Source organism: Cannabis sativa, chromosome 2 (genome assembly GCF_029168945.1).
Source record: "Cannabis sativa cultivar Pink pepper isolate KNU-18-1 chromosome 2, ASM2916894v1, whole genome shotgun sequence".
In the NCBI taxonomy this organism is placed as follows: domain Eukaryota; kingdom Viridiplantae; phylum Streptophyta; class Magnoliopsida; order Rosales; family Cannabaceae; genus Cannabis; species Cannabis sativa.
Window position 1 is genome coordinate 17,956,801 of NC_083602.1, and position 144,179 is coordinate 18,100,979.

At 36.5% G+C, this 144,179-nt stretch overlaps 7 protein-coding genes across 7 annotated transcripts; 4 read left to right on the forward strand and 3 right to left on the reverse strand.

Annotated features, from left to right (window-relative positions):
• The first annotated feature begins 33,782 nt into the window (after positions 1 to 33,782).
• On the forward strand, positions 33,783 to 35,337 carry LOC133034165 (uncharacterized). The gene is made up of 3 exons (XM_061109201.1): positions 33,783 to 33,878; positions 34,566 to 35,171; positions 35,260 to 35,337. The coding sequence occupies exons 1-3, from the start codon at positions 33,783 to 33,785 to the stop codon at positions 35,335 to 35,337; spliced, it is 780 nt and encodes a 259-aa protein (XP_060965184.1).
• Positions 35,338 to 51,924: 16,587 nt separating this feature from the next.
• LOC115719315 (lysophospholipid acyltransferase 1) lies at positions 51,925 to 55,856 on the reverse strand. Its single transcript, XM_030648300.2, has 8 exons — positions 55,229 to 55,856; positions 54,943 to 54,998; positions 54,477 to 54,697; positions 53,970 to 54,378; positions 53,633 to 53,718; positions 53,290 to 53,353; positions 53,087 to 53,205; positions 51,925 to 52,540 (listed from the first exon to the last, which is right to left on the reverse strand). Exons 1-8 carry the CDS (start codon positions 55,528 to 55,530, stop codon positions 52,400 to 52,402), a joined length of 1,398 nt encoding a protein of 465 aa, XP_030504160.2. The 5' UTR covers positions 55,531 to 55,856; the 3' UTR covers positions 51,925 to 52,399.
• A 3,954-nt stretch (positions 55,857 to 59,810) lies between these two features.
• LOC115721093 (ruBisCO large subunit-binding protein subunit alpha) lies at positions 59,811 to 63,097 on the reverse strand. Its single transcript, XM_030650337.2, has 8 exons — positions 62,805 to 63,097; positions 62,240 to 62,420; positions 62,012 to 62,133; positions 61,705 to 61,912; positions 61,452 to 61,597; positions 61,036 to 61,342; positions 60,423 to 60,874; positions 59,811 to 60,330 (listed from the first exon to the last, which is right to left on the reverse strand). Exons 1-8 carry the CDS (start codon positions 62,856 to 62,858, stop codon positions 60,043 to 60,045), a joined length of 1,758 nt encoding a protein of 585 aa, XP_030506197.1. The 5' UTR covers positions 62,859 to 63,097; the 3' UTR covers positions 59,811 to 60,042.
• A 5,935-nt stretch (positions 63,098 to 69,032) lies between these two features.
• LOC133034167 (secreted RxLR effector protein 161-like) lies at positions 69,033 to 69,809 on the forward strand. The gene has a single exon (XM_061109202.1). It carries the CDS (start codon positions 69,033 to 69,035, stop codon positions 69,807 to 69,809), a length of 777 nt encoding a protein of 258 aa, XP_060965185.1.
• A 7,098-nt stretch (positions 69,810 to 76,907) lies between these two features.
• LOC115719974 (uncharacterized) lies at positions 76,908 to 77,798 on the reverse strand. The gene is made up of 3 exons (XM_030649143.2): positions 77,447 to 77,798; positions 77,173 to 77,344; positions 76,908 to 77,049 (listed from the first exon to the last, which is right to left on the reverse strand). The coding sequence occupies exons 1-3, from the start codon at positions 77,796 to 77,798 to the stop codon at positions 76,908 to 76,910; spliced, it is 666 nt and encodes a 221-aa protein (XP_030505003.2).
• A 4,271-nt stretch (positions 77,799 to 82,069) lies between these two features.
• LOC115720623 (3beta-hydroxysteroid-dehydrogenase/decarboxylase) lies at positions 82,070 to 87,560 on the forward strand. Its single transcript, XM_030649786.2, has 12 exons — positions 82,070 to 82,664; positions 82,746 to 82,835; positions 82,954 to 83,087; positions 83,285 to 83,455; positions 83,624 to 83,749; positions 84,218 to 84,297; positions 84,599 to 84,797; positions 85,333 to 85,438; positions 85,832 to 86,006; positions 86,229 to 86,385; positions 86,723 to 86,789; positions 87,122 to 87,560. Exons 1-12 carry the CDS (start codon positions 82,430 to 82,432, stop codon positions 87,265 to 87,267), a joined length of 1,686 nt encoding a protein of 561 aa, XP_030505646.2. The 5' UTR covers positions 82,070 to 82,429; the 3' UTR covers positions 87,268 to 87,560.
• A 3,969-nt stretch (positions 87,561 to 91,529) lies between these two features.
• Positions 91,530 to 92,012, forward strand: LOC115720011 (transcription factor TCP6-like). Its single transcript, XM_030649179.2, has one exon. The coding sequence runs from the start codon at positions 91,530 to 91,532 to the stop codon at positions 92,010 to 92,012; it is 483 nt and encodes a 160-aa protein (XP_030505039.2).
• The last annotated feature ends 52,167 nt before the right edge of the window (positions 92,013 to 144,179 follow it).

Genomic DNA, 144,179 nt, shown 5'->3' on the forward strand with positions numbered 1-144,179 from the left:
TTGGGTGCAGCGGAATATAATGACTCCTTCCGTTCAGATATCTAGCCCTTGATTCCTTTCTGTAGCAGAGCATTATCAATATTTGAACCTGGATCTCTTTCTCTGATTCTTTAGTGCTGAAACTCCTTCTTGCTGAAAGTCTTTCTTCACGATCTTCCTCACTATGGTTGAGGTATCACTTGCTGTGTGTGGGCACTACTCTAACACTAAGAATTTCGAAATCTTTTGGAAGAAGAGAGAGAGGGAGTGGTCGGCCAAAGATAGGGAGAGAGAGAGGCTCAGTTTTTTCTGAATGAAAAGTCAGAAGAAAAGTGTAATTTTCCTGAAGCCTTCACTATCTATTTATAGCATTCCACTAGGGTTAGGTTTGAATTATTTGGCATTAAAATAATGAAAATATCAGAGGGAAAACCCTACAAAAGTGGCCGGCCATACAAAGTGGATTTGGGCCTCACTTTTGTAATTTTGCAGTTTTATCTTTTCTGCATCTGATTTTCTCAAAAACGCCAATTTTTAAATTCAACCATTTAAATGCCAATTCTAACTATTTAATAACTATAAATAATTATTAAATAATATTGTTATTTATCATATTTATTAATTGAACCATAAAAGGTATCATAATTAACAAATATGCCCCTAAAACTCTTTCTTTACAATTTCGCCCTTACTTAGTGAAAAATTCACAAATAGACATAGTCTAATTTGAGAATTATAATTGATTAATCAAAACCAATTATATGAGTCTTACAAGCAATATTATCTCAACTAGTGCGGGGACCATGGGTCTATATAACCGAGCTTCCAATAAGCAGATCAAGAATTTATTACTAAAATTCACTAACTTATTAATTCTTCGTTGAATCCATGCATAGAACTTAGAATTGGACTCTCAGTATATAGAATGCTGTATATGTTCCACCATATAGACACATCATTAGTTATCCATTGTTATAATCCTAATTTGATCAATGATCCTCTATATGAATGATCTACACTGTAAAGGGATTAGATTACTGTTACACCCTACAATGTATTTAATCCTTAAAACACTTAACCCCGTATAAATGATATTTCAGCTTATGTGAAATGAGATCTCCACCATTTATTTTTGTTTGGTCAAGCTCGAAGGAGATCATCCTTTACTTACTATTCTCCAGATAGAAGCTATAGATTCCATGTTTATGTTAGCGCTCCCACTCAATTGCACTACTGTGTTCCCAAAATGTACGTATCACCCTGACCCAAAAGTAGGCTTAACTAACAAATCAAAGAACACGAATAGCCTTTCGAGATTGAGCCTAATCATAACAGGATTAAGATCATTTGATCTAGGATCAACTAGGCGATATTGACTTGAATAGATATTACGGTAAGTTTAATAAATCTAAGTCAAAGTTCAATATCGGTCCCTTCCGATGCATACTCCATGCATCCAACCTGAGCTTTTTTTTTTAACCAATGTTCTGGAAAGAACATAGCATTTCTCCAAATCCAAGTAAACTCTTGTTGTAGATTATCATATCAGCAAAACCCTGTGTCTGATAAATCTAGGAAACTTTATTCACATAGTCATGTTTACTTTCCAATGTGTTGACAACACAGTAAACAGGATCAAGTATGTGAAAAGGGTTTCAGATGAATTCATACATTATGTACATATAATCATGAAATAAATCATGTGAACCATGCAACATTAAATGTTATTTCTGATCTATATTAGTAAGTAAATCTGATTATATTGAAATGAGTTTTATTTAGGGCATGAAACCCAACATGTACATAGTACATTCGCTACAACACTCAGTGGTACTCGAGGAGCAGTTTAGCCCTACCAACACTAGTATGGGACGAGTACTTAGTGTATGTGGTATAGGGGCCGTACTTCTATTAAGGACGTTCTTGATGTATATGAAGCCTTGTAAATAGGTGTATGGGCACCTAGAAACAAGTCAGTATTATATTTTATGTTTTATGATTTTCTTACTAAGTTTGTCGAGTTACAGTTACTGTTTACATGTGTAGGCAAAGAAAAGGAAAAAGTTGAGAACCAGTGAGTCCAGAGCTGACGGTGGTCGTACATATCAGGATAGTTAGACCTAGAGAGTTCGATCTCGAGACAACTTGGGCCTTTATTTTGTAGTCGCGGAGCGACATGTTTATAAAATATATTTCGATTGTGATTGTAAAGTTTAAAGACGGGATCTTGTCATTTATGTACATTATATATTTATAAAAGTTTAAAGTTTAATTAGAAGTCTAAATTTGACACAATTTTTGAGAAACTCTTTCATATAGCAAAGGTATGCATAGTAATTAAAAAATCATTTTAGTGTGCCTAAACAAGTAGGGTGTTACAATTTAAATTAGAGTCGCCAGATTGTTTACCAAAGACCGTCAAGATATGTACAATCATCATCAGAGACAAGCTCGACTCACTTTTTAGTAAGCTTGTACTTGTTTAGTAATTTATATGATTAGAAAAGCATGATAAGAAGCATGTTAGTAATATGTTAAATGAATAATGTGTTGCCTAAAATTCTACATATGTGACAATTTAATTGTACGTGATCGTTGTTTGACCTAACTGACTTATGGGTTTGCAGGCTAAGTCATATAATATGGACGTCCGACAAAACGTAAGGAGTCAGGGCAATATGGTTGAGACCGGAGGCGGTCGGGGAGGTCAAAATCCTCCAAATCCCCATGGACGAGGCAAAGGCCGTGGTAGGTTCCAAAAATGTGGTTATAAAAATCCAGCACATGCTCCTTAGGATTGGGAGCAAAGGTTTGCAAAAATACAAGCCCAAATTAACCAGCAAGATGAAGAGATCCAGAGGCTGAGACAGCAGGGTCCTCTTGCTATTCCTCCTCAACAAATGCCATCCGCTTTGGTTCCAGTGGTGCCAGCAGGACAACATGTGTTGGTAACTGTATGAAGCCCTTATATGAACGATTTCGTAAACAAATGCCTCCAGTCTTTTTGGGAGATCCCGATGTCATGATGGTGGAATAATGGCTGAGATTAGTTGAAAGGATTCTGAATTATATTGGTGTCACCGACAATGACCGGGTGACCTGTGCCACGTTTCAATTCTAAAAGGATGCCCTCATGTGGCAGAAAATGGTGTCTCTCACTCGGGACGTCACTACAATGACTTAGGAAGAGTTTTGGGAGCTGTTTAATGCTAAATACTATAATGAGGCACTCCGTAGCACTAAAACAAAGGAGTTCACTGAGCTGGTCCCCAATTTGAAGTATCGTATCTTTTCATTCTCTTGAAACCCCATCATCAAGAGACAAAGGTTATAAAGAAAGATTTCACTGCAAAATTAAAAGATCATACCATTCAAAGATCGATTCTATGGATTCCGGTACGCTTCCGCTACCCTCTAAATTATTGTTTGATTCTCATGAATTAATTAGGGCTAAATTCAGATTTATAGTGTCCTTAACATTTTACTGTCACAATTTTTTTTTCAGAGTTTCTTATAATCTGCTTCTTCATTCTTCTTTTCTAGATTCACCACCTAAACCAACATTGCCCACCACCACCTCAACCTATGCTTTGATCCATTCTACTGCCACCTCCACCACGACTCAAACAATAATTAAAATCTCAGATCCAAACACAACTAAACAAACCTGCACCTTCCATGATTAAAAACAAACCTACATCTCAGATCTAAAATCCACAAAAATAAACAAATCCATATCAAATTTAAAAGAATTTTTTTATAACCACATGGAAAGAGAGAAACCGAGAGATCCTAAAGGTGAGAGATTTCTAGGTGTTCTCTGCCAACACCGGAGCCATCGTCGATAGTGCTTTGAGGGTTTTGGAATTGTGATGAGGGGAGGCAAGAGTGGAGTACCAGAGATGAGAGTGAGATCTCAAATCTGGGCTTCAAACCAGAGGAGAAAGGATGAGCATGAATAGCGATCTTTTCATTATCTTTGCCAAAATTAGAGCCATTACTGTCCGTTTCCAGTCCAAGCAACAAACATTACAAAATCCCTTCTTAATCTACCAAACCTGGAACCTGAAACTCAAATTCTGAAGATCTCTTTGTGAAAAAGAACATGGAAGAAGAAAAGAAAAAGAAAGAGTCAAGGAAAAGAGTAGGGCGTGGTGGTGTTGAGTTAGATGAAGAGGAAAGAGATGATGAAAGAAAGAGATGAAGCTTCTAGAGAAAAAAAAAGAATGAAAGATAAATAAAAGTGAGGTAAAGTAAAGAAAGAAATAAAAAGATTTTTTAATTTGAAATTTTTGAATTTATTTTTTTCTTTCACTTTTTTGATTAAAATGATTTGTAAAGATTTTATTTTTATTTTTATATTTTTAAATAATTATTTATGTGGACTAATAAAATTGTGCCACGTATATTCTATGTACACTTGGACAATTCAACGTGACAGTTAATAGGTCAAAATAAATGAAAATGACAAATTGTTAACAGAACATGAGTTTTGAAGATTTTTCCCCAAAAAGTAAATTTTGAGGGTTGATTGCTAGCCAAGTGAAAGTATTGGGGTTATGTAGAAAATAACTCTATTTAAAATAAATAATATATTATACAATTAAAATATATAAAAATAATAATTTTTTTTGTTAAAATATATAAAAATTATATGCCAATAAAATATATAATAATTAAATATATGTAGCATGCCAATAAATTATATACATACATTAAAATATTTGTATTATGCTAATAAAATTATAGACCACCATACATATCAAAATAAAAAATAATTATCATCTAAAACTAAAAATATACAATACAACAAAATAGAAATATATTGTATAATAAAATCTATATACCAACAACCCACAACAACCTATAAAAAAATCGACATAACTGTAAAATAAAAAAATATCCTTTTATACTATTTATTATTAGGAGGAAGTTTTAATAGTTACATCAAATGTGTCACCATCATAGTTACATTTATTTTTAGTCATTGGATCACTATTGAATGATTTTGATTAATTTAGAACTTAAAATAAATAAATTAATTAATAACGTGTAACCTGATAGTAACTTGATACTTTATTTCCTTATAAAATCGTAATTAAAATTAATTATATGTAAAATTAAATTACTAATAATCATTAATTAATTTTTTGTAATTTGTTACTAAATAAGAATCATTTAGAAATTAATTTTTTTTCACTTAAATTATTGTAATATTTGTAATAAAACTTCTTATAATTTAAAATTATTACACCCATAATCTTAATTAATAAAAAATAATAAGAATGACCTCTAATTAAATGTAATTCTACACTCAATCTTATTATCAATATTTTATGTACCAAATAAGGGTGTCAGTCCGTGATTGGTTCAAGTGATTTATTTTTTTTTTCAAAATAAAAAAAAATATAATAACAATTATAAAATTAAGGAAAGATAATTTTTTCGCCACACTCGATACATGTGTACTTGATTCCACCATCTATCATGTAATTCTATTTTCTCAGAGAGACGAAGTTGTTTTATTCTTTATTCTTTGCAGTTCTAAATATACTGTATATGTATCAATTGATTGGAGTAAAATCATAAAAAAAATTGCAAAAGTTTTAAAATTATTAACCATTATTAGTTATTGATCTTAAATATAGATTATTGAAAGATTTGAAACTTATTAATGTTATCGGTTATTGATCTTGAATACGTGTTATTAAAAAAGTTTGAAAGTTAATATGTATTATTGAAAATTTCAAAATTATTAATTGTTATTGGTTATAGATCTTGAACATGTCTTTTTGATAAACTTAGCAAGAAGGGGTGGAAGTTTAATTTTTATAAAATAATAGAGTTTTATTGTAAATATTATAATTAAATGGCTTAACTGTTAAAAAAAATATAATGAATACTTAAATATGAAAATAAAATTATTAAAATTAATTTCTAAAAAGGGTTTTATTAAATATTTAAATTAAAGATTAATTATTTTAAGATAATAGTTAATTATAGTTAATTTAATTCTTAAAAAAAAAATTACATGTTGGTAATCTGCTAATACAGATCAACAAAAATGTAACCATCATAATTACAATAAAATGTAATCATTGAGTAGTAACCCAACTAATATAGATATACCATAATCTTTAATTAATATGAAAAAGAATTTTATTTTTTATGTGATAAAAGATAATATAAATAATTAATAGTATAAAATGATCATTTCTGTACAAGTTTTGAAATAAGGACATTTAATTACATAGTACTATGATTTGAGATCATTTGCTATAATTTTTTTTAAAAAAATAAAAAAATAAATAAAGACCAATTAAATTTAAATATATTTTAATAATAAATAATTATAACATAAATTTAACATAATAAATATTTGAATAAAAAAATTAAATATAAATTTTCGTAGAAAATATCAATATATCATATATAATATATAAGACAATTAAATAAATAATGTATCATACTTTAATATAATTTATACCAAAAATAATAAAATAAAAATATTTTAAAAATAAAGAAATATGTATGTAAATTAATATTTTAACCTAATTATTTTATTAATTTAATAAAAATATTATTTTATTAAAATTTGATATAAATATTTGTAGTATTTTAATGAAATATACTATATAGTACTATATTATATTTATTAGAATGAACATATTTATTTTTTAATTAAGATCATTTTAAAATTGGAAAATTATCTTATGTACTATTTTTTTAATTTTTTTTTTCAAATTTACGATTTGGGTTTCTAAAGTGGTTGCAGCGCTAGTTGCAATAGGGATTTCTATACGATTCTTTGTTGCAATTTAGGTTGCAGCGCTAGTTGCATTAGGGGTTTCTATGTAGAATTTCGTAAAAATGCAAAAAAAAAAAAAAAACTATTTTAAAGTGTAAAAATGAAAAAGCCCCTTTAAAATTTCAATAGCCGATAACTCAATTATATATTTTTATTAATTTCGATAAATAAAATTTTGATAAAAAATTTCATTTTTCTATTTAAATTCTTTTTAAATATAAAATATATTTATAAAATTAAAAATTAAAAAAAAAAAAAAAATCCTACCAGTCAAACGCCAAACTAGTGAAATTATCTACTTTGGTGCCAAATGGGTCCTTTGGTAATGTTATGGGAATTCAACTCTATTTTTCTTAGCATCAATTCATTATTTGTACTATTTTAATTGAGTATGACACATCATTTTCCAGTATTTCTTAAAAACAATATTAAAAATATACATTTGCACTTACTATCCAAAAAGGAGTTTTTGGCATAAAAAAATTTGAATATATTCCTCATAGGCTTTTCTTCTCCTTTCTGAAAAGGGTTTTATAAATAAATAATAATAATAATAATAATAATAATAATAATAATAATAATAATAATAATAATAATAATTAAAACTAAAATCGTTGATACTTCATATTCATTAAAAACTTTAAATGACCATTCACGGTCATTATTGGCTGCACAAAAGAATTATTATTTTTTAATTATTAAGAATATGGGCTGCCATAATACTTAAATTTTTTAAATTATTATGCTTTAATACTTAATTTTATTTTTTCTGAAAATTAGTGGGAGAACCAACCCCTAAATTCAAGAGGGACAAGTGTGAAGATTTTTAATATTTTCAGTACAAATGTGATGAATTTAGTGTCTTAATATATCAATATTCAATAGTAGTAAAGTTTTAAATTTATATTGTTATTGGGATAAATTTCAACTCTCCCGTGAGAAGGACTATACTAAAGAGAACTCGCAGTATCGAAAAGACCTCGCAATATTAGGTAAAAAAGATCTCGCAGTATCCAAAAAGGTGTCTCGCATATTGAATAAAACTGTAGTGTCAACCAGAAAGAGTAAACACACACCAATTAACGAAAATAAACGGTGAAGCATTCAAGCTCCATTATATCAAACGATACATTTGTTTTATAATCGATGTTGAAATTTTGTATTTAATAATCATCAATTTATTATTTAATTAAATACAAAATAATAATATTGGCACTAAAATAGTTATTATGTAATTATTAAATACAACTTTATAACTGCAGAATAAATCAAAAACTAAAATATTGTAGAAAAATAAAAACACACAATATTTTTTTACGCGGTATTAATAATCCTTGCAGATTATTACTAGTCCACGGAATCACACCTAGATATAAAATTCATTAGATAGATCTCAAAAACACAAAGTAATTGACTTATGCATATATATACTCTCTCTTATTATATGACACAAGCTTGATGTATTTCACATTCAAGTGCTCAAACTCCCTTCGATCTGCTTGTAGAGTGCTTGCTTCCTCTCGATGCAAGACTTGAGAAACTTTCTCCTGAAAGCTTAAAAAACCTTCTCCCGAAGATTGACACTATTGTTCTTTTTCTTTGTAGACTTGATTACAGGCTCTAGACATACCAAATACATAAACACAGAGGAAGAAACGATAACCTCTCATCTTCACAACAAAGATACTATTTTTCTAATAATATGAATAATTTTCAAAGTCAATAAAGGAGATGCTAAATCTAGTTCCCAAAATATGTATTTATAATTAATATACACATATTAGACAACTCATACGCAGTCTGAATAAGGTCACAACTCACAAGAAATTTTCCTAAAAAGATCTTCAATTATCCCAAGAATTTCTACCTTTTACCTACAAAATCGTGAGTAGTAGGTGTGACCTTTTTTTTTTAATAAAAGGAAATTCTTATTTCGATTTTTTTACACAAGATCTGATCAAATTAATTAAAAAAATAAATATTAAATCAGAATATAATAAAGAACATGGCTGTAAAATACAACACAATACATAATTGAATTCTTAATTAAAACTTACCAATTGTGTCAAACTTTCTTAATTTAGAAAAACTCAACACTTAATTCACCTTTAATGAAATGAATAAATAAAAGATATAAATGGAATAACCAATACACCTTAGTTGAAAATTTTATACACAAATTATAAAATATTTTTGTCAATCTAAATATGCCAAAAATAGAACTAACAATCCTCGCTTTTGACACTTTAATTGACACAACAATTCATAAGAAAAATGCTTGCATAAAGTGTTAGAAACAAAATAAATAGTAGAAAATATCCCATGCATGAATGCATACTAACACAAAAAGGAAACAACTTTTAAATGAAAAAGTTCACAAACCACAAATAAATAACTCTCCATGAGTTCAGCACAACTACTTCGCGCGAGTAGTCAACAACAAAGGACATATTCCCCTCTTTGTCTATCAAAGATTCTAAAAATAAAGCAACTGTAGCAACAGTAGGCTTGATAACAAGAGTAGAAAGTAGAGACGTTGGAGTAGCAATGGGGAAACCATGAGTAAGCAGTGGGGGAACCATGAGTAGGACACCTCAAACCACCTTAGATACTCTTGTTTTTCGCCATTGATGACTTTGAAACTTGAAAAGCCCTAGAAATAACTCACACAAAGAGAGCAAAGAAAGAAAGTTGGAGAGAAATAAAGTGAGTGAGTGAGAGGGGCTAATTGTGGGTAAAGTAAGGAGAGAGTGGGTAGTGACTAAAAATAGATACAATTAATTAAATTAACCCACAGTATTAGAATAAAAAATGAAAAAAAAGAAAATAATCAACCTTCTTACCCTTCATCTTCCAAAAAAAAATAAAAAACTAAAAAAAGGAAATAAAAATATAATTTTTCAGTTAAGATGATTGTTTCTAAAATAAAATAACAATTAAATACACAAAACTCACAAAAAAACATAATAAACCAGAATAGAAAACTAACATCTCTTCCTTTAATTAATTAGAAAAAGATAAAGGAAAACAAAATTAAAATTTTCAATTAACACATGTTTTCAAAATATCTCATAAACATATGACACCCCAAGAATTAAATAAAAAAAAGAATTAAAAAATAAAGCCCCTAATAAAAAAACCTATTTTTAATGATTTTCTTATAAAGAAAAAAAAAAATCAAAACACTAATAGATATATGACAACCAATCAAAGTCACACTTTTTTTTTAAAAAAAAAACAATTAAACAAAATAAACTTTGATATTGTTGCCAACAAAATAAAATACCATACCCGCTTTGTCTTTGTTCGTGATGAAAAAATCACTCATAAGAATGTACAGAAATTATTTTATCAAGCTCATAGTCTACTGCAATAAGACCATACAAGTTACGGAGAAAAAGAATTTACTCAGTCACCAAAAATATTGTAAGAAATTCAATCAGTATGTAATAACTTTATAATACTATTTTCTATTTTGCTAATTAGGATTTTTGCCTCCTGAACTTTGACATGTACCAAATCATGCCCCCTGAACTTTTAAGGTTGTTAAAAATGCCCCCTGAACTATTCAGATTGTTAGATTTAAGGACTTTTATCTAATTTCATTCAATTTTACTATTTCAGTGATTGTTTATGTACTAAACCGTGCTCCCTAGACTTTGATATCTACCAAATTATGCCCCTCGAACTTTGACATGTACTAAATTATGGTCCCTGAACTTTCATCCATGTTAGACTTTTTTACTAAAATTAGAAAAAAGTCCTTAAATCCGACAATCTTAATAGTTCAGGGGGCATTTTTAACGACCTTAAAAGTTCAGGGGGCATGATTTGGTACATGTCAAAGTTCAAGGGGCAAAAATCTGTCAAGCATTTGTGTGTGAAAGTGTAAGCACTCAACATTGCCTAAGTATTTGTAACCAAAGGAGACGTTGTCAAACTACCTCAACAGTAGCCATTTTTAATGGTAGCATATCATCTACATAACACCTAATTACATATTACTATCTTACTCAGTGACGACTTTCACACATTAAAATAGGTTGCTCTATTCTTTCAATGGAACTTAAACACACATTTTTCTTTTTATTTTATTTTTCGAAAATGGTAGCTTACATAATACTAATTGAAGTACTCAAATATTCCTAGGAGTGAAATATTTTTCCTGAACTAAACCTGTATGAAAATATTGTACCAAAAATTAGCAATAAAAATAATAATATGCAATTCAGTTTGAAACTTTCTTTTGGAACAAAAAAAAAAAAGACAACAACATTATATACATCAAGTCAAAGCAAAATATCAAGAACCATCAAGAATAGATTATTAAACGGTACAAACCCCTAAGGACTTCCTTAGAGAAATAAAGCGAACTGAATTAAGAACATTAGTAAAAAATCTTTAATGTGCTTGCTTGTTTCAACATATTTCAAGACAAGAATTTTATTTTTCACAAGCTCTCTAGTGTAAGTGTGACAAGTGTGTGAATGAGACAATATGTAGTAATTACAACTGATCTATAACTTTTCATCACACAATTCCCATCGTTTTGAAGCACGAAATAATCATCACGATTTTTTTTTACAAATAAGTCTTACTCATAAAATTGACTTACACTGATTAAATTAACCTTAAGTCCATCAACCAAAAGAATATTTTCAACATTGATAGTCCCTCGCATTTTAGAGTACCACTACCAAGCACCTTACCAGAAACACTATCTTCAAATGCGACTTCACCATTTTTCAAATGTTTAAAGTCAGTGAGCATGTGCTCATTGCTTGTTATGTGTCTAGAACACCCACTAGAACACCCACTATCAAAATACATACTGTTAGAATTATGAGTATTATGACAAGTAAAGTTAGCAAGACATTTAGATTCTTTTTTATTAACTCACATATTTCTGGAAAAACTTCTTTTTCTCATACTATTTTGTTTATAAAAATTAGATTTTAAAAAAATTATTCATGGTAAAGCACTTAGGTCGAATGTGACCTTTTACACCACAAAAGTGACAAATTGGTATGGATTTTTATACCTCACCAAAAGATTGAGAAATCTTACTTAAAGCTGGAGAATTTATTCTGCCAAGAACCTCTTTTGTACCTATAGAAACTTGCAACGTAGGATTAGAACATATAAAGGATGAACTTTTTGTAATACCCTAGAATTGAGAAGTGGATTAGCGAAACCCTAATTAGATCATTATGAATAATTGAGGAATTATATTACTATATAGTTCAATATATGTGAATTAATATGAATTATAACATGGTAAGACCCCGTTGGTGAGCCAGGTGCATTTTATAATTTTGACCCGAGAAGGGTAAAATAACAAAATTAATTTAATTACGTGCTTAATAGAACTATTTTATTATATAGTATGCTTGTGTTGTCTTTTCAGGTGTGTTCTGGCAGGTTGGCGCGGTATAGTCACAACCGGGTATTTCGGCCCGAACCCGGAAATGCAATTGGAGTTGAAATAATTGGTACTTTTATTTATTGGTGATAATCTGAAATTTAATTGGAATTTATTATGCATGAATTCCATTTTTTCCCTTGTATGCTTATGTGAAGGTTATTTGGCCCTAAGGGCATTTTAGTAATTTGGCCTTTATGTGTTATGAGTTGTAAAATGAGATTTTAACAAAATGAAAAAGGAAATTCTGGTCTTTATCTCTCTCAAACCCTCTCCCTCTCCCTCTCTTCCTAACCTAATCCTTTTCACTTGAAATCATAAGAATTTGCTTGGAAACTAGCTTGATTGTTGGGAAAATTTGTGGTAAAGCTTGGAGCTTGCTTTTGGTTCAAGTTGAGGTAGTTTTTCTACTGAATTTAATTAAATCCTTGCTGAAAATAATTGTAGAAAAAGCATGAATTAATTGGAATGTTCTTGTTTATGCATGTTTGGAAGAATTGTAGTGTTTTTGATAGATTAAAGTGTAAATTCCATGATCTTGTTGTGTTATATGTTGTGGAGCTTTGGATGGATTTTTAGGGTATTTTCTAGGTTTGATTTCATGTTATAATTAGTATGTTGCTGCTGGAAATTTAATGGGATGCTTGGTTTTGAAGCTCTAGTTCAAGAGCTTGAACTTTGCTAAGTTAAAGCATGATTTTGGGTTATTTGTGCAATCTGAATTTTGAGAGTTGTTATTGATGTTGTATGCTCTCTGTTGTGATGATTTTTTATTTGTAAGAGGTTAATTTTGGGTATGGTTTGATTAAGGTTCGAATATATGGAAAAATGGGCATTTTTAGACCTTAAAATCTGGTTTTCTGGGTTTTTCGAACCCAATGGCCGCGGCCAGATTTATGGTCACCGCGGCCATAAAACCTAGCAGAGAGCCATCTTTTTCCCGATTTTATTTTGGCCATAACTTTTGACTCGGGACTCTGTTTTGGATGTTCTTTATATTGTTGGAAAGCTCGTTCCAAGCTATTTATGATTATCTGTATTTTGAATGCCAACTTTATATTTTGTGAAAGTGGAATTAGGGATTAACCCTATTTGTGAAATCCGAGATTGTGTGACTAGGGTTACCGGCACCTGATCAGGAGCACCCAAGGGTTTGGAATCTTTATTATTGCGGGACAACAGGTAAGACAGTAGTTTTCACGTAGAGTATGCGCGGTGGCGCTTATGTTGAATATGATATTTGTGAGTAATTATAACCGGGATTAAGGTTATTACCCTAATATGAGCGGTTAATAGCCTAGGGTTATTACCCTAGTGATATAAGTTGGGTAAATGCCATGCTATGTATATGAGTATATTGAGATTTAAGGGTTATGCGTTCAAGGCATAATCGAGTTCGACTCGGTAACCATAACCGAGATGAACCATTCTAAGGCCTTATTATATTTAGACGTGTGAGAGCAACACGTAGGTCTACACCACGTAGACATAAATAGACGTGTGAGAATAACACGTAGGTTTACGTCACGTAAACATAAACAGGCATGTGAGCCCAACATGAAGGTCTGTGTCACACAGACAGATTTGAATGGCATTACTATTTATATTATATGATGAGCATATTATTGATATATTTTATACTTTCTTGCTAGGCTTGGCTCATGGGTGTTCTACTGTGCAGGAAAGGGTAAGACTGTTGTTGATCAGCCATGAGTGCAGGAGCTGGACGAAGAATGTACATGTTCGGGCCATATCAGACCAAGCGGGTTGGGGTCTACCAGTGTTGTGTTTTTGAGACTCTGTTTTGCCGCTTAGGCCGACTGAAAGAAAAGGACTTGTAATAATATTTTGTGTATGTTTTTTTTGGGATCCCAACTACTGTAACTTTTAGTTTATAAAGTTTAAAGTATTACAAGTTTATTTTCATTCCTATTGTTATTAAAGTTTAAATTATGTGCTAATTTTATTAGTAATCCCGGTTAGGGGATTAGGGCTTCATAAGTGTTTTGGGTAGCGTGCCTAATTATTAAGGGCGTTACAATTTTTTAACGTCCCCGCTTCAAGCCTCCATTGGATCCTTATACCCACGGAATGAATGGCTCTTATACACGAGTACTCCACTATGGCTGCTTCCTGGATTGATGACTAACCCTACAGACCAACACGAGTGTTTCCAACATGCTTTGTCCTCACTCGCACGCTTCCTGGGAAAACTTCCCAGGAGGTCACCCATCCTAAAATTTCGTCAGGTCAAGCACGCTTAACTGTGGAGTTCTTTCGTGATGGGCTACCGAAAAACAAGATGCAACTTGTTGATATAGGTAGTACCAATCAATCCATTTAAGCCCTCTTCAACTGTGTAGTCCCATACCTACACAGTATCAGAATCATCACACTTGACCTTCCCCAGGCGATGTGGGATTGCACAACTTACCCAATGTTTCCCCTTACGGATCACTGGAATACTGACTGTCACACTTTCAGTTTTGACAAACTAATTTTTCATAAACGATTGGGATTTAACAAACCCCAACTCAGCAAGACTAATCTGTCTAAAATTTTGGTCCTCCTCAAAAATTAAAGAACTTGGATTGAGCATTTTCACATTCCTCTTTAGACTCTCAAGATCTTTTAAATTCCTAGAATTTTCCTATTTTTTAAAATTAAGATCAGTTTCGAAATTTTTGCATTTGGATTCAAGATTCTTATTTTCTCAGTCCAACTTTTGATAGTCTAGGACATCAACTTGTTCTCTAAATAAACCTTCAACCACTTGCCATGCATTATCTTGTATGATTATGCCAATGATTCTTCATTCAGTTCGGATTCATCAAATTCAGATTCTATAGCATCATCAGAATATCCAAAATAGTGTTGTTTAGGTGTTATACCCGAAATTCGACTGATACTTCAGAAGGTGACACGTGTCAATCTCATAGAACATGAACGAGCAAATATAATGGAGATTATATTATTTAATACAAAATTGAATAACTCATTTAAATGTAGAATTAATAAAGTATATTTATAACTCGCAGACTGCACACCTCCATGCCTTTCTTTCTTCGCTTAGAGTGTTGCCTGCCAAATGTCGTGTTGAGGACCGCGCATGAGAAAGAAACTTCAGAGCCTCCAAAAAAAAAGTTGTGATCGAATTTCCCGCACCATAGAAATGTGATCAAAGCCTGGGCCTGGCAAACAGGCTTAAACTATTGGTTCACGTATTGATGAGAAACCATTTTGCGTCAGAAGGCATACTCTCAAAGACGACAGAGATAACGCATAACGAGACATCTATCTCGCTATGTATAGGAAGACATACTCCTGGTAAGCTCCAACTCACTGCTAGGGTTATTGTTGCTATTGAGAACCTCCAGGACATGATTGTCCAGTCTGCAAGGCCTTATGATCAAAGAGCAGTTCTTAAGTTTGCTCGGTACATTGATGCTCATGCCATTTGTAACGCCCTAAACACACGCTACCTAAATATTTTTATGAAACCTTAATCCCCTATATCGGGATTACTAATCAAAATAGCGCAGAATTTAAACTTTTATATTAAACAGGATGAAAATAAGACTTGCAATACATTTAAACTTTTAAACAGTTGGGATCCCAAAAATATTTACAAACTTTATTACAAGTCTTTCCTTTCCAGCCGACCTAAGCGGCAAAATAAAATTTCAAAAGTTCAGCACAGGTAGACCCTTAACCCACTTGGTCTGATATGGCTCGAACATGTACATTCTTCGCCTAGCTCCTGAAACTCATGGCTGATCAGCTAATGCCTTACCCTTTCCTGCACAGTAGAGCACCCGTGAGCCAAGCCCAGCAAGACAGTATAAATCATAATAAATATCATATGCTCATCATATTATTTAAACAAATATGCCATTCACATATGTTTGTATGACACAGATCTGCATATCACACTGACATGCCCATTTATGTCTACGTGGCGTAGACCTATGTGTTGCGCTCACACATCTATTTAAATCTACATGGCGTAGACCCACGTGTTGCTCTCACACGTCTAAATACATTAAGGCCTTAGAATTGGTTCATCTCGGTTATGGTTACCGAGTCCAACCTGATTATGCCTTGAGCGCATAATCCCTAAATCTCATTACAATTAACATGGCATGGCATTTATACACATATATTACTAGGGTAATAACCCTAGGCTATTAGATCGTTCCTATTAGGGTAATAACCCTAATCCCGGTTGCTAAACATTCATGCATATCATTTTTAATATAAGCGCCACTGTGCATACTCTATGTGCTAATCACTGTCTTACCTGTTATCCAACAAGAGATAGAGATTTCAAATCCCCGGGTGCTCCTGATCAGGTGTCGGTAATCCTAGTCACACAAATCTGGGATATTCACATTTAGGGTTAACCCGTGATTCCATACTCGTAAAATTCAGTCATGGCATTTAAAATTCAAATAATCATACAAAGCTCGGAACGAGCTTTAAAATGATATAAAGAACTCCCAACTCGGAGTTCGGAATAAAAAGTTATAAATTTTTGAAAAATCAACTCAAAACTGCCCAAAAACACGAAGGCGGGCCGCAGCATGCCCAAGCCATGCCGCGGCACCTGGGACGAAACCCAGGTTCCGCCAACAGGGGCGGGCCGTGGCATGCTCTGAAGCATGCCGCGGTATCTGGGTGCGGAACCCAGAAACCAGCAAGCTTTTCCACGAACTTTCAACAAGAACTTCAATCTTCTTACCCCAAATTCACAACTAAACTCACAATATAACAAATAGGATCACTAGCAAATAATAGATGCTCAACTAACATATTTCATGCATCAAAATCCCATAATAAATCCAAGAATTCAGATTGTATAATCACTCAAAAATCATGCTTCAACTAAGCAAACATCAAGCTCAAGAACTTCAACTTCAACTCACCTAATTCTATAAATTTCCAGCAGCAACCATCAAATTTAAACCTGAATTTAAGTAATGTAGAGCTCAACAACAAATTCACAACAAGCTCAAGGAATCAACCCTTAAATCCCAGAAAAACATCACTACTCATCCATGCATGCATTAACAACAAGATCAACACATAATCATGCTCTTTCCATAGTTAAATTTAGCAATGAATCCAAAAATAAAAACTGTAAAAACTACCTCAATCTCCAACTCAAAGCTTAGCACAATCAATTCCCAAAAATCAAGCTCCAACCAAGCTTAATCCTCACACAAATCAAGTTGAAATCAAGAGAGGGTTAGGGAGAGAAAGAGGGTTCGGGTGAGAGGGAGAAGCAACCAGAAAAAGAATTATCAATTCCTTCAAAAATCAATTTTCCAAACATAGTAATTAAAGGTCAAATGACCAAAATGCACTTAGGGCCCAAAGCACACATAGTAATTTTATCATTTCATACTCAATTTAATCCTAAATAAATTTCAGATTATCACTTATCAAATAAAATGCCAATTAAATCAATCCAATTGTATTTCGTGCCCGAACCCGGTTCGACCTGAAATTCCCGGTTGTGACTATACTGCGCCAACCTGTCAGAACACACCTGAAAAGACAACACATGCGTACTATATAATAATATAGCTCCATTAAGCACGTCATTAAATTAATTTCATCGATTTACCCTTCTCGGGTCATAATTACTAAAATGTCCCTGGCTCACCAACGGGGTCTTATCATGTAATAAATCATATTAATTCACATATATCGAACTATATAATAATATAATTCCTCATTTATTCATAATTATCTAATTAGGGTTTTGCTAATCCATTTCTTAATTCCAGGGTATTACAATTACCCCCTCCTTATAGAAATTTCGTCCCGAAATTTACCTGAATAAGTCCGGATATTTCTGCTGCATATCCGTCTCGAGTTCCCAGGTTGCCTCTTCCACTTTACTTTTCCTCCACAGTACTTTCACCAGTGCCACTGTCTTGCTTCTCAAGACTTTGTCCCTTCTATCGAGTATCTGCACTGGTTGTTCCTCATATGACAAGTCTGACTGGAGTTCCAACGCTTCATAACTCAGAACATGGGACGAGTCTGAGACATACTTCCGAAGCATTGAAACATGGAACACATCATGTACAACTGCCAGCGCTGGGGGCATAGCCAACCTGTACGCTACTTGCCCTATCCTCTCAAGGATTTCAAAAGGTCCAATGAACCTCGGGCTAAGTTTTCCTTTCTTCCCAAAGCGTTTAATGCCTTTCATTGGAGATATTCGGAGAAATACCATGCCCCCGACCTGAAAATCAATATATCGGTGCTTTGGATCAGCATAACTCTTCTGCCTACTCTGAGCCGCGAGCATTCGCGCTGTAATCTTTTTAACTGCCTCACTTGTTCTCTGAACAGCTTCGGGACCCAAGAACTTTCTTTCACCCACTTCATCCCAGTGAATGGGCGATCTACACTTTCTTCCATATAAAAGTTCATAAGGAGCCATCCCGATTGTTGCTTGATAGCTGTTATTATAAGAGAACTCGATCAGGGGAAGGTACTTTACCCATGATCCCTCAAAGTCAAGCACACATGCCCGCAACATGTCTTCTAGAATCTGTATCGTCCTCTCGAATTGTCCATGTGTCTGAGGATGAAAAGCTGTGCTGAACTTTAACTGAGTACCCATAGCTCGATGCAGACTCTCCCAGAATCTTGATGTAAACTTCGGATCTCTATCCGACACAATGGATTTTGGGACACCATGAAGACGTATAATTTCTCTAACATACAACTCAGCATACCGAACATGGAGAAATTCGTCCGAACAGGTAAAAAGTGAGCTGACTTTGTAAACATGTCCACTATGACCCACATAGAGTCAAATTGTCCCGTGGTTCTAGGCATACCTACCACGAAGTCCATAGCAATGTCCTCGCATTTCCACGCTGGTATATTCAGTGGTTGTAGTAACCCTGCAGGTCGCTGGTGCTCAGCTTTCACTTGCTGACACGTAAGGCACTTTGCAACATATTCAGCAATGTCATTCTTCATGCCTGGCCACCAGAACATGGCTTTCAGGTCTTGATACATCTTTGTTGACCCTGGATGAATTGAATAAGGAGTCGTGTGAGACTCATCCATGATCTGTTTCTTGATGTTCTCATCCATGGGCACACAAACTCGATTCCCGAATCTCAACATTCCTGTTTCATCTATTGAGAAATCACTAGCCTTCCCTGCCGAAACCCTAGCTCGGGTTTTTATCAATTCTGAATCTTGCTTTTCTGCTTCTTTAATTCTCTCTAAAAGAGTGGATTGCAGAGTAATATTAGCCAATTGCCCCACAACCAACTCAATCTGAGCTCGAGTCATTTCAGTTGCTAGCTGTTGGGAGATTTGCTTCATAATACTCAACTGACTCTGACCTTTTCTACTCAAGGCATCAGCAACCACATTGGCCTTACCAGGGTGATAAAGGATCTCACAATCATAATCCTTCACCAACTCTAGCCAATGCCTCTGCCTCATATTCAAGTCCTTCTGGGTAAAGAAGTATTTCAGACTCTTATGATCAGTGTATATCTCACATTTCTCGCCATAAAGGTAATGCCGCCAAATCTTTAGTGCAAATACCATTGCTGCGAGTTCTAAATCGTGAGTAGGGTACCTATGCTCGTACTCCTTTAACTACCAAGAAGCATAAGCTATTACCTTTCCAGCTTGCATAAGCACACAGCCGAGACCCTATCTCGAGGCATCACAATAAACCACAAACTTTTCCTTATCTGAAGGAAGAGTTAGTACTGAAGCGGTAATTAAGCGTTGCTTTAACTCCAGGAAACTTTTATCACACCGATCAGTCCAAACAAACTTCTTTCTTTCGAGTCAGCTTCGTTAAGGGTACGGCAATCTTTGAAAAACCCTAAACGAACCGACAATAATATCCAGCTAAACCCAGAAAACTTCTGACCTCAGTAGCTGATTTTGGTGCTGGCCAATCCCGAACAACTTCAATTTTGACCGGATCCACCATGATCCCAACTTTATCCACTATGTGCCCCAGAAATGAGACACGAGATAACCAGAATTCACACTTTTTGAATTTAGCATAGAGCTTGTGATCCCGTAACCTTTGTAAAACCGCTATGAGATGCAACTCATGCTCTTCTTCTGACTCGGAGTACACCAAAATATCATCAATGAACACAATCACGCACCTATCCAGGTAGTCTTTAAACACATGATTCATCAAATCCATGAATGTTGTCGGGGCATTAGTGAGTCCAAAAGACATCACAAGAAATTCATAGTGTCCATACCGAGTACGGAACGCAGTTTTCGGGATATCTTCCTCTCAAATTCTCAGCTGATGATAGCCTGAGCAAAGATTGATCTTGGAAAAGATCGTCTTCCCCTTCAGTTGATCAAACAGATCATCAATTCGAGGTAAAGGATACTTGTTCTTAATGGTAAGCTTGTTCAACTCCCGGTAGTCAATACACATTCGCAGGGTTCCATCTTTCTTCTTCACAAACAAAATCGGAGCACCCCAAGGTGAGTAGCTCGGTCTGATGAATCCCAGATTCAGTAACTCTTGCAATTGTATCTTCAATTCCTTCAACTCAGCTGGAGCCATTCGGTACGGTGCCTTAGATACTGGATCCACTCCCGGAACCAATTCAATAACAAATTCAATTTCCCGGGTAGGTGGCAATCCCGGCAAGTCTTCTGGAAAGACATCAAGGAACTCGCATACCAATCTCGTATTTTCAGGCCCTGATGTCACAGGTTGGCTGGTATCCACTGCAGTGACTATGAACCCCAAACAACCTCTACCCATCAGGTCCTTAGCTTTCAACAGTGATATTCTCGGTATGCGTGCCCCCTGAACCTTACCCACGAACACCGCTGGGTTAGTACTATTGGGCTCAAACACTACCATCTTCCGTTTACAGTCAATCATCACTCCATACTTAGGCAGAAAATCCATTCCCAGGATTATGTCAAAATCAGATAATTGTAACTCAATTAGATTGGCGGTCAACTCACAACCGTCAATCCAAAAAGACAAAGACCGAATCCACCTTGTGGATACTACCAGGTCTCCCGAGGGTAACAGGGTTCCAAACCCCGAAGCATAATTATCACATGGCTTATGAAAACTTTCTATCACTCTACTCGTTACATAAGAATGAGTAGCTCCCGAATCAATCAACACAGTATAAGAACAACCATTAATAGACAACTGACCTGTGACAACTGACGAACTAGCATCAGCGTCAGCCTGAGTTATAGTGAAAAGTTGCCCGGGTTCTAAGCAGTATTCTTCTTAGGCTCCTCTTTCTTGGCTTGGGGAAAATCTCTCATAAAGTGGCCCACCATGCCACACTGGAAACATGCCTTGGCTCGACACTCACCAGGGTGATGCTTCTTGCATTTAGGACACTCGGGATATGATTGGAATGAGGACCCGCGACCCTGACGGCCACCTCTATTTCCCCGAAACTTTCTATTTCCCCTTGATGCTCCGGAAGCCTCAGCCTTCCGCTTGTGCTCAGGGTTTCCACTGTCGTCCCCTTACTGATATTACCACTAGCAGAGGGATTTTATGCCATGATGGCATCCTTTGCAGCCTGCTCTTTCATTACTTGCTGCTCGGCCTCCTCGGAAATTAAGGCCAAGTCTACCACTCTCTTATACAGAGTGTCATGTGATGTGGTAATTTTTAAGTCTCGACTGATTATGGCATTCAGTCGTTGAACATACTTCTGTTTTCTGGTGAAATCTGTAGGCACCAGATCACCAGCAAATTTTGACAACCAATTAAACTCCAAAGTATACTCGGCCATAGACATTTTTCCCTGAGTCAACTTCACAAAATCTTCCTGGTGTGAAGTCCCCATAGCAACATTATAAAACTTTTCTTCAAAAAGTTTCATGAATTCCTCCCATGTCATTACACTGACATCTCGGGTCTGACTCACTATATCCCACCAGACGCGGGCATGGTCTTGAAACATGAAGGCCGCATAATTCACCCTCTCAGTTCCCATTACCCCCATATTATCGAGAATACGGGTAACAATGCTCATCCAGTGATCGGCCTTAATAATATGAATACCTCCCAGAAAAGTCGAAGGTTGCAGCTTCACAAACCGCTCGAACACAGAGTCCCGGTACGGCATAATATACCCTTGGTTACCCACCACTGGCACAAGAGCTAGTGGTAACCCTTGATCAACTGGGGCAGAATGTTGCCTTAAACATTGCAACTCTTCCTCTTGACGAAGTATGACACTTCGCATTTCATGGAACATCTGCTGCCAGTCAGCATGACACTTCGCATTTCATGGAACATCTGCTGCCAGTCACCAGGAGGATTAGCATTAACAGCCCCCGCGTTATCCCCCAAATTCTGCGGAGGTGGAGGCGGTGCTGGTGGATCGGTTCGGGTAGCCCCGGGCTCTACTTGCTTGCCATGTGGTCTAGATGATTGCGGAGGGTCCATTACTAGTACCCCTGTAATCAACAAGGCCAGCGAGTTAAGCACAAATACCAAACTTACGCACTTATTGCCTTAAACCCTAACTCATCTATTTACCTCATAAAATATTCACATAAACAAATAGCATTTAAAGCATGGCATCACATAACACATACATACTTTGCATACGGCCTAAAATAGAAAGCGGTAAACAGATGATCACACAAACAGTAAAGTATTTACTCTCAATACTTACTGCACCATGAGTGGAGTTTATCTCTGACGACAAATGTACATGTTTGGCCGGTCTACAGGAAGTTTAAAAACCTTGGCGCTCTGATACCAAATTGTAACGCCGTAAACACTTAGGCACGCTACCTAAATATTTTTATGAAACCCTAATCCCCTATATCAGGATTACTAATCAAAATAGTGCAGAATTTAAACTTTTATATTAAACATAATGAAAATAAGACTTGCAATAAACTTTTAAACAGTTGGGATCCAAAAAATATTTACAAACTTTATTACAAGTCTTTTCTTTCCAGCCGACCTAAGCGGCAAAATAGAATTTCAAAAGTTCATCACAGGTAGACCCTTAACCGGCTTGGTCTGATATGGCTCGAACATGTACATTCTTTGCCCAGCTCCTGAAACTCATGGCTGATCAGCTAATGCCTTACCCTTTCCTGCACAGTAGAGCACCCGTGAGCCAAGCCCAACAAGATAGTATAAATCATAATAAATATCATATGCTCATCATACTATCTAAACAAATATGCCATTAACATATGTCTGTATGACACAGACTTGCATATCACACTAACATGCCCATTTATGTCTACGTGGCATAGACCTATGTGTTGCGCTCACACATCTATTTAAATCTACATGGCGTAGACCCACGTGTTGCTCTCACACGTCTAAATACATTAAGGCCTTAGAATTGGTTCATCTCGGTTATGGTTACCGAGTCCAACCTGATTATGTCTTGAGCGCATAATCCCTAAATCTCATTACAATTAACATGGCATGGCATTTATACACATATATTACTAGGGTAATAACCCTAGGCTATTAGACCATTCCTATTAGGGTAATAACCCTAATCCTGGTTACTAAACATTCATGCATATCATTCTTAATATAAGCGCCACTGTGCATACTCTACGTGCTAATCACTGTCTTACCTATTGTCCAGCAAGAGATAGAGATTCTGAATCCCCGGGTGCTCCTGATCAGGTGTCGGTAATCCTAGTCACACAAATTCAGGATATTCACATTTAAGGTTAACCCCTAATTCCATACTCGTAAAATTCAATCATGGCATTTAAAATTCAGATAATCATACAGAGCTCGGAATGAGCTTTCCAACGATATAAAGAACTCCCAAATCGGAGTTTGAAATCAAAAGTTATGAATTTTCGAATAAACAACTCGAAACTGCCCAAAAAAATGAAGGCGGGCCGCGGCATGCCCAAGCCATGCCGCGGAACCTAGGAAAAAACCCAGGTTCCACCAACAGGGGCGGGCCGCGGCATGCTTCAGAGCATGCCGTAGCATCTGGGTGCAGAACCCAGAAACCAGCAAGTTTTTCCACGAATTTTTAGCAAGAACTTCAATCTTTTTACCCCAAATTCACAACTAAACTCACAATATAACAAATAGGATCACTACCAAAAAATAGATGCTCAACTAACATATTTCATGCATCAAAATCCCATAATAAATCCAAGAATTCAGATTGTATAATCACTCAAAAATCATGCTTCAACTAAGCCAACATCAAGCTCAAAAACTTCAACTTCAACTCACCTAATTCTATCAATTTCCAGCAGCAACCATCAAATTTAAACCTGAATTTAAGTAAGAAAAATACCCTAATCATTTCATCTAGGGCTCAACAACAAAATCACAATAAGCTCAAGGAACCAACCCTTAAATCCCACAAAAACATCACTACTCATCGATACATGCATTATGTAATGACCGCCTTAGTAATTGGATTAGAAAAGGCAATTAGCACCAATTTCTGTCATTTTATAATTATTTGTGAATTTATTTTATTGTGGACCCCAATATTTAGAAATAAATATTAGAGTTATAACTTCTCAATTCCAGAGATTTTATTAAACTCTAGGGGTATTATTTAGCTTATATGTAAAATATATTATTTTTGTAATTTTTGCTCGACGACAACGGAAAATGCGATGGATGGCTAGATTGATCACATGGGTAAGTTTAGAACCTTGTTTCTTAGCGGGAAATATTTTTGAGGAAATAAATTATCGAGTTTGAGCGGGGTTATGGACTTTGACCATTTTACCCCTAGCTTAAGAAATACCCTAGTTTTAAGTCTAAGGGGCATTTTAGTCATTTACTATTAAGTGGATTAGGTGGCTGCCTAATTAGATGGCACATGGCAATTAGTTTTCAGCAAGGGATTAAATTAATCAACCATTTTCTTATTGAAATAAAGTTTAGAAAAAAAAAAGATTAAATTAAGATAGAACTCTCTCTCTCTCTCTCTCTCTCTCTCTCTTTTCTCTTTCGGCTGGGGCAAAAACCAGGGGGAAATCTCACCTTCAAGCTGGTTTTTCTTGGGAATTAATCAAGGTTGTTGTGTTCTTGAAGTAGAGGTAAAACCTAAAACTCTTGGTTATGTGTTTTGAAGTTTTTCTTTAGTTGAGCATGTGATTTTTGAGAATAGGGGCTGTTAAGGTTTAAAGCTTGTGTAATCTGATATCTAAGTTAGTTTTTGAGTTGTTGTAAGCTCTGGTTATTAGTTTTGAAAGGTGGAAATGGAATTGGGTAAGCTTGAGCTTTGAAACTCAAGTTTAGGTCATTAATGGCAAGTTGGAATTTATTGGTTTGTTCTGCGAATTTCTGGTTGATTTAGGTTGTAAATGCACTGTACAGGTATACTGGAGAGTTTGGTAGAGTTTGGTTGGATTTTGAGTTAAGGGGGTTGGTTTTTGGGTTCCCAGCACAGAACCGGTCGACCGGTTCTGGGGAACTTGTACCAACCGGTCGAACGGTTGGTGTCCCAGTTTTGAACTTCCGGATGGGACCCGTCTGCCGGTTGGGGGAATTTTTGGAACCCTAGTTTTTCCCAATTTTGAGATATTTAGGGTATTGCCATGTTTTTTATCGATAGGAAAACTTTTAGTTTTAAGTTTAAATCCCCAGAAAGTGATTTAGCGAGTCACTCATCTGTGTTACAATTAATGTGATTAGGGCATCCATCTAGCACGAGAATTTCCGTTCAGGTCGGCCAGCACACTTGAATTCAGAAAATAGGTAAGAACTGTATATAGCGTGTTATATGTATGATTGTATATGTTTTGGGTGATATCATAGCGGCACAACAATTGTGTCGGTTCGGCAGTACAGGCATCGTACTGGTTAAGAGTGATATTCACCCCAGAGAGTATTAATTGGCGCTATCATAGCGGCACAACAATTGTGTCGGTTCAGCAGTACGGGCACAGTACTGGTTAAGAGTGATATCATGGCCAATTGTACTCTTGGGTGCTATTGATGCTATCATAGCGGTACGAACATAGTGTCGGTCCCGCAGTGCGATCATAGTATTGGTAGTGGGTGATATCATGGTCAATAGCACCAACCATTAAGAATGTTCTTAATCATTTGTTAAGCCTTGTAAATAGGTGTATGGGCACCCAGTTACAAGTCGAAAGTTATATGATATGTTATATGTTTTTCTTACTGAGTCTATTGACTCACAGTTCTACTTTCATGTGTAGGTAAAGGAAAGGCAGAAGCTAAACAGGAGTGAACCCGAGCTAGGGTGAGATTGTACATGTCCAAGCAGCGCGACCTGGAGTGTTCGGTCTCGGGACATCTGGGAGTTATATTTTGGTAGTCGCTAAGCGACTTGTAAATTGTGTATTTTGGGATATAAAGTTTAAAAAGTTTAAAAACGGGATCCCGACATTTGTAAATATTATAATATATTATAAAGTTTATTAATTAATATAAAAGTTTTAATTTGACACGTTTTTCAAGAAAACTCTTCGATTAGCAAAGATTGCACTGTGATTGAAACAACATTGTAGCGTGCCTTAGCATTAGGGCGTTACACATTAACAACAAGATCAACACATAATCATGCTCTTTTCATAGTTAAATTCAGCAATGAATCCAAAAATAAAAACTATAAAAACTACCTCAATCTTCAACTCAAAGCTTAGCACAATCAATTCCCAAAAATCAAGCTCCAACCAAGCTTAAACCTCACACAAATCAAGTTGAAATGAAGAGAGGGTTAGGGAGAGAAAGAGGGTTCGGGTGAGAGGGAGAAGCAACCAGAAAAAGAATTATCAATTCCCTCAAAATCAATTTTCCAAACATAGAATTAAAGGTCAAATGACCAAAATGCCCTTAGGGCCCAAAGCACACATATCACCCACACAAGGGTAATTTTATCATTTCATACTCAATTTATTCCCAAATAAATTTTAGATTATCACTTATCAAATAAAATGCCAATTAAATCAATGCAATTGTATTTCGGGCCCGACCCCGGTTCAGCCCGAAATTCCCGGTTGTGACTATACCGCGCCAACCTGTCAGAACACACCTGAAAAGACAACACATGAATACTATATAATAATATAGCTCCATTAAGCACGTAATTAAATTAAATTCATCGATTTACCCTTCTTGGGTCATAATTACTAAAATGCCCCTAGCTCACCAACGGGGTCTTATCATGTAATAAATCATATTCATTCACATATATCGAACTATATACTATTATAATTCCTCATTTATTCATAATTATCTAATTAGAGTTTTGCTAATACATTACTTAATTCCAGGGTATTACACCATTGCTAGAAGACTTATGAATAAATTGAGCTGTTTATGTACTGGGCGAGACACCTCTGCGAGGTACCCTTGGCAGCGTGTCTTAATCCACGTCAGCGTTGACTTCTTTCAAAACGGATTATGGGAGTGAATTTAAACGGGTATTGGGGTGGGTATGGGGGTGAATTTAAGAAGCGGGTATGGGGGTGGGGGAGCAATCCCCGCACCCGCCCACCCCGTTTACATCCCTATTTATAATATGGATTAGTAAAGGCAATTAGCACTAATTATTTATATTTAATAATTATTTGTTAATTTATTTAATTGTGAGTCTCATTATTAAAGGTGGGCATTAGAGTTATAATTTCTTAATTCTGGAGATTTTATTAAACTCTAGGAGTATTATTTGTATTATATTTGGATTATGCTATTTTTACGATTTTTGCTCGGCGACAACGGAAAATGTGATGGATTGCTAGTTTAATCACATGGTTAAGTCTAGACCCTTTTTCTTAGCAGGATATATGTTGGAGAAAAATAGAATACCGAGTTTGATCGGGATTACGGTTTTTTACCATTTTATCCCTAGGCTTGAATTTGCCTAAGTTAAGCAAAAAGGGGTATTTTAGTAATTTGGCAAGTGGGAATTTGGTGGCAGCCTAGGGAGTTGACACCTAGATTTTGTTATATCGGCAAAGATTAATTTAGTTAATATTTATTCATTTAGGAAAATAAGAGAAAAATAAGGAAAAAGCCAAAAAAAAAAATCAAAGAACACTCTCTCTTTCCCTTCTCTCTCTTCGAACCCAACAAGAACAGCCAGCTTGGGATTGTTTTTTGGTGTAATTGAAGGAGACTTAGCTGAATTCAAGTAGGTTCTAAGCAAAGGTAACCCTAGAATTCTTAATCTCTTGTTTTTGAAGCTTTGATTTTGGTTGAGTATGCAATTTTGAGATATAGGGGCTGTTAGGGTTAGGTTATGTTTGTTGGAAATTATTTTACCAGGATCTTAGATCTACTCACAAGTATGTTTATTAACATCCTAAATAAGAACTTTCTAAAACGATGAAATAAACACATATAAAGTTTAGGAAACCTTACATTGGGTGCAGCAGAATAATATGACTCCTTCCGTTCAAATATCTAGCCCTTGATTCCTTTCTGTAGCAGAGCATTATCAATATCTGAACCTGGATCTCTTTCTCTGAATCTTTGATGCTGAAACTCCTTTGCTGATGATCTTTCTTCACGATCTTCCTCACTATGATTGAGGTATCACTTGATGTGTGTGGGCACTACTCATACACTAAGGATTTCGAAATTCAAGAGGGAAGAGAAAGAAGAAGTGGCAGCTAAAGATAGGGAGAGAGAAGGCTCAGTTTTTTTCTGATGTAGAAAGTCTCAGAAGAAAAGTCTCTTTTTCCTGAAGCCTTCACTATCTATTTATAGCATTCCACTAGGGTTAGATTTGAATTATATGGCATTAAAATAATGAAAAAATCAACTTAAAAAACTACAATAGGTGGCCGGCCATGGCTTTAATGGATTGGGCCTTGCTTTTTGCAATTTTGTAATTTTAACACCTTTTGTATCTGATTTTCTCAAAAATGCCAATTTCTTAATTCAACCATTTAAATGCCAATTCTAACTATTTAATAACTATAAATAATTATTAAATAATATTTTCATTTATCATATTTATTAATTGAACCATACAAAGTATCATAATTAACAAATATGCCCCTATAAACTCTTTCTTTACAATTTCGCCCTTACTTAGTGAAAATTTCACAAATAGACATAGTCTAATTTGTGAATTATAATTGATTAATCAAAACCAATTACATGAGTCTTACAAGCAATATTATCTCAACTAGTGGGGGGACCATGGGTCTATATAACCGAGCTTCCAATAAGTAGATCAAGAATTTAGCACTAAAATTCACTAACTTATTAATTCTTCGTTGAATCCACGCATAGAACTTAGAATTGCACTCTCAGTATATAGAATGCTCTATATGTTCCACCATATAGACACATCATTAGTTATCCATTGTTATAATCCTAATGTGATCAATTATCCTCTATATGAATGATCTACACAGTAAAGGGATTAAATTACCGTAACACCCTACTATGTATTTTATCCTTAAAACACTTGACCCCGTATAAATGATATTTCAGCTTATGTGAAATGAGATCTCCACCATTTATTTTCGTTTGGTCAAGCTCGAAGGAGATCATCCTTTGCTTACTATTCGCCAGATAGAAGCTATAGATTCCATGTTTATGCTAGCGCTCCCACTCAATTGCACTACCGTGTTTCCAAAATGTACGTATCACCCTGACCTAAAAGTAGGCTTAACTAACAAATCAAAGAACACGAATAGCCTTTCAAGATTGAGCCTAATCATAACAGGATTAAGATCATTTGATCTAGGATCAACTTGGCGATATTGACTTGAATAGATTCTACGGTAAGTTTAATTAAATCTAAGTCAAAGTTCAATATCGGTCCCTTCCGATGCATACTCCATGCATCCAACCTGAGCTTTACTTTAACCAATGTTCTGGAAAGAACATAGTATTTCTCCAAATACAAGTAAACTCTTGTTGTAGATTATCATATCAGTAAAACCCTGTGTCTGATAAATCTAGAAAACTTTATTCACATAGTCATGTTTACTTTCCAATGTGTTGACAGCACAATAAACAGGATCAAGTATGTGAAAAGGGTTTCAGATGAATCTATACATTATGTACATATAATCATGAAATAAATCATGTGAACCATGCAACATTAAATGTTATTTCTGATCTATATTAATAAGTAAATCTGATTATATTGAAATGAGTTTTATTTAGGGCATAAAACCCAACAATGTTATGTTATAATTCGATTTCTAAGCTTAAATTGAGTTGATTTTATGTTCTTGTTACTGTATTTGATGATTGTTGTGGTGGATAACCATGTTTGAGTTTGAAAACTCAAACTTGGGTCATCAATGGCATGTTTTGTTTCAGAGTGTTTTTTTGGGTTTTATTGCTTGGATTATATTGTGTAAGCTTATTATAGGTGTTTTGGAAGTTTTGGTAGCATTTGGACATGTTTTGAGCAGGTTATGAATTGTTGGGGGAACCTTGGTGCAAACCGGTTAACCGATTTGCCAGGACCTGTAAAAACGGTTAACCGGTTTTGGCAGATTCCCCGAACAACTCATTTCCTCGATTCGCATCCAATTCAATGCCTCGTTTGGGTGATTTCCAGTTTTTTAGGGTATTGTGGTTCCTTTTAGTAATAGTAGAACCTTAAGATGTAGGTTCGAGTTTTTTGGATTAGAGTTTTAGCGTGTGATTTACCCGGTTATGTTATGTGATGAGGGCATCCATCTAGCACGAGACTTTCCGTTCAGTCAGCCAACTCACTTGAATTCGGAAAAGAGATAAGGACAACGTATAATATGTGATATGACTATGCGAATGTATGTATGTGTTAATGTATATGCATGCTTATATGGTTAGTACACTACCAACACTTATACTGAAAAATAATATAGAGTGCATTGGTATAGTGTATGTGGTTTAAAGAGTACATTACGATGTTACCAGCACAAGTGCGGAAAAGTACAGGGTGTGCGTGGTATATCACTTAGTGGTACTCAGGGTACAAAACAAAACCTAAGAACACTCGTACAATGTTGGTATAAAGTGTATGTGGTACAGTGGCTGTACCCTAGTATGGACTGTTCTTACTCATTTCTTAAGCCTTATAAATAGGTGTATGGGCGCCTAGATACAAGTCAGTATTATGTGATATGTTATATGCTTTTCTTACTGAGTCTGTAGATTCACAGTTCTACTTTTATGTGTAGGTAAAGGAAAGGCGAAGGCTGAACAGGAGTGAGCTTGAGCTAGGATGAGGTTGTACATGTCATGGCGGCGCGACCTAGAGTGTTTGGCCTCGGGATATCTGGGGTTTCCATTTTGTAGTCGCTGTGCGACTTGACATCTGTATTTTGTATATTTTGTAAAATTTAACAACAGGATCCCGACACTTGTAAATATTTTATTAAAGTTTATAAAGATTCATAGTTAGTACTAAAGTTTTAATTTGACACAATTTTCAAGAAAATTCTTTGATTAGCAAAGATAGCACTGCAATTGAAAAATAATTGTAGCGTGCCTTAGCATTAGGGCGTTACATTATTTTATGTTGCATGGTTCACATGATTTATTTTATGATTATATCTTAATGTATAAATTCTATTAAGTCCAAAATATATATATGTTCATGATTATAGTGTCGTCAGTGTTATAGTGAGATTTCTCTTACCTAAAAACTCGAGACCAGACCCCTACTTAGAGGACACGTATACTCAGATTTTCCAAAGAAAGCTGAGACGTCCCTGAGGGACTCCTCGAAGTTTTAAACCTCGCTTAAGATAGAATCAGCGAGAGGTGGCGATCATGACCGAAGTCTAATCGCATCCGAGACAAGAGAGTAGCTCGCATATATCAAATATATGCGAGCATCCTCCCTGTGTCCTTATATCAACCAGGAGAACGATTCTCTACAAATATGAGTTAGTCTTAAGAACTCTGCAGCCTTTATAATGTAATATAGGCTTGCATAACTAGGCCCTATCAGCCCGTCATGCGATGTCCACAAGAGGCGACTACCTAAGGACGCAGACATCCCGAGCATAATTGATGAACCCGCAAGTTTATCACCAGAATATGGACAGCCAACTCGCAGATATAGAATACGCATACGTTGATAAACTTAGTAACTACCGTTCATTTATTAATGTTAACGTTGTTTAGTTAATTATTGTAATTCAATGTGTAAAAACGGATTGACAATGAATGCAATCCCTGTATAACTAATTGGACGCCTGCTTTGTATATAAAGGGGTGATCCACCGTGAAATGGCACCTACGGAAACTCTTGCTACAGTGGACTAAGCAGATCGTGATCTCACTGAACCACTATAATTCTTTGTCTCATTATTATTTTCCAGTTTTTTGTTAATTATTTCTCATTCCCAGTTGAGTACTCGCCATTCTAGGTTGAATACTCGCACTTGTTCTTTCACGTAAATTGCTTCTTGTTACTAATAATATCATATAATTTGGTGTTGCGAAATTCACTCGACAACATTTGGCACCGTCTGTAGGAACGAGAACTAAGATCTTATTCATTTCAAGAAAAATACCATCATGGCTGGAAATCAAACAAACGGAGGAGCTAACAACGGGTCCATCAACATTGGGATGATGAACGTACCATTATCCGGAGCTGGAATGCCGCTTGTGGACGTCGTTAATGGCAGAGTAGGGAGGAGCAACATCAGACCTCTCAACCTGTTCCCAGAAACAACTGACCCTCAAGTCGGGGATACATCCACACCACCAGCCACCATGCATTTTCCCCCCGTCACTCCGGCAGTGGTATCCGAGGGAATCATCCAGCTTACCACTGATCAATATACTGCGATTCAGGACCAACTGCGTGCACTACAGGCCGAAGTGGATGGACAGAACCAGGCCCGACGCCCCCCTCGAGTCCCTACTACTCGCACGGACAACCCTCAGGTAACAAATTCTAGACGTCATACTAACCGTGTATGCAGGGAACGAAGAACAAACCCTGAAGGTTTGGACCTGAACCATCCAACATCGAGGGACCAATCCGTGAGGTATCCAAACCAGGGCACGCAGGTTGATGAAGACCCTGAACGACGCAATCCTCGCAGTCGACCATCAAGAGACAACGACGCAGAATCAGCCTCTTCGTCATCGCATGGTCGTACGCCAAGTAGATATACAAGGTCCGGCTCTGTAGAAACGCAGCAGGGGGGACATATCAGGTACATCGAGGTGATCTGCATGATCACCTCAACGTAGTTTTTAGAGCGCGTTCTCGCGTCCCTCATAACGCGGAGACATTCCGTGATCCCCATGCAGACGATCAGGGTGTCGACACTCACAATAACCCGCCTACCGCGCGGATCGCGACAACTGGGATCACCGTCCCAGCAAACCTCGCCGCAGTAGTTGCGACTCCCGCAGTCGCAGCAGCCCCGACTCCTGCGACTGGAGGGATTGACCAAAGCATGCTTCTGCAAGCTTTAAAAATGCTCGAGCAGCAACGAAAGCCCATATACAAGTTGCATGGGACCTCACCCTTCACTACGAAAGTGCGACAAGCCCAACTTCCCAAGGGATTTCGTCTATCTGAATCCCTAAAGTATAAAGGTACTTCTAACCCTATAGATTATCTTGAAAAATTCAATACTATAATGGAGGTGGATCAGGTACCACAGCTTGCAAAATGCCGCATTCTTGCGGCAACACTCGAGGAGAACGCCCACGATTGGTTTACCCAATTGCCTGAGGCATCAATATCGACATGGGAAACCTTCGTTGACTTATTCCTCACACATTTCCAGGCTACGATGACCTATAGGCCACCTTATACGACTTTGGCCAACATCAAGCAAGAACCCAGTGAGTCTTTACAAGACTATTTTAAATTGTTTAATGCAGAGGTAACAAAAGTCGAGAAGGCTCCCGAGTCTTCGCTTGTTTGTATGCTGATAACAGGTATTTTGCCGAGGACCGACTTCTGGAAGGAGTTACAAGCTCGAAGACCAGAATCCTTAGTCGAATTCTTCGCCATGGCCGAACCCCATAAGAGAATCGAGAATTCTCTGGCAGAGTTGGAGAAGGGCAAGGACAAACACAAATCACCAATACCGCGTTCATGATCTCGCAGTCCCCGAGGGAAGAACTCCAGGGGCCGAAGCCCAAGGAGACGCAGCCCGCGGAGACAGCGAAGTCCGAAGTTGGCCAAGTCTCCTCCCAAGAAGGAATCCTCGCCGAAGAGGAAGGGCGGACCTCGTTTTGTCAATTATACTGAACTCGCAGTACCCCGAGACCATATCTATGCAATCGAAGAGAGAAACGGAGTCTTCAAGAAGCTGCCCCCCATCAGGGGAAATCGCGACAGAAGAGACCCCAAAAAATTCTGTAAGTACCACAAAGACATTGGTCATACTACCTTAGAATGTTGGGTCTTGCAGGATGAAATCGAGGAGCTGATTCGGAGAGGAAAGTTTGACAAGTATAAGAAGGGCGAGGAAAGTCATCCCCGAGCGGATGACAAAGGAGAAAACCAAAATGCGAGCGGTTCTAGAACACCTCGCAACATCTTAACTATCATTGGAGGACCCCATATCGCAGGAGACTCCTACAAGTCGCAAGAGCAATATGCCAGAGAAGCCAAGGAAAAGTCGTTCACCAATGTGAACAATCTTAGTGAGCGGCCCGAGAAGCTATTTAAGAAGGAATGCGATGACATCACCTTTATGGAGAGTGATGCGAGATGGGTCCATCATCCGCATTCTGATGCACTAGTTATCGTCGCCAATATTGGCGGGGATAATGTCCACCGCATACTCGTCGACAGCGGAAGTTCAGTGAATCTGTTGAACTTCCAAGCTTTCAAACAAATGGGATTGCAGGAGAAGGACCTGCGGCCTGTGACGTCGAGCATCTATGGCTTTACTGGCGACATCATAGCATTAAAAGGAATGATCAAACTCCCAATCACCTTGGGAACTGCCCGGGTAAGAGCCAAGTCAATGGCTGACTTCGCAGTAATCGACCAGTATTCTGCATATAATGCCGTGATTGGTCGACCGATCCTGAAGGAGATGAAGATCATAACCTCGATCTATCATCTCACAATGAAGTTCCCTACTCCCGCTGGAGTAGGTTCTGTACGAGGAGTCCAAGCAAATTCGCGAGAATGCTACAACACAGCAGTCAAGCTCGCGGAAAAAAGGACAGTAAATGTTATCTACCTGTTGGAGGCGCCACCTCCTCGCCAGGAGATCCTCAAATCGAGGAGGTGCCGCACATAGATGAACCAGATTTGGATCCAAGAATCCTCGATCATGATGCCGCAGCCCAAGCCGCGGAAGACACCATTGAGGTACCTATAGATCCTGTAGATAATAGCAAAGTATTAAAAATTGGTTCTAAGTTAAATTTTCAGCAACGAGAACAATTAACGACCTTCTTAAAGCAAAATCTTGATGTTTTGGCTTGGAAACATTCAGATATGGTCGGAATATCTCCGCAAGTCATGTGTCATCGCTTGAACATTGACCCCGAGGTACGAGGTGTCCGACAAAAGTGCCGCAAAATGGACCCTGCGAGGTACCAAGCTCTAAAAGAAGAAGTCGACTGCCTCCTTGCCTGCGGCTTTATACGGGAGTCGTTTTACCCCAACTGGTTAGCGAACCCCGTACTCGTGCCTAAGCCTAATGGCTCATGGCGCACATGTGTTGACTTTACAGACCTAAACAAAGCCTGTCTCAAAGACAGCTTTCCCCTTCCTAGCATTGACGAGCTTGTTGATGCCACTGCAGGTCACGAACTCCTGAGCTTTATGGACACATACTCGGGATATAATCAAATCCCGATGTATGAGCCCGACCAGGAACACACCTCGTTCATTACTGATCGAGGACTATACTGTTACAAAGTAATGCCCTTTGGTTTAATAAACGCATGTGCGACTTATCAGAGGCTGGTGAATATGATATTCGCAGATCTCATTGGAAACACCATGGAAGTATATGTTGACGATATGCTCGTGAAATCTCAGCATGCGAAGGATCATATTGCCCATTTACAGGCCATGTTCGATATATTGCGATGGTATAAGATGCGGCTAAACCCTCTGAAATGTGTCTTTGGAGTTGGCTCCGGGAAATTCCTTGGGTTCATGGTTAACCAGCGAGGAATAGAGGCCAATCCTGCGAAGATCAGGGCATTGGTGGAAATGCCATCACCAACCAAGCCAAAAGAGGTCCAAAGCCTCACAGGTAAAGTCGCTGCTTTAAACCGCTTTATATCGCGATCTATTGATAAGTGCAAGGAGTTTTTTCAGATTCTAAAAGGCAACAAAAAGTTCCACTGGACCGAAAAATGAGAGTAGGCTTTTCAAACCTTAAAAGCGCATTTGGGGCAACCTCTGATCTTATCAAAGCCAATGACCGGTGAAGTCTTGTCCATCTATTTAGCAGTATCAGAATATGCGATTAGTTCAGTACTAATACGCGAGGATCAAGGACGGCAATACCCGGTGTATTATGTCAGTAAGCGATTACTGGATGCCGAGACACGCTACCCCCAAATAGAAAAGTTGGTGTTTGCCTTGATAACATCGTCAAGGAAATTGCGACCTTATTTCCAGGCTCACAGTATCTAGGTTTTGACAAACTACCCCTTAAGTCAAATTTTGGCAAAACTAGAAGCATCGGGGAGGTTATTGAAATGGGCGATGGATTTGAGTCAATTCGACATCAAGTATAAACCAAGAACTGCGATCAAGGGGCAAGCCCTAGCAGATTTTATCCTTGAATTCCCCAGCACCGAGGTAGCACTCATAGAAGACAAAAGCGACATTGCTATAGCGAAAAGAGAGCTGTGGACATTGTACGTCGACGGAGCCTCAAATAACGAGGGCTCTAGTAGCGGAATCTTATTAATCAGTCCCAACAATTTTAAGGTACATGTTGCTTTACGTTTTGAATTTGCTGCATCTAACAATGAAGTCGAGTATGAGGCATTAATCGTAGGATTGAAACTCGCTCTCGAGATGAAAGTCGAGTATCTTCAGGCTTTTAGCGACTCCCAAATCGTGGTGTGCCAGGTGAATGGAGAATATCTGGCAAGAGGCGGGAGATTGGTTAAATATTTAGCCATTGTATGCGAACTAATGCAGAAATTCAAAAAAGTAATTGTGTCTCGAATACCGCGTGCTCAAAATTCACACGCAGACGCATTGGCCCGTTTGGCCTCAACTAGAGAAGCCGAATTGCTCGATGTAATTCCGGTAGATGTATTGACTCACCCAACTATAAATCAAGAAGTGATCATGGAGATAGATATCGTTCAGGAGGTCACCTGGATAACTCCAATAGTCGCATACCTAGAAAAGGGTGTTATACCCGATGACAAGGTAGAAGCAAGAAAGCTACGACAACGAGCCGCCCGATATGTAATGTATGATCAAAGGTTGTATCGCAGAAGTTTTAGTCAACCGCTACTCAAATGCATCAGCGGGGAAGATTGCGGTTATATACTTCGTGAGGTACACGGGGGAATTTGCGGCAATCATACAGGGGGTAACTCCCTTGCATTAAAAATCATGCGACAAGGGTATTACTGGCCAACCTTGCGACAAGATGCTCTCGCTTTTGCGAAGAAATGCGACAGGTGCCAGCGAATAGCCACATATACCCACCAACCTCCGAGTAACCTACACTCTATCACAAGTCCATGGCCCTTCGCGGTATGGGGGATCGACTTAATAGGCGAGCTACCTAAAGGGAAAGGTGGAGTCAAATATGCGGTAGTCGCAGTAGATTATTTCACGAAATGGGCCGAAGCCAAAGCACTCGCAACCATCACAGCAACTAAATTGCGCGAGTTTGTCTATAACTCCATAATTTTTCGATTTGGTATTCCATACAAGCTCATTTCAGACAATGGAAAGCAGTTCGATTGTAAAGAGATGCGACAATTATGTGACGATCTGGGAATCAAGAAGGCGTTCTCCGCAGTTGCTTACCCGCAAAGCAACGGGCGGACTGAAGCTGTTAACAAAATAATAAAACATACCATTAAAGGGAGACTAGAAGAACGCAAGGGGACTTGGCCAGATGAGCTATCGCAAGTCCTTTGGTCTTACAATACGACTCCTCGATCCACAACTGGCGAAACACCCTTCTCGCTTTCCTACGGGTGCGAGGCCATGGTGCCAGTTGAAATTGGGGCAGGTTCCCTACGCAGAGATGTTTTCAACATCTTGCAGAATGAAGAAAAACAGTCACTCTACCTCAATCTTCTGAAAGAAAAACGCGATCAAGCACACTTAAAAAATGCGGCTTACCAACGACAAACTGCAAGATACTTTAATTCTAAGGTAAAAGCAAAAGTCCTGCGAACAGTAGACTTGGTCCTTAGAAGAGTAATGCCAAATACCAAGAACCCAGCGCATGGGGTCTTTGGGGATAATTGGGAAGGACCGTATCTCATCGCGGAAAAAATAGGTGACGCTACATACCGACTCGCAGCACTCGATGGTACTGTGATTCCACGAGCTTGGAATGGCGAAAGCCTAAAATTATATTATCAATAGTACTCGCATCATTAAATTATGTTCACTTTGTACTTATACTTAGTCATTTTTTATAAAAAAAAATCCTAAGTATAGGGGAGTATATATACCATAATGTACTATTGATCATATAAAGGAAATGCCTCATATTTGTTAATTCTTCAAGTTTAAACAAATTTTGTCAAATCTTGTGAGATTTTCTACTTATTACACCAGGCTGTAATTAAAGTCGAATATATTAAAACGCGAGTACCCGTGTACTGCAAAAATGTTAAACATTAAATATCCCCGCGAGGATATGAATTAGTCCAAAATAAATTGTAAATTTGTCTAAGTACAGAGTGCGAGTACCCCTGTACCGCATAAAAAAAAACTAGCGAATTCAAAAGAAATATAGTTCAAACATAGAAGGGAAAAATCAAGCGTTGGGAGCAGCAGGAACAAATTCATCCGCGACTTTACTGGCCACCTCGTTCTCGACCTCCTCCACCTCCGCGACTTCGGTCTCCTCGAAAAGGTTCCCTCCACCACCTTGAGTTGGTGTGGGTGACATAGCGCGAAAAGCTTCGGCCATTTCCGTGGCTTTCGCTCCAAGGATCGATAAATCGAAGTCTGGAACTTTGGAAAGAATAGTATAGATGTAGTCCAAGACCGCCTAGTCGTACTGTTTCTTGCCGTTCTCCTTCTCAGTTTCCAGGTCGCGAGACATCTCTTCAATCTTTGCCTTGGCTTCAAGCTCGACCTGCTCCTTGGCCTTACGAAGTTCCTCTAATTCTTTGGCCTTAGAAGACGCATCTTGTTTCAGCTTCTTAATGTCTTCTTGAAACTAAGCAATATGTTTCTTCGCGAGTTCAACCTCTTTGGGCCCTACGGCAAAAGCCTTCGCAAACGTAGCCATGAACTGCGAAGCTAACTCCGCAGCGCGAGGAAGCAGCTCCTCTGAAGATGACTTGTCAATCTTCAACAAGAACTCATCGCTGACAAACCTCTCCTGAAGACACAGCACTTGACGAGCTCGAGCCGCTGGATCGATCACAACCTTCTTCCCTTTCTCTTGAACACCCTTAGCAGGCCTCTTGGAGGAATCTGCGATACGAGTAACAACCACATCACTTTTCCTCTTCTGGGATGTAATAGGAGAGGTCGCTGCTGTCCCGGGTTTTAGTTTGCGGTTGAGCATAGGAGCAGACTTTAGGAAAGTCATTTCTGCGATTAAACAAAGAAAAAAAAATAAGGGGCAATATAAATAGGGATGAAAATTCTAACACCCTAAGTTTGCATATGCGATAAAATGCCTGATGATGGTCGAGGAGTTTGCTTGGAAAGGCGTTTATCAATTCGCTCTTGCTGCTTTTCAGAAGGTTCCTTATACACCGGCTCTCTCCAAAGACTCGCGTTCTTAGGGATCAGTTTATGTTCGCGAAGTTTAGCAGTCGTACATAACAATCGCCAGTCACGATCCTGTACAGGAAGGCTTCCAAGAATTTCAGCTGTTTCTCTGCGAGTCGCGTCGAGTGTGGGACGAGATGGTCTATCTGCAAAAACCAAAAGAAAAGAGCAAGTCAGATTAAAACCTCAAAACAACTCAGAAAAATGTCTAAGTCAGAAAACATGCGACGTACTAGGTCGACAGTTAAAATCAGTTCTAATCCCTGTGACTTTGAATATGTAGAACCACTTTGATTTCCAATCTCCCATATTAGATACCATCCCTTCTACCCCGTTAATTTCAGAAGTCGCCCATTTGTTAAAGCAGTAGAAACCATTGTGAAGGCCTACGCTTTTTATATCGCAGAAGTAGCTAAACTCTTCTACCGAGGGAGCCCTATGAACATACTCCATATACATCGCATAAAAAGCCAGGGTGGTGCGATAACTGTTGGGAGTTAGCTGGAAAGGTGATACGTCATAACGTTTGAGGATAGCTGCGATAAAGGGATGGAAAGGGAATGATACCCCACATCAGAGAATGGGTATTGAGATTACCACATCCTCTGTGGGAATGATCGCTGGATTTGTAAAAGGAAGGTGCGCCCTCTGAGTTGGCTTAGGTCGCAAAGACGCAAGTCGCAGCAGGTTCAGCTTCGTAAAGGTGGTGAGGTCCAATTTGGTAACCCTCGAAACCAAATCCTCGCACGAGAAAGGCTCGTTCAGCTGGGTGTCATCGACCGAGTCAGTACCGCTCCCTTCTGCCTCTTCCTCCTCATCGCCTGATTCGTGAGCTGGGGCCGTCCAGTCGTCGTCTGTCTCCTCGACCTCGACATCAGGGGCATGCCTCGAATGAATAAGATAGTCGCGGGCTGACACCGTGGACTCGCTATCTCGAATATCAATGGCCCCAGGCTCAGCGAGCTCTTGCACCATTTTCTCGATGTCCGAAGAAGACATCAGACCTAGCTCTATGCCCATAGTAGGTGCGATCTCCTCTTCTGAGATTGAAGTTGGGAGAAAGCTATCTTCCTCCTGGTCCTCGTCACCATCGAATGCGTGGCCTCCCGAGCCGAGCAGCTGACTATCCGACAGGTCGCTCATCTGAAAGATAGAAGATCTTTTCAGCGTGGTGAATGTGTGAAAACAAAATAAGTGATCTCACCCGCATTAAACTACAATGTCGCGCTTGATAGAATGGTCAGCATCCTTGTGAATGCTGACCACCCCATCAATATGCGAGTAGAGATAATACTAAAAGTGCGAATAAGTCACGTGTCCAGGGCCAAGCGATATACCTCTAGAAACGGTGGGAGAAACTCAGTGACTCAAGGGGCATGCGTTCTCAAGCATGACCCTGAAGTTACTGAGGTACTCCCACCGTTCCGAGAATATCTACCAGCCAAAGAGTACGCTCATTAGAACATTAACGCATGTCGCAAATGGCTGGGTGTATCACAGTATCTCAAGGGACATATAACCGCGTATATGACCATTAGAATACTATGACACATCCACCATTTTGAAACTCGGTTAATGTTCTCGCGACTAAATTCACAGTATATAAAATCCTAAAAGATCTAGCCAACAATCAGAAGTAAGTAAATCTCGCAAATATGCGAGTATTCAAATTGTTCGTCCGAATACCCGCGAGTATTCAAAGCATGAAACAGTGCCTATTCAAGTATTTCTTACCCCGTATGCGGTCATGCCAACTTACAGGTCATTCTCTATGAAGTTACCCAGGTTTTTACCTAAAAAACATAGCCTCATATATACCATCTATAAACATTCATTCTTAAACAACCCTCATGCATACTAAAAACCCAGAAAATACAGTCCCCACTCAAACAGAAAACGAAACACGGTGAAGATTCGAAAACTAACCTTTTACTTTGCAAAATCTGTTCCCACGAATCGCCCTTGACTGCAATGTAGAATCAAGAAAAACCCACGAAGAAAGGCAAAAATCTGAGCAATTTATGAAAGTGTTTCTTAGTGGTTTCTCTGAGAGTGAAGAAACAAAGGAGTTAAGGGGGTTGAAGAAAAATGAGGGAAAATGGGGATTTTTGGTTCGAATCAGGAGGTTTAAATACCCAAATCCCTCATTAATTGGGATCGCGACACGTGGCAGTCGAAATGCCTAGAGTCACCCAATCCAACGGCCAGAGATGGCCACGCCTACACAGAAACCGAAGAGTTTTGTGACGTGGCACCATAAATGCAATAAAAGTAATAATTATAGCCGTCATTTTTCGAAACCCTCGAAGGGACAACCAAAGGTCACCTCCTCGTGACAACCTTTCACCTGTCTCTCGAGTATAGTTTCCCTTGTGACCGCACCTGTAACATCGTGAAACTAGGGGCATGTGTTATAGTGAGATTTCTCTTACCTAGAAACTCGAGACCAGACCCCTACTTAGAGGACACGTATACTCAGATTTTCCAAAGAAAGCTGAGACGTCCCTGAGGGACTCCTCGAAGTTTTAAACCTCGCTTAAGATAGAATCAGCGAGAGGTGGCGAGCATGACCGAAGTCTAATCGCATCCGAGACAAGAGAGTAGCTCGCATATATCAAATATATGCGAGCATCCTCCCCGTGTCCTTATATCAACCAGGAGAACGATTCTCTATAAATATGAGTTGGTCTTAAGAACCCTGCAGCCTTTATAATGTAATATAGGCTTGCATAACTAGGCCCTATCAGCCCGTCATGCGATGTCCACAAGAGGCGACTACCTAAGGACGCAGACATCCCGAGCATAATTGATGAACCCGCAAGTTTATCACCAGAATATGGACAGCCAACTCGCAGATATAGAAGACGCATACGTTGATAAACTTAGTAAGTGTCGTTCATTTATTAATGTTAACGTTGTTTAGTTAATTATTGTAATTCAATGTGTAAAAACGGATTGAAAATGAATGCAATCCCTGTATAACTAATTGCACACCTGCTTTGTATATAAAGGGGTGATCCACCGTGAAATGGCACCTACAGAAACTCTTGCAACAGTGGACTAAGCAGACCGTGATCTGACTGAACCACTATAATTCTTTGTCTCATTATTATTTTCCAGTTTTTTGTTAATTATTTCTCATTCCCAGTTGAGTACTCGCCATTCTAGGTTGAATACTCGCAGTTGTTCTTTCACGTAAATTGCTTCTTGTTACTAATAATATCATATAATTTGGTGTTGCGAAATTCACTCGACAACAGTCAGCACAGTAGAATATAATCATGATTATATGTTCAAAAGTTTAATTCTCATGATTTGTCATTTCATTGGATTTAGACTAACATGATAATCGGTGATAAGGTATACTTACATCGTGGATAAATGTTATGTCCTTTCCAGGGCATTGGCAAAGTTTACCAGTATCGGATGTATAGAGTACACATTGGATTGGACCGATATTGATCTTGGATAAGATATCTTAAACTTACCATTATATCTTTTTAAGTCAATATCACTGGTTGATCTTAGGTCTATGGATCTTAATCCTGATATGGTTAGGTTCAGCTAGTTGTATTATTTATGTTCTTCAAGTTGTTTGTGGAAGCTAACCAATGGTTATGGCAGATATTTACATCTTGGGAACATGGTAGTTCAATTGAGTGGGAGCGCTAATCATAGATATGGAATCTATAGTTCCTATAAGTATTTAGAAGTGAAATGATGATTTTTTCAAGCTTGGCTTAATAGAAATAAATGATTGAGACCTCATTTTAGTGATTATATTAGATTACTGAAATATCATTTATTGGTAGCTAAATGTTTTAAGGATAAAATACATTGAAGGATAGAAGGGTAAATTTGTCCCTATTCATTATAGATCATCTATAGAGGATCTTGGACTATAAGGACTGTAACAATGGATAATCATAACGTATCTATCTCTTGGTACATATAGAGCATTCTATATAATTGAGAGTGTTATTCAATTCCAAATCTATAGTGGCACAAGCAAGAATTAATAAGTTAGAGAATTTACTTTGTAAATTCTAGATCTACTTGTTGGAAGCTCGGTTATATAGGCTCATGGTCCCCTCACTAGTTGAGATAATACTGCTTGCAGACTCAGTTAATTGGTTTTAATTAATCCATTATAATTCTAAAATTAGACTATGTCTTATTTATGAATTTTCACTAAGCAAGGGCTTAATTGTGAAGAAAAGAGATTTTGGGGTTAATTTATTAATTAAGAGACTTTGTATGGTCTAATTAATAAATAATATAAATGGTAATTTTATTTGATAATTAATTATAATTATTAAATAAATAATTTTAGTATTTATAGGATTGAAATTGGAAAATATAGTATTATTGAAAGAAGAATAAGTGGTTAAAATAAAGTGGCAAAATTGTAACTAAAGAATGGTCTTTTTAGTGGCCAGCCACTCTAGTGATTTTTTCTCAATATTTTATTCTTTTTAATCCATATAATTCAAACCTAAGCCCTAGTTGAAACACTATAAAAGGAACATAATGCTCTCTTCTCATCTAATTATTGCCTTCAACCAAATCAAATCTAGTTTCCTTTGTCAGACAACTAGTAGATGAGAGACACCTTCTATACAGTTTTCAAGCCTCCTTCATTGTTCTTCATACTCGAGCTAGGCATGCCAAAAAGATCTATTTAGTTAGAGCGGTTTGGAACTCTGATCCGATGGATCACCTCTGATTTGAAACATTCAGATAATTATTGGATCTTGGATCAAACCGCTCCGCCCCGCCTAATTTTTTTTGGATCGGATCTGATCTGATTCGATTTCAATTTATTTAAAAAAAAAAACTTAATTCAAGACTCGGACCCCATACTCGGATCCCTTGGGACCTAGACACAGACCCGGAACCCAGACCCGGACCCGAACCCGAACCCGACCCGGCCCCGAACCCGGGACCCAAGACCAGGATCAAACCCGGGACCCAAGACCAGGATCGAAGGCGGGACTTGAGACCAGGACTGGGACTGGGACCCAGGACCGGGACTAGGACCCGAACACTGACTTGGGACCTAGACCCGCACTCTGATCAGGTACCCAGACCCGAGACCCGACCCGAACCCGGGACCCAGACCCGAACCCAGACTCAGGACCGGGACCCTAACCTGGTTCGGACCCCGATCCCAGACCCGGGACTAGGACCGGGACCCAGACTCAGACCCGAACCTAACCCAGCCCGGCCCCGAACTCGGACCGAACCAGGGACTCAAGACCAGGATCAGGATCGGGATCCGGGACCCAGGACCCAGGACCCAGGACTAGAACCGTTACCTAAGACCAAGACCAGGACCTGAGACCTCGGACTGGGAGCTGGACCGTAACTCGGGACTCAGACCCGGACCTGAAACCGGATTGGGACCGGGACCCGGAACCCAGACCAAGACTCGGACCCAAACTCGGATCTGGACCCAAACTTGGACCCAAACCCAAACCCAGACCGAGACCCGAACCCGGACCCAAGACATTGACTCAGACCCAAACTCGGACCCGGACCCAAACTTGGACCCGGACACGACCCTTTGTTGGTGTTGGGGTAGAGTTTATTAGAAATATATTATCTTTATACAATCTATTAATACATGTAAATACCAAACATAGTATTGTATATAATAATACTAATACAAAATTAAAATGGATATAAAATTATAAGTTAATATTAAAATTCTTAAAAGAAAAAAGAGTCGGGTCGGATCAGATCAGATCAGATCCAATCAGAATAAGTCGGGTCGGATCTGATCCGATCAGAGTATCTGATCTAGCAGGGCAGGGCGGGGCAGATCCTTACATGATCTGGATCAGGTCAGATCATAGATGGATCAGATCCGACCCGACCCATTTACACTCCTAACTCGAGCCTATAGTGATAGAGTGTCATGCCCACACATAGCAAGTCAAGTACTCAATCATAGTGGGTAAGACATTGGTAACCAACCCGAAGGAGAAAATGAGATTCAAGCTCATATCTTGATAAAACTCTGTGACAAAAAGGAACAAGGGTTAGAGATCTATGCGGAAGGAGTGATATTTTTTCGCTGCAACTAATGTACGGTTTTCTAAACTCTTATGTATTTAATTTCATTGTTTTAAAGATATTCATATTTAGGATGTTAATTCAACATACTAGTTAGTAAATCTATATCTTGGTAAAATATTCCCAACACCATCCTCCTCAAAGCTTGCTTCAACAGCCAACTTCATTAAATGCTCTGCGGCTAGGGCAGAAGCTTGACCGTTAATTTCATGAGCCACTAGAAACGTAGACATTGGAGCCACCCTATCTACCGTTAACTACGACTTTTCTTCCTGAGCTATCCCGACCTTCCTTCCATCACTGTCACCTTCCTTTTTGACCTCTTCTATCTCCTGAAATCCCATCTCTTCTTCTAGTTTAGTGGCATCTCTTTCATCACCCTTCTTCCCAAAAGAATCGTCTATCTTCTCCTTCCCTATTAAATCTACCTCTAAAACTTCCTTCTTTTTTGCTTCTTCATTCTTATAAAACTTAGAGTCTTCATGTCATATGGTATTAAAAAAGTTATTGATGTTGGGTTTTATGCCCTAAATAAAACTCATTTCAATATAATCAGATTTACTTATTAATATAGATCAGAAATAACATTCAATGTTGCATGGTTCACATGATATATTTCATGATTATATGTACATAATGTATAAATTCATCTGAAACCCTTTTCACATACTTGATCCTGTTTATTGTGTCGTCAACACATTGGAAAGTAAACATGACTATGTGGATAAAGTTTCCTAGATTTATCAGACACAGGATTTTACTGATATGATAATCTACACCAGAGTTTACTTGCATTTGGAGAAGTGTTATGTTCTTTCCAGAGCATTGGTTAAAGTAAAGCTCAGGTTGGATGCATGGAGTATGCATCGGAAGGGACCGATATTGAACTTTGACTTAGATTTATTAAACTTACCGTAATATCTATTCAAGTCAATATCGCCTAGTTGATCCTAGATCAAATGATGTTAATCCTGTTATGATTAGGCTCGATCTCAAGAGGCTATTCGTGTTCTTTGATTTGTTAGTTAAGCCTACTTTTGGGTCAGGGTGATACGTACATTTTGGGAACACGATAGTGCAATTGAGTGGGAGCGCTAACATAAACATGGAATCTATAGCTTCTATCTGGCAAATAGTAAGTAATGGATGATCTCCTTCGAGCTTGACCAAACGAAAATAAATGGTGGAGATCTCATTTCACATAAGTTGAAATATCATTTATACGGGGTTAAGTGTTTTAAGGATTAAATACATTGTAGGGTGTAACGGTAATCTAATCCCTTTACTGTGTAGATCATTCATATAGAGGATCATTGATCAAATTAGGATTACAACAATGGATAACTAATGATGTGTCTATATGGTGGAACATATAGAGCATTCTATATACTGAGAGTGCAATTCTAAGTTCTATGCGTGGATTCAACGAAGAATTAATAAGTTAGTGAATTTTAGTAATAAATTCTTGATCTACTTATTGGAAGCTCGGTTATATAGACCCATGGTCCCCGCACTAGTTGAGATAATATTGCTTGTAAGACTCATATAATTGGTTTTGATTAATCAATTATAATTCTCAAATTAGACTATGTCTATTTGTGAATTTTTCACTAAGTAAGGGTGAAATTGTAAAGAAAGAGTTTTAGGGGCATATTTGTTAATTATGATACTATGCATGGTTCAATTAATAAATATGATAAATGACAATATTATTTAATAATTATTTATAGTTATTAAATAGTTAGAATTGGCATTTAAATGGTTGAATTAAAAAATTGGCGTTTTTGAGAAAATCAGATGCAGAAAAGATAAAACTGCAATGCAAAAAGTGAGGCCCAAATCCACTTGTATAGGGCCGGCCACTTTTGTAGGGAATTTAAACTGATATTTTCATTATTTTAATGCCAAATAATTCAAACCTAACCCTAGTGGAATGCTATAAATAGATAGTGAAGGCTTCAGGAAAATTACACTTAAATTTTCTATTTTTCCTTCAGAGAAAAACCTAAGCCTTCTCTCTCCCTATCTGGCCGACCACTCCCTCTCTCTTTCTTCCCTCTTGAATTTCGAAATCCTTAGTGTGAGAGTAGTGCCCACACACAGCAAGTGATACCTCAATCATAGTGAGGAAGATCGTGAAGAAAGACATTCAGCAAGAAGGAGTTTCAGCATCAAAGATTCAGAGAAAGAGATCCAGGTTCAGATATTGATAATGCTCTGCTACAGAAAGGAATCAAGGGCTAGATATCTGAACGGAAGGAGTCATTATATTCCGCTGCACCCAATGTAAGGTTTACTAAACTTTATATGTGTTTATTTCATCGTTTTAGAAAGTTCATATTGTTAGGTTTTATGCCCTAAATAAAACTCCATTTCAATGTAATCTATTTTATTCAACATCAATAAAGAAACATAAGTATTTTTCATTCATTTGTGTATGTTTTGGTTCACTTTATCAATTGCTTGTCTATTTGATTTATAAATTCATCTTAAACCATTTTCACATACTTGATCATGTTTATTGTGTTGTCATCACATTGGAAAGTAAACATGACTATGTGAATAAAGTTTCCTAGATTTATCAGACATAGGGTTTTACTGATATGATAATCTACAACAAGAGTTTACTTGTATTTGGAGAAATACTATGTTCTTTCCAGAACATTGGTTAAAGTAAAGCTCAGGTTGGATGCATGGAGTATGCATTGGAAGGGACCGATATTGAACTTTGACTTAGATTTAATTAAACTTACCGTAAAATCTATTCAAGTCAATATCGCCAAGTTGATCCTAGATCAAATGATCTTAATCCTGTTATGATTAGGCTCAATCTTGAAAGGCTATTCGTGTGTCTTTGATTTGTTAGTTAAGCCTACTTTTAGGTCAGGGTGATACGTACATTTTGGGAACACGATAGTGCAATTGAGTGGGAGCGCTAGCATAAACATGGAATCTATAGCTTCTATCTGGCGAATAGTAAGCAAAGGATGATCTCCTTCGAGCTTGACCAAACGAAAATAAATGGTGGAGATCTCATTTCACATAAGCTGAAATATCATTTATACGGGGTCAAGTGTTTTAAGGATAAAATACATAGTAGGGTGTTACGGTAATCTAATCCCTTTACTGTGTAGATCATTCATATAGAGGATCATTGATCAAATTAGGATTATAACAATGGATAACTAATGATGTGTCTATATGGTGGAACATATAGAGCATTCTATATACTGAGAGTGCAATTCTAAGTTCTATGCGTGGATTCAACGAAGAATTAATAAGTTAGTGAATTTTAGTGCTAAATTCTTGATCTACTTATTGGAAGCTCGGTTATATAGACCCATGGTCCCCCCACTAGTTGAGATAATATTGTTTGTAAGACTCATGTAATTGGTTTTGATTAATCAATTATAATTCACAAATTAGACTATGTATATTTGTGAAATTTTCACTAAGTAAGGGCGAAATTGTAAAGAAAGAGTTAATAGGGGCATATTTGTTAATTATGATACTTTGTATGGTTCAATTAATAAATATGATAAATGACAATATTATTTAATAATTATTTATAGTTATTAAATAGTTAGAATTGGCATTTAAATGGTTGAATTAGGAAATTGGCATTTTTGAGAAAATCAGATACAAAAGGTGTTAAAATTGCAAAATTGCAAAAAGCAAGGCCCAATCCACTAAGCCATGGCCTGCCACCTTTGTAGGCTTTTTAAGTTGATATTTTCATTATTTTAATGCCAAATAATTCAAACCTAATCCTAGTGGAATGCTATAAATAGATAGTGAAGGCTTCAGGAAAATAACACACTTTCTGAATCAGAAAAACCTGAGCCTCCACTCTCTCTTCCCTAGCCGCCACTCACTCTCTCTCTTCTTCCTTTGATTTTCGAACTTACCCTAGTGATTAGAGTAGTGCCCACACACAGCAAGCAATACCTCAATCATAGTGAGGAAGATCGTGAAGAAAGATCATCAGCAAAGGAGATTCAGCATCAAGGATTCAGAGAAAGAGATCTAGGTTCAGATCTTGATAATACTCTGCTACAGAAAGGATACAATGGTTAGAGATTTGAATGGAAGGAGTCATTTAATTCCGCTGCACCCAATGTAAGGTTTCTTAAACTTTATATGTGTTTAATTTATCGTTTTAGAAAGTTCTTATTTAGGATGTTAATAAACATACTTGTGAGTAGATCTAAGATCCTGGTAAAATAATTTCCAACACATATTTAGGGTGTTAATCAACATACTTGTGAGTAGATCTAAGATCCTGGTAAAATAATTTCCAACAATTGAATCTATAGCCACAATCATTGAGCTTGAATAATTTCAAATTTATCTCAAAGCCATCATTTTAGAAAGTGAGGAATTCAGGAACAAAATATTTATCGTCCTCCTCCATCTTGGGTGTAAGATGGTGCAAGAAATTCTTTTCTACAGTATCCTTCTCAACGTCTAACAGGCCACCACACATGGCACCAATCTTCCTGATGGTCTTCATGTTCCATAAGTGTAAAGGCAACCCTTCAATACCAATCTAGGAACCTCTACAATCAATTTTCAAATCCTTGCTTTGTTCTTTTGAAGACCACCGAATGAAGGAAACTACAATATCCATGTGCCTGAAATCACCATCCTTTTTAGCATTAACAATCTTTCCATCTCTTCCTCAATCCTGCACCAAATTATTGTACAATCATTGTACATTTGGCTAACCACCAATTTTCTTCCAATATCCCTTGAGAGATTGTAAAAAATAGCGCTCCAAGAAATCTCTTGCTATTGTCTCTAAACATAATCACAACCATGTTCCAAACCCTCTCACAATGTTTCATTATAGATATTCGTGAACATTCTTCTGTTCCATTCTCTTTCGCATAAACAAGTTTCTTGGCCTGACATTCGAATTTGCCTTTGGTAAAAAAAATCCCAATAACCTAGTTTATTTGACTCTCTTCTAGCAACACACTGGATGAACTCTCTTTTCCCCTCTACCATTTTTTGGGATATTGACTCTCCCAACCTGTTGTTATATATCTAATTGCATTGAGCTCTTGGCAACATTGACCCATGATTGTGGTTTTTGACCAACTCCTTTCTACACTTCTTTTTGTTGTCACCCCATTAAGACAGTTCTGAAGGTCCAACTACCCCTTAGCTCTTTCTTCTTTTAGTATAATCACCATCTTTATCTTATTATTCTTCAAGACAGATATCTTCAGGAAAGCTCCCTTCGTGTTGGTGAAGCACTCTATAAAACAACTCCCCAAGCTATTCTTGAAGGATCTTGTGAAAGCAATCCCCCACTGCCCTTCTTTCTTTTGCAATTCCTCCAAGTTTTCAATCATCTACGCCATTGCCTCAATGGATACCGCTATTTCATATCTATATATTCTTGTTCTTTTAGAGATTCTTGTTGATATCTTGTTATTTGACAAAGTCATCATGAACACCTTATGTTCAGTACGAAAGCTAGGGTTTCGGTATCTTCCATGGCCAAAAAGGCCATAAAATCCACTCTCAAAAGGAGAGAAAAGAGAGCATAATTAGGAGGAGAGAAAATATGTAGTGTGTTAGCAAAATCATACTATGCAATCTGCAAACAAGTTTTAAAATGAAGTGTTTCCAAGAAGATTAAATTTTAGTATTTTTACAATACTATTTTTAGGAGTATCACACTTAAATAATAAAAAATAAAAAAAAAAAAAAAAAAGAGCATCAAAAGTACAATATCTTCGAAGTTTAAATTTTGAGTAAGGCTATATCAGTAGAAAAAAGTAAGCAAATTTTGATTACTTAGTCAAAGAGAGAATAAAGTGATTAACTTTTGTTTTGTTCTTAAATAATCATAATACTTGAACTTACAAAAGTTCATATAGTCAAGTCCTTTAATTAACTTTAGCTATATCAAAATTCACTCAATGGACTAATAATCGAACCTCCATCTTTTTTGGCTTCACGCTTTGGTGGGATATGATGAATCTACAACCAAACTTCCAAAAACAAGAAATAACTACAGAAGCAGTAAGTAGGTGGGCATTGATTGGATGTAAATTAATGCCATTTCAAATCAGATATGCAGGTAACTTTTAACAGTTTTGAGATCCAAAAACGAAAAAAGGTAGTGCATAAGTTAAAAAAGAAAGAAAAAAGAAAAAACTTGTAGAGGAGTGGTTGTTTGTTTCTCCTATTCTCGTTTCCAAACACTGCCAAGGGAAGAAACAAGGATTTTCTACCTCTCATTCATTCATCTTTCCGAGACTTTGGTCTGGCAGCCTTAGCTGGTTTGATTACATAACTAAGTAAGATCAGTGCAATGGGAATAATGGTTCCCACATAGTACACACTTCCGTACGAAGCAAGAGTTTCATGGAGGCTTAATACCTGTTTAAGAAAACAGAATAGCATATCTATTAGAAACTTTAAAAGTACATAAGCTGTTCATGTAAATAATCATTAGTCTAAAATTATATTGTTAACTACCAAATTTAAGTTTTATGTAAATATATGGAATATATAACGAGGGCTTATACGATAGGGCTTATTTACTGGTCTTTCTGGTTTTGGCACAAAAATAAATTGTATTCCCAACTTTTTTATACAACAATGTACATCATAGTTATAGATACCACTCGTAAGTTTTTGATTTTTGATATTTTTTTTTTCAAAAATAATTTACAGTACTAAAATCAAAATTCACTCTAATTTCGACACCATAAATTATCCGAAATTTTCCAGCTTGTGAGAGATCCCTATAATGTACATTGCCCATAAAAAATTGAAAATTAAAATTTATCCATGTACAGAAAATAGAAAAAGTTCCTACTAGTAGATCAAATTTCATATTCCCAACATAGAAGCCTCCTATAAATATTATGTATAGACATATATATATGTATAGTTATGAAATGACAAAGTGAGAAGACACACCATGAAACCAACACAAGAGTAGTTGAGGACCAAAAGGGTGTAAGCAAAGTTAAAGAGCACAAGTATGTTCTTAAACAGGGACATCTTCGGCGGTATAGCTTGCTGCCATCTGTAAATGACTGGTTGCAAAAGAAGCAACAGAAAAAAAGAGTTAAGTCATTTGAGGAAAGCACTATGCAGAAAAAGGCAGGCTTTGAAAATACCTCTTGAACCAGCAATCATCAATGCGGACTGAACAAAGAATATAATATAGCCAGGATACAATCCCTGAGAAAAAATATATAAATAACAAAGGTGTGATTAAAATAGTTGAACTTTAACACCATTAAAGGTGACAGGCTTGGCAGTTATGGAAACATTAACTATTTTTCATTAATAAATAGTAACTAGAGATGAATTGAACAGCCAGCAACGGCTATTTTAATAATCCAGACAAAAGATGGTGATGCTCATAAAACACATTCATAAATATATCATGATAATTGTGGGGAAAGAGTAAAAACTAGAACAGTATTTTACAAATTCTTAAGTAGCATAAATACTCACGTGCCATACAGCGCTGACAGTCTGTGTTGCGAGCAACTGAAAGAAACCCGGTTTCTTTCCCTTCTGAACGAGTCTCTCATAAACATCTAACACAAGAAAAATGCACAAGTTAATGCTACACAACAGAAAGAGTCATCTGCAGCTTCACTCATAAATCGCAAGTTAAAAAAAACGCTACACATATTAGCAGTAACTAATGCAAGGAAGTTGGATCAAGTGGTAGATATAATTTCACAAGATTTTGTTGACTAATTAAACATCAATAGCATCAAAATCTTAGATATACAAATCAATCCACAACCAATAAGATTCAACAATAAAAAGAAGGGAAACTTACAATGACGAAGCCAGGTGCTGACTTGTATATTCCACACAAGAGGCAACTGAACTGAACTCTTTGCTAACTCAACACCTAGAATATCAACATTCTTAGCACGATCCCATTTCGGCTTTGGTGGTGAAGATTCGGTCCAGCCACTAAATCCTAGGCCAGAAATAATGATGGACGCTTCTGAAAGCGACCAGATAAAATAATATTTCCATCGTGCTGTAAACCCAGACATGTACTGGTAGCCCAAACGTTTCCAGAATCCCCATTCTTGGTATAATGGATCTGTAAAACGGGACAGAGGAAACTGGGGAACCAGGTACAAATACAGTCCCATACAAAATGCAGCTTGGAGTAGAGCTCGAAGAGTTGCCCCATAAGGAGATGGTGACAATCCTTTTTCTGATGGGCTCCAAATCTACAAAATTATTTCCTCAGAGATAAGCTAACTAGGATGGCTTAATGATTTCAACAAAGAACACAAAATGTGAGAATAAGAACATCACAAAATCATACCCCTTTTCTCTCTGTCCAATCAAGGTAATCCTTCATTTCATAAACTGGACCAGCAAAGTGGCTGCCACAACAAAGGCAGTAACCAAAATATTCAATGATTGAAGGTAACTTAATCAATCGGTTTTTCTTCTGAGTCTCACTCAACTCTTCCTCTTTTTTCATCCCATCATTGTAGTTTATTGCACATGATATAACTTTCAGAGTTAACACCATTAAGGCTCCTATATATGAGAAGGAAATCCATGAACAGAAGTTAGAACTTAGCCCAAAAAGAAGAACGCAACAAATTTAACATAAAAATAAATAAATATTCATCAATAGTAAGAAGGGATAACTTTGGTCGCACTTTTCTCTGCAGAAGAATGCCTCACACAACAAATAAGCTTTAGTTTTAACTGACTAAGGTACTTAACAAATCAATCAACACCTCTAAACAGTACAAGTCAGTCACAAAAGGATTGCTTACCAGTTGCATCGATTCCTCCTTCCTTCCATGCATCCCCGCTCATATAGTAGACATGGCTACATACAAATAAGAATTGTCATGAGTTTAGTAAGTGGCACAACCAAGAGCTGTTTTTTTTCTCAATTTGTATTATGCAATGCCATAATGAGAAACAAAAAAACCTCCAAACCAAGAAAAAACAGATTTTTAACATATTACCACTCGCCCATTTACTCACTACGCAAATTAATAGATCAAAACAAAACAATGTGAAATTCAAATAAAAAAGCCCGGAAGAAAGAAATACCAGCCAATGAGATAGCCGAATCCCAAGAAGAAGGTGATAATCCCACAATGACGGCGAAACAAGACCATGGAAGCGTAACCCAGTAACATGGGGACCCAAAAATGCAAATTTGAAGAGAACCCAAATGAGAGATAAGATAGGAGAACCCCCGATAGTGCCGCGTAGAGGTTCTTAGCGAATCGACCCGGAACAAATCGCCATAAGAAGCTAACAGGTATTGTGGCGGCGAAACAGAGTAAAAAACGGAGCACAGCGACCGATACACCGATCGAGGCCGCCATGGATTCCATGGCAAGGTCCATGTCTGAGCTCTGTATTCTCTTGTCTTTCGACCCTGAGTTCTTACTCGATGAGAACTATATCTGACTCTTTTGTGAGGTCAACAAAAAATTTCCCAGTTTCCAAACAAAATTTTCATTCCTTTATATAACCATAAACCACCTTGATCCGAATGACAATAATGCCCCCGCTTATGTCCCTTTACCAATTTCCACTGCTATTCTATTTCAAGCGCGTGGGTATATTACACCTCGAAGTTATCGAAAAGAGAAAAGGAGAAAGAACACGATCAAGTTCGGACGGCGAAATAAGGCAATTAACTTCTCTTTATCGGAAGAAAAGAGAAGAAATAATTCTGTTGAAAATTATTTTATTTTGTTTATATAATTAATTAAAAAAAGTAATTAGAATGTTTTTAATTTAATTATATTTTTTTTATATACAAAATGTCAATTATTGTAAATTAAACTGAGTTATTTACAATAGAAAAAAGGGTTAAATTTCTTCTAACCACATACAATTATTATCCAACACTAAAATTTGTTTAGTCATGTCTGGATTAGCATCCTGTTTAATATAAAATACACAAACTGAAAAAAGATAGGATAATTGATGTGAAACATCCAGCACCAAATCTTGAAAACAAGAAAGTTTGATGCAGAACCATTTAGAAAATTAGCGAGAATCATCAAATCAATTTCTACAAAGTCAATACATAAATCAAGTTATCTAACCCAACAAAAACCATAAAACATAACATTTGCTTCCATTTCTTGAGATTTAAAATTGCCAATAATTGGTTTGGCAAGAGCAGCATCGACATTTAATTTGAATTTATTCTCTGGAGAGGTAACCAAGGTTGATGTGTAGCAAGTCCATACTAGTTTATTGCAACAGGGATAGCAACATTAGTATGATACTGAAAGTTTCGAATGTAGGGCCCATAACTTTTGAATAAACTTCAAGAGTCTGTATCAACTTCTCATGGACAGAATTATTTCTATCTGACCATATATACCACATAATACAAAGAATCTTCTCCATATCATCAGTGGAATAGATTGAAAAAAGATAAATAAGAGGAATAGATTGAAAAAAGATAAATAAGAAATTCTCCATCACGTATTTGGTTTGCCAATCTGTACTCGAAAGAAAAACTAGCTGCTCTCCAAACAGCTTTGGCATGATCACATGAAAATAAAGCATGTCGTATAGATTCCCAAGCATTAGAACACAAGCTACATGTTGTAGAGTTTAATATCTTTTGATGAAACAGTGACTTCGCAACTGGAAGGGAAGATTGAGCCACCCTCCAACCGAAGATATATTTTGGCTTTCGAAGGAAGTTTAAAAGCCCAAAACTTTTTTCACCAAGTTGCTTGAGATGTAGAACTTGAAGCCAGCTCTTGTTCTTCAAAAGAGCACGCAAAATGGTAGCTTGAATTGACTGAATATTCACTTGTTCCATTATAATGCCAAATCCATTTATCATCAATAGCAAGAAAAGAAAGAGGAATGGTAAGAATATGATCCACATTAGCTGGAGAGAAGTCTAATTGTAAAAGTTACAAGTTCCATTCTTGATTTTCAATTATATAATCTAAAACTCTACTCAAAGCATCACCCTGATAATGCAAGGGAGTGAAAATAGAGATTCTTGGGATGCAAGGGTCCACACCACATCTAATATTAGTACATCACCCACCTTCATTCTTAAACCTTTTTACCAACAGATCTCGTCCCCAACTAATACCATGCCATGTTAAAGATGACATACCCCCAGTAGCAGCCATTAAAAATTCATTATTAAGAAAGTAACAAACCTTCAAAACTTTTAACCTCAATAACTGTCTTTAGTCTCGGCTAGTTCTTAACTGATTCCACTTTTCCCTAATCAACCATGATTCCATCCAATCCAACAATATGGCCTAAGAAGGATACTGGTGATAACCAAAACTCGCATTTCTTGAATTTAGCATACAACTTAATGATCTCTAAGTCGTTTCAAAACCATCCAGAGATGTTGCTCATGCTCTGCTTCTATCTGAGAGTATACAAGGATGTCATCGATAAACACTATGACATAATTATCAAGAAAATCCTTGAACACCTTGTCCACAAGATCCACAAAATTTGTCGGAGCATTTATAAACCCAAATGACATCACCAAAAACTCATAGTAGCCATATCTAGTCCGAAAGGCAGTCTTTGAAATGTCGTCCTCCCTAATTCTTAACTGAAAGTTCTCCAAATCTGACTCTAATACCTCAAATATGTTTGTGGTATGTCTAATTCATGTCCCAATGCAAAGTTTGACCTATTTGCACTAAGACGGTCTAAAAAACTGAAACCCTAGTTGAGGATGTCAACCTGGGCGGTGGGTGAAACCCACGTTGCCAAGGTTGACTTTCAAGGTGTTAATTTGTGTATTTTCAGCTCCCAGGGCATGGATTTGGTTGCTACATGTCTTCATGGTACAGAATACTGAAAGATGGTGAGTTGGAAAAAAACTTGGTGGAATCAAACACCATTTCCAAAGTTCCCAAAGTCAACTTGGGTGCAGGGCTAGGGACCCCTCCCAGGTCGACTTGCTATGATTCGAGACTACTCAACTTTGAGATATATTCTTTCTTGTCACATGTCAAACATTAATGTCCACGCCACCAGGCTACTTTCGGTGTAAACAAATACACTTTTAATTTCAAAACCCTTTGATTAGAGGTTTAGCACCATAATTACAAAACATGTAACGTGCCTTAGATATTAGGGTATTACATGTAACGTGCCTTATTATGGGAATTAGTAGATATTTAAGGTTTTATTTAACATTTTATCATTATATGCCTCTTAGTAGATAATTAGGGCTTATTGTTAGAGATATAGGCTTTAGATTATTATTTTCTAAATTCTAGGTGTATTATGTATGTCATATATAAAATTTTATGTTTTTTTATATTTTATGCCCAATAACAGCAGAATGTGACGCTTTGGCTATTAGAGTCACTTAGATACAATAGAGTATCTTAGAATTAGCAGGGTAATATAGTTAGACATTTAGAATATCGGGATTTAATTGGGGCTAGGATCTTGGACCACTATACCCTTAAGTGGTTAGGTTACTTCTTAGTGAAGTAAAGGGCAAGATGATCATTTTGCCATAAGTTATGTTATTTGGTTTTAGTGGACTATTTGGAAGATGGATTAAATTAACTAAGATGATTATTGATTAGTTAATACTTATCCAAAACAAAGAAAGAAGTCAAGGAAATTCCCAAACCCTCTTTCTCTCTCCTTGTGTTCGGCCAAAGAAAAACCAAAAGAGAAAATTAGTTTCTCTTCAAATTATTACCAATTCAGGGGTTTCTAGCTAGGATTTCATTGAGTAAGGGAGAATTCAGCTCAAGATAAGCTTCTCCTCCTTTTTTTCTTTGAAATTTCAAGTAAAAATTGTTTTCACATGCAATTTTGAGTTCTAGCTACTGTTAGATCCTGGTATTGTTAGAGTTGAGTTTTTAAAGTTGATTTAAGTTTGTGTGAGCTATCTTATGATTGTTTGGTGGACAGTAACAAGTTTGAGCTAGGTTTACTTAGCCCTTTAATAATGAATTTGGATTCTGAGCCTTGATGGTATTAATTTTTGTTAGTTATGTCTATTATAATGTTTTTAGGTATTCTGAAGCTTTGTGTGAGATTTGGGTGGATTTAAGTTAAAAATTAGATTTTTTGAAAATCTGCAGCATGAAACGGCTCAGAATTGGATTTTTTATGTCTGTTATATGGTTTACACATAACCCCTAATGATCATCTAACTCTCATTGGTTTTTCTGATACTGACTGACTGGTATGTTGTCAGATGATAGGAGGTTTTTAGTCCTCAAAGAAGCAATTACTGTTGCAACGAGGGCAAATTAGTCACACCTCTGCCACATTGCTGTCAAAATATCTTTGCTCTAGAATATCCCTATGCCAATACTGTTTAGAATAGGGATTTGCTTTACGCCTTTTTGTTGTAACAAACTCTATACGTGTAATCCTTGAATTGGTTCTTCATTTCCTTATAATGATCGGCATTTGATCATAAATAGACAAGCTGAGCACTGTCAGTGCTGAGCTTTTTCATTCATCAATTGTGTAACAATAAAACTATAGCGATAAAACCAATTGCTGTAAATACAATTTTTTTTATGATTCCCTTTTCTAATATTTATTTGAAGTGATTATGCATTTTAATGAAAGTAAAATAACCAAAAAAAACAAGAAAAAAAAGTTGGCAGAGCCAGTAGAGGACAATTTTGTGAGACGGTTTTGAGGCAATCGGTAACGAACAAAGTAGATATAACATTACAAGACCTAACATTACAATTGATAGAAACAATCGATTATTATGTCTCTCCCTACAAAAAAGCTGGCACATTCCATTCAACATATTTCATTTCAGCGAGCATATTCAAGAATGCACCACCACATTGGTCAACTCTCTTCTTCTCTCCACGCCTAGAAGGAAAGATAAATCTCGCTAAGAAACTTCATATTTTCTAGACAGTAAGTCCCTGTGGTGGAGCGCCCACGGGTGCCTTGGGTTTAGCCTTCTCCACCACTATGGCCTGAGTGGTCAGCACCATTCCAGCAACTGAAGCCGAGTTTTGAAGAGCACACCTTGTAACCTTAGCTGGATCAATAACACCGGCATCAACCAAGTTTTCATATGTGTCAGTCATTGCATTGTAACCGACCTCCCATTCACTTGATTTGATTTTCTCCACTACTACTTCACCTTCAACTCCAGCATTTTGAGCTATTAATGAAGCTGGTGCTAACAATGCCTGCAAATTAGTTTCAGGGTCAGCTTAAGCAAAACAATGCACCACTTGCAATTATATATGAAAACAATATCCAATAATATATATATAATTACCTTTTGCACGATATCAGCACCTAGCCGCTCATCAGCATCTTCAAGTTGCTCCTTGATTGCAGGAACAGAATCAGAGAGATGAATTAAAGCGGCACCACCACCAGGTACAATTCCTTCCTCGATAGCTGCAAAAGTTGCATTCTTGGCATCCTCAATACGAAGCTTGCGGTCCTCAAGCTCAGACTCTGTGGCAGCTCCCACCTTTATGACTGCAACTCCTCCCGACAATTTGGCAATTCTTTCAGCCAATTTCTCAGTGTCATAAACAGAATCTGTCTCTGCCAACTCTTTTTTCAACTGAGCAACCCTAGCTTGCAACTCATCTTTTGATGCTGCATCGGCAATGAGGGTGGTGGAATCCTTAGTGATGGTCACCTTTCTTGCCACACCGAGCTGCTCCACTGAGGTGTTCTCAATAAGCAAACCCAGATCGCTGGCTTGAAACTCGGCTCCTACAAGATTCACAGATAAAAAATTGAGACGTGACAATTCAATTACTTGGTATTTAGGAAATAACACACATGAACAAATTGTCCATTACCATAAGCAAACTGAACTTATGTACACTAACAAATTCACGAAAAGCGTTTCAGCAGGCAGTCTATCTGCATACCTGTCAAAATAGCAATATCCTGAAGAAGAGCCTTTCTCCGTTCACCAAAACCAGGAGCCTTGATGGCAGCAACATTCAATATGCCTCGCAACTTGTTCACAACAAGAGTCGCCAAAGCCTCCCCGGTCACATCCTCAGCAATTATAAGCAAAGGGGATCTCAATTGGGTGGTTTTCTCCAACAATGGAATTATGTCCTTAATAGCTGAAATCTTCTGATCGGTCACCAAGACTCTGGCATTTTCAAATTCAGCAATCAATTTCTCTGGGTTAGTAACGAACTGAGGGGAAATATAACCCCTGTCAATCTGCAAATCAAATGAAGCAAAAAAAAATCAGAAACCACCATGTACTTAGCTAAGATTGGAATAAAAAATAATAATACCAAAGTACAATTCAAAGTTAATAAACACAAACCTCCATGCCTTCTTCAACTTCAACAGTTGTTTCAAATGAAGACGAAGACTCAATAGACAAAACACCATCAGGGCCAACCTTGTCAATTGCATCAGCAATCATTGTTCCGATAAGTTCGTCATTCCCAGCAGAAATGGTGGCAACAGCTGCAATAAGAAAGATAAACAAATTAAAGAATACGTACATTTTTCCAATTAGATTGTTTAACTTGTCCACTTAAGCAAATAAAGAAAAGTGAATGAAGTTTCATTACCTTTGATATCATCACGACCCTTAACAGGTCTAGCCTTCTTCTCCAACTCAACTATCAAACCCTGCACAGTTTTGTCAATCCCTCTCTTAAGGGACACTGGATTTGCACCAGAGGTAACACTCAAAAGCCCAAGCTTAATTATTTCCCTCGCAAGAACTGATGCAGTTGTTGTCCCGTCACCAGCAGAGTCATTAGTTTTACTAGCAACCTAAATACATCCCATATGTAAAATAAGTCAGCATATTTCAAATCAACCAAGAACACAGCTCAGATTAGTTTAAAAATTAGATTTACAAATAGAACGAACCTCTCGGATGAGAGCTGCTCCAGCATTTTCCATAGCATCAGGTAGCTCTATGGCACGAGCTATTGTAACTCCATCATTAACCACTTTAGGACTACCGTACTCATCCAAAACAACATTCCTCCCTACAAAAATTGATTAAAGGAAAACAAATACAGGTTAAATTCTAATACTAAAGAAAAAAGAGATGATATGATAGGAGAGAAAATAGAACAAAGACAAGGTAACTACCCCTAGGACCAAGAGTAAGGCCAACAGCGTCAGCGAGTTTATCAATGCCTGCCTGAAGTGCAGCCCTCGAGTGTTGGTCAAAGGCTATGTCCTTCGCATTAGCTTTAACAACAAATCGTCTGCTAGATTGCTTGTAGTTCAACCTACTGCTCTGCTGCTGGCTAACCCTCCTACTCAAACCCTGCTACAATGAAACATATTAGATAATTCTGAACTCATACACACCCAGAACCACAAAAACAGCAACTTAAGAATACTGTTATCTAATATTAAGATAGAGCAATTTAGACTAGAATTCCCATATGAAACGAGATTAGAATTATATGCAAGGCTCAACACTCCTGAATTCTTCAAACAACTTGAGCTAAAATCCCTTAAACCCAGCTTCCATTTCTAATAACGCATAATCCCCACCACCAACCAAAGACTCCAACAAGCAAAAACAATCCGGGAAAGAAGGAGAGAAAAGCAAAGTCAACCAAATTTTCGAAAGACAAACACACATTTGCTGTCAAACTACATTTTTTCCCGATAAACAAAAGAAAAATGAAAATGTATGTACTACCTTCACGGGAGAGCAGAAAATGGACGCCGGAGAAAGAGCATTAGCCGAGGCCATTCAAAGCGATAAAGAATGAAGTGGTTATCGAGGTGAGTGAAGAGTGAGGAGTTTGCTTATCTGAGTTTTTCTTTGGAGAAAATGCGGATAAGGAAAGCTAGTATTTGTTAGGGTTAAGTTTTATGTTTGGTGAAAGGAAGTTCCAGAACGTTCTTTTATATATTTATTTCCCTAGAATGAACCGGTAAGTCCGGCCTAGAGGCCTTAACCTTACCAGGGCCCTATTGTAGTACTTGCGGCCCTCGTAGAAATTAAAATTGTGAAAATGCCTATTTTTTTTTAATAATACCAAAAATATAAAATACGAAAAAAAAATAATAAAAAATATAGAAGAACGTAATCATAAACACAATAGATAAACTTTGTGGGAACTTTTTATTGGGAGCAAAAGGAAACACTAGTGAGATGTACCTTGCTTCATGGACCTGGACTGGTGTGTAGATCGAGAAAATATGAGCGGTTGGAGAGGATCTGTCTAAGCATATGATAGCTTGGCCTTGGGTCGCATTATGCTTTTTATATTAGCTCTTTTCTTTATCATCCATTTTATTATATATGTATGTATACATGGTTAGAATTAATATAATTATAAGTTTAATACTATAAACACAATCATTAACTTTGATAAATTAATAATGTATTAGAGGCATATGAGAGCACCCTTTATATTATAATTAGTTCATTCAATTATAGTATACCATAAAAGGACCACTTAAGTCCTATTAGTGAGTAACCCTTTAAGGTTATAAGGGTATGAAATGTATATATATATATATATACAGTAGAACCTCTATCTAAGAATGCACTTGGACCAAGTAAATTATATTCTAATTGGGAGGTTATAACTAAATAGAGTTACACTAGAAAAAAAAATTAAAAAAACCAAAAAATATCAATGTAACAATAATAACAATAAATAATCATTAATACTATATCATAATAGAAATATTTTAGAGTAAATATAATTTCATACATGTATTATAATTTAAAATAAAATTATTAATTTTACATAAATAAATTTACAAAATACATGTATATATTTTATTAAGATTTTATTAAGATGTAATTATTCTTATATAGAAGTATACTTTGTTAATACGAGACTTAGAAAATGTATAACTAATTACAATTTAGAGGTTATTCTTATTTATAACTGGCCCAAATCGGGACTTGATTTTTTTATAACAAATTAGTGGTTATTCTTAAATAGAGTATTCTTAAATAGAGGTTCTACTGTATATATATATGTTATTGATGGTAGAGTGGTTTTAAGGTGTATGGTAATAAAAAAAGAGGGGATTGCTCCACATTGTAGCTCTAAGGGTTTGGGTTCAATCTTGAGAACTTGTTGGTGATTCTTGTTGGAGGCATTAAAGCAAAATGACTCATGTGGATGGATTGGGAGGTATGTGTATTTATGAATTTGATACTCTAAATAAATATTGATCTTGGTTGATGATTATGAGTAATAAAGATTAGCATTTAATGTGTTTTTTGTTAGCTCATAATTTGTAGAAAGTTTAACAATTGGTATCAAGAGCCAAATTATTAATTTTAGAGCTCAAATTTTTCATAAACCCTTTTTTTTTCAAATCTGAAATTTATGATAATTATTTTCGGATTAATATGTTAATGTTGTATAAATATGAGTTCTATAATTTTAAATGTGTTCATAAATGTTTTGGGAACCATTTTTTTATATTTTCCATTGAGGTACATGGAAGTTTAACAATAGAGGATACCCATTTCGGATTTACCATTTTTGGTATATTATTTTGAGTTTTTTGAATTAAATGGGTATTGGAAAATAATAGAGGGTTGAAAATGGAACAAAACCCCTCAAACGGCGCCGGATTTGGTGGCCAGAGGTGGTATATATGGTCGGGTCACGAACCGGGTCGCGCCGATCTGGCTTGCAGACCCGCGGACCCGTGTGTGGGTTTTTTAGGTGACAAGGACGACAGAAAACGACATGTCGTTTGCCACTGTCGGGCAAAAACGACATGTTGTACGCCCTTTGGTTCAGCCCCCACCGAGCAAAAACGACATGTCGTTTTATTGGGCCTCTGGATGTCGTTCGGGTTAAACGACATGTCGTTTCCAAAAAACGACGTGTCGTACAAATGGAGTCTCAGCCCTTTGCAGCGAAAAACGACTTTATGACCCAGCTGCATGTCGTTTTCACCAAACGACATGTCGTTTTTCATAAACAACACGTCGTACGTCAGATTAAAAAAAAAGCAAAAAGGAAAAAGGCGGGAGCGTGGGGGCGCACGCAAGGTCAATTTTTGGACCATTTTTCACCAATTTTTTCCATTTTTAACATTCTATCATTCCCACATCTTTATTTTATGCATAATATTGATTCATGAATTTATTCATAATCTTAGTTATTAATATTATCTTATTATGGCATAAATTAATGTTTATTTAAACAATTAGTGCTTATTTTCTTACCTATCGTAAGATTAAGCATGGAAAATTGTTTGGTAATGAGGAACATTTAAATATTAATTTATTTAAATATTGTATCTTCCTCCCATATAAGATTAAGATCCTTATAAATAATTAATTATCCTATCAATAATAATTGCTTGCTAAGAATGCTTAATATGGTGAAGAAAATTTATTAAATATTATGAATCACAATTTATCTATCCTTTCGATAGTAAATTAATGTATTTGATTATAATATTTAATAGATTGTTCTTACCTGTGTATGAGTTCTACGTTATTAATTTTGTCTAAGAACTCTAGCATACATGATGATCATTTGTTATTTTGCGATCATTTATTTATGAGAGAAAGAGCACAAATGACATGATTTTGTTATAACATGCATTTAATGGTTATTGCTCTTGTTTCTCATTCAGCTTTAAGTGTTCCAAGAAACTCTGCCATGTTAACGCTAAATGGAACCAACCATAAGCAGTGGGTTGAATCCCTCATGCTAAATTTGACTCTTATGAGAGTGGACTTGGCCTTGAGAATGGATGCACCGCCTAAACCCGCTGATGATGCCACTGAAAAGGACAAGAAGTCCTATGAGGATTGGGAGCATTCCAATCGTTGTTGTTTGATGCTTATGAGGTATCACATGGATGAGTCCATTCGTGATAGTATTCCTCAAACTGAAAATGCAAAAGATTTTCTTGTTGCTATTAAGGAAAAGTATAAAAAGTTCTCAAAGATTGAGAAAAATGAGTGCTTAACTTTGTTCCATCGCACTAATTATGCTGATACGGGTGACATTAGAGCTCACATTGACAAGCTCATGGATTGTTACCAGAAGCTTAAGGGCATGGGATTAGATCTTGGTGAGGATTGCATGGTGTGGTTTGTAATGGAAACCATTCCTTCTCAATTTGATTCGATTAGATCAAGCTACAATGCTCAAAAGGAGCAGTGGACCATTGAGGAGATGACTGCTATTCTTGCCAAAGAAGAAGAGGACATGAAAAAGGGGAGAGCAAGAAGTATCTCCACGGTGACCAATCTAAACAATTCTCACAAGAGAAAGTTCACTCCCAACAACTCTAATGACCAAAGGTTTCATAAGAAGAAAGCCACCAATCCTAAGGGAAATGGACAAGCAAGCTCTTCTTCATCTGGTCATAAGAATGAGTTTTTGAAGGGAAGTGCAACTTTTGTCAATGCTTCGGGCATAAGAAAGCTGATTGCCAAAAGCTCAAAGCTCACTTAGAGAAGAAAGGTAATTGTCTTGTGATGGTTTGTTTGGAATCCGATATTATTGATGTGCCCTCAAACACTTGGTGGTTAGATACTGGTGCTACAATTCATGTTACGAATTCTTTGCAGGCAGTGACAAGTCGAAGAAGGCCGAGTAGGTTGGAGGAGTATGTGTACATGGGAGACGATACTAAAGTCAGAGTTGAATTTTTTGGGACTGTTAATCTACAGCTGAATACTGGGCATTTTTTGGAGTTGCATGATGTTGCTTATTTACCCTCTATTAGGAGGAGTTTGATCTGTGTATCTATTTTGGATAGACTAGGTTATTGTCTTCATTTTGGAACTAGAAAACTGACTTTGTATCGTGACTCTATGTTGCTTGGAAATGGAACTTTATGTGGAAACTTATATAAGCTTGATTTACATGATGTTGTTCCTATTACTTCTCCCTCTTGTCCATCCTCTTCTTCTCTTAATGCTGTTGTTGGTTCTAAACCTGTAAGATCAGATTTCAAATCTTCCATGCTTTGGCACAAACGTTTAGGCCATATTTTTAGAGATAGAATGGAAAGAGTGGTGAAAGATGGTGTGCTTCAGGATCTTGATTTTTCTGATTTTACTGCCTGTGTTGATTGTATAAAAGGAAAGTTGACTGCCAAGGTTAGAAAAAGTAAGTCAGACAGATGTGCAGATGTGTTAGAGCTTATCCATACTGATATTTATGGGCCTTTTGTTCCACCTGCTATGGGTGGTTATAAATACTTTATCACCTTCATCGATGATTTTTCCCGATATGGCCATGTTGAGCTCATTCGTGAAAAATCTGAATCTTTAAATGCTTTCAAGATTTTCAAGACGAATGTTGAGCTTCAAAAGGAAAAGAAAATTAAAGTTGTCAATTCTGATAGAGGTGGTGAGTATTATGGGCGTTATGATGAAACTGGAAGGAACCCCAAGCCTTTTGCCAAATACTTGCAAGAATGTAGTATTGATGCAAGATATACAATGCCAGGGACACCCCAGCAAAATGGAATTGCTGAAAGAAGGAATCACACACTTCTTGACATGGTACGTTGTATGTTGATTCATTCTAGCTTGCCAGAATTTTTGTGGGGTGAGGCATTAAGGACTGCTGCTTATATCTTGAATCAAGTACCTAGCAAGTATGTCCCAAAGACACCATACGAGTTGTGGTCAGGCAAGAAACCGAGTTTGCGTCATTTTCATGTTTGGGGATGTAAAGCTGAAGTAAGGCCCTATAACCCACAATCTAAAAAGCTTGATTCGAAGACTATTAGTGGCTATTTTGTAGGCTACACTATTGGTTCGAGGGGTTCTAGATTCTATTGTCCTTCTCACACCACCAGGGTGATAAAATCAGATAGAGCTGTCTATTTTGAAGATGAATTTGGTTCAAGTCAAGGGTCAAGAGAAATTGTGTTCAGGGAAGAACGTATTTATGTCTCTGTACCTGTTGCTTCCGCTTCCGCTCCTACTATTGATCCTGTGATTGAACAAATTCCAACAGAAGCTCATGACGAACCTCAGAATCATATGCAAGATGAAAATCCTGATATTGAGGGTGATGAAGTTGTGTTCAGAAGATCAGAGAGAGCTCGCAAACCTGCTATTCATGATGACTACCTTGTCTATTTGTAAGAACATGATTATGATGTGGGAGACGCTTCTGAACCAGTTACCTACCAAAAAGCCACGAGGAGTCCTCAATCTAAGTTATGGTTGAATGCAATGACAGATGAGTCAAGTTCCATGTCCCGAAACAAAGTATGGAATTTAGTTGTCCTACCGAAAGGTTGTAGACCCATTGGATGCAAATGGGTTTACAAGATTAAATATGATTCAAGTGGGCAGCCAGTAAAGTATAAGGCTAGACTTGTTGCTAAAGGATATAGCCAGAGAGAATGTATTGATTTCAAAGAAACATTCTCACTTGTTTCTACCAAAGATTCTTTGCGAATCATCATGGCTATGGTTGCTCATTTTGATTTGGAACTTGAACAAATGGATGTGAAAACTGCTTTTCTAAATGGAGATTTGTATGAAGATATCTACATGACTCAACCTGTTGGTTTTGAGGAGCCTGGCAAGGGGCATATGGTTTGCAAGCTCAATAAGTCTATTTATGGACTTGAACAAGCATCGAGACAGTGGTATCTCAAGTTTGATGCAGTTATCATTGCAAATGGTTTCATCGAGAATAAAGTTGATCAATGTATATATATGAAGGTCAGTGGGAGCAACTTCATCTTCCTGGTATTGTATGTTGATGATATTATGCTTGCTTCTAATGATAAAAATCTGTTGTCTGAGATAAAGAAATTGTTATCTGACCATTTTGATATGAAAGACCTTGGTGAGGCTTCGTATGTACTTGGGATACAGATCCTCTGGGATAGAACTAAAGGTATTCTTCGGTTGTCTTAGAGAACTTACATTGATCAGATTTTGAAAAGATTCAATATGCATACTTGTTCACCTGGAAAGGCACCAATAGTGAAAGGTGATAAATTCTCAAAGGGCCAATGTCCACAAAATGATAAAGAGAGAGCTAAAATGAAAGTGGTTCCTTATGCGTCAGTTGTGGGTAGCATGATGTACGCTCAAGTATGCACACACCCTGATATCGCTTTTGTCGTTGGCGTGTTGGGTAGATACTTGAGTGATCCTGGACTTAGCCATTGGAAAGCAGCTAAGAAGGTCATGCGGTATCTTCAGGGTACCAAGGATCATATGTTGACTTATCGGCGAGCTGACACTCTTGATATAGTTGGGTTTAGTGACGCTGATTATGCAGGATGCGTGGATGATAAGAAATCCACATCAGGCTACATTTTCATAATGGCTGGAGGAGCTGTTTTGTGGAAAAGTGTCAAACAGACACTCACAGCATCCTCAACAATGGAGGCAGAGTATATGGCGTGTTATGAGGCTACTTGTCAGGCAATATGGCTGCGGAACTTCATTTCAGCATTGGGTGTTATGGACTCTATCTCGAGGCCGCTGAAATTGTACTATGATAACTCCGCAGCAGTAGCTTTCTCTAGAAATGTTAGAAGTACTTCCCGTTCTAAACACATTGACATAAAGTACTATTTTGTTAAAGAGAAAGTTACAGAGTCTCTTATTTCCATTGAATACATGCCTAGCACTGGCATGTTAGCAGACCCACTAACGAAAGGCTTACCCATATGTGTATTTTTGGAGCATGTTGCTCAAATGGGATTGTTAGAAGCCTAGCTGTTGAGCTCAGTGGGAGTTTTTCTATTATGTATTGAACATGCTAGTATCTTGTATGGAATGCTTATGATTTGTGTTTTGAACACGCATAATGATATTGTAGTCACTTCTAGTTATTGTTGACATATTCATGCATATATGTGTTGTTTATTGAAGTGACAGGTACAAAAGGGGATGAATGGGCATAGTCTCAATTTTGTTGTACCTCATGCATGTTTGGTTTGATTGTTATTGAATTAAAATGTCTTCAAGGTCAATTCATACATAACATATGTATCCCGTCGATATGATATTATGTATGTTTTTAATTGGTTACCTTATGTGTGGTAGACAATGTTATGGTGATTAATTATATTGTCCAAGTGGGAGAATGTTAGAATTAATATCGTGGACTAATATAATCATAAGCTTAATACATAAACACAATCATTAACTATGTGCCCAATATTTGTTCATAACCATAATGGGATGGTTGATGAATTAATTATGTATTAGAGGCACATGAGAGCACCATTTATATTATAATTGGCCCATTAAATTATAGTATACCATAAAAGGACCACTTAAGTCCTATTAGTGAGTAACCCCTTAGGGTTATAAGGGTATGAGATGTATATATATATATGTTATTGATGGTAGAGTGGTTTTAAGGTGTATGGTAATAAGAAAAGAAGGGATTGCTCCACATTGTGGCTCTAAGGGTTTGGGTTCAATCTTGAGAACTTGTTGGTGATTCTTGTTGGAGGCATTAAAGCAAAATGACTCATGTGGATGGATTGGGAGGTATGTGTATTTATGAATTTGATGCTCTAAATAAATATTGATCTTGGTTAATGATTATGAGTAATAAAGATTAGCATTTAATGTGTTTTTGTTAGCTCATAATCTATAGAAAGTTTAACATACATAATAAATGTTTATATAAAAATAAATATGTACTTAAACAAAATAATTATATAAGGCACCATTTTTTGTAAAAAAATTATATTTTATGTTTAAAGAATTTTTTTCATATATTTTTATAGTTTTTAATAGAAACAATACGAAAATAACAAGAAAACTATATAAAAGTAACATGAAAATAACATCTAAATAACATCAAAATAACAACAAAAATAACATACAGATAACAAAAAATTAACAACAAATTAACATGAGTACAACATAAAAATACCGTATTTTCTGTAAATAAAATCAAAAAAATCGTGAAAATATTTAAAATTCAGTGAAACTGTATTTTTGTAATTTTTTTTTGCTGTTTTTGTGTATTTGTGAAATAAACCCTAAAAATTCAAGAAAAAAAAAATTAATTAATTTTGTGGTACCTATTTGAGAGTTTATGGAGTATTTTTTAATTTTTTTTATGAAAGACTCAATTTTAATTTTTTACCCAAAACCCCCAAATCGCATGGGGGGATTGCAACAGTTAAGGAGTGCTCACCAATTAAGGGCTTAGATTTCATCTCGAAAAACACAATATTGATCCAACAGTTAAAGAGTCAGAGGGATTGCATTCATTACACTTCATTAGAACTGAGGCTTTTTCATCGTAGATATTTACCTTGATATGCGCGCTGACATCAATCAGTCGTCACCACGATACCCCAAGTAGACATATTCTCCTAAGATCCATAGAACTCACAAACCAAGAGGACGGACACACCTACAATGCTAGATGTAATCTAAAAGTCCCCAACTTTCCACATTCTGAAGCATACAAGATGAAATGATCTTTTCCTTTCCAAAGTTTTCCACGTGTTTAAGGCAATTCGAAAGAAAGACTGCAAGCTTCTGCCACTCTCAAGTCCCGAAAGCTTAGAGTGTAAATGTTATCCGTATTTCTGGAAGGGTGACACGTGGTATCTCTACAGAGTATGATTAAGCGAGAATGGCCTAGGTCAAAACCTTTCCACGTAGGAAGACCCAATCTAGAGGGAGGATGGGCTCGAGCCCATTTGAAGCCCAAAAGCCTCACCTCAGAAGACGAGGCTCCTCCAGATCTGGAAGGCTTCTAGCCTTCCAAAAGATGTAATAAGTGAAGACCTCTAGATGAGCCTTGGGATGCACCTAGAGGGGAATTCCAAGAGGCACCTCCGAAAGCCTTTTGAGGGGTGACGTGGCTGACCTCTGACGCCTGGTCCCACCAATCAGATTTTGTCTCCTATGTCAGAACATGGTAGTGCGTGCACACCAAAAGGAATACACCCTGTTTTGTCCAACGACGCCTATCTGACATCTTTGTCTACTGTAGTAGTGCCCATGCGTGACACTTGTCTTAGACCGTGTGGATCCCATCCGTACGAAACCTTTGCCCCACGAGCCAAAATCCTACAGTGGGCCTTAAAGTCATGTATTTTATGTATTTACCCTAATAGTGGGCCTAATTTTCACAGTAACACTAGCAGGCCACGGGTATGCCTGGATCTGGATCCTAACTTATAAATATCCCGTTATACATTCGTCCAGGAAGATGATTAATTTTATAGATTTTAGAGTTTCTTCTTCTCTAAGCTAGAAAAACTCAAGTGAGGAAATATAGCCAAAAATTACGGTTCTTCAACTTGTAAGACCCACTTATAATATATGAAGCCGTTTGGCCAATATATTGACTTGTAGACTAGAGTTCGTTAACACCCAAACCACGTAAAAATCTCCATTTATATTACTTAATTACTTATTTAATTTTTGAAGCTCTTCGTTAATTTGGTTTCCGAACATCTCGATAAATAGGTTCCAACATTCGATTCATTAGGAAAGTTAGGATTCCATATTTCTAAATCAAGTTTCCAAGCATCCACATTATTAGCTTCCCAAAATAGAAGTTGTAAGAATCATTCTTCTTTGGGAAACTTTAACGAGTGAATCAAAGAAACTAATAACGTGAACAAGAATTCATGATTACTCAAGATTTAAGCCAATCTATTATTGATCATCATTATAATATGAATTAGGTCTTTATAGTAAACAACATATTTGATAAAGATAACTTAATTGCATATCGGTCCATGTCATAAATAATCTCTATTATATACATCACCTTCACTTAGATGTAGGGCTGTACATCGGTCGGTTTGGGCAGTTTATCCTATATATTTTCTAATCAAATCTAAAGTTCGGGTTGCTAAAATTTAAGTGCAACCCGCCCAATTTAAAAAAAAAAATTGTAAACCGACCAACGGTCTAGGCGGTTTGGTCGGGTTAACCCGCCCAAACCGGTCAAACTTTTTTTTTTTTTGGTTTCAAAGTCAAAAAAAGTAAAAAGATAAATTAAAAATATCAAATTCCACCAAAGCACAATACAATATATATGACTTTAAAACTAACAATTAAGTATATAATTTTATATTATTATATATTTAATCATTTATGTTATAAATAATAAAAACTAAAAAGTAAAAAAAAAAAAAGCCAAAGTCGAGTTGGTCGGGTTATTCGATTTAATTGGGCGGGTTGGACCTATTTTCAACCCGCCCAATTAACAGATTGGGCGGATTGTAATTTTTTTTAGTTATTTTGGTTTGTAATTTTTATCGGTTCGGTTTGGGCGGGTTATTTGGTTTGGGAGGTTTACAAATTGTTTTGTACAACCCTACTTAGATGTCATACTACATCATCAATTCGAATCGAGATTGCCTCATCACTGAACCGTACTAGCAACCGTTGATTAAAGATTCCTTAACTTTAATATGTTGCAGACTATTTTATTCATGACTAAGTGATCTTAATTCTTTGTACAATACAAGTCACAATATGAACAAGGAATTTTTTGATATTTATATATAAATTATTAAATATTTAATATTCAAGTATATATCAAAATGTTCAACTAATATTTATAAACAATAATGTCTTTATAGGCTTTTCAAGACCTAAATCCTAACAAAGAATGATTTGAAGGTTTGAGTATGGAGGAAGAAGATAAATTAATTTTGATTTTAAGCTGTGTTTTTGTATAATAATTAGTATATAATAATAAACAATGTGTAATATTTTAATTTTTATACTATTTATTAATATTATATATTTAAATTTTTAAAATAAACTTTATTTTCTTATTAGGGAATTTCTCATCACGTTCTCGAGGAAGAATAAGAGGGAATAAGATAGAAATAGGGATTAGAATTGTTAATGGGAATGAGGACGAGAGCACTCCCCGCAATTCCATGCCCCTTGTGGATCCCTAATTTATGATTGAAAAAAAGCATAAATAAAAACTGTTTGACCTCACCGTCATTACATAATATATTTATCGAAATAGTTGATAACAGAATCAAGATCATTACATAATATAGTTATCGCAATTCCATGCCCCTACGGTCATTCCATGCCCCTTGTGGATCCCTAATTATAATATATATTTTTTTTTAAAGAACTTGTGCTTTATTAAAACAACCAGCAGTACAAAGCAAACAAAGCCACAAGCTACGTGGAAGGTAAAGAACCATTCCAAACTAACTCATTATCTAATCCAAGACCTAGCTTAGCTAATTTATGAGCAAGTACATTACTATTCCTAGGAACAAAAGAAATAGCTAGCCTTGGACTAAAAGATAACAAGTTCTTAACATTTATCAAAATATCATCCAATACACTATTATTCCAATTACAAGAGGTAAGCCTATCCACTATTGATTTGCAATCCGTCAGCAGCACATCTACAGGAAGGCGAATCAGCTGAGCCCATTGAATTGCCTGAAAAATAGCCTTAGCTTCAGCAACAGCAGGCGGCACCAAACCAGAGAAAGGAGTAGAAAAATCGGCCTTGACTGCATTATCAGCATCTAAGACCACCACTCCAATATTGTGCCTCCTATTTACTGAGTCAATAGCTGCATCTGTGAAAATTTTAAGCCCCCTAGAACTAGATATTTGTACTGAAGTCGAGGGGGATGCAGAATTGGAACCTGTGACATGATGTTGCTGTGCATCCAAAAACTTAAAGAAAAAGTTAAGGCTCCAATCATACACTTCCTTGGGAGGAATAGTATGCTGATTAAGAACAAAATTATTTCTTTGATTCCATAAAGCCCAAATGAAACAAAACAAAATACCAATATCATTTTTGTCCAAAGATTGTAGAAAACCAAGAAAAAACTCATCAATACCCAAGTGTTTAAAAGCATCATAATAAGCAGCAAACCTGGAATATCGCCAAACTTTCCTGGACCTGGAGCAATCTAGCAGAGCATGCTTGATAGTCTCATTCTCCAACTTACAAACAGGACACAAAGGGGAATTGATCACACATTTTTTAAACAAAGAATGAGCCACAGGGATTGCATTAGATAACAAACGCCAAACAAAAAGTTTAACCTTAGGAGGGGCAATTAAAGACCAAATTCTTGTCCAAAACTTCTTAAAATCAGAAAATGAAGAAGAAGATGGAAGGTCCTGATTAGAGAAAGCCAAATGATAAGCAGATTTGACAATAAAACATCCAGATTTCTCCTTTTCCCAAATCAGCTTATCATGACCATAACTTCCAGAAACAGGGACCTCAAGGATATCATAAATCATGGATTCATCAAAACAAGACTGCAATTTGCCAACATCCCAAGTACCTGAATCAGTAATAAAGTAGTACAGGGAATGAGAAGAAGGAGGTGGATCATTTGAGGTAAAAAACTTATGTCAATGATTGGGAAGCCAATGATCATCCAAAGTATGAATCCCATACCCATTACCCACTTTCCAAATAAGCCCAGAAGCCATTAGGTCCCTACCCCATAAAATGCTTCTCCAGGAAAATGAGGGACTGTGACCAAGGACAGCCTCAAGAATAGAAGAGTGTGGAAAATATCGAGCTTTAAGGATCCGACCAAGCAAGGAAGTAGGGTTTTGCATAATATGACAAGCCTGCTTAGCAAGCATGGCTTGGTTGAAATGCACAAGAGACCTAAACCCCAAACCACCCCTAAATTTGGACTGGCAAAGAAGCTTCCAGGATCTCCAATAGTTTCCCCAGAAGAACCCCACCAGAATCTAGCCATCGCAGCCTCAATACCTTTACTAATTTTAACAGGAAGCCTAAAACAAGCCATAGCATAAGCAGGAATAGCCTGAATTATAGCTTTCAGAAGAACCTCCTTTCCAGCCTTAGAAAAGCACTTAGATGACCAACCCCTAAGAACAGAAGCAACTTTATCACAGAGGTAAGTGAAATAGTGATATTTGGATCGAGTAAGACACTGAGGAAGACCTAAATATTTACAACCAAAAGGTCGATCCTCAAGGTTAAAAGTTTGAAAAAATAGAGCATGAATATCCTGCACAGTATAGATGACTTAGAGAAATTAATGGCCTGCCTAGAGGCCTTAGAATAAATATTAAACACATCCTGAAGAGCTAAGCAAGAGTTCCTATCAGCAGTACAAAACAAAAGGCTATCATCGGCAAAAAATAAATGAGAGATGGCAGGAGCATGTCTAGAGATGGCTATACCATTAAGAATATGAGCTTCCTGCCGCACTCTAAGAAGAGAGGATAAACCTTCAGCACATAGGATAAAAAGATAAGGGGACAAAGGAACTCCCTGCCTAAGACCTCTCGAGGGCTTAAGAGACCCACGAACATCACCATTGAGAAGAAAAGAAAGCTTAGTAGTAGTAAGACATTTCATAATTAAGTTAACAAAATTGACAGGAAAGTTAAAATGGAAGATTAAACTTTCCAAAAAGTGTCATTCAACACGATCAAAGGCCTTAGCCATATCAAGCTTAAGAACAGCCCAGCCGCGTTTACCTATTATTGATAGCATGAATTATTTCTTGGGCAATAAGGATATTATCAAAAATGATACGCCCAGAAACAAAGGCACTTTGAAAAGGAGAGATAATTTTGTCCAAGACCGATTTAAGGCGATTCGCCAAAACTTTAGAAATAACTTTATACATAGTGGTACAAAGACTAATAGGCCGAAAATATTTTAAAGAGCTGGCATGCTATTTTTTGGGAATTAAAGCTATAGGAGTAGTATTGATATTCGAAAAATCAACCCCATTATTTAAACAATCTAAAACCGCATTAACAAAACTAGCTCCCAGAGTATGCCAATTTTTTTGGTAGAAAAAAGCATTCAAACCATCCAAATTAGGAGCTTTATCCCCTGAGGCTAAAAACAACTTGTTTCACTTCTTGAGCTGTATAAGAGCTAGCCAAATAATCAATATCAGTCACATCTAGGGGAGGCCCTAAACAATCCAATATCTGATTAGTTGCCTCAGCATCACAACCCTCAGAGCTGAAAAGATTGGTGAAAAAAGAAGAAATAATACTAAACATAGCCTCGGGATCATTAGTACTATTACCAAAATCATCCTTTAAATATTTAATAGTATTATTCTTCTTTCTATGAGAAGCAAACCTATGAAAAAATTTAGTATTCTTATCACCTGCTCTATGCCAATTAACTCGAGATCGTTGCCTCCAGTAAACTTCCTCCTTATAAAGAAGAGCATCTAACTGGGACTGGAGATACTGGACCCTAAGAGCAGACTCTCTACTACTAGAAGCAGAGACCTGAAGCCTAGCAATCTCTTTTTGAGTATCCTGAATTCTAGACTAGAACATCATCTTAGTTGATTTGTTCCAGGACTTCAGAGCAGAAACACAAGCATCTTGGCAAAAAAGAAACTCACTAAAAGCATTCTCATGAGAAGAGGCCCTGGAAGAATTCATCCAAGAGTCATGCACCGTGGAATAAAAAACAGGGCTCTGAAGCCAAACATTTTCAAATTGAAACCGCTTCCTGAAAGGATGTAAACTAGAAGCAATGGACTCATGAAGGAAAACCTTAAGAGGACGATGATCGGAGCCATAAAATGGCAAGTGATGCAAATTAGCATTAGGGAAAAGAGTCCTCCAAGACTCAGATCCCAGAGCCCAATCAAGGCGCTCATGCACAGAGCGATTATGCCAAGTATACTTCTCCCCCTCAAAAGGAAGGGGAGAAAGACAGAACTTATCTAAAAATTGGGCAAATTTCTCCATATCAGTATGATTATAGTAATTACTGTTGGGTTTTATGCCCTAAATAAAAACTCATTTTAATATAATCAGATTTACTTATTAATATAGATCAGAAATAACATTTAATGTTGCATGGTTCACATGATTTATTTCATGATTATATGTACATAATGTATGAATTCATCTGAAACCCTTTTCACATACTTGATCCTGTTTATTGTGTTGTCAACACATTGGAAAGTAAACATGACTATGTGAATAAAGTTTCCTAGATTTATCAGACACATGGTTTTACTGATATGATAATCTACAACAGAGTTTACTTGCATTTGGAGAAATGCTATGTTCTTTCCAGAGCATTGGTTAAAGTAAAGCTCAGGTTGGATGCATGAAGTATGCATCGGAAGGGACCGATATTGAACTTTGACTTAGATTTATTAAACTTACCGTAATATCTATTCAAGTCAATATCGCCTAGTTGATCCTAGATCAAATGATCTTAATCCTGTTATGATTAGGCTCGATCTCGAGAGGCTCTTCATGTTCTTTGATTTGTTAGTTAAGCCTACTTTTGGGTCAAGGTGATACGTACATTTTGGGAACACGATAGTGCAATTGAGTGGGAGCGCTATCATAAACATGGAATCTATAGCTTCTATTTGTCGAATAGTAAGTAAAGGATGATCTCCTTCGAGCTTGACCAAACGAAAATAAATGGTGGAGATCTCATTTCACATAAGCTAAAATATCATTTATACGAGGTTAAGTGTTTTAAGGATTAAATACATTGTAGGGTGTAACGGTAATCTAATCTCTTTACAGTGTTGATCATTCATATAGAGGATCATTGATCAAATTAGGATTATAACAATGGATAACTAATGATGTGTTTATATGGTGGAACATATAGAGCATTCTATATACTGAGAGTGCAATTCTAAGTTCTATGCGTGGATTCAACGAAGAATTAATAAGTCAGTGAATTTAGGTTATAAATTCTTGATTAGCTTATTGGAAGCTCGGTTATATAGACCCATGGTCCCCCCACTAGTTGAGATAATATTGCTTGTAAGACTCATATATTTGGTTTTGATTAATCAATTATATTTCTCAAATTAGACTATGTCTATTTGTGAATTTTTCACTAAGTAAGGGCAAAATTAAAAAGAAAGAGTTTTAGGGGCATATTTGTTAATTATGATACTTTGTATGGTTCAATTAATAAATATGATAAATGACAATATTATTTAATAATTATTTATAGTTATTAAATAGCTAGAATTGGCATTTAAATGGTTGAATTTGAAAATTGGCATTTTTGAGAAAATCGGATGCAGAAAAGATAAAACTGAAAAATTGCAAAAAGTGAGGCCCAAATCCACATTGTATGGCCGACCACTTTTGGAGGGTTTTCCCTCTGATATTTTCATTATTTTAATGCCAAATAATTCAAACCTAACCCTAGTGGAATGCTATAAATAGATAGTGAAGGCTTCAGGAAATTTACACACTTTTCTTCTGACTTTTCATTCAAAAATACTGAGCCTCTCTCTCTCCCTATCTTTGGCCGAGCACTCCCTCTCTCTCTTCTTCCTAAGGATTTCGAAATTCTTAGTGTTAGAGTAGTGCCCACACACAGCAAGTGATACCTCAATCATAGTGAGGAAGATCGTGAAGAAAGACTTTCAGCAAGGAGTTTCAGCACTAAAGATTCAGAGAAAGAGATCCAGGTTCAGATATTGATAATGCTCTACTACAGAAAGGAATCAAGGGCTAGATATCTGAACGGAAGGAGTCATATTATTCCGCTGCACCCAATGTAAGGTTTACTAAACTTTATATGTGTTTATTTCATCGTTTTAGAAAGTTCATATTTAAGGTGTTAATCAACATACTTGTGAGTAGATCTAAGATCCTGGTAAAATAATTTCCAACAATTACTCCCTATTTTATCATCAAAAAACAAAAAACTATTGAAATCTCCCATAATAAGCCAAGGAAGATTAGGGGCATTAGAGAAAGTTTTTTCCAAGAGATTCCAAGTAAACAAACGATTAGAAGCAGTAGGAGAACCATAATAACCAGTAAAATGAAATATTTCATTATCATTAAAGTTAATATTACAGTCTATATGATTACTAGAATAGGATAAAATATTTACATATACAGTAGCTTTCCACAAAAGAAGAAGTCCTCCAAAATACTTCCTAGGGACTTCAAAACCATTATCAAAACCTAGAGCTACTCTAACACGATCCACAGCCATAACAGGCAATCGAGTTTCCATAAAAAAAAAAACAATATCAGGGCAGTGATCCTTGACCAGCAGGGAGAGCCTCCTGAATGCACATGTACTCCCAAACCACGTGCATTCCAACTTAACACACTCATTTTTCTGGGCGGGTGTGCATAGCAACACCCGCTTGTTCCAAGTTATCACCAGCAAGAGAAGATTCCTCTTCTTTGTCACCAGCACGAGCGCGTTTCAGTTGGGACCTCACAGAGCTTCCAACCACAACATGATGTGGCTGGAAAGAAGGTCTCTTAACACCGGAGGCAGAAGCTAAGCCCTTCCCACGAACAGCAGGGTCAGTAAGACCTTGAGAAGAGTTAGCACCAGTAGCAGAATCACCAACAGAAGAGGAAATCTCAGATAGAGACACAGGATTAGCAGGGCCAGCAGAAGAAACATGCATTTGGTCAACCATAATAGCCACAATTAAAGAATCAGTGGAGTAGGCTGTAAAAGCCGATGGTCGCAAGGAAATGTCAAAGTTGGGTCTAACAGATTGTGAGGAAACAACAGAAAAGTTGGGATTCAAAGGAGTGGGCATCATAAGAACATCAGTAGATGAAGGAGAGGCAAAAGGACCAGTGAAGTGATCATTGAGACTTAGGAAAGAAGGGAAAGTGATGGCCTGATTAGAGAAGTGCTGAGGGGGCAAATTAAGATTCACAGGCTGGTAATTAACCATAGTAATGGTTGGGGGATGGGGATATTGGAAATGCTGGGTCTTATTAGTAATCTTTTCTTTACCCCTAAGTAAGATGTTATAGGGGCACAAAGGCTCAGTCAGAAGCTCATCACATCTCTGTAAGAAAGGCAAAATTTTTTTTGTATGATCTAATTTCCCACAGAAAAAACAGAAATCAGGCAGGCGCTCATATTTAAAATCAATCCACTTAACAAACTCACGCCCCATCCTAATAAATTTAATGTTCATACCCCTCATAATAGGCAGGTTAACATCCAGAAGAACTCTCAGACGCAGATAAGGACCAGTGCCCTCCTTAATGGTGTCCTTATCCACCTCAATAAGGTCACCAATCTCCATAGCTATAAACCTAGCAAGGTCATAGGACTTACACATGAAAGGAATACCATACACTTGGATCCAAAAAGGAACATAATGGAGATTATCAGAAGTAAAGGGAAAGGAACTATCAGGAGCTGCAAAGATAGTAAGACACTGGGCAAAATGCCATGGTTGACCCTCTAAAATTCTACCCTTATCCCCTTCACAGCCAAAGGAGACAAGAAACATGCCATCAGCATGCTCAAACACAGTAACAGGGAATCGGCATTGCGATGACCAGATACCAGAGAGAGTTTTCATCAGAGAAGGCCTATTGTAAGGACGAATAGTATGCAGTTTAAGGAGAAGACTACTGGGGGCAGGATCAGAACTGGAAGAACCAGCATCATAGGTGAAAACAGTGGACTCATCAGAGGGGAGAACAAGAGCATTAGAAACATTGTTTAAGAACTCATCCATTTTAACAAAGAGAGAAGAGACAGCTATATGAGCAGGAAAAAACAAGATGAAAGAAAGGTGATGAAGAAGATAATATCTGAGCTTGGAGATATATATAAAAAACCAAAAGGCACGAAGTAAACACCGGAGAACCACCCTAGTCATGTCCCTAGTCGCATCCATTGAAGCAGCAATGATGAGAAGAACCTGAGAGACTTTGGGAAACCATTCGTCCGCCTCCAAATTGCGATATCCAAGGGGGTTTTTCTGGGTATGGATTCGGGGGATCAGGAGTAAATGGGAAGGAGACAAAAGGGAATGATGAGAAAAATTAAATAGAAAGGGCCAAAGAAAGGGCTTGTAGCAATTAATGCTCCGATCAAAATTAATGGAATGTGAAAGAGAAACATAATAACCCCTAAAGCATTTAATACATAGAAAGGATGGAGAAGTAGGCAAAAAAGGGTATCTACAATAAGTCAAACCACCACTATACCAATAAGGGTGGACGAGATCCTCCATGAGAGGAACCAAACACAAAGGAAACGAGGAGATGGATAGCATACTTGCTAGAAGGCTCCAGAGAGAGAAAAGCTTAATAATCCTAATTATAATATTTTAAAAATTGCTTGTAAATAATATTTTTTTTGAAAGCCTCTCAAAACACTTTTTTAATCCTAAAACTGCTATTTCAAAATATAAATAAATAAATAAATTCTAAAAGCAATGCTTTTTTCCAAAAAATACATACCTCTCTTGGTCATGTGTTCAACTTGTAAAGCCACCTGTCTGACTTCTCCCGCAGTGTTACTCTGTCACTGAGTTTCAAGCTCTGTTCAATCTCAGATCCATTTTAGCAACCTCCAATCCTTTATTGCTATTTTCCAACCAACTATAATGGCCGCCGGCGAACAAAGATGGTGTGTTGTCACCGGAGGCCGGGGCTTTGCGGCGCGCCATTTGGTAAATATGCTAGTTAGATCAGAAAAATTTTCTGTTCGAGTCGCCGATTTGGGTCCTACCATTGATCTGGAACCATCCGAGGAAAATGGGATTCTTGGAGAAGCTTTGCGCGACGGCCGAGCCGTTTACGTCACTATCGACCTTCGTAATAAGGCCCAAGTTCTCAAAGGTCAGCCCTCTTCCGTACTGTAAAATCTCAAGGAATTTTGATTTGGAGTTGGTTTTCACTTGCGTTTTTTCTTTGGTACAGCATTCCAAGGGGCTGAGGCTGTGTTTCACATGGCGGCTCCGAATTCCTCCATCAATAATTACCAGCTGCATCATTCGGTCAACGTTGATGGTAGGAAATGTGATGTTGATTGAAAGTTTCCTTTACTGTATTTTTTGGGGTGGCTTTCGTTATGTATCAGTAGATAATTATTCTATGTAGTCAATGCACCTTCAACTTTTCTTTGTAGGAACCAAGAACGTCATTGATGCTTGCGTTGAACAAAAAGTGAAAAAATTGATATACACTAGCTCTCCTAGTGTGGTATTTGATGGGGTTCACGGAATAGTCAATGGGGATGAGTCTTTGCCATATCCCGCTCAGGTAGTGAATTGACCCAACTCAGCTTTTGTAAGAATAATACCCAGAAACCCGTTATATTATTTGTTTAGACTGTTAGACTTATGCATGTATTAATCTCATGATGAAATACAGTTCAATTAGAGGTCTGGGTTGGGTTGTAGACTGTACTTGCGACTAACTAGGTTGGTGTTGCTCATGCCAATGTCCAATTTTTCCAGCACAACGATCACTATTCAGCAACTAAAGCGGAAGGAGAGGCATTGGTAATCAAGTCAAATGGTGTTAATGGGCTTCTAACATGTTGTATACGTCCTAGCAGCATATTTGGTCCCGGTGATAAGTTGCTGGTGCCATCTCTAATTGCTGCTGCTAAAGCTGGGAAATCCAAAGTATGTTTTTTTTTATTTGTAAATGTTCTCTACTTTTCTACATTATATTTAGATAAATAAATTAGAACAAACGAAATGCATTACCCTTTTTCTTTACATTATGTGTCACTAAGAATCTTCAAGGAATATATTTTCACTTTTGATTCTCCTTTCTTTTCAAATGTTCAGTTTATCATTGGTGATGGCAACAATGTATATGATTTCACTTATGTTGAAAATGTTGCTCATGCCCACATTTGCGCGGAACGGGCATTATCGTCAGAGGGGGCGGTTGTTGAAAGAGCTGCAGGACAGGTGCTGATTTACCTTTTTCAACAGAAAGATGAAACTGTATTGTTTGTCTTTCTGTAGTTCCTTCTATTAAATCCAAATGTCTCATGGGAAAAGCTTTTGATAGTAGAAGTTTCCAGGATGTGAATTCTAATTTGGAATTAGATATTATTAATTTCCCTTTCTCTCTATCAGCGATTCTTCTTTTTCACTATACAATGTAGTTTCTGGCCAAGTTGACCCCCTGTTTCTATCACGAACAGATTATTGCCTTCATTTTATTTACTTATATGTTATGGCTAAATTTTTTTACGGATTTATTTGTCTAAAAACTGATTGCTTTATTGTTATTGCTAACAATGCCGTATAAAATTATGTTAACTTGATTTGCCTTAAGACTTGACAGAAAGAGTCATTCTTTGAAATGCTTTTGGTGTGGAATCTGGTAGATTATCTTACGAATATGAAACTAAGTTGGGGTTGGTTTTGCAGGCTTATTTTATAACCAATATGGAACCTATTAAGTTTTGGGAGTTTCTTTCACTTATTCTTGAAGGTCTTGGCTATGAAAGGTATTTCTTTGTCTTTAGCTCTTCCATTCAACTAATTTGTAAATTTTTGGATTTGTTTATGCACAGTTATCATTCAGTTGAGTTCTTCTATTTTGTTCTGTTTGTGTGCATTTTTCTTTTAATTATTTCTCTTGGTGAACAATTTTTTTTTTATAAGCCTTGCTGCATAAAGCACCCTACTATAAGGAACAATCTCCAAAATCATTAATGTTTCCCTTTCTGAATTGTGGTTGAAGAATACAGTAATGTATTTGGTCCATGATATTTTATTATGTATTTCCTGAACCAATGTAGTTTGCAGGCCAAGAATAAAGATCCCAGCCTTGGTAATGATGCCAATTGCACATGTTGTTGAGTGGACATATAAGCTGCTTGGTCCATATGGGATGAAGGTTCCACAGTTGATACCTTCAAGAGTTAGACTCCTCTCTTGCACTAGGTCTTTTAATTGCTCCAAAGCAAAGGATCGCCTCGGTTACACTCCCATTGTAACTCTTCAGGTTGTTTGATCTTTCAAAGTAATGAGTAACAACTATTTGTTTAAACACAGGATTACACTTTTCTCTTGATTTTGTGGTTCCAATCAATTTTTTTAAACTTGTGCTGTCATATCTGTAGTTTAATAAAAGATAGAGGTTAAGCAATGAAAATTTATAAAGTGAGTGAATAAAGAGAAAAATGCTGATTAGCCAATTAGAACCACGGTCGACATATGAAATATAAGCTGAACTTGAACTGAAAACATTTTAAAAAAATACCTTTGAATAAAATAAGTCTATCTTGCATGGTCATTACGTATTTGCATTCTACTTAGGATTTCCAACCAATAATTTGCCTTATCTTAGATATAGGCTTACAATATTTATTTTTCTTTTCTTGTAATGTTTGTTGAATATGTGTACTTGGGTTGGAAACCTATTACTGATAGGTACGTGTACATTGGTGATTTACATGTGCTAGCAATCCAGATTATCTTTCTTTATTGACTGAAATTATTGCTTTGGTTGATTTATTTGTGATTTTACTTTTCTACAGGAAGGTCTCAAAAGGACATTGGAGTCATATCCACACTTAAGGGCTGAACATCAACCTAAAAGAGAAGGGCCATCTAAAGCTTCCACGTATCTTGGAAGTGGTAGAGGTACGAAGTATTGGACTTTGGTCATCTTACCAAAAAAAATCTTCAAATTTCCTTAGATGACTAATTTTATAAGTAAGAGTACACCTTATGTAGGAAAGCTTTATTTGATGATGCAAATATTTTCCAACCCAACTCAACCCCATAAGGAAAGGGGCAAATTACTTATTTTAGGAAGAATTGATGACTCGGGTTGATGCTATAAGATGAGAAGCAGAGTGAGAAAACACAATTGAGTTCCTAAAGTCATTTGGAATATCTTGAATAATTTTGATGGCTGATTAGTTTATTCTGAGCTGCCAAGTCCAACTTGAAAGTGTCGTGTATGAGAACATGCAAAGTATACATGTGTTTAATTTTCACGGATAAATGTAATTTGGCATTACTATTTTGCAGTTGCTGACACATTACTTTGGAAGGATAAAAAACAGACAATCATCACGTTGATCGTTCTTGCTGCCATCTACTTCAACTTTGTTGCATCTGGATTTTCTATAATTACTGCATTTTCAAAGATTCTTTTGGGAATAGCAATATTCTTACTGATTCATGGCTACTTACCTAGAAAACTGTAAGAGCAACACTTTGTTTTGACGTATTGATGCAGCACTGAATGTAAATAGACTGCTGCTTTCTCATTTGATAATTATACATTTTTAGCAGGGGCAAGCTCTCCGTGTCATTAGATTTGAAGTTCTCTACGTCAATTTGAAGTTCTATTAGTCAGTTATGAATTTCCTACTCTCATTAGATGAAATCTAACCCTTTCAAATGGAACTTTGTACTGGTGCAGTTTAGGGTACAGTGTTGAAAAACTTTCCCCATCTCATTTTGAGCTGTCAGAAGAGAAGTCACAAAGAGTTGCCACATCAGTAGCGTCATCATGGAATGGTGCTGTCAATGTCTTAAAATCTCTTGCCAAGGGAAATGATGGGATGCTTTTTGTTAAGGTACTTGTCAACTTTTGATTCTTTTCATTAGTTTTATCTTCATCTTAATTAGTTTGTCTTAGTTGGCTAGTTCACTTACTATCCAATGTCCGGTTTTCCCAACAAAAGTACTCAGTGTTCCACTTTTACGCTCAATGGTTGTAGGTATCACATCCTTGCATTTATAAAATTATGAAAATACTATTTACCCACATTCAAATCTGCACTAATTTTCATTGACCACTATATAGGAATTGACACTTTTACTAGCCTAATGTATGCTTGTAACCAGTTTTATTTACTAATTATTTAACGTTGAATTTATGATCCCTTGACTTTTCGGGGGATAATGTAACAGGTTGCTTTTTTCCTGATGGCTATTAGCTTCCTTGGAGCTGTTTCCCTTCGGAGCTTATTTGTGATAGGTTTGTGTTCTCCCTCGTGTCCTAAATGCACATTGAATGAAATTTAAGGCGATGAAGAATAAAAAAGATGATTAACAGTGAAACCAAATTATTTTTTCCCAAAAAAAAAAATTAAATAAATTAAGACAAATAGTAGTTAAATTTTCTGGGAGTGCTTTTTAGTACATCTTGTTCTGCTCTTTGCAGAAAATGCAATGATGAAAACTAAAAACCATGAACTGATTACACTTTTTGGGAATGTGTGGATTGTCATATAATAATGACTTAGTTTGAATGGTCATGGTTTTCCTATATTTATGAAATAAAAACTAATGTGGCTTATTTAATTTCAGGACTTCCTGTTGCCTTTTTAGCTTTCTACGTCTACGAGAAGAAGGAACAAGAGATTGATTCCATTTTTCTAGAGGTTTTGTCTTGCGGAAGCAAACTGAAATCTGATATAGTTAAAAAAGTAAGGAGGTCCAAGAGGACAGAATGAATACCATTCCAAATAATTTTATGGCATCAATCCATACTGTTTTGCCCAAAGATTTGTGTGCAGTATAGCTTGATGGTTTGGAAGTGCAGGTATTGACATTTTGGTGTTGGTTGTGTTGGTTCAGTTTGTCAATCTAAGAATTCTATACATTTACTCAATATAATTGTTCAATCCTACTTTTACTTTAGTGTAGGATAATGTTCATATTTTTATATGTTCATATTTTTTTTGTCTTGAAACCTCCTGGTTTCTTGGATTTTGACTTTGTTTTATTTAATTCATTTTGTCATCAATTTCATGTACTGTGGGGTCCAAATTTATTATGGACGGCTGATATTCAGAAGTTTTGTTTTCATATTTGCTCCCAAAATATTTCATATTGTATACCTTAGCTATTCATTTGAGATACACAATTATCTATAATCCACTTGAACTTCTAATTTGTTAGCAAAATTGTTCTGTAATAAAACTAATTTGACTTCATATGCTTATCAAATAATAATGCCCTTTACGAATTAATCTTTTTATATTTCGCAGTGGATAAAATGACAATTTACACTAGATACGTTTTTATAAATTAATTTTTGAACTTTGCGGCTTAGGTAGGACGTAGAAGAGTTGCATTGTATTAAATAATAAGGAACACTATATTTGTATAAAACTTTGTATATTTTATTAATGATTACGATTATATATTTTAATGCAATGAGAATTGTATTATTTAATACATAATAAATGATTTGTATTAACATATTTTGAGCACTCCTGCAGTTTGGATTTTTTCTAGAATGATATGGCAGTTGATTTTGACATGTTTTGTGAGCTCGTAATACACTAAGATCTCTGAAATGTGAATGACAACTGCATTGCCACAATATAATCTTTTAGGGAGCTAGTGATGAACAACAAAGTCTTTCAAGAAAGCTAATAACCAAGTGATCTCACAAGTGGCGTTGGCCATTACGCGATACTGAGCCTCGACAAAAGAGCAAGAGATAGTAGGATTTTTTTTTTTTACTTCTAGGAGATAAGGGAATTGCCAAGGAAAATGCATTAGTCAGTGAGTGAGCGTCGAGTGTCCACGCAAGTCCCCCAATTAGCGTAGAAAAATACTTTGAGAGAAAGATTGTGTCATCTGGTAAGTTTGATACAACATATGCAGTGATATGAGAGGGAGAAGTGGAGAAGAAAAACAAGCCTTGACTTGGAGTAGTTTTGATTAGGAATGGAATTTAGGCCATTTTCGCGGACCGGGGGCTCGGGGCAACTTTGGCCCAATTATCTAGGGTTTTTATCGGGCTCTAAGCCTGGCCTGGTACATATTATTTCGGATCGGGCCCGACCCGGCCCAATTTCAGATATTAAAAAAAAAACCTAAATCCCTAAAAAATTCATTCCCAATTTCTTTAGTTTTAAACTTTGACTCTTCTATGGTCTCTCCCGTTTTCTCTCTCTCCGACGACTGATGGCTCCCATCTCCAAGGACGGTTGACTCCCATCTCTGACGATGGCTGACTCCCATCTCCGACGTCCTCTGACTTACTTACCCAGGTAACAAGTAACAACTGTAACAATGGCTTTCTGGATTTTTTTCATATGTTGTGTTTTTATATTTTGCCATGCATGTTCCGGTTCTTTTGTTCCAATATTCCAAATATTCAAAAAATTATGAAATTAAACTGTTCTGTATAATTCTTTTTAAAATTTGAGTTAAAACATATGTATTTTTGTTATTGATATTTTCTTGCGATTAGGGTATCAAAAGATCGAAGAGGAAGGCAAATGACGATGTTGTGCCCACGTCAGTGACTCCAAAACTGTTCTCAGCCACATTCAAAGTTCCGAAGTTGAAGAACTCACATCCTTTGCGTGATTAGAAAACTTCTTTATATTGTGATTTTCATGTAAATTATGTATTTCAATTAGTTAAGGAGTAGGCACCAATTATTCGTTGAAACATTTGTTTTGGGAATGGGGTGGATTGGTGTGGAGCTGGATACTTTGCTAGAGTAAGAGTTGTTGTGTAGCCATGTTCTCCTGCCCAATGCAAATGATCATCTCTACATGTCTCACTGACTATTCAATTATTTTTCTTTAAAAATAAATAAATAAATAAACTATTTTTTTTTAAAATACGGGTCGGGCCCGATCGGGTTCGATTATTTTGGGTCGGGCCTGACCCATTAAGATGAAGAAAGTAGTCAGGTCGGGCCAGGTCAGGTTGGGCCAAAGCGATATCGGGTCGGGCCGGGTCTATGACAGGTCAGCCCGGGCCCGGCTCGATTGACATTCCTAGTTTTGATGTATTGGAACATTCAATGGGTAGCTTGTAAATGAGGTGTTCTTGGTGATGACATGAACTGGTTGAGTTTGTTTACATCAAAGGAAAGACCAGGTCTTGTAATGGTAGGTAGGTGAGCTTGCCTATGGTGCTTCTGTAGGTTATGGGATTCAGAAGAAGATCACTGATGTCCTTACTAAGCTTCAAGTTTGGCTCCATGGGAAAGGAAACATGCTTACGACCTAGGAATCCTGTCTTAGACAAAATGTGTAAAGCCAAAGGCCATTGGGAACAGAGATCCCTTTGTTAGAACATGCAATTTCAAGACCAAGGAAAAATTCGAGTGGTCCAAAATCTTTTAGTTTGAAGTGTTTATTTAGATCCCAATTGCAAGGGGCTTGCTTAAATAATACAAGCTTTTTTTTAAGTCACACACGACTTGATTCTCAAGGCCTCAACCATCTCGACCACATGCTCAAGACCTAAAGCATTTCGGCCAAAAGGTCTCCATGACCATATTGGCCAAGTCCTACAAGCATGCGTCTCGGCCATGCTCAACAAGTGAGCATCTTGGCCAAGCCCTACAAGCATGCATCTTGGCCACACCAAGAGGAAAGCCTCTTGATGACCATCTTTGCCACACCAAGAGGAGAGCTCCTTGGTGACCTTCTCACATTTGGGGAAGCATCTCGACCACTTATGCTTAAAGAGCATCTCAGGCATGTGATGTAACCAACACTTAGTGAATTTTCCTAAGTGTTGGGAAGAAAACTATTGATCGAAGAATTAAAAGGACAAACATACACACGGTCAAGTGCACGTTAGGGTACGACCATGCCACTTCTAAGATCTAGAACAAGAGGATAGTTGTGAGAGAGGGTACGAGTAGTGGAGACGTTTCGCCTACATGCCCTGACGTCCCGACTAAGGGTATTCTGCAACCACTAACTCTGCATGTTGAGACCACCTGACACCCGACAATCACAATTTTCAACAAGACTAACTCCTGCATCCTGTCACCTACAAGTGTACGATGTCCTACTTGTTCTCCTTAGAGACCATTTACGTATCTCAGGTCATTAGAGTATAAATACCCATTCACAGATTGGGTTGGAAAATTATTGTAAGGATAAGCACATGAAAGCAATACAAAACTTATTCTTCTCTTCATTGTTGTCCTCAACATTCATTCTTCTTGAGGCTTTATAACCTTCATCATTTTTTCTTCGTGAACACTTTCCATAACAAACATGATAATTTTTATTTTCCCCCTATATTCTCCTTACTTTTTTTTTTCTTACCAAAATTCAACTTCCAACTATAGCCTTAATATATTAGTTCATTCTCTTCCTAAATTGGTTAGCGATGCTTCATACCAAGACTTGGTGGCTAGATCTACCCATAGTAATCTATCTTTCTTGTTTGAACTTTGCTTGTATTGGCTTTACCATTTATGTTCATCTTTTAATGAAGTTTCTATTTATTTCAAAAAATAATTAAAATAAAGGAACATCTTTTATCAAATACCAGAAACAAACTTAGGGACAGAAGTAATGTTAGAACCTTTTAACAAAAGTAATACCCAAATACATTTATTAATTTGCATAGAAAAGACCAACAAAACTGAAATGGAATACACTAATTATTAACACAACTCATGCATTGTCGTTTTCTCATACTATTCATTAAAATATTTGAAGAAAAGAATTAAATTTCCTACAAACTCATGGGCGTTACGTGTAGTCAAGAAGCATATTATATGTAAAAATAAAATCCTTCCATTTCCATAATTAATCACCTCAAAAAACCACTTTGACTCGTCTTCTTTCTTTTGTTGACTATTAATTTCCATATATACAATACAAACAAACATTTCTCTTTCTCCATTTGACACTAGGCGAAACGCATGCACACTTTGAATCAAAAACAACTATATATATACATATATGTATATGCATATACGCAGTTTCTCCACACTGAAATGGGTTCCTCGAAGAAAATGGATGAAAATTCGGAAATACAGAAACCTGTTCGACAAAATGCCTCAACAAAAAAGCATCTCAACCCTAAACCCGCAAAAGACCGGCACACTAAGATCGACGGCCGAGACTGCAGGATCCGCCTCCCGGCGACTTGCGCGGCGCGTGTGTTTCAGCTGACACGTGAGCTGGGTCACAAAACTGAAGGCCAGACCATCGCGTGGCTGTTGGAGCATGCCGGTGCATCGGTTAATGTGACAGGGACGGAGGAGAAGGATGGTGTTTCAAGCGCAAAAGATGTTCCTAGTGACAATATTGAGAGTAGTTTGGTAAAGAATGAGAGCAGTGGGTTTTCGAGGGCTCAGCAAGCACCGAATTTCGAGATTGATCATCTTTTGAGCAACTTTGATTTTGAGATGGGTATTCTGCAACCGCTGTTGATGGCCGAAGCGAAGGACGAAGAGACTCGTGAGAATATCACCTAAATGTAAACGGTCTAATAATTTTCCAAACTCTAGAAGTGATTTTTCTTTTTTATTTTTTTTTTAGGAAAATCTGAACAATTAAGTTGTATATCGGGATATGCTTTGTTAAAAAAAAAATTGTTATGTGGGAGTGGGATATGTTTTTTAATGACTGGAGCTTTTTTGTATGGTTTTTGAGAAATAGCGGTGGTGAAAAAATATGCTTTGTTAAAAAAAAGAGAATTGTTATGTGGGAGTGGGATATGTTTTTTAATGACTCGAGGTTTTTTTTGTATGGTTTTTGAGAAATAACGGTTGTGAAAAAATATGCTTTGTTAAAAAAAAAAAAAGAATTGTTATGTGGGAGTGGGATATGTTTTTTAATGACTGGAGGTTTTTTTGTATGGTTTTTGAGAAATAACGGTGGTGAAAAAATATGCTTTGCTAAAAAAAAAAATTGTTATGTGGGAGTGGGATATGTTTTTTAATGACTGGAGGTTTTTTTGTATAGATTTTGAGAAATAACGGTGGTGAAAAATTATTACAAATTATGAGGATTAAGAAACTTGGAACAGGTTAGCAGAGAAAGAAAGAAAGAAGCGCTGTTATTGAAAAATAGAAAATTGTTATTGTCTTAGATACAATATAGCTAAGTTTATATACCCAGCAAGAAGGGTAATATAGTCCGACAAAACTAATCAAGAATTAGTTAAAAACAATAACAACCAAATTAACCTCTTAACAAACTTAACTAACACCCTAATCCTAATAGCCCCCGTCAAGTCAAGATGGAGTGTAAATATTAGAAACACACATCTTGAATACAATATTGTTAAAATGTGAGGGAAGCAAGGCTTTTGTGAAGATGTCAGCTATATTCTGTTGAGAGGAAACATGAAGTAATTTGAGAGTGCCTTGCTGGATTTTTTCCCGAATGAAGTGACAGTCGATCTCAACGTGTTTAGTGCATTCATGATAGACTGGATTTTCACTAATGTGTATGGCTGCCGTGTTGTCACAAAAGAGAGAGGCAGGCCGGTTGAGGGAGATTCCAAAATCCTTGAGGAGAGCAATGATCCAAGTGTTGGAAATTATTTTACCAGGATCTTAGATCTACTCACAAGTATGTTTATTAACAGCCTAAATAAGAACTTTCTAAAACGATAAATTAAACACATATAAAGTTTAGGAAACCTTACATTGGGTGCAGCGGAATAATATGACTCAACTTCCGTTCAGATATCTAGCCCTTGATTCCTTTATGTAGCAGAGCATTATCAATATCTGAACCTGGATCTCTTTCTCTGAATCTTTGACTGAAACTCCTTTGCTGATGATCTTTCTTCACGATCTTCCTCACTATGATTGAGGTATCACTTGATGTGTGTGGGCACTACTCATACACTAAGGTAGTTCGAAATTCAAAGGAAGAAGAAAGAAGAAGTGGTAGCTAAAGATAGGGAGAGAGAAAGGCTCAGTTTTTCTGAATCAGAAGAAGTGTTTTTCCTGAAGCCTTCACTATCTATTTATAGCATTCCACTAGGGTTAGGTTTGAATTATTTGGCATTAAAATAATGAAAATATCAGTTTAAATTTCCTACAAAAGTGGCTGGCCCTATACTAGTGGATTTGGGCCTCACTTTTTGCAATTTTGCAGTTTTACCTTTTCTGCATCTGATTTTCTCAAAAACGCCAATTTTCTAATTCAACCATTTAAATGCCAATTCTAACTATTTAATAACTATAAATAATTATTAAATAATATTGTCATTTATCATATTTATTAATTGAACCATACAAAGTATCATAATTAACAAATATGCCCCTAAAACTCTTTCTTTACAATTTCGCCCTTACTTAGTGAAAAATTCACAAATAGACATAGTCTAATTTGAGAATTATAATTGATTAATCAAAACCAATTACATGAGTCTTACAAGCAATTAAACGTAGCACTTCTCCAAATGCAAGTAAACTCTGTTGTAGATTATCATATCAGTAAAACCCTATGTCTGATAAATCTAGGAAACTTTATTCACATAGTCATGTTTACTTTCCAATGTGTTGACGGCACAATAAACAGGATCAAGTATGTGAAAAGGGTTTCAGATGAATTTATACATTATGTACATATAATCATGAAATAAATCATGTGAACCATGCAACATTAAATGTTATTTCTGATCTATATTAATAAGTAAATCTGATTATATTGAAATGAGTTTTATTCAGGGCATAAAACCCAACACCAAGTTACTTCGGAGGTTGCATTGGCCATGGCACGATACTCGGCTTCAGCTGAAGACCGAGAGATGACTTGCTATTTTTTTTTATTTCCAAGAGACAAGAGCTTGGCCAAGAAAGACACAATATTTGGAATTGGATCGACGTGTGTCTTGGCAAGCTCCCCAATCCGCATCTGCAAAAAAAAGAGAGTTGAACATTCGAAGAGGATAAGCTTGTTTCAGCAAAGGCTGAAATGTTTGGACTTGTATTGGAAGGGAAGAAAAGTCCTTGACCGGGGGTACGTTTGAGGTATTGAAGCACACGATGGGTGGCTTGAAGATGGGGTAACCTTGGAGATGTGAGAAATTGACTTAAATGATTGACGGCATAAGATATGTCTGGCCGTGTTATAGTTAAGTAGATTAGTTTGCCAATGAGGCTCCTATAAGTGGTTGGATCGAGTAAGGGGTTTCCCTTGTCCTTACTAAGCTTGAGATTAGGTTCTATGGGAGTTGAAGCAAGCTTTGCTCCTAGGTAACCCATGTCAGTTAGAAGTTGCAAGGTGAAGAGCCTTTGAGATATTGAAATGCCTTTATTTGTTCTTGCTATCTCCAAACCAAGGAAAAATCGAAGTGGTCCAATGTCCTTGAGAGAAAATTTTTTATCCAAGAAAGATTTGAATTGAGTGATGGCAGCATTGTTATTGCTAGCAATGATTATATCATCCACATATATGAGGATGGCAAGTTGGAAAGTTGGAGTTTTTTTTTTTATGAATAAGGAATTGTCAGAAAGAGATTGTTGGAAACCCTCAGATTTTAAGGTGGTACTCAATTTTTCGTACCATTGTCTAGAGGCTTGTTTAAGGCCGTAGATACTCTTGTTGAGTTTACAAACGCTGTTTGGAGGGGCTTTATAGCCTGGTGGGATTTTCATGTACACTTCTTCTTGGAGGTCACCATGGAGAAACGCATTGTTGATGTCAACTTGATGGATATCCTAATTGTACATTGCAGCAAGTGCAAGAAAATTTTTGAGAGTGTTAAACTTAGCTACGGGAGCATAAGTTTGATCATAATCTATTCCTTGTTTTTGATTGAACCCTTTGGCGACAAGGCGAGCCTTAAATCGAATGGCTTCCCCTTGTTGATTGTACTTTACTTTATAAACCCATTTACATCCAATGGCTTTGTGTCCATGGGGTAATTTGGTGACAATCCAAGTATGATTTTTTTCTAAGGCCTCAATTTCATCATCCATGGCCTTAAGCCAATGTGTGAATTATGAGGCCTTGGAATAAGAACGAGATTCAATATGTGAATAGGCTGCAAGGACACCAGTCCTAGATTGTGGACAGAGTTTGGTGTAGGAGAGAAACTTTTCAATTGGAAAAGCTGTAGATGTGGTATGAAAAACATAGTCCTTCAGATGTGCGGGTTTGTGGATAGATCTGCCACTTTTTGATTGTTTAAGTTGGGTATGATCTGTTGTGATTGTTGTTTGATTTGGATTATTGACATCGAGTATGAGGAGAGATTTGGTGGGTGCTGCTGGTGTGATTTGCTCAGCAGTGTCAGTATTTAATTGTTGAGAATCAATATTTGGGACTGTGATATTTGGTTGAACATCAGAGTTGCATTGGATAGAGTCATTGTCAACAATAGGGGCTGTTGTAATGGGTGGAGCGTGTGATGTATGGCTCGATGTTTGATCAGCAACAGGTGAATCTGTTGTGGTGTTTGGGGCATCTGATATTGCACCAGGTGCTGGTTTAGCATGCTGAATTGCTGCTGGTGTGAGAGAAGTGCCAGAAACTTGGTTTTGTGTGGGAATAATATTGGTATTAGGTGTTGTTTTTGGAGGTACACAACTGGTGTTATTTGTGTGTTAACCCGAGATATGGGTTGAAACACAGGTAGGCATAGTTCTTGAAAAAACTTGTTGATGTTAGAATGAGAAATGTGGCCAATAAAAAGAAAAATCATTTCATAAAAGACTACATCTCGAGAGTGATATATTTGTTTTGTCTCAATATCAAGTAGGGTGTATGCTTTCATTCCTTGGGGGTAGCCAATAAAAATTGAAGCACGACTTCTAGGTGAAAATTTGTGCCTAGTAGATGGTAGAGTAGAAGCATAAGCTAGGCATCCAAAGCACCTTAGGTGTTCATAATGAGGGGGTTTTTGATGTAGTTTCTCATATGAAGTGCTACCTTGAAGTAGAATGGAAGGAGTTCTATTCATTAAGTAGGTGGCAGTATGAATGAGATATGACCAATAAAGGAGAGGTAAATTGGATTGAAAGCAATTGGCTCTAGCAATATTCAAAATGTGTTGATGCTTTCTTTCCACATCGGAGTTTTGTTGTGGTCTCTCAACACAAGAATGATAATGAACAATGCCTTTAGAAGCATAGAAGGAATGCATGTTGAGTTCTTTAGTATTGTCGGATCTAATAGCTTTTATGGGTTTGGAATATTGTGTGCAAACCATGTTATAGAACATGGGAATGATAGATTGCACATCAGATTTATTTTTAAGCATAAAAGTCCATGTAAAACGATATTTGTCATCAACAATGGTGAGAAAATATCTATATCCTTCAATGCTTATGATATTGAAGGGTCCCCAAATATCCATATGAATAAGGTGAAATATATCATCAACAAAATTATGGTTTGATATGAATGGTAATCTTTTTTATTTTGCAATATGACATATGTGACAATGCTGGATTTTTGAATCATTTGAACCAGAAAAGAACTTTTTATTGATTGTATTAGAAATGTACATTGAGGGATGACCAAGGCGTTTGTGCCATTGGTCTCCATTATTAGTAGAAAATAAAGGGCAAGTAGAACTTGCTATAGGTATGAAATCTTGGAGAAGAACATATAGCTTTCCAAGTCTTTTAGCTGTCCCAATCACTACACTCGGAGAATGAGCCTGTAATACACAAAAATCATGGTGAAAATGGACCATGTTAGCCGTGTGACTAAGAAATGTTGGAATAGAGAATAGGTTGATGGTAAAGGTTGGAACAAATAACACATCATAAAGAATAAGGTGTGGATTTATTTGAACTGTACCAATCCATTGAACAGATATTTGATTGCCATTAGGAAGGATCACATGTGGTGGAAAATCATTGTTAGAAAAAGATAAAAAACAAGATTTTGGAGAACACATATGGTGAGTTGCTCCAGTATCAATTATCCAAGAATGAGTATGAAAAAAAAGACTTTTTACCAGCCATGTTGGATGCTGCAACAGCAGTATTTGGGTCCTCACCGGTCTGACCTTGACTTAGTTGTTGGCTGATAAGAGATATGAGTTGTTGGCATTGTGTAAAGACCGCTTAGTTTAATTTGGAAATTAAAAGTTAATCACGTTTAATTATGAAAATTATTTATAGCTATTTAAATAATTATTATACTGTTATTTTCGAATTCTGAGATGCATTTTTATGTGAGTTAGTAGTGTTCATAATTTTGCATTTCCGGTGCCCGGTAACATGGAACTCGGTGTTTGGCTCAGTAAAATCACAACTTAGTATGTTAGTAGTTTGGGTCGATTTTTAGACATTGGGAATGTCGGGAATGGCCAAGAATTTAGAATTTCCCAAAAATACCCCTTTAGTATTATTTATGTGATTTTGATGTGGAGGGGCAAAATGGTCTTTTTGCCCCATTATTATTTTGTCTTCTAGTGATTTTAATAGTTGAATTATATGTTTATTTTATTAATTGTTGGCTGAAGTATATGGGGGTAAATTGATTTTATTTCTCATTTATTCAAAAAAATTCTAAGTTAGAAAAATAGAAAAATTTTCAAAGCTCTCTCTCTCTCTCTCTCTCTCTCTCTCTCTCTCTCTCTCTCTCTCTCTCTTTTCGGCCAAGTCTAGGAGCTGCTAGGGCTGGGTGTTCTTGTTTGATTCTAGTGATTTTCAGCAGCTCTTTGTGTAATCCAAGTCAAGGTTTGATCTCTAGTAACTTTTCTTTGTGTTTTCTTGAGTTGTAAGAAAAGTTTGATTGTTGCATGCTTGTTATTATGTTGTTGTTGCTGTTGTGTTTATGTGATGTTTTAGAGGTTTAATCTTGCTGTTTTAAGTAGATTAGAGCTAGTGTAATGCATGTTAATTGCTTTGATTTCTAGATTGAAAGTTTTAGCTCAAAGTTTGGTTTTCAAAGGGAATTTTCGAAATTTGTGGCTGTAGTGTTTGCATGAATTAGGGTTAGTTTTCTGCAGTGTTATTATGCTTATTTATGAAGTTCTAAGCTAGTTTTGAGGCTTGTTAGTGAGCTTTAGCCAAGTTTGAATTTGAACTCAAAGCTTGGAGCTCACATGGTGATTTTCAATTCTGTGCATTCTGGGTAATTTTAATGCTTTAGAAATGTTATTTGGGTCATATAGAGCAGGTCTGGAAGGTTTGAGGTTGTTTGGATTAGATTTGAGCATTGTGTGAATTTTTGAAAAGTTCCTGCGAGGAACCGGAATTCCGGTTGTGCAACCGGAATTCCGGATGAGGGTTCAGGAATTCCCAGAACCGGAATTCCGGTTGTAGAACCAATCTACCGGTTGGGGAATTTTTAGGAACCCTAGATTTCCTCGTTTTTATGTTTTTGGGGTATTGCCATGCTTTTTATCGATAGGAAAACTTTTAGTTCCTAGTTTAAGTCCCCGGGAAGTGATTTAGCGTATCACTTATAGTGTTGTGATTTTTATGGTTTAGGAGCCTGTAATCCGCCGCGCAGATAGTTGCAGTCAGGTTGACCGGCACACCTGAATTCAGAATCCAGGTAAGATTAGTATAACAGTATGCATATGTAGATTACATGTTTAGCGTGCATGTAGGAAGCCTATTAGATTACATTAGATATGTATGTTGGCTTTGAACCATCCAACTGTGTCACGTCGGTACAGGCAGGAGTATGACCAGCAGCCGGAGTATGACCGGTTCGACCGATTAGGCTGACACTGTATCACGTCGGTACAGGCTGGAGTATGACCAGCAGCCAGAGTATGACCGGTTCGACCGATCAGGCTGATACTTAGGTTGGTGGTTCCTTACTATTTGACGTATCACGTCGGTACAGACTGGAGTATGACCAGCAGCCGGAGTATGACCGGTTCGACCGATCAGGCTGATACTGTAACACGTCGGTACAGGCTGGAGTATGACCAGCAGCCGGAGTATGACCGGTTCGACCAATTAGGCTGTTACTTGTCAATAGTACCGTCCCTATGAACGTTCAGAACTCAGTACCGTGTTGGACACGGCAGTTAGGGGGACTCAGTATCGTGTTGGACACGGTAGTTAGGGTTATGGTTAGGGGTATGGGTGTCTGATCATGACCGGGATTTATGTATGAGTATTATTATGCTTTTCTTACTGAGTCTTTCGACTCACAGTGCTATGTTTATGTGTAGGTAGGGGCAAGGCTAGAACTGATGGACCGTGAACGAGCCTATGAAGATTGTACATGTCGGGGCGGTTAGGCCTGGAGCGTACGATCATTGGGACAACGAGGCTATTTTTGTAATTAGTCGCTAGGTGACAAGTATTTTGTATAATCAATAAACTTTTGTAAATAGTTTTGTAATCGGGATCCCGAGTCTTTTGTATAAATATTTTACAAGTTTAATTAAAAAGCAAAAATTTCAATTAATCACGTTTTCCATAAACCTCGTTGATTAGCAACGAGCTGCACATCATGTTTAAAAATCACGTAATACGCCTATGCTAGTTAGGGTGTTACAATTTGGTATCAGAGCCGCCAGGTTCTCTTCCAAAGATCGTCACGACATGTACAATCATCATCAGCAGTTAGCTCGTTCCACGGTTCAGTAAGCCTTTATTGCTTTAGTAGTTTATTTAATTTTTATGAAATAAGAAAAGCCTGATAGGAAGCATAATAGTAGCCTGATAGTAGAATAGGCGCATGTTTCGTTTTAATTTCCAAATTAAGCGGCATAGTAAGCTCTCCTTTAATACGACTTGATATGCCAACTCTTGGTTTCACAGGCGGTTCCGACTAGATGGACGTTAGGCGGACTACCAGGAGCCAAGGCAATTCAGTGGGGTCGAATCAAGGTCAGGGAGCTCAGTTTCCCCCGCCAGCTAGGGGCCGAGGTAGAGGTCCCAGGGGCAGGGCTCGTGGTCGGGGTGATGAGAACCCGCCACAGGCTGCCCAGGCTCCCCAAGCCGATCAGGGAGCCCAGAATTGGGAGGTTAGGTTTGCTGAAATGCAAGCCAGAATTGAAGAGCAAGACCTCGAGATTCAGAGATTGAGGCAGCAGGGGGCTCCTGCAGTGCCTGTGCCAGTAGTTCCAGTGGCACCCGCCCCTACTGATCAGGCCGAATTGGTTATGGCAGCCAACTGAATGGAGCCTTTGTATGAGCGGTTCCGGAAGCAACCACCTCCGGTCTTTCTGGGAGGTCCAGATGTGATGAAGGCCGAACAGTGGCTGACGGTGATCACCAAAATTTTGAACTTTATGGGTGTCACCGGTAATGACAGAGTGGTGTGTGCCACTTTCCAGTTCCAGGAAGACGCTCTGGTCTGGTGGGACATGATGTCTCAGATTCACGATGTCACCACCATGACCTGGGAAAGGTTCCAGGAACTCTTTAATGCCAAGTATTATAACGAGGCGGTCAGAAGCGCCAAGAGGAAAGAGTTCGCCCACCTGACCCAGCGGGAGAATATGAGCGTGACCGAGTATACTACTCAGTTTGACCGGTTGGCGAGGTTAGCCTCGGGAATAGTGCCAACCGACTTCAGCAAGAAAGAGAAGTACCTGGACGGGTTAAATGCGAAGATTAAACATGACTTGATGATCACCACGGACGATAAAACCACCTATGCTGAGATGGTGGAGAAGGCACTGCGAGCTGAGGGCGCAGTTGGGTGTATGTCGGAGTCGGCTAGTACTCCGGCGAGTGGCGGGGCTCCTACCCCTCCTGCATCAGGCTTTAGCAGGGGGAGTAGTGGTTCGGCCATGGACCAGAAGAGGAGAGCATCCACTGCATCCGGTGGCTCGAGCCAGAACAAGAGGTTCTGAGGGAACCAGAATAGAGGTAGTCGTCCTGGTGGTGCAGAGACTAGGTTCTCCTATCCCGAGTGCCCCAGCTGCAAAAGGCACCATCGGGGTGAATGCAAAGGTCAGGGATGCTTTCACTGTGGCATGCCCGGACACTTCAAGAGGGATTGTCCCCAGCTCCGATCAGAGGCCCTGAGGGCTCCGGCGATACCCACTCCAGCTAGGGTGTTCGCCATCACTCAGGCTGATGCAGATGCCAGCCCCTTAGTTGTAACAGGTCAGCTTTCAGTTAATAACTCGTTTTACTCAGTGCTGTTTGATTCTGGGGCTACACATTCTTATGTGGCAGCCAGAGTCTTTAGTAAATTGGATAGACCGTATGATAGATATGAATCAGGGTTTGGAACCCTATTACCTGGCGGAGAGTTAGTTATCTCCAAAAGGTGGATTAGGTCTATGCCGATCAGAATAGATAGTAGAGAGTTAAGTGCTGATTTGATAGAGATGAGCTTGGTAGAGTTCGATATTATTTTAGGGATGGATTTCCTATCTAAATATTCGGCGAGTATTGATTGCAAAAGGAAGATGGTGATCTTCCAACCGGAAAGTGAAGAACCTTTTGTGTTTGTTGGTTCAGTTCGGGGATCTCAGATCCCGGTGATTTCGGCCATGTCAGCTAGAGAATTATTGCACGGTGGATGTTTAGGGTTTCTGGCCGTGGTGGTGGACACCACTCGGCCAGATACCATTCGGCCAGAGGACATCAAGGTGGTTCAGGAATTTTTAGATGTTTTTCCCGAAGAACTTCCAGGGTTACCACCTCAGCGGGAGATTGACTTCGTGATAGATTTGGCACCAAGGGTGGAAACGGTTTCCAAAGCCCCGTATAGAATGGCTCCAGCTGAACTTAAGGAATTAAAGATTCAACTCCAAGGGTTGCTTGACATAGGGTTTATCCGGCCTAGTGTGTCACCCTGGGGAGCCCCGGTTTTATTCGTCAAGAAGAAAGATGGAACTATGAGGATGTGCATCGATTACAGAGAATTGAACAAGCTGACAGTGAAGAATAAATATCCATTACCTAGGACATTCCGAAGACGGCTTTCCGTACTAGGTATGGACATTATGAATTTCTGGTTATGTCGTTTGGACTAACCAATGCTCCTCCAGCGTTTATGAATTTGATGAATAGAGTATTCAAGGATTTCCTCGATATCTGCGTGATTGTGTTTATCGACGACATCCTTGTGTACTCTCAATCAGAAGAGGAGCATGAATTACATCTTCAGATGGTACTGCAACGACTTCGGGAACACAAGCTTTATGCCAAGTTCAAGAAATGCGAATTTTGGCAATCTCAGGTGTCCTTCTTAGGGCACATTGTGAGCAAAGATGGGATCAAGGTGGATCCCGGGAAGATCGAGTCCGTCAGGGATTGGCCGAGACCGAAGACAGTGACAGAGATCAGAAGCTTCTTGGGTTTAGCTGGGTACTACCGTAGGTTCGTAGAAGGGTTCTCCAAAATTTCAATGCCCTTAACCGAACTTACAAAGAAGAATCAGCGGTTTGTCTGGTCAGACAAGTGCGAAGCTAGTTTTCAGGAGCTGAAACAGAGGTTGATTACCGCTCCAGTACTAGCTTTGCCATCGAACAACGAGAAGTTCGTAGTTTATTGTGATGCATCCAGACAGGGTTTGGGGTGTGTATTGATGCAAGCCGATCGGGTCATCGCTTATGCCTCCCGTCAGTTAAAGGATTACGAACAGTGATACCCGACTCATGATCTAGAATTGGCCGCGGTGGTTTTTGCATTGAAGATTTGGCGGCATTACCTTTACGGAGAAAGGTGTGAAATCTATACCGACCATAAAAGTCTCAAGTATGTCTTTACTCAGAAAGATTTGAACATGAGAAAGAGACGTTGGTTGGAATTAGTGAAAGATTACGACTGTGAGATTCTTTATCACCCTGGGAAGGCCAATGTAGTGGCCGATGCCCTGAGCAGAAAGGGTCCCGGGCAAGTAGCTAGTATGGTTCAGATCTCGCCTCAGCTAGCAGAGGATATGGTTAGATCTAGCATTGAGTTTGTGGTAGGTCAGCTTCACAACTTAACGCTGCAATCAGATCTGTTGGAAAGAATTAAAGTCGCTCAGATGACTGATCCAGAGTTAGTGAAGATTAGAGATGAGGTTTTGGCTGGTCAAGCCAGGGACTTTTCAGTGTCAGATAACGGGATGCTTCTGTATAAAGCTAGGGTTTGTGTTCTGAATAGTGTGGAACTCAGGAATGAGATCTTTGAGGAGGCTCATTCTACCCCGTATTCTCTGCATCCCGACACCACTAAGATGTACCAAGATCTTAAACCGTACTTCTGGTGGAGCGGTATGAAGAAGAATTTGGTAGAATTTGTATCGAGGTGCCTCACTTGTCAGCAGATTAAGGCTGAACATCAGAGACCAGCAGGGTTGTTGCAGCCTCTAACCCTACCGGAATGGAAGTGGGAAGATATCACGATGGATTTTGTGGTCGGGTTACCTAGGACCACTGGTTTGTTTGATTCCATCTGGGTAGTGGTGGATCGATTCACGAAATCTGCTCATTTTCTACCTGTTAGAACAACGTTTACAGTGGATCAGTTGGCGGAATTGTATGTCAGAGAGATTGTAAGACTTCACGGGGTACCGAAGTCTATAGTTTCGGATAGGGATCCGAAGTTCACCTCCAAATTTTGGTAGAGTTTGCAACGAGCAATGGGTACAAAGCTGAAATTCAGTACATCATTCCATCCTCAGACAGATGGTCAGTCCGAAAGGACAATTCAGATATTGGAGGACATGTTACGAGCCTGTGTTATGGATTTTGAAGGCTCTTGGAATAAATATCTACCGTTGATAGAATTTTCTTACAACAACAGTTATCAGAGTACGATAGGGATGGCTCCCTATGAACTGTTATACGGTAGGAAGTGTAGATCTCCCATCCACTGGGATGAGACAGTGGAGAGAAAATACTTAGGTCCAGAGTCAGTGCAGAGGACCAATGAGGCAATAGAGAAGATAAAAGCTAGAATGCTTGCCTCACAGAGTAGACAGAAAAGTTATGCAGATCCGAAACGCAGAGATGTTGAGTTCCAAGTAGGGGACCATGTGTTTTTATGGGTATCTCCGATGAAGGGGATCAAACGTTTTGGGAAAAGAGGCAAGTTATGCCCTAGATTTACAGGACCTTTCGAGATTCTCGAGAAGATAGATCAAGTGGCATACCGGTTAGCATTGCCTCCAGCTTTATCAGCAATTCACAACGTATTCCATGTCTCGATGTTGAGAAAATACGTTTCAGATCCCTCTCATATACTCAGTTATGAGAGCCTAGAACTGCAACCAGATATGTCTTACGAAGAACAGCCAGTGCAGATCCTGGATAGAAAGGATAAAGTCCTTCGGAATAAGACCATAGCATTGGTCAAAGTTCTCTGGAGAAACAGCAAGGTGGAGGAAGCTACCTGGGAGCTAGAGTCAGATATGAGAGCTCAATATCCAGAGTTATTCAGGTTAGATTTTGGGGACGAAATCCTTTTAAGGGGGGAATAGTTGTAAAGACCGCTTAGTTTAATTTGGAAATTAGCAGTTAATCACGTTTAATTATGAAAATTATTTATAGCTATTTAAATAATTATTATACTGTTATTTTCGAATTCTGAGATGCATTTTTATGTCAGTTAGTAGTGTTCATAATTTTGCATTTACGGTGCCCGGTAACATGGAACTCGGTGTTTGGCTCAGTAAAATCACAACTTAGTATGTTAGTAGTTTGGGTCGGTTTTTTAGACATTGGGAATGTCGGGAATGGCCGGGAATTTAGAATTTCCAAAAAAAAAACCTCTTTAGTGTTATTTATGTGATTTTAGTGTGGAGGGGCAAAATGGTCTTTTTACCCCATTATTATTTTGTCTTCTAGTGATTTTAATAGTTGAATTATATGTTTATTTTATTAATTGTTGGCTGAAGTATATGGGGGTAAATTGCTTTTATTTCTCATTTATTCAAAAAAATTCTAAGTTAGAAAAATAGAAAAATTTTCAAAGCTCTCTCTCTCTCTCTCTCTCTCTTTTCGGCCAAGTCTAGGAGCTGCTAGGGCTGGGTGTTCTTGTTTGATTCTAGTGATTTTCAGCAGCTCTTTGTGTAATCCAAGTCAAGGTTTGATCTCTAGTAACTTTTCTTTGTGTTTTCTTGAGTTGTAAGAAAAGTTTGATTGTTGCATGCTTGTTATTATGTTGTTGTTGCTGCTGTGTTTATGTGATGTTTTAGAGGTTTAATCTTGCTGTTTTAAGTAGATTAGAGCTAGTGTAATGCATGTTAATTGCTTTGATTTCTAGATTGAAAGTTTTAGCTCAAAGTTTGGTTTTCAAAGGGAATTTTCGAAATTTGTGGCTGTAGTGTTTGCATGAATTAGGGTTAGTTTTCTGCAGTGTTATTATGCTTATTTATGAAGTTCTAAGCTAGTTTTGAGGCTTGTTAGTGAGCTTTAGCCAAGTTTGAATTTGAACTCAAAGCTTGGAGCTCACATGGTGATTTTCAATTCTGTGCATTCTGGGTGATTTTAATGCTTTAGAAATGTTATTTGGGTCATATAGAGCAGGTCTGGAAGGTTTGAGGTTGTTTGGATTAGATTTGAGCATTGTGTGAATTTTTGAAAAGTTCCTGCGAGGAACCGGAATTGCGGTTGTGCAACCGAAATTCCGGATGAGGGTTCAGGAATTCCCAGAACCGGAATTCCGGTTGCAGAACCGGTCTACCGGTTGGGGAATTTTTAGGAACCCTAGATTTCCTCGTTTTTATGTTTTTGGGGTATTGCCATGCTTTTTATCGATAGAGAAACTTTTAGTTCCTAGTTTAAGTCCCCGGGAAGTGATTTAGCGTATCACTTATAGTGTTGTGATTTTTATGGTTTAGGAGCCTGTAATCCGCCAGCGTATAGTTGCGAACAAAGTTGACCGGCACCCCTGAATTCGGAATCTAGGTAAGATTAGTATAACAGTATGCATATGTAGATTACATGTTTAGCGTGCATGTAGGAAGCCTGTTAGATTACAATAGATATGTATGTTGGCTTCGAACCATCCAACTGTGTCACGTCGGTATAGGCTGGAGTATGACCAGCAGCCGGAGTATGACCGGTTCGACCGATTAGGCTGACACTGTATCACGTCGGTACAGGCTGGAGTATGACCAGCAGCCGGAGTATGACCGGTTCGACCGATCAGGCTGATACTTAGGTTGGTGGTTCCGTACTATTTGACGTATCACGTCGGTACAGAACTGGAGTATGACCAGAAGCGGAGTATGACCGGCTCGACCGATCAGCCGATACCGTAACACGTCGGTACGAGCCGGAGTATGACCAGCACCGGAGTATGACCGGCTCGACCGATTAGGTCGTTACTTGTCAATAGTACCGTCCCTATGAACGTTCGTAACTCGCACCGTGTTGGACACGGCAGTTAGGGGGACTCAGTATCGTGTTGGACACGGCAGTTAGGGTTATGGTCAGGGGTATGGGCGTCTGATCATGACCGGGATTTATGTATGAGTATTATTATGCTTTTCTTACTGAGTCTGTCGACTCACAGTGCTATGTTTATGTGTAGGTAGGGGCAAGGCTAGAACTGATAGACCGTGAACGAGCCTATGAAGATTGTACATGTTGGGGCGGTTAGGCCTGGAGCGTACGATCATCGGGACAGCGAGGCTATTTTTGTAATTAGTCGCTAGGCGACAAGTATTTTGTATAATCAGTAAACTTTTGTAAATAGTTTTGTAATCGGGATCCCGAGTCTTTTGTATAAATATTTTACAAGTTTAATTAAAAAGCAAAAATTTTAATTAATCACGGTTTCCATAAACCTCGTTGATTAGCAACGAGCTGCACAACATGTTTAAAAATCACGTAATACGCCTATGCTAGTTAGGGTGTTACACATTGAGTGGAAAGATCAATAGTTGTGTTACTTGAGGTGTTTTTGGCTTTGTTGGCAGTGACATTATTGGCAGAAACCTTGCCTTTCTCAGATTTCTTTTTATCTCCATATCCCGGAGGGAAACCATGAAGGAAATAGCACTTGTCAACATAGTGCCCTAGTTTGCCACAATTTGTGCAAGATGGTCTTGGCTTCTTGGAACGGTCGGGATTGGTAGAGGATGAAGGACGAGCTAAGGCAGCCATAGAAGACATATTTGAGGATGAGGAACCAAGGGTTCTTTGTCTCTCTTCTTGAACAATCATGGAGAAGACCCGAGAGAGATTGGGAATTGGTTCATTGAGTAGAATTTGAGCCCGAACAGAAGAGTAAGACTCATTGAGACCCGTTAGAAATTGTAGAACTTGATTTTGATTGTAGTAATCAAGGAACAATTTCATCGCACCACAAGAACAAGTGGTGCTCAGTTGGAATTCCTTAAGCTCATCCCATATGGACTTGAGCTTTGTGAAATATGTGGTGACGGATTGATCACCTTGCTGCAAATGGGTGAGTTGCGTTTCCAGCTGAAAAATTCTAGGGCCATTACCCTCATTGAATCTTTCTTGAAGATCATGCCATATTTCGGTGGCAAGATCAAAGTACATGATGCTCTGTGCAATCTCAGGAGACACAAAGTTTATCAACCAAGATATTACCATGTTATTACATCTATTCCAAGAATTGAGTAAGGGATTACCAGAAACCAGCCGAGGAAGGGTTCCATCAATAAAGGCAGACTTGTTCTTTGCTGTCAACGCCATTGTTATACCTCTTTTCCATGACCGGCAATTTGCACCATTGAGCACAGTGGAGACGAGAACTAGCCCTGGGTGATCTGCCGTGCTGAGAAAAAAGGGGCTCGAAACATCTTCATCGGCCAGTCGATCGAGAGAGGGTCTGCGAGTAGAAACAGCAGGTTGACTGGGATTAGGAACGGGTTGAATAGGGGATGACAGGTCTGGTTCGATGGTGTCTTCTTCGTGGGAAGGGCGAGGTCTGGAAGGTGGAGGTCGACGAGAAGCCATGCATGGATTGGCGATTGGTGCGGAAGTGGAATCGGGATTGGATTCCGATGTTGTCTGCTTTGCTATAGGCGGTGGAATACCGTCTTGCGAGCGAGTGGAGGGCCTTGCCATTGAAGCTTGGGCAAGGTTTTCTTCTGATACCATATGAGGATTAAGAAACCTTGAATAGGTTTGCAGAGAAAGAGAGAAAGAGAGAAAGAAGCTCTGTTATTGAAAAATGGAAAATTGTTATTCTCTTGGATACAATACAGCTAAGTTTATATACCTGGCAAGAAGGGTAATATAGTCAGACAAAACTAATAAAGAATTAGCTAAAAACAATAACAACCAAATTAACCTCTTAACAAACTTAACTAACACCCTAATCCTAATACAAATCACCAGTCCTATTTTTCCTATTCCACTCCTGTTCCGAGCAATTATATTTTGCCACATCATTTAAAATGCCACCAAATAGATATTGAACAAATTAAGATGCTGCTAACTTTGTTTTCTTTTATTTATTAAAATAATCATTATTTTGAATAAAAATCTTCTGTTAAATAGTGTATTAACCCAATCTAAACATGACACATCAATTTATTTAAGAGTATTTTAATAAAAAAAAATCTGTCTACATGTTAATTGTATTTAAGAAAAGAGAAATACTAAGGGCAGTGGTGACTAGCACCCTCCTATGTGTCAATATCGTTATTGGTCCAATTAAGTATCGGATCCTATATAATTTAATATAATAGTTTTTAGGAAGTATCGCTAACCAATCGCAACGCAACATATCGAGAAGGTGCTAGGCACTACTGGTGCCTAATTTTTCACAAATGATCTTAATTCCATTAATTTCATAACTTTGATTCTCTTTCTAAAGCCAAACGTTATAATAATTTAGATTGGTTTAATACATTATGGGACACCAATTTTTCACAAGTAATCTTAATTCCATTAATTTCAGAACTTTAATTCTCTTTCTAAAGCCAAACGTGATAATAATTTTTTTAAAAGGAATATTTATTTGATTAGAACACACAGTTTTTCTTGAGAAAAAAAAATAAAACACATTAAAAAATTTATACATATATGCAGTAAAATTTAAAAGACCCTTACACAAAATTAAGGCCTAAAAAAAAGTAATAAATCTATAAAAATAAAATGATCATATATATGATTTTAAAATTATTGTATCATTGTCTTGTAGTCGAGATTACGTTAATTCACAACCGTTGTCATCACCGTATCTCACTTATATATTCAAAGTCATTATTATCATCATCGTATCTCACTCCACTACTTATAAACAAGTTACATGGGTTGTATTTGGATTTTATTTTTTGGTACAATATTAAAAAGGTTGTGTTCACCATATACTTGTAATACATGTGTTGACACGAACATGACCCATAATAAACACAAATAGCCACCCTTTGTAATGAGACCAAACTATCTTCCAACTATTTGTATCATTATTTAAGTCGGTAAAAAAAAAAATACTTTATGACAAAAAAAGAATTTTTTTTTTGAAAAGTTGAGTTTAGGAGAATTAAAAAAATTACAAACAAATATGAAATAGAATGAAATTATTAAGGGTGGACTTTTTTTTTATTTTAATATTAGGGATAGACTTAATTAGAGAGATTTTAAAAATTTAAATGATAATATATTATTTATTACTTAATTAGTTAGATGTATAATTCTAATGCTTCTAAATACAGTTTTTTTTACTATACATATATATATATATTATTTTTAATAATAATAATAATAAAAATATTTTTTTTGATTGCTACCTATTGTTTTTTTTTGTTAGTTTATTCGATATTTTTTTGATTGCTATTAATAATAATAATAATAATAATAATAATAATAATAATATTTTTTAGCTAATTAATTAATATTTATAAAAAAAATTAAAAATTAGATAAAAATATTATAAGTGATTTTAGAGTGTTATATATTAATTTAAGTAAGAAAATTAAGAATAGAATAAATAAAGTTATTTTGAGTGATTTTAGAGGTGACTATCTCATACTTTTCTTATACATATAATATATATATATATATATATATGTGTATATTGATATGTATATTTTTTTTTCAATAGCTATTCCATTTATTTTTTTTAACAAAATTACTTGAATCTATTGATATTTTGAATAATAAAAAGTTTTAATCTTTTTTTTTTTTGAAAAAAAAGTTTGTTTTATTTTATCATTATTTTATTTATTTTTTAAAAATTTTATTAATTCTCTACAGTATATATATTAAATTCAATTGACAATGTTAAATTTAAATATAAAAGTTTATTTAACACAATATTTGGTAATTTCTAATTAGTAATTCTTATTAAATATTATTTTTTTCTTAATGTTTTTGTTAGTATCATCAATTTTTCCATGTAGGGTTGTGTGGGATTTAATTAGTTTACAAAATATAGTTAATTAGCTACTAAAGTTATATATACATTATAAATATATATAAAGATTTACTAAAAATTGATTAAAAAACTGATAAACAATAATAAATTAAACAGTGTATATTTTAATTATTTTTTTTCAATTAAATAAATTTTATATTTTTTGAGAAAATAAATAAGGGTTTTTTTATTTTTTACACTTCAAAATATTTTTTTTTTATATTTTTACGAAATTTCACACAAAAACCCTTATAGCAACTAACGGAGCAACCTAAATCGCAACTAAAATTCGTATAGCAACTTACATAAAAACTACCAGAGAAACCAGCGAATTAACCCAAACCGTAAATTAAAAAAAATAAAAAAATAATATATAGAGTAATTCCCCAAATAAATATTATATTATATTATATATATGAAGTTATATATATATATAAAAATAAACAAGACTTCTCATTAATATTGAAAAAACTGAATATACCATTATAAATATAAAAATTTGATAAAAGAATGATTAAAAAAAAAACTAATAAATAATAAATAAATATAATAAATTAAACTTTTTAATTTGTTTCTTTTAGTTTTTGTCAGTTAAATAAATATATTATATATAAAAATGTATAAAAAATAGACTTCTCGAAAACTGAATATTTTTAAAGGATATATTAAATCGAAATTATTATTTTTAGAAAAGGATGAAGTAGCTTTAATTAAGAGAGAGAAAAGAGAACTCTAATTATTTTTTATTTTTTTGAAGTAATTGTAAAGATGATGGACAAAGAGACACGGAACAGTTATAAAGAGGGGGAGGGAAACTAAGTCCTCTAAATAATATCCTTATTCTGTCGTAGTGTCGTAGTGATTCTCTAGCATTCTTATGGGCTGCACTATTGAAAACACGAGAGATGTGGCGCATAGAAGCATTAGGGAAAAGGGATAGGGATTGTCTGATCAACTGCACAACACTAGACAAGGCTGAATTGTCCTTCCAATGATTGTTGACCCTTGGAACTAATTGTAGACTATTTGATTCAATGGACTCAAAGGGGATCTTAATTGTAGAACAACAATGCAGACCTTCTAAAAGAGCTTGAGCTTCAACATAAAGTGGAGTGGAAGCTCCCCATTTGTGTATCGAAAATCCTGCTATGTGATAGTTTTGACTGTTACGGATGAAAGCTCCTAGTCTTGTATTTAGGTGGTTCAGGTTCAAAGCAGCATCAACTTGAAGAGTGTATTGACCATGTTGTTGAGAGTGAGCTGGCAAATCCTAGAGAGATAAGGAAGTCTGATTTGATGCAGGAGAAATCGAGGAACTGGAGCAAGGAGATGAAGAATGAGCTGCCTGATAATCCTACAATAAAGAAACAACCAAATCTTCTCCCTCAATGGGAGTGTTAGGAGAACAGTTTAAAAGAGCATTGTTTTTTTTTTTGTTCCAAATCTACCACACTAAATTAATAAATAGAGTAAATGTATCATTATTAAATTGTTCTAGACTTCTCATTTAAAACTCTTTGATGTCACAGTTACTATTGCCAATGTAAAAATATCTGAATGAGGAGTGTTTCCACACAGACTTGGCTCTAGGGCAATAGAGGAGAGAATGAGAGATAGATTCAATTTGGTTTTGGCAAAAAAGGCAGAAAGGATTTGATAAAACTTTCTTGTGAAAAAGGTTCAGACTACAAGGGAGGATATGGTTGAAAGCCTTCCAGGTGAAGTGTTTAATTTTTGGAAGTGTTTTGGTGCTCTAAACTGCTTTCCACTAATGTTTGAAACAGTCCATGTTGCAAGAGGAAGGGAGGATGGGGTATGTTTAGAGTTAGCAAGATGGTAGGCTGAGTTGACGGTGAAATGACTTGAGGGATGAGGGCCCCATATCAAAGTGTCATCCGAGTTGGGGTCAATGGGAATCTTCAAGATTTCATGAATTTGGTAGAGAGGTAGAATTTGTTGAAGCTTGGGGAAATCCCAACAGTTGCCATTATCAATTAAGAATGAAACATTGTTGTCAGCAGGGTTAAAATTTTACAACTAGGAGAGTGAATGAAAATATTGAACCCAATTAGAGTCAATCAGAGAGATGGACCTGCCATTTCCCACTTTCCAAATTAGGCCTTTCTTGATTCCTTCCCCAAAGTAGGCTTTTTCAGGTATTCGAAGGACAGTGGCCTTTAGGGGTAGTGAGGAATCACTGTTTTTAAAATATCTGGCTTTTAAGGAGAGAGTGAAGAAGGGTTGAAGGGTTAGATCAAATTCTCCAAGCTTGCTTGGCAATTAGAGCTTGATTGTGATTTTGAAGAGCTCTGAAACTAAGACCACCATGAAATTTTAATGTGCATAGGGAAGACCAATTCTTCCAATGAATTTTGTTCTTGTTAGTGCATGAACCCCACCAGAATCTCGAAATGGTTTTTGAAGAGTAAGACAGGTGGTACTAGGGAGTTTGAAATAGGACGTGGCATAAGAAGGTATAGCCTGAACCACATCCTTGATAAGAGTTTCTTTCCTAGCTCTAGAAAAGAATTTTCTGTTCCAAATATTCAATTTTGAAGCCACTTTTTAAACAAGATAATGGAAATGAGAGTTGGTAATTTTGTCAGTACAACGAGGAACACCAAGATATTTGCTTACAAAACCCGATATTTGCTTACAAAACCCTCACTACCTAAACCAAGGGAGTTTCTGAAAAAATCTTTTGAGTCATTGGTGGTGTTAGGGGAGAACATGATTGAGGATTTGGCAAGATTAACAGTTTGGCCAGTAGCTTTATGGTAAGAGCTGAGCATATCCTTGATGGCAATGCTGGAGCTTTGAGTGACAGGGGTGAAAAGGATGCTGTCATCAGCAAGGAGAAGGTGGGAAAGGATGGGGGCATCTCTATAGATTCTAAGGCTAGAAAAATGATTACCCTGCTCCTTAGCCCAAATGGAGGTAGAGAGACCCTCGACAACAAATAAGAAGATGTAAGATGAGAGAGGGTCACCTTGTCTGATGCCTCTAGTAGGGGTAATGTTGTTAGAAAAGGTACCATTAATAGATGTACGATACACAATAGTGGACAGGAATTTCATGACCAGGGAGATAAAAGATAATCGAAAACCAACATGGTTAAGGATAGCTTTAACAAAGCTCCATTCCACTTTATTAAAAGCCTTTTCCATGTCAAGCTTAATAACAGCCCAACCCTGCTTGCCTTTTATCCTATAATGAATCGCATTGATGAGCTCATTGGCTATAAAAATGTTGTCAAAGATAAGTCTTTCAGAGAGAAAAACACACTAGTTCTGAGAGATTATGGAATGGAGAACAGTTTTCATTCTATTAGCCAAGGTTTTGGAAATTATCTTATAAAGAGTGGAGTAAAGGCTACTAGGCCTATAATCACGAATGGTGGAGGCATTTTTTTTTCTTAGGGAATAAGGCTAGGATAGTATCATTGACATGGGAAATAGTAGAATAATTATTCAAGACATCCAGGATGACACTGCTAAGATCTTTACCAATGGTATTCCAATTTTTTTGGTAGAAATGGGCATTTAAACCATCAGATTTAGGGGCCTTGTCCCCAGAGAGGTTAAACGAGGCTTTCTTGACTTCATCCATAGTGAAAGGCCTCTCTAAGGCAGAGCATTGACTGGGGAAAATGTGGTTAGGGATGCCAGTTAAAATGTTGGAGATAGCAGTTTGGTCCTCCCCTTGAGTAGTGAAAAGCTAAGTGTAGAAATCAACAAAATGTTGAAGGAGAGAAGAAGTACCTCTAGCCAGGGAACCATCCTCCAGAGTAATGGATCTTATGAGGTTGTTTTATTCCTAGCAGAGGGTTTGTGATGGAAGAATTTGGTATTTTTATCCCCAGACTTGAGCGAATTGACTCAAAGATCTTTGTTTCCAATAAATTTTATTTTTGTCCAAGAGACTATCCAGTTTGGATTGAAGAGCTTTGGCTTTAGAAATATCCCTGACAGTAGGATTGTTGGATTGAAGAATGAGGTCAAGGTCTTTTTGAGTGGTAGTGATCTGCGGTTTCAGGGAATTCTGGCCTATGTTCCATCTTCTAATATCCTGAATACAACTATTCTGTCGAGAGATGAAATCAGAAAGGGTGGAGGGGAGATTGTTTTGTTTAGACTTAGACCATGAAGGATTGGCCAACTGGTAAAAATATTTATCAGTGAGCCAATGATTTTCAAAAATGAAATTGTTAGGATTCCTAGGTTTCCTAAGGTCATCATCAAGAGTGATCTTTAAAGCTCTATGATCAGACACCCAAGGTGGAAGAGGGAGGCCATGGGGAAAAGAGACTGTCAGAGATTGTTGGCAATACTCTAGTCGAGACGCTCAAGGAGAGGGCCATGCTCCCAAGTGTATTTGTTACCAATATGGGTGAGGGGTAGCAAGTTGTGCTTGTGAAGAAAATACTGGAAGTTAGTTTTTGCATGGTTAGAGGGACTAGTACTAGTATTTTTATCATTAACAGAAAGATAGTCATTAAATCACCACAAATAAGCCACTCTAAATTAGGAGCAGAAACAAAAAGTCTATCCAAAAGACTCCAAGTGAAAGGCTTGTTACTAGGATAGGGGAGCCATAGAAACTAGAAATGTGCCAATTCATTTCATCATTAATATTAACAATACAATCTGTATGAATAAGGGAGTAAGTTAAAAAATATCAACATTAATATTATTGTTCCACAAAAGTATGAGACCTCCCCCTAAACTGCTCCTAGGAACTTTAAAAACATTATCAAAACCTAATCTACTCTTGATGCAAGTTCCATGACCATAGGTGAGCTTGGTTTCCATGACAAAAAACAAAATGGGTTGGTGTTGCTTCACCAACAGGGAGAGATTACGGAATGCCCGAGGACTCCCTAGACCTTGAGCATTCCAACTTAGCAGACTCATTTTGCTTGGCGAGGTTGCAAAGCAACACCCGCCGTTTCTTCAGGGGTAGAGATGGAGGGGACAACAACATCATCATTCTGAGCAGCTCAAGCACGTTTGAGAATGCTCCTGACAAAATTTCCAACTTGAGCATTTTTCCTGGTGAAAGGCCTCTTGGTACCAGTAGTGGTAGTGGTGGTGGCAGCATTTGGTTCCTGGGTAGTGACGCCCTTGTTCTGGGGCCTGGGAGCAGTATAGGTTGGTGGAGTAGGGGCATCAAGAAGGGCTATCCCTTTTCCTTTGTCAATGTGAGTAATCACAAAAGTGGCCATAACAGGGAGGGTGAAAGAGTGGAAAAAGCCATATTCAAACCAGCTAGGGGTATGCACTTTAGTAGGAGCAGTAGTGATGTCCTGATTGAGCGTTGGGACTGTGAAGTCAAAAGCAAGGTTCAAAAATTGATCCACAGCCTATTGTAGGCCTTGGTTAGAGTCATTTCCATGGGACAAATATTCTTCAATTGCAGTGAAATTGGAGAGATCAAAGGGGTTCTTTTTAAACTGGGATTTGGCAGGGGCACAGAGGGTTTCCTTACAACCAAGTTCAAGGGGACTGCAAAATTATCACATCTCATAAGGTACCTCCCATATTTATTATAAGTGAGGTCAAGCATGCCACAGAAATAACAGAAGTTTTGTAGTCCCTCGTATTTAAAACTCGACCATTTCGTTTTGGAAATCTTTCGAAAACAGATGTTCATACCACGCCTGAGAGGCTTGGTGACATCAAGGAGAATTGTGTTGGGTTTTGTGCCCTAAATAAAACCTATTTCAATATATAATCAGATTTACTAATAAAGATCAGAAATAATATTTTATGTTGCATGGTTCACATGATTTATTTCATGATTATAAATTCTGTTAGGTCAAGAACATATGTATTTGTTCGTGATTATAGTGTTGTCAGCACAGTGGAATATAATTATGATTATATGTTCAAAAGTTTAATTCCTTGATGTGTCAGTTCACTGGATTTAGACTGGCATGATAATCAGCGATAGGTATACTTACACCTTGGATAAGTGTTATGTCCTTTCCAGGGCATTGGCAAAGTTTACCAGTATCGGATATATGGAGTATACATTGGAAGGGACCGATATTGAACTTTATTTAGATATGATAATTTTACCGTAATATCTATTCAATACAATATCACCTAGTTGATCCTAGATCAAATGATCTTAATCCTGATATGATTAGGTTCGATCTCAAGAGTGTTATTGTAATACCCGGAATTAAGAAATGGATTAGCAAAACTCTAATTGGATAATTATGAATAATTGAGGAATTATATTATTATATAGTTCAATATATGTGATTTTATATGAAATTTATTATGTTAAAGACCCCGTTGGTGAGCCAGGGGCATTTTGGTAATTATGACTTGAGAAGGGTAAATTGATGAAATTAATTTAATTACGTGCTTAATAGAACTATATTATTATATAGTATGTCCGTGTTGTCTTTTCAGGTGTGTTCTGACAGGTTGGTGCGATATAGTCACAATCGGGAATTTCGGGCCGAACCGAGTTCGGGCCCGAAATGCAAATTGGATTTATTTATTTGCATTTTATTTGATGAGTGATAATCTGAAATTTATTTGAAATTAATTGAGTATTGAATGACTATTTTACCCTTGTGAGGGTGTATGTGGGTATTTAAGCCCTAAGGGCATTTTGGTCATTTGACCCCTAATTACTATGTTTGGAAATTGATTTTGATGAAATGAAATGTAATTTTCTGGATTTTTCTCCTTCTCACCCGACCCTTCTCTCCCTCTTTCACTCAAACCCTCTTGAATTTTCAAAGCTTGGATTTTGGAAGGAAAAAGCTTGAATTTGGAGGAAAATCTTTGCTTTTGTTGTATTGAGAATTAAGGTAGCTTTCCATGATCTTAATCTTGTTTTAGCTGCTGAATTATTATGGGAAAAAAGCATGAATTATGTGATGTTCTCTTGATATGCATGTGTTTGGATTTAAGGATTTTTATGATATTATGTCTTTGATCATGCTTGAAGGTTGTTGTGGGTGAGTTAAGGTTGTGATATTATTGAAAATTATGAGTTAGAATGATTCTTTAGTTGATCTTTGCAGCTGTGAAATTGGTATGAAGATTATTCTTGAATTCTAACTCTTGTATGTGTGTTCATGGAGGAATTTTGCTCAAAGTGTTGAGCTTGTGTTTGTCTTGCTTAAATTTGAATTTTTGATGTGTTTAATTACTTGATTTTAATGCTTGATAATGTGTTTTAAATCCTTAGTGTTTTCTAGCTGCTGTAAGTGGTAAATTGAGAACTTGGTTGTGAAAAGCAAGCTTGGCACTTTTTGATTCTTAGTGAAATTATTGTGTTTAAGTTGTGGAATATGTTTATTATGACATATAATGATGCTCTAGAAATTTTGGTAGTGTTTGGGGAAGATTTGAGTGAGTTTTGGGAGTTTAAAGATTGAAAAATTTCGTGTTCTCTGCCCAGACAACCGGAATTCCGGTTGGTTCAGGGCTGCTCCAACCGGAATTCCGGTTGGAGTTCATCGGGAAATGCTGAATTTTGTTTTGGCCATAACTTTTAACTCGGGACTCTGTTTTGGGAGTTCTTTATACCATTGGAAAGCTCTTTTCGAGCTCTATGTGATTATCTGTGATTTGAATGCCAATATTAAATTTTTGTGGAAGTGGATTTAGGGATTAACCCTATTTGTGTAAATTCCAGTATTGTGACTAGGATTACCGGCACCTGGTCAGGAGCACCCGGAGATTTGGAATCTCTACTATTGTGGGACATCAGGTAAGACAGTGATTAGCACGCAGAGTATGCGTAGTGGCGCTTATATTAAGAATGATATGCATGAATATTTAGTAACCGGGATTAGAGCTATTACCCTAATAGGAACGGTCTAATAGCCTAGGGTCATTACCCTAGTGATATATGTGTATAAATGCCATGCCATGTTAATTGAAATGAGATTTAGGGATTATGCGCTCAAGGCATAATCAGGTTGGACTCGGTACTAATAACCGAGATGAACCACTTTTAAGGCCTTAATGTAAATAGACGTGTGAGAGCAACACGTGGGTCTACGTCATGTAGATTTAAATAGATGTGTGAGCGCAACACATAGGTCTATGCTACGTAGACATAAATGGGCATGTTGGTATAATAATCAGGTCTGTATCATACAGACGTATGTGAATGACATATCTATTAAATAGTATGATGAGAATATTATATTGTTGTGATTTATACTGTCTTGCTGGGCTTGGCTCACGGGTGCTCTACTGTCCAGGAAAGGGTAAGTCAGTGGCTGATCAACCATGAGTTTGAAGAGCAAGACGAAGAATGTACATGTTCAAGCCATATCAGACCAAGCGGGTTAAGGGTCTATCAGTGATGAACTTTTGAATTCTATTTTGCCATTTAGGTTGGCTAGAAAGAAATGACTTGTAATAGCATTTGTAAATATTTTTTGGGATCCCAACTGTTTAAAAGTTTAAAAAGTATTACAAGTTTATTTTCATTCTTTTTAATATAAAAGTTTAAATTCTACGTTATTTTGATTAGTAATCCCGATTAGGGGATTAGGGTTTCATAAGTATTTTGGGTAGCGTGCCTAATTATTTAGGGCGTTACAATTATTCATGTTCTTTGATTTGTTAGTTAAGCCTACTTTTTGGTCAGGGTGATACGTACATTTTGAGAACATGGTAGTACAATTGAGTGAGAGCGCTAATCATAGATATGGAATCTATAGCTTCTATAGGTATTAAGAAGTGAAACAATGATTTCCTTCGAGCTTGCTAAATAGAGATAAATGATTGAGATCTCATTTTAGTGATTATATTATTTCACTAAAATATCATTTATAGGTGGCAAGTGTTTTAAGGATAATATACATTGAAAGGGTGTAACGGTAATTTTATCCCTATGCAATGTAGATCATCTATAGAGGATCATTGATTATTGGGATTATAACAATGGATAATTTATAGCGTATCTATATCGTGGAACATATAGAGCGTTCTATGCAACTGAGAGTGCAATTCCAAGTTCTATGCGTGGATGCAACAAGGAATTAATAAGTCGGTGAATTTACTTGGTAAGTTCTGGGTCTGCTTATTGGAGGCTCGGTTATGTAGGCCCATGGTCCCCATACTAGTTAAGACCATACTGCTTGTAAGACTCAGTTAATTGATTTTAATTAATCAATTATAATTCTAATTAGACTATGTCTAGTTTATGAATTTTCACTAAGCAAGGGCAAAATTGTAAGAAAAGAGATTCTAGGTTTTGTTTATTAATTGAAAGACTTTATTAAGTCTAATTAATAAATATATTAAATTAAAATATTATTTAATAATTAATTTTTAGTTATTAAATTATTGGAATTGACATTTAAGTGGTTAAATTAGAAAATTGGCGTTTTTGAGAAAATGAGATGGAAAAATGATAAAATGGCAAAATTGCAAAGTGGGGCCCATTATCCGACCCATGGCTGGCCACTATACATGCAATTTACTATTTATTTTTTCATTATTTTAATGCCAAATAGAGCTAACCTAAACCTATGTGGTTACCTATAAATAGATAATGATGGCTCACACTTAATAGATTGATGAAATTTAACTTTTAGAAATTTTCCTGAGCCTTCTTTCTCTTTAAGCTGAAACCACCTTCCCTCTCTTTTCTTCTTCAAAGTTTCATACCTTGAGTGATAGAGTGAGTGCCCACACACATCAAGTGGTATCTCAATCATAGTGTGGAAGACTGTGAAGAATCCAATCAACAAGAAGGAGAATCGGGCTCAAGGAAGGAGAGAAAGAGATCCAGGTTCAGATCTTGATAATGCTTTGCTACTGAAAGGAATCAAGGGCTAGAGATCTGAACGGGAGGAGTCATTATATTCTGCTGCACCCAATGTAAGGTTTCCTAAACTTTATATATGTGTTTATTTCATTGTTTTAGAAATTCATATTAGGATGTTAATGAAACATACTTGTTAGTAAATCTAGATCCTGGTAAAATATTTCCAACAATTGGTAATTATTAAATAATTGGAATAGGCATTTAAGTGGTTAAATTGGAAAATTGGCATTTTTAAGAAAATGGGATGGAAAAATGGCAAAATGGCAAAATTACAAAGTGGGCCCATTATCCAATCCTAGGGCTGGCCACACTAGTGTAATTTACCATTTGTTTTTCTATTATTTTAATGCTAATTAAATCTAACCTAAACCTAGGTGGTTACCTATAAATAGATAGTGATGGCTCACACTTAACAGTTTTGAGATTGATGAAATTTTTACCTTTAGGAAAAAGTTGAGCCTCCTATTCTACACTATATGGCCGAAACCACCATTCCCTTTCTTTTCTTCTTAAATTTTTATCCAGCCTTGAGTGATAGAGTGAGTGCCCACACACATCAAGTGGTATCTCAATCATAGTGTGGAAGATTGTGAAGAATCCAATCAACAAGAAGGAGAATCAGGCTCAAGGAATGAGAGAAAGAGATCCAGGTTCAGATCTTGATAATGCTCTGCTACAGAAAGGAATCAAGGGCTAGAGATCTGGACGAAAGGAGTCATTATATTCCGCTGCACCCAATGTAAGGTTTCCTAAACTTTATATGCGTTTATTTCATTGTTTTAGAAATTCATATTAGGTGTTAATGAAACATACTTGTTAGTAAATCTAGATCCTGGTAAAATATTTCCAACAACTGGTAAATATTTGAAATTTTTCTTAATATTTAATTAAATAGGAAAATTATATTTATGTTGAAAATTAATTTTTATTAATTAATTTTGGACCAACATAAAATTAGAATAATTTTTCAGGATTTTTTTTTTTATTTTAGAGCATTTTCGAAAATTGAATTCTTATATACTTTAATTTTTCAAAATGCAATATATATTTATAGAAAATTAAATTTGAGTTGTAAATTAATTTAAATTAATTTTGAAACAACTTAAATTGAATAATTTTCTAAATATTTATTGGAAATTATTACTAAGATGGAATATAATTCATTTTATTTTTCATATCCATCTCAGTATAATTTTATAAATATTAAATTAAAATTTATATTTAGAATTTTATTCTAAATTAAAAATTTTAATTAAATAAAAATATATATTAAAATAAATAGATTGAAATAAGTATCAAAGAAAATACAACTCTTTAAAATAATGAGCTTTTAGTTATAAGGATATTCGATCTCCATTGTTGGTCTTACAATAGTTAAATGTTTTCAATATAACCTCGAGATGCTAGACTTCGTCCTCCTTATGGATGGTTATTCGTTGAAAGCATTTAACATCGTAAGATCTCATATGATAAGTATTTTGTAAGTTTTCGTCTCTATTAGACTCTCCCCTACGGTGACTACTTAGAGATAAATTTACGAAATATGAAACAATGGTGGAAGCTCATAAAATAAGATAACCTTGACTCTCGCCTACCGGGACAACGTTGGATTCTTATTTTGATCGAATAAAATGTTGCTAGAATGATTTCTATTTTAGATGAGCTGACAACTCTATTCAATGAATGATACTTTGACTCTCGCCTACCAGGACACTGTATCAGTTTGTTGGAAACCTTAGAAATTATTTAAGATGTGCCTGTTTTGTATTTTCACATGTCTTTGTTATTTGCTAAATGCTTGATAATTTCTGAATTGTGTGTGAATTTATATTGAACCATGTTCTTTTCTGTTATTGTAGTTTAATTTTGAATCTTCATTGTTGGTCTAACTAAGCTTGTTGTTTTAATGGGACAAATCCTAATGAATTGTCATCCATTAGACAAACATAACAGTGTTAGATCTCGATAGATAAATATTTGTAAATGCAACATCTAGCTGTTGATCAATTGATGACACCTTAGACAAGTATTTACAATATGAAACATGAAGTTTATACAAATAAGAATAACTTTGACTTTTGCCTACCGGGACATCGTTGGATTCTTAGTTTTAAATATCCTTTACTTATTCCTCTTAGCTTATTCATTTCGAATTAGCTTAAAATATCATTGGATGAATGGTTTATAAATCATATAATGTCATTCTATTTTCTCTTAAGATATTAAATGACGCATATGACTATATTCTCAACATTCTATCCCGAAATGATATAATCCTCAATCTTAGAAATCTCCTACTTGTATATGCTTACTTTAGGCAAATTATACTTAGAGTTAGATCAGTAGTGGTGGTCCAAGAGAGAAGAAGGTTCATGTATATTTTGTATATATTTAAGTCTTTGACTTTAAATTTTAGATTCCAAATAGATTTTTTTGTTTTATTTCTATTTCCAGAATACAATACAGTTCAACTTTCAGAAGTTATCCTGTGACCAGGATCCACTTAAACTATTCTAAGAACTTTTTGATGTAACTAAACCTAAGTCATCAAAAGACTAAAACCACATATTTTATAAATCTATGGCATTTGTATCTTGTTCATAGTAGTTTTGACTAGATCATTCTCTGCAAAGAGTCAATATGCCTATATCCACTGAAAGTATAATCATCTCATTCGCAGATGGAGGTACATTCAGGGGTGGATATGAGTTTTTCGTTATGTTCTTAAAACGATCACTCTAGATTTTACCTGATGCAAAGAAATTTGAAATGTTTGATAAATTTTATGAATTTCTAGCAATGGTGGAAAAACCATTAAGGTAAGTAATTAAAGATCTTGCGAACTGATAGGGGTGGAGAAATATTTGTTAGATATGCAGTTCAAGATCATTAAGTTGATTTTTGAATTATATCCAAACTTACCTCCCCAGAAATTCGATTTGCATATTGATGATTAGTTACTTATCGTTGCCTAAGTCCTTCTAGGAAAATGCCCTAGTGATAGGAAAATTTTCAGAATGATGGAATGATTGTGTACTTAGTGTAAACCAGTAGTAGATTCATGGATTACCTAATCGTAATCTTAAGAAAAGCTAGAACTGCTAACCAAGGTTTGCATGTTATTTGTTAGCTATTCTAAGTGATTAGGGGTGGACCATCCCATAGTCATTATATAAGAAAGTGTTTGTTTAAAGAAATACTACTTTTCTAAGAAAATGACTAAGTCTGAAAAAAAAGTAGCAAATAAAGGAGATATTTTTTTCTTGATTCCAAAAGTGTTCTATCATCTTATTCGAAATAAGATGATCCCACCGCCTCTGTTGTTTTGACACAACCGGAAGAGGAAAATACAATTTAGATTCTTAGACAAAAGTCACGGTACCTTGTCGTAGTGGGAGGGTTTCAAGGAACTCAACCTGTTATGAGTTGAAAGACACTTGTGATAAAAATCCATTGTTAGTTTAAAAGAGTAATGGATTGTCAGAATAAGAAACTAAGAAGTAAAACCAAGAGAATTATGGTTAAAACCATTCATATGGAGTAACCAAAAGTTTTCTATTACAAGGACATGAAAGGAAATTTTCGTTAGTAAGTCTATTCAATGGACTTAGCAAAACTTCTTGTTCCTAGTATTAAAGGTTTGAGTTTATCTAACCTATGGCTTGTGGTATACCTGGTAATTTACTTACTTTGGTGCAAGCAACTTACTTTAATAAGATGCTGGAGCATTTTTCTAATGGCAATCTATAGAAGCTTCTCGACTTCTACACATAGATTTTATTTATCTACTATTCCAGAAAAGATAAAGCCACGAGAGAATTCCTTGAATCAACACTGAGAGGTCTCAGATATGCTTTAGTATGCCTTAGACCAGACACCTGCTGTTGAGTGGGAGTAATGAGTAGGTATCAGATTAATCCGGGAAAGGAACATTGGAAGGCAATCAAGTGAATCTTAAGATCAAGAATAAGGAACTATATGTTAGTCGATAAGGGTATATTTAATATTCTTAGACTACACCACATCAGATTTCTAGACTTGCCTTAGTGCTAGAAAGTCTGCTGATGAGATGGTGATTACTCTGGGGGTGGATTGGTGATTTTGGAGAAGTGTAAAAACCTATCTGAAGTCTCTAAGTCTACCAGAGAGACTGAATGTTAAAGTTGCAGGAAAGATGCTTATTCAGTCTAAGGAAAGTTCTATACATTTTTGGCATTGTTCCAGCATTTATTAACTACTAGTGTTACTTCCTGACTAACGCAAAAGTAGTTACCAAAAAGTAAAGAATCCAGTATCCTTAGAGGAGTAGACATATAGAGAGGAATTTCAAGATATCAAGGATTTTGTGATTAAGGAAATGTAATAGTGGAGAAAAGGTTGTATTAAATACAACCTGTCAGATACTACATACTACACTTGATTTGGATATTAAGATGTTGAGATTATTTGAAATGCACTTTTTGTTTTATATTAGTGCAAGTGGGAGTTTGTTGGGTTTTGTGCCCTAAATAAAACCCATTTCATTATATAATCAGATTTACTAATAAAGATCAGAAATAACATTTTATGTTGCATGGTTCACATGATCTATTTCATGATTATAAATTCTGTTAGGTCGAGAATATATGTATTTGTTCGTGATTATAGTGTTGTCAGCACAGTGGAATATAAACATGATTATATGTTCAAAAGTTTAATTCCCTGATGTATCAGTTCACTGGATTTAGACAGGCATGATAATCAGCGATAGGTATACTTACACCTTGGATAAGTGTTATGTAACGCCCTAATGCTAAGGCACGCTACAGTGCTTTTTCAATTATAGTGCAGTCTTTGCTAATCAAAGAATTTTCTTGAAAAACGTGTCAAATTAAAACTTTTATATTAATTATTAAACTTTATAATATATTAAAAAATTCACAAGTGCCGGGATCCCGTTTTCAAACTTTTAAAAGTTAAAAGTTTCAAAATACACATATTACAGGTCGCACAACGACTACCAAAATACAATCCCCAGATGTCCCGAGACCGAACACTCCAGGTCGCGCTGCTTGACATGTACAATCCATCCGAGCTCAAGTTCACTCCTGTTCAGCTTTTGCCTTTCCTTTACCTACACATGGAAGCAGAACTGTGGGTCGACAGACTCAGTAAGAAATGCATATAACATATCATATAATTTTCGACCTGTAATTAGGTGCCCTTACACCTATTTACAAGGCTTAATAGATGAGCATGAACGTTCAATACTAGGGTACAACCACTATACCACAAACACTACGTACCTCACTGTACGAGTGTTGGTAGGGTTTGTTTCGTACCCTAAGTACCACTAAGTGATATACCACACACCGTAGTACTTTCCCGAACTTGTGTTGGTATCATTGTACTGTACTCACAAATTATATTTACTATACCAATGCACTCTGTACCATAACCGTACAAGTGTTGGTAGTGCATTTAACAACTTAAGCATGCATATACACATAACATATACATACATTCAGATAATCATATCACACATTATATTCAGTTCTTACCTTATTTCCGAATTCAAGTGTGCTGGCCGACCTGAACGGAAATCTTGTGCTAGATGGATGCCCTAATCACATTTTAAAACTGGGTAAGTTACATGATTAAAACCCTAATCCCGGGAAACCCAAATCCAAAACCCTAGGTTTTGTTAAACTTTCTATGGGTTATTCTAACTCTGGAAATGGGAAAACACCCAACCAAGGCACCGCAAAGACGAATATTGAGAAAATGAAAGGCCCGGGGAACCCTGCCAAAACCGGCTAGCCGGTTTTTTGAAGCTCTGCAAACCGGCTAGCTGGTTTGCACCACAGTTCCCAAAACCCTTCATTCATTGCTCAATTCTCCCCCAAATGCAATGAAACTATCCAGAGTACCTAATAAGGGTATAAACAATATATTCCAACCAGAAAATCACAAAACAAACCATTGAAACTCAACTTGCCATTAAAGACTAAAGATTGAGTTTCAAAACTCAAGCTTGCTTAAAACTAATTCCATGCACCAAAATCAACTACTAGAACCTCTAATCAACCTATATTGAGCATAAAAATCGAACCCTAAACATTTCTAAACCTAACAGCCACCAAAACCAAGAATCACATATTCAACCACTCATAAAATTCAAGAAATAAAGAGGGATGTTACTAGGGCTTACCGTAGCTTCAAAAACCCTTAAATCTCTACTAAATTTCCAGAAAAAGAAGCAAAGAATCAGCTGGTTTCTTCTTGGTTTGGTGCAGCTCGAAGGGAAAGAGAGAAAGAGAAGGAGTTTCTCTTGAATTTTGGTATTTTCTCTCTAATTAACTTAATGGGGTAAATGAAACTAATTAATACCTTTGCTGAAATTAATCTAGCTAGGTGTCACTAAGCTAGGGCAGCCACCTATTCCCCCATTTACCCAAATGTCCAAAATGCCCTTAACCCAAAAACTAAGGTTTTCTAAAGCTAGGGGTAAAATGGTTAAAATCCATAACCCCGCTCAATCCCGATATTTTATTTCCTCAAAAATATTTTCCACTAAGAAATAAGGTTCTAAAGTTACCCATGTGACCAAACTAGCCATCCATCGCATTTTCCGTTGTCGCCGAGCAAAAATTACAAAAATAACATATTTCACATATAGGTCAAATAATACCCCTAGAGTTTAATAAAATCTCCGGAATTGAGAAATCATAACTCGAATATTTATTTCTAAATATTGGGGTCCATAATTAAATAAATTCATAAATAATAATAAAATAACAAAAATTAGTGCTAATTGCCTTTACTAATCCAAATTACTAAAGCGGTCATTACAATTATCCTCCCGTTAAAAGGATTTCGTCCTCAAAATCTAACCTGAATAGCTCTGGATGTCGAGTCCTCATATTAGACTCCAACTCCCAGGTGGCTTCTTCCACCTTACTGTTTCTCCAGAGCACCTTAACCAGAGCAATAGTCTTATTTCGAAGAACCTTTTCTTTTCTATCCAGAATTTGCACAGGTTGCTCTTCATAGGATAAGTCTGATTGCAGTTCAAGGGCTTCATAACTCAAGATATGAGTCGGGTCTGACATGTATTTCCTCAACATAGAAATGTGAAATACGTCATGAAGAGCTGACAACACTGGTGGTAAGGCTAGCCGATATGCTACCTGCCCGACTTTCTCAAGTATCTAAAATGGCCCAATGAACCTAGGGCTCAACTTACCCTTCTTCCCGAAGTGCCTAATACCCTTCATTGGTAAAACCTGCAGGAAAACATGTTCCCCTGCCTGAAATGTGACATCCCCGGCTTCGGATCAGCATAACTTTTCTGCCTGCTTTGTGAAGCAGGCATCCGAGCCTTAATCTCATCAATAGCTTCATTGGTCCTCTGCACTAACTCTGGACCCAAGTACTTCCTTTCTCTCGTTTCGTCCCAATGAATAGGAGAACGACATTTTCTACTATATAACATCTCATAGGGAGCCATCCCTATTGTACTTTGGTAGCTATTGTCGTAGGAGAATTCAATTAAAGGCAAGTACTTACTCCATGAACCCTCAAAGTCCATGACACAGGCTCGTAGTAAGTCTTCCAATATCTGAATTGTTCTTTCTGACTGACCATCAGTATTAGGGTGAAAGGTTGTGCTAAACTTTAACTTGGTACCCATATCCTTCTGAAGACTCACCCAAAATTTAGATGTAAACTTTGAGTCCCTGTCCGACACAATCGATTTAGGGGCTCCATGGAGACGAACTATCTCCTTTACATACAATTCAGCATATTGATCCACTGAATATGTAACTTTCACTAGCAGAAAGTGAGCTGATTTTGTGAATCTGTCCACTATGACCCATACCGAATCATACATTCCTTTGGTTCTAGGCAAGCCAGTTACAAAATCCATAGCAATGTCCTGCCACTTCCACTCAGGAAGGACCAAAGGTTGCAATAACCCTGCCGGCCTCTGATGTTCAGCCTTGATTTGCTGGCAAGTTAAACACTTGGACACGTATTCCACCACATCTCTTTTCATCCCATACAACCAGAAGTAGGGTTTCAAATCCTGATACATTTTGGTGGTTCCCGGATGCAATGAATAAGGTGTGGTATGAGCTTCATCAAGTATCTCTTTCTTAAGCTCATCAACATTAGGAACACAAACTCGAGCTTTGTATAACAACATTCCACTGTTTGAGATTGAAAAGTCTTTAGGCCGACCAGCCTTTACCTCATCTCGAACCTTAACTAGCTCGGGATCTTCCAACTGCGCTTCTCTGATTCTTTCCAATAGATCAGATTGAAGTGTCAAATTGTGCAATTTTCCAACTACAAACTCAATCCCTGCACTAACCATTTCAGAGGCTAGTTGAGGGGATATCATCATTCTGGTGCAAACCTGCCCGGGACCCTGTCTCATGTTTAAATGCTTCTGGGTGAAAAAGTACTTGAGACTCTTATGATAAGTGTAAATCTCACATTTTTCACCGTAAAGACAATGTCGCCATATTTTTAAAACAAAAACCACAGCTGCAAGCTCTAGGTCATAAGTTGGGTAACGCTGCTCATAATCTTTCAGTTGACGAGAGGCATAGGCTACGACTCTGTCAGCTTGCATGAGAACACATCCCAGACCCTGTCTGGATGCATCACAATAAACCACAAATTTCTCTTGATCTGATGGCAAAGCTAACACCGGAGCTGTTATCAAACGTTGCTTCAACTCCTGAAAACTTGTTTCACACTTATCTGACCACACAAATCTCTGATTTTTCTTAGTCAATTCGGTTAGGGGCAAAGAAATTTTAGAGAATCCTTCGACGAAACATCGATAATACCCTGCTAAACCGAGAAAACTTCGAACCTCCGTCACAGACTTTGGCCTCGGCCAATTCTTCACTGACTCAACCTTGTTTGGATCAACCATAATCCCATTCTTTCCGACGACGTGACCCAGAAAAGACACCTCAGACAACCAGAATTCGCACTTTTTAAACTTTGCATACAACTTGTGATCTCTAAGTCGCTGCAATACCATTCGAAGATGATGCTCGTGCTCCTCTTCTGACTGAGAGTATACAAGAATGTCATCGATAAACACTATGACGCAGTTATCGAGGAAATCCTTGAATAACCTATTCATGAGATCCATAAAGGCCGCAGGAGCATTGGTTAATTCGAATGACATTACCAGAAACTCATAGTGCCCATATCTGGTTCTAAAAGCAGTCTTCGGTATGTCCTCTCGAATTCTGATTTGATGATAACTAGATCGTAAATCAATCTTCGAAAACACCGTCTTTCCTTGAAGCTGATCGAACAAATCATCGATTTTGGGCAACGGGTACTTGTTCTTAATCGTCAGCTTGTTTAGTTCCCGATAATCAATACACATTCTGAGGGTACCATCTTTCTTTTTCACAAACAGAACCGGAGCTCCCCAGGGCGATACACTGGGTCAGATAAACCCAATGTCAAGCATCCCCTTAAGTTGCAACTTAAGCTCCTTGAGTTCTGCTGGAGCCATTCTATATGGAGCTTTAGAAACAGGTTCGACTTCAGGTGCTAGATCAATTACAAAATCAATTTCTCGTTGCGGTAGCAATCCCGGCAACTCCTCGGGAAACACATCGAGAAAGTATCTTACCACCCTGACTACCTCAGGCCTAAATGTTTCGGGTCTGCTGGATTCAATCACCACTGCTAGAAATCCTACACAGTCACTATATAGTAAATCCCTAGCCCTCAATACAGAAATAATCGGGATCCGAGATCCCTGAACTAATCCAACATAAACAAATTGATCTTCACCTTTTGGCTGAAAAGTCACCATTTTCCGCTTACAATCTATACTGGCCGAATATTTAGACAGAAAGTCCATCCCCAGTATAATGTCAAACTCAGTTAATTCCAGTTCTATAAGGTCAGCGCTCAACTCCCTATCTTCGATCCTAACCGGCATAGACCTAATGCGCCTATTAGAGATAACCAACTCCCCACTAGGCATTAGGGTTCCAAACCCTCTTTCTAAAATATCACAAGGCCAACCCAAAAGATCAATTATTCTTGTAGCTACATATGAGCATGTAGCTCCCGAATCAAATAAGACTGTAAACAAGGACTTGTTGACGGGAAGCTGACCTGTCACAATAGAAGGACTGGGTGCAGCATCAGCTTGGGTGATAGCGAACACTCGAGCAGGAACCGGTTTCACCTCAGCTTTTGGCTCCTCTTTCTTGAAATTCCCCACCATGCCACACAAAAAGCTTGTCTTTCGGTTACACTCTCCCGAATGATGTTTCTTGCACCGAGGACACTCAGGGTAAGAGTAACCCTGGCGTCCACCTCTGCTTTGGTTCCCACGGAACCGCTTACTTTTCCCTGAGCCACCAGAAGCTCGAATAACTTTCCTTTTCTGTTTAGTGGTGGAGTCACCACCATCCCTACCATAGACAGGAGTAGGAACAGTGGGGGTTCCACCAACACTCGGAGTCACTCGGGGCTCCTAAAGAAATTTCACCGCACCCTCGGCTCTCAAAGCCTTTTCAACCATTTCAGCATATGTGGTTGCCTCGGTAGTAGTAATCACCAAATCGTGCCTAATCTTTGCACTCAAACCGGCCAAATATTTCTCTTTCTTGCTAAATTCAGTTGGCAGGATTCCCACAGCAAGCTTGGCCAGACAGTCAAACTTAGTAGTGTACTCAGTAACCGACATTCCCTCGATTTGAACCAATTCAGTGAACTCTTTCCGCTTTGCACTGCGGACGGCCTCATTGTAATATTTAGAGTTAAACTGTTGGAAATTATTTTACCAAGATCTAGATTTACTACCAAGTATGTTTCATTAACATCCTAATATGAATTCTAAAACAATGAAATAAACACATATAAAGTTTAGTAAACCTTACATTGGGTGCAGCAGAATATAATGACTCCTTCCGTTCAGATCTCTATCCCTTGATTCCTTTCTGTATCAGAGCATCACCAAGATCTGAACCTGGATCTCTTTCTCTCCTTCCTTAGATGCTGATTCTCCTTCTTGTTGTTTGGATTCTCCTACAGTCTTACACACTATGATTGAGATACCACTTGATGTGTGTGGGCACTCACTCATTCACTCAAGGTTCGAAATTGAAGAGGTAAAGAGAAGGAAAGTGGTTCGGCTATAGAGAAAAGAATAGGAGGCTCAGTTTTCATCTGACAGATTTAAGTGTGAATGAGAGCCATCACTATCTATTTATAGGTAACCACCTAGGTTTAAGTTAGAATTATTTGGCATTAAAATAATGAAAAAAATAAATGATAAAAGCCTATAAGAGTGGCCAGCCATGGGCTTTGGATAGTGGGCCTCGCTTATGCAATTTTGCTGTTTTATCATTTCTTCATCTCATTTTCTCAAAAACGCCAATTTTCAAATTCAACCATTTAAATGTCAATTCTAATTATTTAATAACTAAAAATTAATTATTAAATAATATTGTCATTTAATATATTTATTAATTAGACATATAAAGTCTCTTAATTAACAAATAAAACCTAGAATCTCTTTTCTTACAATTTTGCCCTTGCTTAGTGAAAATTCACAAAGTAGACAGTCTAACTTTAGAATTATAATTGATTAATTAAAATCAATTAACTGAGTCTTACAAGCAGTATGGTCTCAACTAATATGGGGACCATGGGCCTATATAACCGAGCTTCCAATAAGTCGAACTGAATTTACCAAGTAAATTCCCTAACTTATTAATTCCTTATTGAATCCACACTTAGAACTTGGAATTGCACTCTCAGTCATATAGAATGCTCTATATGTTCCACGATATAGATACGTCATTACCGTTACATCTTCAATGTATTTTATCCTTAAAACACTTAGCTCCGTATAAATGATATTTCAGCAAAGTGAAATGAGATCTTTACCATTTATCTCTGTTTAGCCAAGCTCGAAGGATATCATCGTTTCACTTCTAAATTCCTGTAGAAGTTATAGACTCCATATTTATGTTAGCGCTCCCACTCAATTATACTACCATGTTCCCAAAATGTACGTATCACCCTGACTGTTCAAAAGTAGGCTTAACTAACAAATCAAAGAACATGTATAATACTCTTGAGATCGAACCTAACCATATCAGGATTAAGATCATTTGATGTAGGATCAACGGGTGATATTGAATTGAATTTACAGTAAATTTTAATATATCTAATCAAAGTTCAATATCGGTCCCTTCCGATGTATACTCCATACATCCGATACTGGTAAACTTTGCCAATGCTCTAGAAAGGACATAACACTTATCCAAGGTGTAAGAATACCTTTCGCTGATTATCATGTCAGTCTAAATTATGAACTGACAAATCAGGGAATAAACTTTCGAACATATAATTAAGATTATATTCCACTGTGCTGACAACACTATAATCATTAACAAATTCATATGTTCTGGACTTAAATAGAATTCATACATTATATATATAATCATGAAATAAATCATGCGAACCATGCAACATAAAATGTTATTTCTGATCTTTGTTAATAAGTAAATCTGATTATATTGAAGTGAGTTTTATTTAGGGCATAAAACCCAACATAAACAACTCCTTGAATTCCTCCCAGGTCATCACTGTGATGTCCCGAGTGAGGGTTATCAATTCCCACCACACGAGAGCGTCCTCCTGAAACTGGAAAGTGACGCAAGTCACCCGATCATTACAAACCACTCCCATAAAGTTAAGGATACGCCAATCACTGTGAGCCACTGCTCCGCCTTCATTACATCAGGACCTCCTAGAAACACTGGAGGTGCCTGCTTCCGGAACCTTTCATACAACGGCTCCATACGGTTGCCAACAACAGGTTGCTCTGCTGGCACCGCTGGAACTGCAACAGCCTAAGAAACTTGTTGAGGAGGCACGACAGGATGACCCTGCTGCCTCGATCTCTGAATCTCTTCATCTTGTTGGTGGATCCGATCTTGCATTTCTTCAAATCTTTGCTCCCAATCCGGAGGAGCTTGTGGTGGATTTACAAGGCGAACACCCTGGGCTCTGCCACGGCCACAGCCGCGACCACGAGGATTTTGGGGATTTCTCTGACCGCCTCCGGCCTCAACAATATCACCCTGACTTCGTGTATTTCGCGGGGCGTCCATATTATAGGACTTAGCCTGCGAATCCATAAGCCAGGCAGGTTAGACAGCGATCAAAATTTAACACCGCTCTTAAGGACTTAAAGGCAACACACTTAAAAATAATTAAAATCTAATATGCTTCCTAGCATACTTTAACATTCACAATAATTTAAAATAATAAACAAGTACGGACTTACTGAACCGTGAACCGAGCTTTCTCTGATGAAGATTGCACATGTCTTAGCAAGCTTCGGTAGACAAACCTGGCGGCTATGATACCATAATTGTAACGCCCTAATGCTAAGGCACGCTACAGTGCTTTTTCAATTACAGTGCAGTCTTTCCTAATCAAAGAATTTTCTTGAAAAACGTGTCAAATTAAAACTTTTATATTAATTATTAAACTTTATAATATATTAAAATATTTACAAGTGCCGGGATCCCGTTTTCAAACTTTTAAAAGTTAAAAGTTTCAAAATACACATATTACAGGTCGCACAGCGACTACCAAAATACAATCCCCAGATGTCCCGAGACCGAACACTCTAGGTCGCGCTGCTTGACATGTACAATCCCATCCGAGCTCAGGTTCACTCCTGTTCAGCTTTCGCCTTTCCTTTACCTACACATGGAAGCAGAACTGTGAGTCGACAGACTCAGTAAGAAATGCATATAACATATCATATAATTTCTGACCTGTAATTAGGTGCCCATACACCTATTTACAAGGCTTAACAGATGAGCATGAACGTTCAATACTAGGGTACAACCACTATACCACATACACTACGTACCTCACTGTACGAGTGTTGGTAGGGTTTGTTTCGTACCCTGAGTACCACTGAGTGATATACCACACACCGTAGTACTTTCCCGAACTTGTGTTGGTATCACTGTACTGTACTCACAAATAATATTTACTATACCAATGCACTCTGTACCATAACCGTACAAGTGTTGGTAGTGCATTTAACAACTTAAGCATGCATATACACATAACATATACATACATTCAGATAATCATATCACACATTATATTCAGTTCTTACCTTATTTCCGAATTCAAGTGTGCTGGCCAACCTGAACGAAAATCTTGTGCTAGATGGATGCCCTAATCACATTTTAAAACCGGGTAAGTTACATGATTAAAACCCTAATCCCGGGAAACCCAAATCCAAAACCCTAGGTTCTGTTATACTTTCTATGGGTTATTCTAACTCTGAAAATGGGGAAACACCCAACCAAGGCACCGCAAAGGCAAAAATTGAGAAAATGAAAGGCCCGGGGAACCCTACCAAAACCGGCTAGCCAGTTTTTGAAGCTCTGCAAGCCGGCTAGCTGTTTGCACCAGAGTTCCCAAAACCCTTCATTCATTGCTCAATTCTCCCCCAAATGCAATGAAACTTTCCAGAGTACCTAGTAAGGGTATAAACAATATATTCCAACCAGAAAATCACAGAACAAACCATTGAAACTCAACTTGCCATTAAAGACTAAAGCTTGAGTTTCAAAACTCAAGCTTGCTTAAAACTAATTCCATGCACCAAAATCAACTAATAGAACCTCTAATCAACCTATATTGAGCATAAAAATTGAACCCTAAACATTTCTAAACCTAACAACCACCAAAACCAAGAATCACATATTCAACCACTCATAAAATTCAAGAAATAAAGAGGGATGTTACTAGGGCTTACCTTAGCTTCAAAAACCCTTAAATCTCTACTGAATTTCCAGAAAAAGAAGCAAAGAATCAGCTGGTTTCTTCTTGGTTTGGTGCAACTCGAATGGAAAGAGAGAAAGAGAAGGAGTTTCTCTTGAATTTTGGTATTTTCTCTCTAATTAACTTAATGGGGTAAATGAAACTAATTAATTCCTTTACTGAAATTAATCTAGCTAGGTGTCACTAAGCTAGGGCAGCCACCTATTCCCCCATTTACCTAAATGTCCAAAATGCCCTTAACCCAAAAACTAAGGTTTTCTAAAGCTAGGGGTAAAATGGTAAAAATCCATAACCCCGCTCAATCCCGATATTTTATTTCCTCAAAAATATTTCCCACTAAGAAATAAGGTTCTAAACTTACCCATGTGACCAAACTAGCCATCCATCGCATTTTCCGTTGTCGCCGAGCAAAAATTACAAAAATAACATATTTCACATATAGGTCAAATAATACCCCTAGAGTTTAATAAAATCTCCGGAATTGAGAAATTATAACTCTAATATTTATTTCTAAATATTGGAGTCCACAATTAAATAAATTCATAAATAATAATAAAATAACAAAAATTAGTGCTAATTGCCTTTACTAATCCAAATTACTAAAGCGGTCATTACATGTTATGTTCTTTCCAAGGCATTGGCAAAGTTTACCAGTATCGGATGTATGGAGTATACATTGGAATATGATAATTTTACCATAATATCTATTCAATACAATATCACCTAGTTGATCCTAGATCAAATGATCTTAATCCTGACATGATTATGTTCGATCTCAATAGTGTTATTCATGTTCTTTGATTTGTTAGTTAAGCCTACTTTTTGGTCAGGGTGATACGTACATTTTGAGAACATGGTAGTACAATTGAGTGGGAGCGCTAATCATATATATGGAATCTATAACTTCTATAGGTATTTAGAAGTGAAACGATGATTTCCTTCGAGCTTGCTAAATAGAGATAAATGATTGAGATCTCATTTTAGTGATTATATTATTTCACTAAAATATCATTTATAGGTGGCAAGTGTTTTAAGGATAAAATACATTGAAAGGGTGTAACGGTAATTTTATCCCTATGCAATGTAGATCATCTATAGAGGATCATTGATTACTGGGATGATAATAATGGATAATTTATAGCGTATCTATATCGTGGAACATATAGAGCGTTCTATGTAACTGAGAGTGCAATTCCAAGTTCTATGCGTGGATGCAACAAGGAATTAATAAGTCAGTGAATTTACTTGGTAAGTTCTGGGTCTGCTTATTGGAAGCTCGGTTATATAGGCCCATGGTCCCCATACTAGTTGAGACCATACTTCTTGTAAGACTCAGTTAATTGATTTTAATTAATCAATTATAATTCTAAAATTAGACTATGTCTAGTTTATGAATTTTCACTAAGCAAGGGCAAAATTGTAAGAAAAGGGATTCTATGATTTGTTTATTAATTGAAAGACTTTATTAAGTCTAATTTAAAAAATATATTAGATGACAATATTATTTAATAATTAATTTTTAGTTATGATAGCAAAAGCTGCTAAGTATGACCTTGAGATTGATCAAATGGATGTTAAAACTGCATTCCTACATGGAACACTAGATGAAAAGATTTATATGACACAACCAGAGGGATTTGACAATGGGAATCCCAATCAAGTATGCCTACTGCTCAAGTCACTATATGGTTTGACACAGGCTCCGAGACAATGGAATTTGAGGTTTGATGAGTTCATGAAGGCCATTGGATTCAGTCAAAGTAGGTATGATCCTTGTGTTTACTTTAATCAACATGTCTATCTATTGTTTATGTAGATGATATGTTATTAATTGGTAAAAATAGATTTGAGATAAACAAGATAAAAGAAAAGCTTAATGCGGAATTCAAAATGAAGGACCTAGGATCAGCTAAAAAGATCCTAGGCATTGACATAAAAAGGAACATACCCCATTCTATCTTCTTATCTCAGAAAGGATACCTGCAGAAAGTTCTAACCAGGTTTGGAATGGAAAATGCCAAACCTGTCTCAACACCATTAGCTCATCATTTCAGACTTTCAAAGGATCAATCTCCAAAAACAGAGAGAGAAAGGGCTAATATGGATTGCATACCATATGCCAATGCTGTTGGCAGTTTAATGTATGCCATGGTCTGTACCAGACCTGACATTGGATATGCTATGAGCATGGTGAGCAGATTTCTCACTGACCTTGGGCAGCAACACTGGTCTGCTCTTAAATGGACTCTAAGGTACATCAAAGGCACTCTAAACATGGGGATTATGTTTGGAAAAGAGTCATTTACCAAAGAAATTGCTACTGGTTGTGTGGATTCTGATTATGCTGGCTGCATAGACACAAGGAGATCTCTCGCAGGCTTTGTGTTCACTGTGTTTGGTGGCTGTGTAAGCTGGAAATCAACTCTGCAAAAGGTTGTAGCATTATCTTCAACATAAGCAGAATACATGGCTGCCACTGAAGTAATCAAAGAGGGACTATGGTTGAAAGGATTCACTAGTGAACTTGGGCTCAACACTGATGACATGACAGTGCACTGTGACAACCAAAGTGCACTTCATCTCATGAAAAATCCTATGCATCATGAGAGATCTAAACATATCGACATAAGGTTGCATTTCATCAGAGACATTGTCACCGGCAACCAGGTACATGTCATGAAAATTAGCACAGACCACAACCCTACTGACATGCTTACTAAGTGTCTCACTTTGGACAAGTTTAGACATTGTCTAACCTTGCTCAACATTGAAGAATCTTAAAGTTCTCAAACTTCAGTTCACATGTGTCTCAATTAAGGTGGAAATTGTTGTAATTAAGCCACATGTGAAATTGTTAGTTCTCCACATCATCAACAAACTTACCTAACCAACTAATTCAGTTGGCTTCGAAATCAGCTACTGCCTACAACTATAAATAAAACTCTTGCCTACTGATTTCAGGGAATTGGTTTTGATGTATTTTTAATTCCTTAGAGAGAGATTGAACAAACAGAATACATATATTTAGAGAGAGTTTTATGGAGGGATGTTAAAGGGAGTGTCCATTCATGAAATGGCTTCCCTCAAGTGAGGATTTAATGTAATTTGTCTCTTGTTTTGTAACTGATTAGTTCTCTGGTTTATCTCTCTCTCTCTCTCTCTCGCTCTCTCTCTCTCTCTCTCTCTCTCTCTCTCTCTCTCTCTCATTGATTGTAATAAACGATTATTCAGCAATAAAGATTCTTCTTCATGTTCATAATTCAATCCCATGGTTTCTTGGTGAATTCGAATTCTTATACTTTCACTATAGTTCATTATTATTGATCACTTTGATCTCTTGTTTTTGTTCTGTTGCTATTTGTTTATTGTTGTTTCAGTAGTGTTCTTGCACAACAAGAAGATATCGATCAAATCTCTCGTCTCAATCCTTGGCTTTGGCAGTTGGCACCCATAAAGTGTTCGACAAAATTCCCCAAACCAAAAAACGATCATGGGCCTGAATTAAATCATAATCAACTTATCCTCTGATCATAATCGTCTCTTTTCAAAGAAGTTAGGGTTTATAATTATTAAGTGTTTATTTTCTTTGCTGTTACAGTCCACATTCAAATTTTTCTCATTCCCAACGTCTTCTTCTGTGAGGGTTCCAAGAGCAGTTGTCTGAGAGTGGTTCAGTTCAGCTCAACAACGTCCTCAGTTTTAGATTTTTGTTTTCATTTATTAATTTACTATTATTAGTTTAATTCCAATTAATATTTTTATGGGGTTAGAATTATAAGGACTTCATTCCTTAATTAATTTTAATGCTGTGATCGTGTTTATGTGTTGAAACTAATTTAGTTTTTCCATTAGTCTTGTCTTTTGACATGGTTTTTTAGTTTTTTCTGGTTCGAGTCTTGTCTTTTGGCATGAGTTGTGTAGCTCAGAATCATCATGGTGCTATGGTAGAAGCATTCAAAAAGGGGAAGATATGTGTTCAACCCGAAATTGCTGAGATAATAAGCATTAAAGAAGCATTGAGTTAGATTGCAACTCATTCGTGGGATAGAGTAATGTACTTGGAAACAGATAGCTTGGTGTGTGTCCAAGCGATTCAAAGCAGTATTTTATGCCTTCGCAATTTGTGTTTTGTAAAACGATCTGCAAATAAGTTGGCTCATTGCTTGGCAAGCTAGAGACTCTTGTTTCTCTACAGGTCGTGTGTTTCAGTTGGAGGACTGTTCCTCTGAAGTGCGTTCTATTGTTTTGAACAAATTTATTAATTAATAGATGTTATGATTTTTATTCAAAAAAAAATTATTAAAATAATAGTATAAGATTAATTTATAGATTTATGCTTTAATAAATTATTAAAATTGAGAGAATTAAGGAGAGAAGAGCAAAATAATTTAGAGTCATTTTAAAATACCATGTCACCGCCTCATACTTCTCCTTTATATATTATTATTATTATTATTATTATTATTATTATATTTTAATTTTATTGTAGTATAATCATAAAAAATAATTATTTATCAATGTAATAAATAATAACTTAAAAAATTGATCTAATATATAATAATATTAAAATTAATAATTTATTTATTAAAAAAATATCTTTTAATAGGAGGATTGATATATCATTTATTTATTAAGATGCTTAATATTTATTAAAAAATTGATCTAATATATAATAATATTAAAATTAATAATTTATTTATTAAAAAAATATCTTTTAATAGGAGGATTGATATATCATTTATTTATTAAGATGCTTAATATTTATACGATTAATAGATGATATCTGGAATTTTAAATTGTTTTATTAAAAAATTAATTATTAATATAAAAGTAAATAAGTAGGGTGATATGAATAAAATAGATTATTATTATTATTATTATTTGTTAAGAATTATTTAAGTGAATTGTACTATTTCTCATAATTAATATTATTTTTATGTCTCGATCACTTAAAATTATTCTCATCATTCTATCTCACACATTATTATTACCGTATTCTACTTATAGTCGATCGCTAAAAGTATTGTCTCCAATAAGTTTATTTAATACATAAAATAATGAGTTATAATTACGTAATTTTTATATATAATTATTTGAAATATTAGAATAGATCTAAAAATATTAAAAAAAAAAAACTCATTATCTAATGAATGATGTATAAATCGATTGATAACTCATTATAAAATAATTGTAATTGATATATTCTATACTCAATTATATTGATTTGAAACAGCAGACATGCATACATATTTTATAGTATTAAATATGATAATTTCAGAAAGTGGAGAGTACGTCGTGTGCATGATATCAATATTATTGTTTAATTCTTTTATGATAATTAATTAGAATAATGTTCATATTTAATTTCACGTCCTATCTTATTATTATAAAAGTATAGTAATAGTGTTTATATTGATTATACCAATTTTACCGTTAATAAAATTATAAAATTACAATACTAATGTTTTTGAATTTTTCTTTACATAAAATTTTGTCTGGTGAAGGACACCAGACCTTTAACTCAACTAATAATTTTGAACTTTTCGCTATATAGAAGTTTATTTTGTATCGACAACACACTTTTAACTCAACAAAAAAAAAAAAAAACATATATAAAACTGTTATTATTATTATTATTGAAACTAGCATGAGTAATAACTTTAGTACTACAACTTATTCTATCTCTTTTATCACATATATACATACATAGCTATAGTGCGTTTAATATATACTGAAAAATTCACATATCACATCACTTATATATATATGCATAATTAAATAATTTAGAGTTTTTTGTATCATTTTTTTTTTCTTGTCCATATATGTTCTTTTCTTTTGTAAATTGAGTTGAATATAATATTTTAATTTAATTATTTATTTTAATATCTTTTTAAATAATTATCACAAAAATAATTATGCCTTTATATTTTAGTTAAGAATCTCTATATATACAGTATTTTTTTTTTTTTTTATAATAAGTACGACTTTTATATTAACATAATATTATTTTATAATATTAAATTTAAAAATGTTACATATAAATTTTCTATTAAAAAGTTTCAAAATTTCTGACAATGATTTTTTTAAAGTACAAATTTCTCACAATATTAGTTTAATTAAGTCAGTGGTATATGATAATTTTGAGATAATTTTTCCATTTATAAAATTAGGTATTTATAGTTTACCCCAAAAGAATATTTCGGTAGATCCCTTATCTGTTTTGGCATACATGAAATTTTTTAGTTCATTTTTTTTTTTCATAATTGTGTACATTGTAGTTATTTAGGACGACCTGCAAATTTTTAGAAAATTTTAAATACCAAAAATAAGATTCAAATATTTTGTTGCACGTGTGACTACTTCTTCTTATACATGTGATAAGTAATTATTTGATTCTTATTTTTGGCATTGTAAACTATTTACAAATTTTTAAAAATTTACAGATGATCATAAATAACTACATCGTACATGATCATAAAAGACACTTAAAATTAAAAAACTTTCTTAAATACTGAAACATATAATGCGATCTACTACAACACCTGTTTAGGGAGTGTATTACAGATTTTCTCTAAGTTTTTTTTATTAATTTTTTTTAAATGATTACATGCAGGTTAAAAATTTAATAGTATATATCGTAAGAAGCTATTCTATGGTGCACTCCCTAAAAAAGAATGAACCGATGCACCCCCTTCTAATTTTTTTCCATGGTCCTGTACGTAGTATGTTTAAGACATCCTACAAAATTTTAAAAAATTCAGAATAATTTAAATTATAAAAAGTAGTGTTCAAACAATCTACAATATTTATTTAAATGTTTGTCCCTTACTATTCTATCTTCAGTATAATAATAAAATATTTATTTTGTAACTTGTACTATAATTAAAATAACATGTAAAAATTAAATTATATAAATTTTTGTTGATCACCACGTCTGTATTGTAAATATGTAGTTACAAATAATCCAACCAAAGTAATAGGAATTAGACCTAAGACAATTCTAAATAAAAAAACTTCAATCATTTCAATTTCTTTGAAAGGGAAAAGGAGATGTAATATCTACCCTTAAATTTTAATTGGTATTACTCATGAATTTCAATGACCAAAAATTTAAAATTGACACGTTAAGTAACTATAGAATAAATGAACTACCACAGAAGGTTTTTATGAATTGTTCCTTCAATTAATTTCAAATAAGTCCTATCTTGTTCAGACCGATAAATAGAGTTGAGGTTATAGTTAAAGCTGCTAGTGTTATACAAAAAGTGATGTCATATGCCAAGTGTCTAAGTACATCATTTTCTTTTAAATCTTTTAATTTAGTTTATAATTTATATAATTTTTTTTTCTTGTAATATTTTTATTCTGTAAATTAGTAAGTTGTTTAATTTTAAATATTAATTAATTTATAAATTATTCATACTACACATTCCTACGCATTAGCTACTAAAAGTCAATGCATCGATCGAGAACAAATAATTAAGGGAATCATGCATATTAATTCAGTTTTATATATATATATAGATATATATATATATACTAGCAAAAACTACGTGCGAGGCACGTATACTAAATTTTATGTTAGTTTTTTTTCTATATTATTTGAAAGTGATACATTTAAAAATTAAAGAAAAAACATTATTAGTTATTAGGTGAGATTATTTGAATAAAGAATAATAAATAATCACGTAAAAATCAAAAATAATTATTTGAATAAAGAATTCAATATACACAGTTATACATATGAATCTCATTAATCAAAAATAATTATTAAATATATGAACAATAATTTGTCACGCTATATGTTTCCCAATAAAGAAATCCACCTCCTCATAGTCAAAAATAAATGATACATGTAATATAGATCTTTATAATGAAGTACTTAAAAGAAACAAAACTTCAGTTAGCATAATCGGAAAAGGTTTAAGTGAACTAAATAATGACTAAGAAGATTTAAATTACAAAATGAAAACAACATGTCTATCTGAGTATGATTCTATTGCTATATGAGCATAATTGATCTAAGAGAAAATAGATAAACCTATAAACATATAAATATACTTAATATTAATTTTGACAAAGAAACAATTCAATTATAAACAATTCTAAATATCAGCTTGACAATTTCAACACACTAATTACTCATTAAATATCCATAATGTATACATCATGATAATTTTATTTTATTTGATATCAAATGATAGAGATTATTGAGGTTTTCAGCCATGGAAAACACACTATGATCAAAAAGTAATGCTCATTAATTGTATATTTCAAAGAAACCCTAATTTTCATGAATGTCCCTAATAATATATAAACAATAAAGGTGTAAATTAAGAAAAAAAAGTAGCAAAATTTCATTTAATATAAGAAATAAAACAAATTGAAGATTTATACAATACTGGAATTTGAACTCTTAGAGGCCATTAGCGAAGGGGCGAAACTCGCTAGATCCCCTAGTAAAACACTACCTTAAAAAAATTAAATGATGTGGAGGTTTTTTTATGTGTTTCTGTTTCAATATGTTCTTTTAAAACACCATAAATTGTAAAACAAACCTAACAGTTGCTTAATGTTTCCTTAGCTTTAACGTGGCACCCACTTCTTAGATTGGCTTTTTTATCATGTATATTTATGTATCTTTGAGATTTAACGGAAAAGGCTCTATTGCCTTGAGATTTAAACCATGTTTGATTTTCTTATTATTTACAGGGCCGGCATGCTTTGGTCTATGATATAATTAAATACAGCAAATGAGACTTGGGAGTGGGTTGACCTTAAGGAGGTAACAATTGT

Bases quoted from the DNA above. Each gene is read 5' to 3' on its own strand.
- LOC133034167 (XM_061109202.1), top strand. From the start codon at position 69,033: ATGCATACTTGTTCACCTGGAAAGGCACCAATAGTGAAAGGTGATAAA.
- LOC115720011 (XM_030649179.2), top strand. From the start codon at position 91,530: ATGGGTTCCTCGAAGAAAATGGATGAAAATTCGGAAATACAGAAACCT.
- LOC115719315 (XM_030648300.2), bottom strand. From the start codon at position 55,530: ATGGACCTTGCCATGGAATCCATGGCGGCCTCGATCGGTGTATCGGTC. The intron at 54,379-54,476 runs GTATGATTTTGT...ATAATTTTGTAG, and splicing joins ATTGGACAGAGAGAAAAGGG to ATTTGGAGCCCATCAGAAAA. The intron at 52,541-53,086 runs GTGTGTCTTCTC...TTTCTTAAACAG, and splicing joins ACTCTTGTGTTGGTTTCATG to GTATTAAGCCTCCATGAAAC.
- LOC115719974 (XM_030649143.2), bottom strand. From the start codon at position 77,798: ATGGAGAAATTTGCCCAATTTTTAGATAAGTTCTGTCTTTCTCCCCTT. The intron at 77,345-77,446 runs GTGAGTTTCTTT...ATACTCAAAAAG, and splicing joins TTCTCATGAGAATGCTTTTA to AGATTGCTAGGCTTCAGGTC. The intron at 77,050-77,172 runs GTTTGCTTCTCA...CAATCTTTTCAG, and splicing joins AATACTAAATTTTTTCATAG to CTCTGAGGGTTGTGATGCTG.
- LOC133034165 (XM_061109201.1), top strand. From the start codon at position 33,783: ATGGAGGTGGATCAGGTACCACAGCTTGCAAAATGCCGCATTCTTGCG. The intron at 33,879-34,565 runs GCATCAATATCG...TGGGTCTTGCAG, and splicing joins GGTTTACCCAATTGCCTGAG to GATGAAATCGAGGAGCTGAT. The intron at 35,172-35,259 runs GTGATTGGTCGA...CCGCTGGAGTAG, and splicing joins AGTATTCTGCATATAATGCC to GTTCTGTACGAGGAGTCCAA.
- LOC115720623 (XM_030649786.2), top strand. From the start codon at position 82,430: ATGGCCGCCGGCGAACAAAGATGGTGTGTTGTCACCGGAGGCCGGGGC. The intron at 82,836-82,953 runs GTAGGAAATGTG...TTTTCTTTGTAG, and splicing joins TCATTCGGTCAACGTTGATG to GAACCAAGAACGTCATTGAT. The intron at 83,456-83,623 runs GTATGTTTTTTT...TCAAATGTTCAG, and splicing joins CTAAAGCTGGGAAATCCAAA to TTTATCATTGGTGATGGCAA.
- LOC115721093 (XM_030650337.2), bottom strand. From the start codon at position 62,858: ATGGCCTCGGCTAATGCTCTTTCTCCGGCGTCCATTTTCTGCTCTCCC. The intron at 62,134-62,239 runs GTAGTTACCTTG...CAATTTTTGTAG, and splicing joins CCTTACTCTTGGTCCTAGGG to GGAGGAATGTTGTTTTGGAT. The intron at 60,875-61,035 runs GTATGCAGATAG...TGAATCTTGTAG, and splicing joins GGATATTGCTATTTTGACAG to GAGCCGAGTTTCAAGCCAGC.